The sequence below is a fragment of the Rhinoderma darwinii genome, chromosome 7, assembly GCF_050947455.1.
Source record: "Rhinoderma darwinii isolate aRhiDar2 chromosome 7, aRhiDar2.hap1, whole genome shotgun sequence".
Classification (NCBI taxonomy): domain Eukaryota; kingdom Metazoa; phylum Chordata; class Amphibia; order Anura; family Rhinodermatidae; genus Rhinoderma; species Rhinoderma darwinii.
Genome location: NC_134693.1, coordinates 48,819,997 through 48,964,175, shown reverse-complemented (window position 1 = coordinate 48,964,175; position 144,179 = coordinate 48,819,997). Strand labels below are relative to the sequence as shown.

General features: G+C 41.9%; 2 protein-coding genes and 1 long non-coding RNA gene across 4 annotated transcripts in view; 1 reads left to right on the top strand and 2 right to left on the bottom strand.

Moving 5' to 3' along the window:
• Positions 1-2,367, bottom strand: part of GPR88 (G protein-coupled receptor 88) — a 2,665-nt gene extending 298 nt beyond the window's left edge. Inside the window, exon 1 of the mRNA XM_075832227.1 lies at positions 1-2,367. This exon is cut by the window's left edge and continues 298 nt beyond it. Within this exon, the coding sequence (XP_075688342.1) occupies positions 1,262-2,263 (1,002 nt within the window). The 5' untranslated portion in view covers positions 2,264-2,367 and the 3' untranslated portion in view covers positions 1-1,261.
• Positions 2,368-32,744: 30,377 nt separating this feature from the next.
• Positions 32,745-125,634, bottom strand: CDC14A (cell division cycle 14A). Of its 2 annotated transcripts, XM_075832225.1 has the most exons (16): positions 125,362-125,632; positions 122,408-122,498; positions 115,145-115,220; positions 83,565-83,657; positions 79,033-79,112; positions 68,694-68,760; positions 65,723-65,785; positions 64,524-64,611; positions 60,203-60,433; positions 51,385-51,523; positions 48,098-48,257; positions 42,638-42,747; positions 40,975-41,022; positions 39,808-39,936; positions 36,165-36,444; positions 32,745-32,913 (listed from the first exon to the last, which is right to left on the bottom strand). In XM_075832225.1, exons 1-16 carry the CDS (start codon positions 125,402-125,404, stop codon positions 32,884-32,886), a joined length of 1,728 nt encoding a protein of 575 aa, XP_075688340.1. In that variant the 5' UTR covers positions 125,405-125,632; the 3' UTR covers positions 32,745-32,883. The 2 variants fall into 2 exon arrangements, with proteins under 2 accessions (XP_075688340.1, XP_075688341.1); XM_075832226.1 differs by lacking the exon at positions 36,165-36,444 and having other exon boundaries at positions 125,362-125,634.
• On the top strand, positions 37,639-47,382 carry LOC142657173 (uncharacterized). The gene is made up of 3 exons (XR_012849828.1): positions 37,639-37,731; positions 44,073-44,271; positions 47,223-47,382. It is a non-coding gene; the product is annotated as an uncharacterized LOC142657173 (long non-coding RNA).
• Positions 125,635-144,179: the final 18,545 nt, after the last annotated feature.

Genomic DNA, 144,179 nt, shown 5'->3' with positions numbered 1-144,179 from the left:
CCTATTTTTACATATGTTTATATTCTTCACAGCCTTCTTTCCATTATAGTAATGTACCACAGAGTACCAAAACATAAGGTAATACACAAAGCAGTGGAACTAAGTTAAAAAACGGGACCAGAAAGACACCTTTTAAAGCAATGTAGTTAATTTATGTAAGTACATTCATCAACCCAAAATTATGGATTTTTTTGGAGAAAAAGGCTGGGGGGGGGGGGGGGTAGTTAGGAAGTATTTTATATATTTTTGCATATAATTCCCAACCAAAAACCAAGACCATGAAAGTATCATAGGGGGCAAAATAAAGTACAGAAAGAGCAGCTAATGTGACATCAAGTTAAGACCTCCAGCTAAAAATAAGTCTCACAAAACAACGAAACATAATATAATGCAATATAAATTTGTAATAATTTTAGTATATATAATGGACATTAAAAACCCAGAATTGACTTCAATGTAAAGGTCATTGCTTCTAATGTCCCAGAACAGGCACTATGCATGTCTCCAGACTTTTGTAACCTGTCCTCTGCTAGCCAAGTTGAACCCAAGAGCATTTATCAATACAGTCTTTTTGCCTTTATGTCTAACAGGTCAGAATTTTTGGGAAAGCATCCGTACATATTAATAGATAGGTCATGAGCACATTGTGGAGTAGCCAGAATTTTTCATACACCGGAAATTTTAAGGCAAGTTGGGCTGGTATCAAATGGGCATCTGTTCTGTTATGTCAGTAATGCGTAATATCTTGAAAATAAATGCGCTTTTTATTAGAACATCTCAGTCAGAAGAAAAATTATCTTCCAATAAAATGTATTTTTCATGCTGTCTGTCACATACACATTAATATTCTCTGTTGCTTGTTATTCTGGCTCAGATATTGTGGAACCCATACACATATATATTTTATTTTGCCAAAATTCTGATATATGCTGTATACTCTCTGTTTACTGAACTAAAATGTTCATTCACTCAGAAATGATTCACCAGCAGCTCCTGCAAATAATACATAATACAAATGTTACATTGTGAAAATGTCAACCTGTGTGGCCCACTGAGGGCTAATTTACATCGGCCCATGGAACTGAGAGGTAATGAATGCAATATGTTTCCATAGAAACCATCAATACAAAAGTGAGAACAGAGGCCATACATAGTGAAGAACAAGCTTCGATTTCTGAGTCAGATGCTCTTCAGAGATGCTATGTTGCATTTGTCCCAAAGGATGAGGCGTGCACTGGTAAAACCATGAATGTAGCCCACCTTATGACTCATTTTGAGAAATTGTTTGCACTGCTGGATCAGTACTGTTTCCAGAGAGTCTCCATAGCTCTCCCCCAACTACAGCTCGAAAGGACCGTCTGAACTCTTCATTCTTCCAGGTGTAGATGAAGGGGTTAAGCACAAATAGAAGACAAAGCAAGAGCCAGCTAGCTGTCTCAACACCGAGAGGTAATGGTTGGAACAAGCCATAGAGGATTGACCAGGCAAAGGGCTCTGTGGTCACTGTGAAAACACAACAGACAATCAGTACATATAAACCCAAACGTTTGTCCTTACGAGGGCATGAGCAGGGCAGGTTGTGGACCACCTGGAAGTTAAGAACACTCACTCTCTTCAGGCTGACCTGTACTTTTCTGAAAATGCGAAAATAACAATGGAAAACAATTATTGTTTGGCTTAAAATTGTAACAGCGGAAAGGATGGCAGTATATGAACTGGAGGATGGGACCTCATGGCCCCAAAACACGTAAAGTCTAAGTTTTGGACATTGGAGGTTTACTTCATATGGTCGCTGTCCAAAGAGCCAAGGAAGTAAAAATGCAAGAGGCATTACCCAAGCCATGGCAATCATCCACTCTGTGTTCCTCTTCTGATACACAGTGTGGTATACTGTTGGCAGTTTGGTGATGAGCACAAAACGGTTTAACGCAATAAGAGAATGGGATAATAAAGAGACTGTCATCCAAAGGAAAAATACCCCCTCCATGAATACTCTGTAAGTGGGGTTCTCCAGGCGACCAGTAGAAATTAATATGGCTTCTTGAGGCATCCAGAATGCACAGACTAGGAGATCAGAAACACAGCCATTCACAATGAATGCATTACTAGTTGTCTTGAGTTTCTTGAAAGAGCAGACCAGGTAGATAACCAAAACATTGGCCAAAGTCCCAGACACCGAATACACAGAGTATGCAGCAGCCACCAGAACACGTGTCCCCAGAAGTCTTTCACAGTGGTCGGAGGGAGATGTGATATTGCTCATCCTGTAGAAAACGAAGAAGCCATTCCCAGAGCAAACGTACAGGAGAAATGGAAAATGGAAAAGTGCATGTGTGAGAAGGAGCAACAGAGTGAAGCAGGCAGCGAGAGAGGGAGAGAGAATATGAGATTGAGGAGGGAGGGGTGACACGGCTGTGACAGCTCTCTGTGTTATACTCTCAGCTGACTTTACGTCCTTGTGACATTATACTCCTGAAAAAAAAGCTTTTGTAATAGATTATTCAACAGGTTCTGATGTAGAGAATGCGGACTTGAAACTGCAGTGAACGTAAAGTGGATGTTTTTCTCATATGTTTTTCACCATGAAAATATGTTGAAACGGGGAATACTGCTCATTGCATAAAAACATCTCATCTCCAATCGGTCCAGCAATACATGTTAAGCAAGAAAATGAGACGGACGCATAATAAAATAAGGGATGACGGTTCGAAACATATTTTACACTGAACAATCCAATCCACTGAGCTCTATCAATATTAAGCTTATACTTTCATCTATTTATTTGCTGCTACCATTATGGCTTACACTAATCTACACTTTCTACTAATCTAATAGATTGATTTAATGATCTATTAGGTCCAGAATTTTTTGGCGAGGATTTTGACGCAAAAACCGCGTCCGAATCAGTGCAAAAAAAGGCCAGAAATTGCCCCCTATTGACTTTAATGAGAGGCAGAGGTTTTTTTATCCAAGCCAGCTTTTAGCCACTCGCGGGTAAAGAAAGCGGTGTGTCCTCTCTTGCCGCGGTTCCGCCTCTGACCTCCCATTGAAATCAATGAGGGGCAGAAAACTCCTGCGGCAGTCGTTTCCAAGAGTTTTTTGCCCGAGGTCCTTGCATTAGCTTCAATTGCCGCGGGCGAAAAGCTCATTGAAAAATGCCACGAAATCCACGGCAAAAAAGCGAAGGCAGGTCAAAATCTGTCTCAAAATTCCCCAAGGAATTCTGAGTCCGATTTTTTCTGCCTGCAAAATACTCCGTGTGAACAGGGCCTTAATTATTATTATTATTATTATTATTATTATTATTATTATTATTCATGATATGTGATATATTGATGTCATAAGTGACTTTGTGATATTGAATTGCTGTGCTCCCCTCCAATATAGTACTACCCACTTGTACCGCAATCCTCTCTTTAAAAAATGTAGAATATATTATGTATGAAAAAACAAATTACACAATGTTGATTAAATATATATTTCATTTAAAAATGAATGGCCACCATTCACAGCAGTTAAAAGTTTACATGTATACTATTTCTACACAAAAACTTGAATAACATTATAAATGCATTTCATTACTTATTGTTTATTCCCCTCTTCTCATTGAAAAAAACATGAACGTTCAGACGTGTGTGTATGTTTATGGTGGAGTCGGAAAAAATATCTGTCGGCCAAACAAGCATTCGGCAGACGGCTATCTTGACTCGCACGTAGTGTTTTCAGCCATTTTTCGGACCGTAAACGTCCCGAAAAACGGCTGAAAAATCGGGAGCAGAACGCCCATTGATTTCAATGAGAAAAACGGCATTCTGTTCCAAAGGACCGTTTTTCCGCGGCCATTTTTCAAGACGGCCATGTAAAAAAACGGCCATGAAAAAAAAGTACATGTCATTTCTTCAGCCATTTTTGGAGCTGTTTTTCATAGATTTTATAGAAAAACAGCTACAAAAACGTCCGTAAAAAACACAGCGAAAAAATCAAGTATGATTAAAAAACTGCTGGAAATCAGGAGCTGTTTTCCCCTGAAAACAGCTCCGTATTTTCAGATGTTTTTGAGTTTGTGTGCACATACCCTAAGGGCATGCCCAGACGTGGCAGAGTTCTTCCGCCACTGTCCGCATCAATGCCGCACAGAATCTGCGTTGCAGATTCTGTTGCGGCTTTGCCTAAAATGGGCATTAAATTGATGCGGACTAGCCGTTGCGTATTGAGGGGAAGAGGGCTTCCCTTCTCTCTATCAGTGCAGGATAGAGAGAAGGGACAGCCCTTTCCCTAGTAAAAGTAAAAAGAAATTCATACTTACCCGGCCGTTGTCTTGGTGACGCGTCCCTCTTTCGCCATCCAGCCCGACCTCGCTGGATGACGTGGCAGTCCATGTGACCGCTTGCGCCTGTAATTGGCTGCAGCCGTCACTTGGACTGAAACGTCATCCTGGGAGGCCGGACTGGAGGAAGAAGCAGGTAGTTCTCGGTAAGTATGAACTTCTATTTTTTTTACAGGTTGATGTATATTGTGATCGGAAGTCACTGTCCAGGGTGCTGAAACAGTTACTGCCGATCGCTTAACTCTTTCAGCACCCTGGACAGTGACTATTTACTGACGTCGCCTAGCAACGCTCCCGTAATTACGGGTGCACACACGTAGTCACCCGTAATTACGGGTGCACACACGTAGTCACCCGTAATTACGGGAGCCCCATTGACTTCCTCAGCCTGGCTGTAGACCTAGAAATACATAGGTCCAGCCAGAATGAAGAAATGTCATGTTAGTAAAACCAATACGCTCCGCAGCACACATAACATCTGTGGACTTCATTGCGGAATTTTGACTCTCCATTGAAGTCAATGGAGAAATTCCGCAATGAGTCCGCAACAAGTCCGCAACAACCATTGTATGCTGCGGACACCAAATTCCACACCGCAGCCTATGCTACGCAGCGGAATTGTCCGCAACGTGTAGACGAAGCCAACCACAAAGCTGTGGAAGGCAATGGAGAAACGTGTACGCTGCGGATTTCCGCTGCGGACTGTTCGCAGCGGAATTCCAGAGCAATTCCGCCACGTCTGGTCATGCCCTAAAAGCTCAGCTAAGCTGTTAGGGGTGTGGCTGTCAACAAAGTTTTCGACTTAACTACGATGTAACTGAGATTCCCCATAAGTTAGATAACTTTTGCTACCAGTTTGACTTTCAATGATCTGCAATGATAATAAATTTAATGTCCAACTATAGCTGTTTGTATAGCAATAGTGGGTTATATAAGATAAAAAATAAATAAAGGGTCTGCTATTTTCTACAATTAGCCCCTCAGTAGTCAATGTCTGTTTTTGCAGTTCAGACCCATTCACTTGGACAAGAGTGCTATTTTGTAGAACTCACGATACAACTTTTGCTGTGTACACTGGGGTCAGGGTGAAAAGTCATCAGAAAGCCAGATTACAATAAAAGCCAACTACTCTATTATAAAGCTGGAGGCAGACGACACCGGATCACATCATTGAATACTGTAGGTTATGGAGACAGCTCAGGTCCTCCTCCCTACTCAATGAGTTCTGCAAATGTCTGGAACACCTCTTGCTGTAGCTTCGGAGCAAGAGAATTGCCTACATAATCAAGTGAATAAAATAGAATAATCATATGTATATTATCGGAATATAAAAATAAAAAGAAGGCTATATTTAATAGTAATAAAAAAAAAGTGATACATTTTATGTAATGAGTCAAAAAGAGAACAGGAAATTAGCTCACAAGTATTTTCCACTATAAAGGAGAGTTCTTTGGTCAAGCAAGATCCAGTGACACCCCTCCTATGCATACATGCTATTATTAATTACAAAGCAGTTACATGTATGGGGAGTGCAGTAGCGGATTATGATATAGGCGGTTTTGGGTGGCCATCTGGGAGCTGAGATAACGGCTGATAATACTTACCCTCCAAGTTCCCTGGTTCCTCTTCATCTCTAGATGAAGATGAAGGACAATGGGTCACAGTGGTGGATTAAGTAGACCATAGGCCCTGGGCTGTTCCACAAACTTGGGCCCCCCTTCCCAACCGCCGCTCTGCCATGAAGTGAACACCACCTTTTTGAGCAAGCATTGACAAATGGGTGTTACGATTCCTCTTGTCAAAGGGCTGTGTCTCTACATACTGACAGTCTCCAACCATCGCTGACATTATAACACTGTGTAGGGACACATCCTCCTGACAATGGGAATGGTAACACGCATTTGACTATTAGTACTGGGTACACAAAGACTTTATGTGGAATACAAGGATTTCCTACAACAGACATGTCAGGAGAGGGGACAGGTCCTCTATAGATTCAGTGACTCACAAGTGATGTCTTCTGACACAAACCGTTATGGCGACTTCTCCTGCTGAGACATCTTTGCTCCTCGCTTCTGCAGCCATTTCCAGCCTCTATAGAAACGCAAAAATTCAGACACCAAGGCCCAGGACCATACATTAAAGGGGTTGTCTGGGCACGGACCGGTTTTCCATACTGATGACCTATCGATGTGGCTGCACAACCCCTTTTACTCAGACTAATAAATTAGAATGCATACAGACCCCAGACCTTCTAAACTATGGCCGTCCCCAGACCAGACCCCCCTAAGCAAATACAGACCCCAGAACAAGCCCCTTAAATACAGACCTCGGACCAGATCCCTAAATACAGACCCCAGACCTGACCCCCTAAACTAAAATACAGACCACAGACCAGGCCCACTAAATACAGACCACATAAACTAATACAGACCGTAGACCCCTAAATACAGACACCATAAACTAATACAAACCCCAGACCAGACCCCTAAATACAGACCAAAGACCTGACCCCCTAAACTAATACATACCCCAGACCAGACCCCCTAAACTAACACAGACCCCAGACCAGGCCCCCTAATTACAGACCTCCATAAATAATACAGAGCCCGGACCAGACCCCTTAAAATATAGAGACCCCAGACAGACCCCCTAAATATACAGACACCAGATCTCCTAAATACAGACCCCAGACCAGACCCCTAAATACAGAGCCCAGACCAGACCCCCTAAATATACAGACTCCCTAAATATACTGATCCCCTAAATACAGACCCCAGACCGGACCCCCTAAATATACAGACCCCCAGACCTCCTAAATACAGACACCAGACCCACTAAATACAGACCCCTTAAACTAATACAGAACCCCAGACCCTCTAAAGACAGACCCCTTAAACTAACAGAGCCCAGACCAGACCCCCTAAATACAGACCCTTTAAACTAATACAGACCCCCTAAATACAGACCCCTTAAACTAATACAGACCCCACACCTCCTAAATACAGACCCCAGACCAGACCCCTTGAATACAGACCCCAGACCAGACCCACTAAACTAATACATACCCCCTAAATACAGACCCCCTAAAAAAAGACCCCAGACCTCATAAATACAGACCTCCAGACCCTTTAAACTAATACAGACCCCCTAAATACAGACCCCTTAAACTAATACATACCCCATACCACTTAAATACAGACCCCAGACCAGACCACCTAAATGCAGACCCCCTAAATACAGACCCCTTAAACAAATCCATGATCCCCTTATACTTACCTCGCAGCTCACTTCAACTTCTACTGTCCTCTCTTGCTGCTGTTGTAGGACCTGCGGTCATGTGACCAGCAGGTCTCTAATTAGTAACAAGAACTGCAGACATAAGGTCATGTGACACTTCTCATTGTTCCAGCCCAACATGATCCACAGCACAGTGTGATTGTGCAGTGAAAGAAGTAAACACGCCCAGTTGCTAAAAACACAATACACGCCCCAGTTGCAAATAAGAGAAAACACGCCCAGTTGTCCATTAGAAAGGCTCATTTAATGTAAAATTAGAAAGGCTCAATTAAATGTAAAATTGCTCATAACTTAGCCAAAAATGATCGTTTTAAAAAAAAAATAACACGTTACTGTTATCTACATTGCAGCGCCGATCACATGCAATAGGGATTTGATAATCTGGTGACAGAGCCTCTTTAACGCAATTTTGGCGTTTTTTTTACAGCGTTCACCCTGAAGGTTAAGTAATGTTGTATTGTAATAGTTCAGAGTTTTATGGACGGAATTACAGCAATTATGTTTGTATTTTTTACATTACTTTAGGGAAAAAATGGATAAAGATTTTTTTCTAACTTCTAATATTTTTTTATTTTTACATTTTTTTTTTAGTTCTCTAGGGGACTTAAACAAGTGATCATTAGATCGCTGGTACAATACACTGCAATACTTTTGTATTGCAGTATATTGTGATTTTTACCGGCTCCTATTAAGCCCCGTCTGGAGCAGAAAAATGTCAGACTTGCCCAGGATGCCATAACTATTGGCATCCTGTGATAGTGTCACGCAGGGGGGTGGGCGGTAGAGTGACAGAGGGGACCCTCCCTCTTTTCTAACGGCTTGGTTGCATTGGTTTCAAAGGTATACGCACACACACTCCTTTTCACTGAATGCATAGAATTGATTATCGTAAAATTCTGTTGATTTTTATTAACTATTTGTTGTTTCTGCCTTACCAGCTCCATTTATTCCAGGCATCAAAGGGTTTAATATGTTCAGTAGGAGGAACTGGTTTACTATAAGTCTTTCTCTGATCACACAGGTGCTGCTAGCTGTACATGCTTTTCTGCTCTATACTGCACACACATCATGAAGTCCTTAGATCTGTTCATGCTGAGGTGAAAATGAACCAGCTCTCACAATATGAATCTAATTGAAAAGACTAGACGCCAAAGAGGGGGATTTATTTTCAAGACTGCAGAGCTGTGGCTTTCCATTAGTCTTAGGGTATATTCACACGTAGCAGTATGAGGAGCTGTTAGAAGTCACATCAAAACGTCATCTGAAAAAACGCACGTGGTTTTATTTGTCGTGGTCTTGTGATGCAGTAATTGGCTTTATGATTTTATAGGTGAAACATATTAATAAAAATGTGTTTCACCTGTAAAAAATGTGCAGCCGATTAACGCATTGCAAAACCATGTTTAAACTGCGTTTGGTTTTCAGATGCGGTTTTTAACCGCACCTCAACTGCTACGTGTGAATTCCACAGGGCCCCAATGCAAAATCTGTAACAGCCTCCCGCCAATACTAGTGTGTTCTTATGAAACAGAGGGGCCTTTGGACCCCCTCAAGCATTAGTGCTTGGATGCAACTGCTAACCCTGTATCCCCTATAGCCCTGCGTTATTGATCTGAACAATAATGATAAACATAATTGATAATCGTTATGTCTATAGGATGGAAATAATCAACTATTGGAAAATCTGCTCCAGAGGTCAGCCTATTAAAGAGACATGCTTAACTATTTCTCTTGTTTGTTAGTCATTAGGACTACTGTCACAGGGTTTAAACAACTTCTAGCCGAGAATGTACATAAAGGTAATGCACAAGAATCATCTGTAACAACAGGAACTATTTCCCTAATGTTCTTATGGATTCAAATATCTTGCCTGTATGACCTATCCCAATAAGCATGCCAATAATAAAAAAATATTATAGTTCTCTTTAGAGGAAAAGAGATGTCTATCTATGCACCCGCTCCAGAACAATATAAGTATATTATTTCAGAATGGATTCGTAATACAGACAGAATAAAATTAACAGCTCAAGTTTAACAGTTTGACAGGAACTAGAAATTAGCAACTCCGGACCTACCTATGCTACAGGAAACAAATCTCCAGTGGAGCAAAGTACTAACCCATTCAGTAGTATCTTTGGAGAGAGAAAATGCATTTCTTGCATTTCTCTATGGCGAGCTGACTATTAGATAATTGTTAGCTAAGATTTATCCATAGGAAAAGGAGAAGCAGCACAGCAATTTTTCCCTTTTACTCCGAGACCATGGGAAATTGACTCTGATCATGAAAACCACCAGGTTATTTTTGGTTTCCTAACCTGCTAGGTAGGACTGATTGTCATTATCTCTTCGCCATTGCTGTATTTGTTATGGTAAAAGATAATAATATAGAGCAGACACCTAAGGCTTCATTCACATCTGCGTTGAGGTCCCATTCTGACATTCCGTCTTAGCTTTCAGTCAGAACGGAACCCTGAACAGACACAAACTGACACAAACGGAAACCAGAGGTTTCCATTTCCATCACCATTGATTTCAATGGTGACGGATCCGGTGCCCATGGTTTCCGTTTGTCTCTGTTGCGCACCGGATCCGTAGTTTTGCCATAAGCAACTACGCTATTGATTCTGTCAAAACGACGGAACCCGACGGAACCTCTGCACAACTGAGACAAACGAAAACCATTGGCACCGGATCCATCACCATTCAATGGTGATGGAAACGGAAACCTCTGGTTTCCGTTTGTGTAAGTCAGGGCTCCGTTCCGACGGAAAGCTCAGACGGAACATCGGAATGGAGCCCTGACACAGATGTGAATGAAGCCTTAGTGATACTAATGCATGAGTGACATTTAAGGGTTCAACTAATCGTTCCTAAGGCCCTTTTACAAGGGCCAATTAACGTGCAAACGATCGTTCATAGAACGCTCATTCCCGATAACTGCCCTGTGTAAACAGGGCAGCGATCAGCAGATAAACAAGCAAAACACAAGTCCATCTGTTGATCGTATTATCTTAAAAAATCAAAATTGTTATCGTTGTCGGCAGACAATCTCCCTGTGTAAACAGGGAGACGCGCTGCCAACATGATAATAATGTATGGGGATGAGCGATCGGAGTAACGAGCACTGGTCCCAAAACTAGCTCCTTGTGACTGGAGCAAACGAGTGCCAATCAATGAGCTGTCTCATTGATCGGCGATTAATAGAAAGATTGTAGATACACCATAGTAATAATTCATAATATTTATTATATCAAGATACTGATATTTTAAATAGATAAATACAATACATCCTCAGAGTGGGTCACAGTTACCAGTGGGGTTTCACAGGGGTCAGTATTGGGGCCTCTTCTTTTTAATATGTTTATAAATTTTTCTTGTAGAGGGTTTACAGAATATAATTTTAGTATTTGCAGATGATACTAAACTCTGTAAAGTCATTAACACAGAGGTGTATAATATAGTATTAAAGAGGGATTTGAGGAAGCTGAAGGCGTGGGCAGAGAAATGGCAAATTAATGGCAAATTAACTTTAATGTGGATATATACTGAAAAAGATTTGGGGATGTTGGTGGACAGTACATTTTCCAGTGTAATGTTATGCACTTGAGCCCCGAAACAAATTCTATAAGTATGTGTCATCATGGACCCACTAGGCCGTACCGCCTTGGCGGTATGGCAGCTGGCCAACAGGTCGCAGGTAACAGTCTATAGTTCGTATAGGGTACCTGTGGCAGCTCGGACAGTAGCAAGGCAGGCTTGGCTGGGACTAGGCAGCGGGTAGAAGTCAAGCATGGAGTAGCAGGACAGGTGTGGAATACAGAACGGCACGACTATAGCACAGCATGGCACTTGACCAGGATAGCACGGGATGCAGGATACAGGAAACTGGAAAACACTGGGAGACCATTTGCTTAGACAAACTAGGATATGACAAACAACGCTCAGGCATTGAAGCAAGGGGATTGGCCCCTCTTATAGTCCAGGGCACTCATGGGCTGATTAAACATTAAAGTCCGGTGCGCGCACTGCCCCTTCAAGAGCGGGCATGAGCGTGCGCGCGTACCCTACGGGACTCGACTGAGGTGAGTGGAAGTGAACGCTGGCGTCTCCTGAGGAGGAGATTGGGGCCAGCACTCGCAGACCCATGTCTGCGGCCGTCAGGGGGAGAGTGAACCTGACGGCCCGCAGACACGGACATGACAGTATGCATTAAAAGGTAAAACACTGGGTAAAACTGCTACTGAAAAAGATTTGGGGATGCTGGTGGACAGTACATTTTCTAGTGCCAGGCAGCTGCTGCCAAGGCAAAAAAAAAATCATGGGATGCATCAAAAAAGGCATAGATAAACATGACAAGACAATAGTTTTACCTCTATACAAATCACAGGTCAGACCACACATGGAATATTGTTGTCAATTTTGGGCACCTGTGTATAAGAAGGACGTAGCTGAACTAGAGAGGACGCAAAGTAGGGTGGCCAATTTAATTAAGGGAATGGGTGAATTGTAGAACCAAGAAAGGTAATCAAACTTAGGGCTATTCAGCTTAAAAAAATACGGCTTAGGGGCGATCTAATTACAATGTACAAATATTTGAACGGACAGTACAGAGATCTTTCTAATGCTCTTTTTACACCTAGGCCTGTAACCATGTCAAGGGGGCATCCTCTACGTCTAGAGGAAAAATGGACTCACCATAATCAATGAAGGGGTACTCTACTGTGAGAGCAGTGAGAATATGGAACTCTCTGCCACAGGATGTTGTTATGGTTGATTCATTGAGCAAGTTCAAGAAGGGCCTAGACACTTTTCTTGACAAATATAATATTACAGGTTATGGGTACTAGATTCTGAAGATGTGAAGTTGATCCAGGTTGTCTTGTTTCAACCTTACTATGTTACTTTGTAACATTAAAAGCTATGTAATAAAAAGGTGTATGAGTGTGTTTTGTGTAACCTTCTTTTTATTAAAAAATAATTTGACTTTTTTTAGATACAGCTTCTCTGTATTCTCTATACAGAGCAGCTCTATCTAGCGCTATTCACTAAATCCGTCAGTTCCGTGGACCTGACGGCTTCAGTGACACCTTTAAACTATCACATCTAAGGAAACTGGTGTAAATTACGCCACAAATCTACGCCTGCTATGATTTGCATTTCTATCACACAGACTGCAAAAGATCCGCCAAATATATTAAGAGGTGTGCACCTTTTAATATATTTGGCACATCTTCCACCGAAGTAAATAAGCTTATAGGAGTTCTCCAGTTTGGGTGCAGTTTTTTATACTGATGACGTATCCAACAGGATAGGTCATCAATGTATGATCGTGCGGGTCCGACAACCGGACCCTGCACTGATCAGCTGTTTGGAAGCTATGCAGGAGTTGGTGTCGAAAGCAGAAGGCTCCAAACACTGCATAGCGGCCTTGCTGAATTACTGCAGCTCCGCTCCTTTTCACTTGAATAGGAGCAGAGATGCAGTACTGCGGCACATCCGCTATAAAGTGGTTGGAGCCTTCTGTTTCTGGTACCAATCCCTGCATAGATTCTGGCGCCCGGAGGCAGCCGGAACATCTGTTCGGTGCGGAGTCTGGGTGTCCCACCAATCATATATTGATGACCTACTCTGTGGATAGGTCATAAGTATAAAAAACAGCCCCCAACCTGGACAACCCCTTTAAGACTACCGTTTAAAAAAGCCATGTCTTAATATAATCCGCCAATGTTTCCATATCACCTCTTCTAGGTAGAATGTTCTAAATCATACAGCTTTCTAAGTTGCAAACCACGGCCGAATGCGGTTGGTGTGGTTATTACATAGACTGTTAATTGGCCTCACGATTTTACAGGTTAAACAGCAGTTTAACCCACAAAAATTTGTGGCCATTAAGATTGATTGTTAATGGCTGTGCGTTTTTGAGAGTAAAAGTGTTGTTTACCGCCAAAATCGTGCAGCCAATTAAGTCTATTTAAAAACCCCACCAACCACATGCGGCCGTTGTTTGCGACCGCCACTACGGCTATAACCGAATCAAAAAACGCAGTCCAAAAACCGCATACGGTTTCACTGTGATATACTGCACTTTTCGAAGTGGTTATGGTAAAACCAAATAACCATTTGTGGTAAATTGCATGAGGTTTTTGGATGCAGTTCTCACCGTACCTCAACCGCAACGTGTGGATTTGACCCTTACTTTAGTTGTAGTTTATCAATTAACACCTAGTTGTCAATCAGCGCTAATGATTTAATCATTGTCACAGTTATCACTAAGGAAGGGAAAACCCACCAATGAAAAATAAATCTATATATCACAAAACATCTGTGCACCAGTCAGTTTAAATTGTAGGGAATTAAGCAGCATGAGAAAAACAGTACTTTACTGTGTGATGTGTATGGCAGGTACCTCCGCTGTTCTGCTAGAAGTTGAAAACTGTTATTTAATCTCATTATATGACAATCATATTCCATTAGATAAATGCACATAAATGGGAAATGCTGGATGATCTTACACCCACACAGGGCAGATGAAAATATATCAGATATTATATAGATTGAAACATATACATTATGATAAGTGTGGTCTTACTGATTTTCTGTTGGAAATTGTTCAGTGACTCTGTTTAAAGCTGTGGTCGGGTTCGCCAACGGTTGTCTCTGGCAGATCCGGCCCTGTACAACTTCCAGACCTTCAAAAACTGTATCAGCAGCAATCAGCCCATTGGTGCGTTAACTTCATTTACAAAATTAATTTTTCATCAAAACTGTATTTGTTTAGAGCTTTTTTGTATTTACCTTATGTAAATCATTGCATAATTAAAGTAATGCAACTTTCTAATATATTTTGGCCAACATTCACATAGTTGCCAAATTTTTTTTTCCAGGGACACTTAGGGTTTGGCTTCTTTGGTAGGTGCACCTTATGGGGCGTGGCTTATCCGGTGGGTGTCGCTAATGGGGCGTGGCTTTCTTCCCAGAACTTCTGCATACAAATAAACGAACAAAAAATTCTGCACTAGTTTAGCTGACAACTATTATGATGACCAGTATCTCTCTCTGGTTATCACTTTGTTTACAGGAAGGTGATGTCTCACTTTATAACTAGGGTAGGTGATATGTGCTGACCACTACTGGTAGCGTAAAGAACCAACGTAGATAGTGCCACATTCAGTGCCCCTTGTAAATGGTGCTTCATACTGCACCGAGAAGAAATTGCCACAAACTGCTCCCTGTAGATAATGCCACAGAGCCCCCTGTAGATAGTGCCACACGGCCCCACCTGTAGATAATGCCACAGTTCCCTCTGTAGATAGTGCCACAGTGCCTTCTGTAGATAGAGGCACACAGCCCTCAGTAAATAGTGACACCCCCCCCCCATAGATAATGCCGCAGTGCTACACCCCCTCTGCCTTTCTGTTGCGGGTTTTTCCTATTGAATTCAATGGGGACGTAAAACCTGCAACAAATAGCCAAGTGTTGTTACTTATGCAGCGGAATCACAGCAAACCTTATACTTACAACCCAGGCGTTGTTATAACGTTGCTTTCTTCTGTTCTTATTCCAGGCCAGCCTCCTGGGATGAAAATTCATCCCATTTGACTGCTGCAGTCAATCACAGGCTGCAGTGGTTACATGAACAACAGTGTCATCCCGAAGGCCGGACAACACGTCAACAGAGGGACGTGTCGCCATGACTATGGCCAAGGTAAGTATGAAGGGTTTTGAGGTATTTTTAGCGCTGCTTTCCACAGCGGAAATTCTGGCCGAAAAACTGAACTACAATGGTGCAGTTTTTTGGGTCAGAATGTGCTGTGGGTTCTAAGTTAGATAAGGCTTTGTTTACATCTGCGTCAGGGCTCCGTTCCGATGTTCCGTCTGAGCTTTCCGTCAGAACGGAGCTCTGACTGACACAAACTGAAACCAAAAGTTTCAGTTTCTATCACCATGACGGATCTGATGCCAAGTTTGTCTCCATTGTGCAAGGGTTCCATCGTTTTGACGGGATGAATACTATAGTCGACATTTCAATGGTGATGGAAACGAAAACCTTTGGTTTCAGTTTGTGTCAGTCAGGTCTCCACTCCGACGGAAAGCTCCGATGGAATGGAGCACTGACGCAGATGTGAACATAGCCTTAGAAATGTAGTTTTACGCAGAGTATCCAATCTAAACAAACCTTTGTGCGCTAAATACGACAACAGCACAAATCTCTCTAATGAATTGATCATTTGCTACAAAGTATCAGTGAAGGTAAAACCTACCAGTCTGGAATCCATACTGTTTAGTTCTGAGCATAGCCTAGACTGAATGCAATGGCATTTACTCGTCATCTGTGCGAAGTATTAGGTCTGTACATGTTTTTAACCTCTGGATACAAACAATGGGAGAATTTATTACTAGTTCTGCGCCAGGTTTCTGCCAATGATATGACTATTTGGCGTACACACGACTAGAGAGGCGCCTAATTTAATAAGAGGCTTGCGCCACTTAATAAATTAGGCGCATCTTACTCCAGTATGTTTTCTATTCCACCCAATGAATGTTCCCATTTACTGACTGCAAGCCAAGAAAATGGCAAGGAATTGGAACACCGTTTTCTGGTGTAGAAAAGTCGCAAAATGGCCCCAAAAACTTTTGGCCTTTTTACACCGCCCTCACAACTTTAAGGCTGGGTTCCCACGTAGCGTAAACGCTGCAGAATTTCCATAAGGAATTATGTGCGGAAAATCCGCAGCATTTACAGTAGCAGCAAAGTAAATGAGATTTAAAGGAAATCTCACGCAGACGCCTCAGAAAAACTTTGCATCTAAAACTTTCATAAATTGACCTGTGGTGTGGTTTATAACCCCTTCCCGACGTATGACGTATACTTACATCATAGCCGGGTAGGGGAAGTATGGAGTGACACCCTTCCATACAATGTGGGTGTCGGCTGTATCAGACAGCCTACACTTCACTGTAATGTGTGCCCGAGCGCAATACCCCTCATTTAACCCTTTAGATGCCGCAGTCAATAGCGAAGCGCAAGAAACAATGGAGGAATCGTTTTTTTTATTTTCCACCCCACAATTAATTTTTTTTCCATTTCCTAGTACAATATATGGTACTAGGCGCTCATAGGGCTATATCAACGCACAAATAAAAAAAGTTATGGCTTTTGGAAGATGGGGAGGAAAAAAAGAAAATGGAATTCAGAAAAATGGCTGCGGTGGGAAGGGGTTAAATCTGTAGCATGTTCATTTATGCTGCGGACATGTTGCTCTTTTGTTGTGGGTTCTCTCCATTAAATTTAGGCAAAAACCCGTAACAAAAAGCATATGTTGTGATTTTTATGGCAGAAAAGCTGCGATTTCGCCACAAAAATCTGAAATGAAAACATTGTTTTTAATTAAAATGAATAATAAAGCATATACTTAACCCCCGAGGTGTTGTCGTTGCGACATGTTCCTCTGTTCTGAGTGCAACCTGACCTCCTGGCATGAGGTTTCATCCCATGTGACTGCTGCAGCCCATCACAGACTGCAGTGGTCACATGGGCTGCATTGACATCCCAGATGGCCGGGCTTAATTCAGTACAGAGGGACACGTTGCTATGACAATTCCCGGGTGGGATAAATATTGTTTTTTCCTTAACACCATTGTTTTCCCCGCGAAAATCTGTGCCAGTTTGGTACGGTTCCGTTTTAGGTCGGATGCCCTGCATACATTTATACACGTGTTAGCCCACCCTTTACGGCATAAATGATAGTGGATTTCACTCTATGGGGTGTAGCAAGGCAGAGGCCAGTGCTGGGCCTCAAACTTAGCCCCACTTCATCAGATTACCCCACGTCTCCCCCATTAAATAGTTCCATAAAAACATTAATGCTCACCTTACTGCTCTTCTTCTCCCCTCCGCCTCCCTCAGCATCACGCAGCTCATACAACATACTGAAGCTGGGCAGCGTCAGGACGTTCTATGCAACGCAGCATTTATGATGTGGAAGTGCTGCTTCGAATATAAAGCCCTCCTCGACGTCAGGATCTTGCATGAACCTCGCTGGAATGATGAGGGGACCCGGATGGGTAGAAGAGGAGCAGTGAGTGATTTTTTTAAAAATTTCATGGCTGATGTGGGGGGAATGGATGGAGCATGGCTGCGGTCGTTTCACCACAATTGCGGCGCGCGGCCTGGCCAAAAGATGAAACACTTTATTAAGAGGCTTTCGCTTCTTAATAAATGTGTTGCAAGTTATTCTAACTTTTCTTTATATTAAGAATGGTGTATGGAACTTATTAAATTGCCCCCACCCCACTGTGTCCCTGATATTGTGTCACTATATTGATCATTATCTTCTAGATATGACTCAAGCAACAGAAATTTGTATTGAAATGTGTAGTCTTATGTTTTCTGTCCTCAATTGTCCTTGGGAATTATCATAACATTGCTAGAACTGTAAGGAAATTACAGTATTTATTTAAATCATAAGCCTTGAATATTTGCTATTGCTCGTTAAGTCAACTTTTAAAAAAAAAATTATAATTATTTAAAACTGATTAAAGCAAAAGCACGGAACATGACTCAGAAAAACCAACGCGCATTGTCCATGAAAGCAGCTCAAGACTGGGAATATTGGTTTATATATTCTGCTTCTCCATCCAACAATAAGGCCTCTCTTACACAACGATGTGTTTCATCAGCATAGTTCTGTCCTTTATTTGGAGCGAATATTAATCCCCGCCTTCCAAAGGCCATAACTTTTATATTTTTTCGTCGATCTAGCCTATGAGGGCTTGTTTTTTGCAGGACAAGATGTAGTTTTTCATGGCACCATTTAACCCCTTAAGGACGCACTCTAGTTTGGGCCTTAAGGCTCAGAGCCCATTTTCGAAATCTGACATATTTCACTTTATGTGGTACTAACGTCGGAATGCTTAAACCTATCCAAGCAATTTTGAGATTGTTTTTCTCGTGACACATTGGGCTTTATGTTAGTGGTAAAATTTGGACGATATATTCAGTGTTTATTGGTGAAAAATTGCAAAATTTAGAGAAAATGTATAAAAAATAGCATTTTTCAGAATTTAAATGCATCTGCTTGTAAAACAGATGGTTATACCACCCAAAATAGTTACTAGTTCACATTTCCCAAATGTCTACTTTCGATTGGCATCGTTTCGTTTTTTGACCATTCTTTTATTTTTCTTGGACGTTACAAGGCTTAGAACATAAACAGCAATTTCTCATATTTTTAAGAAAATTTCAAAAGCCTTTCTTTTAAGGTACCTGTTCGGTTCCGAAGTGGCTTTGAGGGGCCTATGTATTAGAAACACCCATAAAATACCTCATTTTGAAAACTAGACCCCTCAAAGTATTCAAAACAGCATTTAGAAAGTTTATTTAACCTTTAAGGCATTTCACAGGAATCAAAGCAATGTAGAGGTGAAATTTGCAAATTTCATTTTTCTTGCTGAATTTCAAATGTATTACATTTTTTTCTGTAAAACATAAGGTTTTACCAGAGAAAAACTACTACATATGTATTGTCCAGATTTTGCAGTTTTTAGAAATGTCCCACATGTGTCTCTAGTGCGCTCGTGGACTAAAACACAAGCCCCAGAAGCAAAGAAGGACCTAGTACATTTTGAGGACTCTTTTTTATTAGAATATATTTTAGGCAGCATGCCAGGTTTGAAGAGGTGTTGAGTTGCCAAAACAGTAGGAATCCCCCAAAAGTGACCCCATTTTGGAAACTACACCCCTCAAGGAATTAATTTATGGTTGTTGTTACCATTTTGACCCCACAGTTTTTACACAGCACGTATTTGAATTGGGCTGTGAAATTTTTGCCCATTTGCCCATTTTGTTGCCCAATTTCTCCTGAGTGCAGCAATACCCCATTTGAGGCGATAAACTGCCGTTTGGGCCCATGGGAGGCCTCAGAAGGGAAGGAGCGCTGTGTGTTCTTTGGAGTGCAGGTTTTGCTGGATTGATATCTTTTTATTCCATTTTTTGGGAGGTGAAGTGACCAACAATTGTGATTCTGGTACGGTTTATTATTATTTTCTTTTACAGCGTTCACCGCGCAGGATAAATAACAAAATAATTTTGTAGTTCAGGCCGTTACGGACGCGGCGATACGAATTATATATAGTTTGTTTATATATTTTTATTAATAATAAAGGACTGATAAGGGAAAAGGGGGAATTTTTACTTTTATTACTTTTAAAACTTTTATTTTCTTATTTTTACACATCTTTTTTTTACTTTATTACTTTGTCCCACTAGGGGAGTTGAGAGCAGGAGGCCCTGGTCGCAATTCTAATACACTGCACTACATGCGTAGTGCAGTGTATTAGAGCTGTTAGCTAATCACTGAAAGCAAGCATAGGGGGTCCTGACAAAGTCAGGACCCACTAGGCTTCCGTCGATGGCATAGCCGCACGCCATTGTTAGGTGTCCGGTTGCCATAGTCAGCATCGCCGGCCGCTATCGTGTAGCAGGCCGGCGATGGTAGCTTAACCCCTAAAAGCCGCGATCTCTATTGAACGTGGCTTTTAAGGGGTTAATCAGCGGGGACACAGCGATCGGTCCCCGCTATAGGAGCTGCGGCAACTGCTGTACAAGACAGCAGCTGTCACAGCTCCTGTATGTGTCGGGAAGACGGCCGAAATGGCCGTTACTCCCGCAACGTACTATTCCGTCATAGAGCGCGAACGGGATGGTTTCCATGACGGAATGGTACGTCACTGAGCGTTAAGGGGTTAATGTACTGGGAAACTGAAAAAATATATATTTTTGGGGTGAAATGGGCAATAAACAGCGATTGCAAAATTCTTTGGAGGGTTTTGTTTTTTATGGCATTCATCGTGCAGTAAAAACTATATGTTCACTTTATTCTACCGGTTGATACGATTACAGCGATACCAAATTTATGGTTTGTTTTTTTTTTTTAAATGTTTTACCACTTTTATAAATAAAAAACGGTTTGTTAAAAAAAAAAAAAAAATTGTTTTGTGTCGCCACATTCTGAGAGCCATAACTTTTTTTATTTGTCCGTACATTGAGCGGTGTGAGGGCTTATTTTTTGCAGGGCGAGCTGCAGTTTTTATTGGTAACATTACTAAGTTGACAAAAAACATCTATTTGGTGTTTTTAAATTATTTTTCTACTGCGTTCCCTCGAGCAGGTTAAATAACATTATATTTGAATAATTCAGACTTTTAGGGACGCGGCGCTACCAGTTATGATAACTTTTATTTTAACATTACTTTAGGTAAAAAAACGGGAAAAGTTTTTTTTTATTTTTAATATATATTTCTTTGTTGGTACACTACTGAAAACTTAATTTAATTATTTTTTACATTTTTCATTAGTCACCTTAGGGGATTTGAACCAGTGTCAATGCATTGCAGTTCATTGTAATTTTTCCAGGCTTTCTGCTTTACAGAGGCAGAAAGCAGGCAGACCCGGGGCCTTCATTAGGCCCCTGGGATGCCATGACAACCATCGGTACCCTGCGATCACGTCACAGGGGGGGCTGTCAGAGAAAGCCGCCCCCTCTTTCTAGCGGCTTAGATGCTGTAGTCACGATTGACCGCGGCATCCAAGTGGTTAAACGGCCAGGATCAGCGCGATCTCTGTTCCTGGCCGTTAGTGCGAGGTGTCAGATGTAATACACAGCAGACACCTCTTGCATATGGAGCAGGCTCAGCACATGGGCCCGCTCCATACTTCAACCCTTGCATTAGGACGTACAGGCACGTACGTTAAGGGTGCGTTAACGGGTTAAAGTCTATGGAGAGTGGCTAAAATGTGGATACATCCATTCTTGATACGTATGTGATCCATATGTCATCAGTATTGCATCCATGTCTCCAAGGAACTGTCTTATATAATTAAATTATCTCCTTAGGAGACAGCCCACCAGTATTACGGATCAGTAATACTGATGACATACTGATGCAATATCATCTGTAATACATCTGGATTGCGGATCCCTATTTGATCAGTATTTTGCATCATTATTGGTTAGCCAAAACTAGGAGTGGGTCCAAAATACAGAAGAGGTACAAATCTTTCCATTATACTTTCTCTGTTTTAGTTCCATGCCTGGTTTTGGCTTACAAATACTGATGTAAAATACTGATCAAAATACTGCCGTGTAAGGCTGGGTTCACACGAGCACATTAACGTCCGTAATGGACGGACGTATTTCGGCCGGAAGTCCCGGACCGAACTCAGTGCAGGGAGCCGGGCTCCTAGCATCATAGTTATGTACGACACTAGGAGTCCCTGCCTCTCCGTGGAACTACTGTCCCGTACTGAAAACATGATTACAGTACGGGACAGTTGTCCTGCAGAGAGGCAGGGACTCCTAGCGTCGTACATAACTATGATGCTAGGAGCCCGGCTCCCTGCACTGAGTTCGGTCCGGGACTTCCGGCCGAAATACGTCCGTCCATTACGGACGTTAATGTGCTCGTGTGAACCCAGCCTCAAGGAGGCTTTACGGACGTTTTACAATACGCTCGTGTAAAACAGGCCAGAGGGCTCATTCACTCTTGCATATTACTAATCCATAGTAAGGCTCCTTTAACGCGGCAGTATTTTGGAAGCCAAAACCTGGAGTGGATGCAATACACAGGTGAAGTGCAAATCCTTCCATTGTACTTTTTCTTTGTGTAGATTCCAATCCTGGTTTTGGCTCGCTAATACTGATGCAAAATACAGACTAAAATTCTGCCCTGTGAAAGTGGGCTAAGTTCCCATTTTCATTCTTTTTATAGACGCTTTTTTTTTGCGCATCCTGTTTTTTGCAATACGCAGCATGTTCCAACTGATCCGTATGGGTACCGTTTTTAGTCCATAGAAGACAATAGGTTGAATATAAAAATGCATGTTCAGTATTTGTATAGTTTAACATGTGCGTATTTGTTTCGTTTTTTTGGCATATTTCTCCTACACTGCACAACGATGCAAAATCATCTGTATTTTCATATGCAAATGTGAATAAGGACTAAAGGCTGGAATCACATATTCAGTTTTAGAGTCCAGTTTTTTTTTTTTAGCAAAAGCCAGAACTAGAATAAATTGGAATGGGACGTATAAGGAACACTTAAATTTTTTCTACCTGTTGGATCCACTCCTGGCTTTGGCTCAAAAAACTGCATCAAAACCTGCATGTGTGATTCCAGCCTAAAAAAAAGCCTGGTCTCATTAAACATTTAATTTGTAGTGAACGCTCTACATAGAATTGCTATTTCTCAACAAAAATTGTCCATATTTTTGCTTTTCAGTCCTGACGTATTATATGTGCGCCCAAAGTGTTGTGAACATTTGGAATGGAAATTGATTATTAGGTCTGTAATTTTATGCTTCACATAAAATGTGTACATTTCTGTCTATAGACCCACCCTTAAAGAGGCTCTGTCACCAGATTTTGCAACCCCTATCTGCTATTGCAGCAGATCGGCGCTGCAATGTAGATTACAGTAACGTTTTTATTTTTAAAAAAACGAGCATTTTTGGCCAAGTTATGACCATTTTCGTATTTATGCAAATGAGGCTTGCAAAAGTACAACTCGGCGTGTTGAAAAGTAAAAGTACAACTGGGCGTGTATTATGTGCGTACATCGGGGGCGTTTTTACTTCTTTTACTAGCTGGGCGTTGTGTATAGAAGTATCATCCACTTCTCTTCAGAACGCCCAGCTTCTGGCAGTGCAGCACTGTGACGTCACTCACAGGTCCTGCATCGTGTCGGCACCAGAGGCTACAGTTGATTCTGCAGCAGCATCAGCATTTGCAGGTAAGTAGCTACATCGACTTACCTGCAAACGCCGATGCTGCTGCAGAATCATCTGTAGCCTCTGGTGCCGATGTGTCCTCGCTCGTCTGACACGATGCAGGACCTGGGGAAGTGACGTCACAGCGTGATCTCTCGAGAACACGGCTGTGTCTGCACTGCCAGAAGCTGGGCGTTGTGTAGAGAAGTGGATGATACTACTCATCAGAACGCCCAGCTAGTAAAAGTAGTAAACACGCCCCGATGTACGCACATAATACACGCCCAGTTGTACTTTTACTTTTCAACACGCCCAGTTGTACTTTTACTTTTCAACACGCCCAGTTGTACTTTTGCAAGCCTCATTTGCATAAATACGAAAATGGTCATAACTTGGCCAAAAATGCTTGTTTTTTAAAAATAAAAACGTTACTGTAATCTACATTGCAGCGCCGATCTGCTGCAATAGCAGATAGGGGTTGCAAAATCTGGTGACAGAGCCTCTTTAAGCCAATTTCACATGAGCGTAATAAAAGCGCAGACAGAAATCATATAGCCTCATAGCAAGATTCAAAATGGACCCTACTTCCAGACCGCAAACCCGGACAGTATGACTTGTCCTATATTTTTGCGGCCCGGGTTTCCAAACCACGGTTGTGTGCATGAGCCCATAGAAATGAATAGGTCCGAAATTTTCCTGCAGATTTTTGGGTGAATTGCGGATGCAAAAACAAGTTCATGTGCATGAGGCCTAAGAGTTCTAGCAGAAGTACTATGCCTTGATTAAGGTTAATGTCCACCATTCTATTTTTAGGTTCAAAATTCTGTGCTCCCTGTAGTGCTTGCTGCAGGTAGCCACTATGACGGGTCACGGCAAGCAGTTCAGTGCCAGGTTCAATCCCACACGGACCCAATAACAGCCATGTGGCCTGTCTATGATAGGTACACCACTGGACAAGAGTCTCACTGACCATAAGATGACTGCCCTGCCAACCTGTACTGGACAGTGCCCTTTAAAGATTCAACTAACACTGTATATTTCATAAGCTTATTTTATATGAACACATACACACTTGCATAATACAGTTTCTCTTTATTAAATAAAATAGTTAAATCAATAAAAATGGTTTCATTTTTCATTCAAAGGGGAGGTAGAAATAGATTTCCATTGCTGTACATATTTTAAGAGCTAATTTATGACTTTAATCTACACAAAATGTTCGTTTCTTCATAAACAATTTTCTTTCCACCACTTTTTGAGTCCAAGCACTTCATAGTCTCCCAGGGAAACAGGATTATTGTGACTGTGATTGCCATATTCACATTTCATCAATGTACCAAATCCATAGACTAGGAGCTAATCCACATAATGGCCGCCTTTGTTGTTAGGGCAGCATGAGGTTAAATAGCTGCATTTGAAGTGTATTAACACTTTTTAAGGACTAAGATGCTTCCTATTCACCCATATTGGAGGGAATGTTGATTTTGAATAAAGGGCCAGTAGCGCGGCTGTTGTGGTGTATAACCCATGGCCGGAAATACAAACCAATATCTGTATTTTTTTTTGACTACTGTAGAATCAACAGAAACATCATTTCAAATACAATATCATGATAGGCTAACAAAGTTTATTGCTTATATACAGGTCCAGTGTTAGTTTTGTAAACGCCTAATTCCACTTAAAGAGACTCTGTCACCATATTATAAGTGCCCTATCTCCTATATAAGGAGATGGGCGCTATAATGTAGGTGACAGTGATGCTTTTTATTTAGAAAAACTATCTATTTTAAACCACTTTATTAGCGATTTTTCGCTTTATGCTAATGAGTTTCTTAATGCCCAAGTAGGCGTGTTTGTACAACGCCCACTTGGTCGAAAGTAAAGAGGAGTGTATGACGCTGACCAATCAGCGTCATGCACTCCTCTCCATTCATTTACACAGCAGCATCGCGTTCTTACTAGAACGCGATGTGCAGCCACATACACAGACATTAACGTTAATCAAGTGTCCTGATAATGAATATACATGACCTCCAGCCAGGACGTCATGTGTATTCAGAATCCTGACACTTCTGAATCTTTTCTGTGTGATTTCCAGCAAGGGAAACAAAATCTCGTTTACATCGTAATCTCGCGAGATTACGTGTGGCTTGCTGGAATCTCCCAGAAAAGATTCAGAAGTGTCAGGATTCTGAATACACATGACGTCCAGGCTGGAGGTAATGTATATTCATTATCAGGACACTTGATTAACGTTAATGTCTGTGTATGTGGCTGCACATCGTGTTCTAGTAAGAATGCGATGCTGCTGAGGAAATGAATATAGACGACTGCATGATGCTGATTGGTCAGCATCATACACTCCTCTGTACAACGCCCACTTGGTCGAAAGTAAAAACACGCCCACTTGGGCATTAAGAAACTCATTAGCATAAAGCTAAAAATCGCTCATAAAGTGGTTTAAAATAGATAGTTTTTCTAAATAAAAAGCACTGCTGTCACCTACATTATAGCGCCGATCTCCTTATGCAGGAGATAGGGCACTTATAATGTGGTGGCAGAGCCTCTTTAAATACAGGTGTGACATGCAGTGAACCTCAATATCCCACTTCCTCCAATGTCACACTTACAGGGGCACTGGAGGCCGAGTTATAAAGTGTTGTCTAGTGGGATTCAAAAGCTGGAGATGCTCCTGCTGCCCATGTGCCTGTCATGACATCAATGGAAACACTGTGGTCCCCAGTGGCTTTCTTTGCTTTGACTAGCAAAAATAGTGGCATGGTGAAACCAAGGAGTCCCTTTTTTTGACCCTGTAGAGACACAATTTTGTTACTCAAGTAAAGGAACTGGTCACCACCTTATAACTTCCATGTCACATGAAGGCACAAGGCCTCAAACAGATTTCCAAAGTGAGGACCCAACCCACACAACAGGTTCTAGGACCCCTCAGAAAGCGAAAAGGGGGGGGGAGGGATATTGCAGATAACCGCAGTCATATCTGACGTTACAGCTGAGGAGTGGCGTTAGTCTTTGAGGTGCATATACTGCTGTGACACAATGAGGATATGGTTCACAAGGATATGGTATGTGAGCCAAAAGATATCACCAAAAACTCCATTTACAATCTTAGGCCTAATTCACAAGAGCGTGTTAAACGTCCGTGGGACGGCGTTGAAACAGCGGCCGTCCCATGGAGCTATGTAATTCAATGTGGTCGTTCACACAGCCATTGAGGGGTCCATGGGAAAATAGGACATGTCCTATCTTTTCACGTGTCACTCCATAGACTCATCTATGGGGGATGTGAGACTGTCGTTTTTCACGTCCGAAGTGCGCAACGCTCGTGTGAATAAGGCCTTAAAAACAGTTCCCATTGCCAGCGTAATATTGCTTCAAAATTGCCTATCATTTATGGCAAATACTGTCAAAACTGAATCTGGCAATATTAACCGATTCAGGACCAGGCTATTTTGAGCCTTCACAACCAGACACAGTTTAGCCATTTTTAGCATGCGTTAGTTAAACTGCTACAACTTTTTTATTTGTTGGGCTAGCGACGTGATTTTTGCAATGTTTTTGTCGACAATGCAGGTTGTTGTTTTTTTTAAATATTTTTTATACACATCCTTTTTGCTATTTTAGACTTTCTAAGCTTAAAGTTTGAAAATAATAGTAAAAAAAAAATATGCTTTTTTACTATTCAGCTAATTTTTTCTGGTAATAATATAGTTTAACCTTAAAATATACCTTTTATTTGTGATAGTCATTGTCTACTGTAAATTTTGATATATTACATGTCTATTTTAGTGTAATTGGGTTCAGGGCTAGCGTTACGACAATGATTGGCAGGGGTGAAGATTTATTTTGGGTGGGTATTTTATGTGCATTTATTATTAGGTTTTCGTTGCACTTTATTTTACTGTTATTTTTTTATTATTATGGTCTGTCCCTCAAAGGTAAAGAAAAAAACATTTGGGGGACTTTATTTTTTATTCTTTTACACCTTATTTTTCCACTGTAACTATTGTCAATAATAGGGCTGTGCTGGGTCTAGTTAGACCCAGCAGCAGCCTGCCACTAATGACGATGCCGCTATTCATATACAAGAGAACGAGTGTGCAAGAGAACAGAAAAGATAAAAGCAGCGAAAGCTTCACTGCTGCTGGGAACCCGACATTCAGCTGTCCGGCATTCGCTTGGGCAGCCAGCTAAATCCCGTGCCATAAATATACTATTGCGCAGGGTTTTAAGAATGCCGACCGACGGACGTTTATATACAGCCGGCATCAGGAACCGGATAAAAGATAAACAAGTATGACTATAGTCAGGTGCATGCATAATACTAATAATTAAATCATTATGCACTTGTGTGGAAATGAATATCTTACGTGATTTTGTTATAAAGTTTGGATAGGCGAGTGCCATATAAAACGGCTAAGAAGTTCTAAAATGGACGTTAATGTCAAAATCACTTTGGGGAAACTAATGGCAAAACGCAGTAGTAATATTTGTAGCGTCACTAGATATTTCTCAAAATATTTCACAGCATTTCCAAAATCGACTGGGCACAATTACATGTAACTACATAACGTCTAGCCTTTAGATGAACAAAAATGTAAAACGTTGGTGCAGTCAGTAGGTGCTGTTCTAGAAAATTATGTAATTCATTCATAAATAGGTTGCATGTTATGGTAGACCATTTTTCGAGCATACGTAAACTGTCTTTAGGACCATGGATCATTGATACATACCTCCTTTGTCTGAGGGCTTATCTACATGTAGCGGAATTGCAGCGTATTTTCCGTCCGGAATTGCAGACGGAAAATACGCAGGAGAATACAGTAGCAGCAAAGTGGGTGAGATTTAACAAATCTCATCTAGATGCTTTTCTGCAGCAATTCTATTACGTGTGGACAAGCCCTGATAGGGTTTATAATTCCTCTGAGGATTGGGTCACAAATGAATACTGCGACTAAACTGCACTGAAGGCACATTAGGATAAACACCACTAAAAGCAGCTGATTGTGTGCCCTGTCCCCTTCATTGTTTACCATGGGGAGCGGCAAACATTTAGTAGTGGCTGTGCCTGGTATTACAACTCACGACCGTACGGAGCTGTGTAAAAAAATTAAGGAGATGCGGCCCTTTCAAACAACTGTTCGGAGGGGGTGCTGAAAGTCGGACCCCTAACGACAGCAGTGAACCACACATTCCGGAGTGTTGCTTTTAGCAGACCGCCGACACAGGTTTGCTTAAGCTGGTCTCCGCTACCCCTATCTAGAGGTGTTAATGGTGTGGAGCGGACAAAAGTCGTCACAGACTCCCTTTAAGGAAGTCAGCTACTCAAGGGAAGTTTCTAACTTTATGGAAATTCCCTTTAATGAGGTTTAACTTTTAAGCATCTCCATATGAGGTGAATTCTACAAACTAGTAATAGTGCACGCAGTACAGTGGAATTGTGAATACTGTGGCTAGAAAACAGCAGAGGGACTTTTTTCAAAAAGAAGAGAGAGGGCATTTCCTTTATGTTTGGCATACAAGTTGCGATTCGACTTCTACCACATCAATGCATACGTCAATAGATGTGTGTAGCGAACAATCATAGAAGTAGATTTCTTAATTATAATATTTATATGGAGTGATATGAACTCACATGTAAATGGAAATCATCAGTCAATAAAGTCGTCTGGCAATGGGAACGTATTCATAAAAAAGAAAAACAGTCTTCATAAAAACAAAGCAACTAAAAAGAACATTCCAACTAAAACAATTACAAGGATGGAATGGCGTTACTTACATAATAGGGCTTATTTAGAAAACCTAAAGCCAAGTGGAGATGTTGCCAAAAGAAACTATTCAGATTTTAGCTGTCATTTATTTACAGCAGTTTGCAAAATAAGAACAAATCAGATCGTTTTCAATGGTCCATATTCCACTCGCCTTTTGTAACAGTTTTCAAATATGAGCCACACCATAAAGAAGTAAATCTTCTATACATTACCACCATAAAAAAAAAAATTATTTGCAAGCAACAATGTTTATATATGTATAGATATAAATAAATATATACTAGTCCTTCTCAATGAATTAGAATATCATCAAAAAGTTAATTTATTTCAGTAATTCAATTCAAAAAGTGAAACCCATATATTATATAGATTCATTACACACAGAGTGATCTATTTCCAGCATTTTTTTTCTTTAAATGTTGATGATTATGGCTAGCAGTTAAAAAAAAAAAAAAAACGTAGTCTCAGAAAATTTTAATATTGGGTAAAAGTTGAAGATTGTAGACTCCCGGTGTCACATTCTAATCAGCTAATCAACATAAAACATCTGCAAAGGTTTCCTAAGCCTTTAAATGGTCCAACAGTCTGGTTCAGTAGTCTTCAGGGGGAAGACTGCTGACTTGACAGTTGTCCAGAAGACAGTCAGTCATTGACACCCTCCACAAGGAGCGTAAGCCACAAAAGGACATTGCTAAAGAAGCTGGCTGTTCACAGAGTGCTGTATCCAAGCATATTAATAGAAAGTTCAGAGGAAGGGTAGAAAAAGATGCACAAGCAACAGGGATAACCGCAGACTTGAAAGGATTGTCAAGAAAAGGCCATTCAAGAATCTGGGGGAGATTCACAAGGAATGGACTGCGGGTGGAGTCAGTGCTTCAAGAGCCACCACACAGACGAATACAGGACATGGGCTACAATAGTCGTATTCCTTGTGCCAAGCCACTCATGACCCAGAGACAACTTCAGAAGTGTCTTACCTGGGCTAAGGAGAAAAAGGACTGGTCTGTTGCTCAGTGGTCCAAAGTCCTGTTTTCAGATGAAAGTAAGGTTTGCATTTAATTTGGAAATCAAGGTCCCAGAGTCTGGAGGAAGAGTGGAGAGGCATCAAGCCAAGTTGCTTCCGGTCCAGTGTGAAGTTTCCACAGTCAGTGATGGTTGGGGGGCCATGTCATCTACTGGTGTTTGTCCACTGTGTTATATCAAGTCCAGAGTCAGCGCAGCCGTCTACCAGGAAATTTTAGGGCACTTCATGCTTCCCTCTGCTGACAAGCTTTATGGAGATGCTGATTTCATTTTCCAGCAGGACTTGGCACCTGCCCATACTGCCAAAAGTACCAATATCTGGTTTAATAATCACAGTATCACTGTGCTTGATTGGCCAGCAAACTCCCCTGACCTAAACCCCATAGAGAATTTATGGGGTATTGTCAAGAGGAAGATGAGACGCCAAACCCAACAATGCAGACAAGCTGAAGGCCGCTATCAAAGCAACCTGGGCTTCCATAACACCTCAGCAGTGCCACAGGTTGATCGCCTCCATGCCACTCCACATTGATAACACCTCCGCAGTGCCACAGGCTGATCGCCTCCATGCCACGCCACATTGATGCAGTAATTCATGCAAAAGGAGCCCCGACCAAGTATTGACAGCAGATACTGTACATACTTTTCAGTAGGCCAACATTTCGGTATTAAAAATCAGTTTTGAAATTGGGCTTTTATAATGTTCTCATTTTCTGAGAGACAAAATTTGGGGTTTTCATTAACTGTTACCATAATCATCAACATTAAAATACAAAAATGCTGGAAATAGATCACTCTGTGTGTGTAATGAATCTATATCATATATGAGTTTCACTTTTTGAATTGAATTACTGAAATTAACTTTTTGATGATATTTTAATTCATTGAGAAGGACTAGTATATATATTTATTTTGAAACATATACAGTCTGCAACCTATGGCTCTTGAGCTGCTAGTAAACTACAACTCCCAGCATGCCCTGACAGACTGTAAAGTTATAGTTTGTGAGCATGCAACAGGTAGCAGACCATGGTCCTAGAAAAATAAAAATAATGAGAATTATTTTCCGCAGATATTGAATGTTGCAGATAATAAAACTCACAGACAGCAAGTGAACAGAACTCAGTATCTGTTCCCCACAGTCCAATAAATTACATCTTGAATAATAATATGGTATGAATAGAGCAAATGTACAGTAACCTATTAAAGACCATTACCTTAGGTTTAATTGAACAAGGTTTTGCCAAGCTAAAAGTGAATTAGTTACTATGGCTTCAATCACATTTAAACCATGTACACGGTGTCATTTATACGCCTTTGCAAAAAAAAATTAGCTCCCTAGACAGAAAACAGAAATAGCTATTCTAGATTATGTCTCAGGATGGTCACCAGGGAATAATATTCAATATTAACTGAATATTTGATAAAAATGTTATTAAAAAAAAGTTGCGCATAATCCAACCTCCCTACAACCAAGTGTTTTCTTTTTTCCAGAACCCTTATACCACAGCCCTAGTTATAAGGTTATCATAATATTGCATTTATATAAAATTTACCCACATGAACAAAGTAGGTAAAAATTTATCCACAGCAAACATTATTATAAAAATATGATTCTAAACAGAAAAATATATCTTCAGATTTTTTTTGGTTACAAAGAGTTCCTAAAATGTAAAATATATTTCATAAGATATGTCGATATATAACCTTCATCTAACTAATGTATATATACATTATATATATTTATACATATATTTGTGTGTGCACGTTAGTATGAATATATATTATATAAATACACTAAAACACACGCACATATACATATATATATATATATAAATATATACATACATATACATACACACACACTGTGAAAAATTGCTATTACCAGCATCTAAGTAGAAGACATTCTGCACATTCGCTCGACCATAATATGAGTGCATTTTAGCGCCTTCCGAGGTTTAGAAGAGCCAGACTTAAGTCATGGTAATTTAAGTCCCATTCAGTTGAACTACGGGAGGTCCGAATATTGTGGCTACAATATGGGCGATAAAACTTGCCTGTATTATGGCTGTGTGAAAACCGTCTAAGGAGTCTCATATAGCAAAGTGTGTGTGAGAAAGATGCCTTATTTTCTATACTGATAAGCTCCTTTCTTACTACATCTCCCAAAAGTTTGCAGTTGGTGCACCAGTTGGGAGTCTTGGACCCCAAGGACGGGAACTGAGGACAAAGGTATGTATTTTCCTCCCAGTCCACACTGCTACACTGCTGATGCAGCTGTCAATTTCTGATGGTCTGACAATTCCGATAATCCAGCATTTTATCTATGTGGTCCTAAGTGTGCCAGATTATCAGAATTTACTTTCTATGTACATACACCTTAACATTCTCTTATTATTACATTATTTTCAAACCAAATATGTACAAATCAGCACTGAATTCTACAAAAAATAAATTCAATATAAAAATCCAGTTCATAAAATAAAAATGATTCAGAGATGACAATAAAAAAAAACAGTCAGTAGCAGAGCAATATACGTCAGTAGTGAGTAGTCATCATGCTTTCATTAAACTTCAAATGCTATCTGGACAATGGATTCCTTTTTTTTGTTTCGTTTCCATTTCTCCACGGCAAAGGATTCATGACTGGTAAAGGGTTAACAGCTGCGTGGGCACCTTTAGAACTGAACAGATTCAGACTGAAGGGACTGGAAGAAAAGAGATGCATAATCATTATCTAGCAGGACCACAAATCAATAAAGAAGTGGGGAGTGGGGGCTTTCGAGAGAAGCAGAGGGAACAATGACAGACTAATTGGACATTTTAGATCCAGTAAAATGTTTATACTGCCAAAATCTATCGGACTCGAATGGAGGAAAACTCTCCTTATTATTCGATTACTAATACAAATACAAGTTTTAAACCAATGCAGGTTGACATGTTTATGTTTTATATAACGTGATTACATTTATGGGGAGCCTGTCACATGAACATGCAGTCTAATCTGTGAACAGCATGTTATAGAGCAGTTTCATATATTGTTTTGTGGAAAAAATATCCAGTATGACTTGTATTTTACTCATTTAGATCCCTGATTGGTCTGGGCTGAAGAGTCCAGTGGGCGTTCCTCCTCATTTATTGGCAGCTATCTCTTTATCCACACTCATGCAAGGAAGGCTGTCAGTCACCGAGTACTGCTAAGCCCAGAATGAGCAGGGATTTAAAATAATAAAATTTATAAAACTTATACTGAATCTTATCCCCCCCCCCCCCCCACAGCTATTTTTCAATCTGTTCGGCTACTCCTGCACTATAATTTGCAGCCCCCAGGTTGGACAGCATTTTTAACATGATAAATTACCATTAAAGGAGTTCCCTGAGGAAAAAAATAAATATATATATAATATATATATATCATACAGTGTATATATGTATGTATGTATGTATGTATGTATGTATATATGTACTGATCAGCCATAACATTAAAACCACCTGACTAATATTGTGTATACACCCCTTGTGCCTCCTCTAAAACAGTTCTGAATAATTGAGACATAAACTTTGACGGTGTCCTTTGGTATCTGGAACCAAGACATTAGCAGCAGATCCTTTGTCCTGTAAGTTGCGAGGTGGCGGCCTCCATGGATCAGACTTGTTTTTACAGCACATCCACGATCGGTTTTAGATCTGGGAAATTTGGAGGCAACACCTTGAAATCTTTGTCATATGCCTCAAACCATCCTCCCGAACATTTTTTTCTGTGTGGCAGGATGTATTATCCTGCTGAAAGAGGACACTGCCATTTGGGAATACCGTACCATGATGGGGTGTACTTTGTCTGCAACAATGTTTAGGTAGGTGGTAACATTCACATGATACAACGTTTCCCAGCAGAACATTGGCCAGAGTATTACACTGCCTCCTCCGGCTTGTCTTCTTTCCATACTGCAACCATCTCTTCCCCAGGTAAGCGACTCACATGCACCGATCGTCCACATGACGTAAAAGAAAACGTGATTCATCAGACCAGGTCACCTTCTTTCATTGCTCCACAGTCCAGTTCTGATACTCACATACGCATTGTAGGTGCTTTCAGCAGTGGACAAAGGTCAGCATGGGCACTCTGACTGGTCTGCAGCTATGAAGCCCCAAGCGTGGCTAGCTGAGATGCACATTGTGTTCTGACACTTTTTATTTCATAGCCAGTATTAACTTTTTCAGAAGTTTGTGATTCCGTAGTTCTACTGTGGGATCGGACCCATGACCTTATCGCCCGTTCACCGATTGTCCTTCCTTGGACCACTTTTGGTAGGTGCTAACCCCTGCCTAATATATCCCATCGCTTGACAGGTGTCACGCGATAATCAATGTTATTCACTTCACCAGTCAGTGGTTTTAATGTTTTGGCTGATCGGTGTATACACGTATACAATGCTAACCATTATGCTAGTTCTAACTTTAAAGTATTCCCATTATTATAATTAAGTTCCTACTGTTGATCACAATGTTGGGATGTACATCGGAATACACTTACGTATATACTATGTACTTACCCACGTCTATAAATGAGAATATGTAAAACACTATCCAACCACTGCCGCATCGGCCCATAAAATCAGGGCACACGGACTGAATAACAACAGTGAGTGTATTAGAATGGTAGATAATGTTGAATGCCCAGTTATTTACTAAACCCCTTTAAAGTAAAGCAATGCACCTATACAGCAGACATACGTATTTCCTAAAAGGGTGCCAGGACAGATTAAATAGGAAAAGGAAACTATAGGATAGTGTAAGTAATTGGTCGTTTCGGCCTCAATTACCAAAAATACACTTTTCTAGCAATATCAGCTGTGGGGATTTTTTCTTTTTCTTCATTGAATATGGACATTAAAATCCTTTGGCTGCTTCCTCTACTTTTGTTAAAGTGAAAAATTCAGTTTTGAACATCATTTTGTTTTTACATCTAAAATACTATGCTAATAGATTTCATAATATCTTTTTTATAACAGACCTCCTTCCCTAAATAGCCATATAATTAAATGATCAAATTCTGCCTGCAGCCGCCACCAGGGGGGGGGGGGGGGGGGGGAATAAGAGTTTACTAAACACGGATATATTACGGGCTTTAAGTTCCCCGTAGTGGTGACTGCAGGCAAACCAAATTTTATTATATAACTCTTTGACTTTGTAAAGGGAAACAGGGAATTTGGAGCTCTACATCAGAAAAAAGAGCTCTAACTCTTAAAAAGATATATTGAGAAATTAGATTAAATTTTTGGACCGAAAAAAATATATAATGTGCAAAGTTGGAGTTGCCCTTTTTATAACCCTAGTTGTCAGTTTTCAATGTAAAATCTTCATCTTACTATCCAGTGAAGTATCTTTGCTTTGCTCCCTTTCATCTACAGAGCACCTGTTATTGTTATAGTGCTTAGGATGTGTCAACTAATCAAAGGGTCAGTGTTCTACTCCACAAAATCTTACTCTCCCGATGTCTCTCCTTCCAGCCTTCCAGCTGGATCAAGCACATCCTTAAAATCTGCGAGTCACGGGACCCCAGGAAAATGAGACTTGATCCATTAAATAATGCTTTCTAATAACATTGTATAGCTGTGATATAAATATAAGCTTACAGTCAGTACATTGTTTGGTACCCTATGAAGACTTTAAGGTTGCCTTGGTAACATAAAAGATTTAAGATTTTTAATGTTCAAATATGAAAATAACAATGTCACCACCTTTGCTAATTTGATTGGTTAATATTTTCTTCTATTTCTGTCTTCCAAAATGAACATAGGTACATAAAACATGTTGTTAGATAAGCGAGCCAGAAAAGCTTTGTTAGCCAAAAACAAACCCAAGGTAGAGAAGCAATAAGCATAGGCAGAATGTGTATCATCAACGTGTTAGCAGGCTGCGGTTTGTGTAATGGTAGTTAGGGTGTAATAGCACTTACAGGAATAGAGCGGCTCAGATAACGTGCAGTGGAAGTGAGGCCTGTGTATGAGGGTCGGTAGGATCCATATGAATCATTGCCAGCAGTAGACACATTCCAGTTACGGTTGTTGTTGAGCTCGCCTTGGCTACGGCCATGAGGACTTGAGGGGTACAAGCTGGTAGGGTGAGCCGGGGAGTAGCTGGGTCGGGAGGGAGAGGAATTGCGGGAGCTTTCTATCTCTTCCAGAGCAGAGTTCAGATTCCCAAGCGAGCCAGCAAACCGTGAACTTACAGAATAACTGAGAGGAAAAAACATGAGGGGAGATCACACACCCTGGTGCACTGACAAAGCTGATGAACATGCAGGAATGACACGCAGATCGTGAACTGATAACATGCTTTCATAAACCATGCTGGAGCTTGTATATAAGCAGTTAATAAAGCACATACAGTACAAAACATGGCACAAATATTTCTGTATTTACTGTACATATTTAACATGTGTTACCAGCATGCACAACTGCTAAAACGCTGTGCCGTGTTCTCAGTTTACACTGTGTATACATATATTCACGCAGCGGAAGTAGCCATTTAAAACCAGCGATATATCACGCCAATTCTATCTGAGGAGAAATGTTGCAAAACTAACCTAATTTCCCATAAATGCTATTCGATTCCAAAAAAATGGCTATCTATACTGAGGTTATGCTGAGTCAGCACATATAATCACAGGAAATATTTTGTGTTAAAAAGACTAATATGTGGGAGAGCAAAAGTGTACAAGTGATCATTGTTTTGTTACTTACTGATCCCCAGTGGGATGACATTTTGTATAAACCAGATGTTGTAATAAAATTTCCCTATATAGTGAAAGTAACCTGTTCAATTTCACCAGTGTAATGGGAATTTCCAGAAGGAAGCCGTGAACTGCCGAGCAGCAAGGGCTGCAGGAAGCATTTATTTTCCAGGCATGGCAGAGGCCCAACTTCTTGTCCTTACTCATTCTAAAACCCCACGTCCGGCTCTCTCCGCATAACACATCTATGGATGTGTCAATTATATAAAAGATCATGTATCGCTTTACTTATCCATTCCTGCATTAAACTATTCATTAATTAACTGCCCTTTTTTATGTAGCAATGTATTGATATATTTTGCCAACAATACGAGCAGATTCTGCTGGTGAGTACACTAATGGTAGACCAGAACGAAACACTGGCAGTCTCACTTAAAGAAGCAATTATTTTTTTTGGAGGGGGGGTTGTGACAGACTCACTGTCAACCCTGCAGAATAAATAAAAAAAAGAACAATACTTAAAAATGTTTTATTCACTTAGAAGTAAAGGCCAAACCTGTTATTGTCCTTAAAGGACTCTCCAACTGCCACAGCGTCTCATGTGTGGACCGGAAGTCAGTTTCTCCATTCATTCCTATAAGACTCACATCGAGGCTGTGATAGTAATAAATGGAGAAACTGACTTCCTGTCCACACATGAGACGCTGTGTCAGTTGGAGAGTCCTATTACTGGTCACGTGACACAGCTGAGGACCTGAAGGGAGCGGATAACTCACAAATACAGCCACCGGTAAGAAGATTACCCTCACCACAATTTACATAATGTGCCTCTCTAATGGGCCAGAGAATAAAAAAAGTTGTGGGAGTGCTCCTTTAAGGACAATAACAGGTTTGGCCTTTACTTCTAAATGAATAAAACATTTTTAATTCTTGTTTTTTTCCCCCTATTTATTCTGCAGTGTTTACAGTGAGTCTTTCACAACACCCCCCCCCCCCCCCCGCCAAAAAAACAAAAACCTGCTACCACCTACCTAGCGGTGACATACTCCCTTTCATTTGTATCATTACTGGGTTGGTTTGAAACCTATTGTGTCAAAATTCTGCTTTTTGATATTGTATGATGGCATTACTGCGGAGAGTCATTACTACAATGACATAATAGTATTGCCACATGCAATGATACATTATCCCACGCAGAAATTCAAAAGACAGAGCGACAAAAGGTGTTAACTTCTTCAGTGCCAGTCATTAGCTCTAACACTGGCTTGTTCTTTTTATTCCTCAGAATTAAACCATATGCACATGGCAGAGCCGTGTGCATGGCGCCTGCATGGCCACACACACAGACACGCTCTGTATGGCACCTAATGGAGCATGCCACCATTTTTTTTCCTGCCGGATTTTGTACAATATGAGCTCCTGGATTTCTATGGGTGCTGTATTAGGGCATGACCACACGTGGCGGATTTCCTCCGCAACTGTCCGAAACAATGCCGCACAGAATCTGCGTTGCAGATTCTGCTGCGGATCTGCACAAAATGTGCAGTAAATTGATGCGGACTAGCTGCTGCGGACTGCGGTAAAAGTACTTCCCTTCTCCCTATCAGTGCAGGATAGAGAGAAGGGACAGCACTTTCCCTTGTGAAAGTCAAAGAAATTCATACTTACCGCCCGTTGTCTTGGTGACGCGTCCCTCCTTCGGCATCCAGCCCGACCTCCCTGGATGACGCGGAAGTCCATGTGACCGCTGCAGCCTGTTATTAGCCTGTGATTGGCTGCAGCCGTCACTTAGACTGAAACGTCATCCTGGGAGGCCGGACTGGAGACAGAAGCAGGGAGTTCTCGGTAAGTATGAACTTCATTTTTTTTTACAGATACATGTATATAGGGATCGGTAGTCACTGTCCCGGGTGCAGAAACAGTTACTGCCGATCGCTTAACTCTTTCAGCACCCTGGACAGTGACTATTTACAGACGTCTCCTAGCAACGCTCCCGTCATTACGGGAGCCCCATTGACTTCCTCAGTCTGGCTGTAGACCTAGAAATACATAGGTCCAGCCAGAATGAAGAAATGTCAAGTTAAAAAAGCAAGACGGATCCGCAGCACACATAACATGTGCATGACAGCTGCGGACTTCATTGCGGAACTTAGAATCTCCATTGAAGTCAATGGAGAAATTCCGCCATGAGTCCGCCACTGCTCCGCAACAGACAGAGCATGCTGCGGACACCAAATTCCGCTCCGCAGCCTATGCTCCGCAGCGGAATTTTACGCCTCGTCTAAACGAACACTGCTAAATTAAAGTGTAAGTCAATGGACAAACGGCTCCGCTGCGGATTAACGCTGCGGAGTGTCCGCAGCGGAATTTAAGTGAAATTCCGCCACGTGTGAACCCAGCCTTACGGTTCCGTACATCGAGGTTATATGGAATCGTAACACGTCTACGTGCATCTCCTTTATCCCTTTTAAATCACTATCGTTTGATCAAATTTTTTACCTTTATACTGTTACCTTGACACCTATCATATTTATCATACCTACAATACCTTTCTTTTCTATCTTATCCTAACCAATCATACCCATGTATATTAACCATCATTCTTTTAACCACCATGGCATCTTTCCATTTAGTCTACTGTCTGCACACATAAAACATTTATAGTCGCCATACAAATACGTTCCACAGATGCATTTCATATATAGAAAAAGCTCAGGGAAAGTAATAGAAGTTTATAATGTTCATAGATTTACAGCGGTACATTAGTTGCTTCCTACTTACTTTTCTATTCAAGAGTTTTAGTGATTATAATCTAGTAATCTTGCCCTTCATCTTTATACTATATCTAATGCATTCTGGAACTCACCTTTTGACCGTGCTGCTTGAGGACCCTGAACTTTGCCCCACTCTCCTTGCAACTGGTGATGTGGATGCAGAGACCCTAGATGACTTCAATGGGGACATAGAGCCCTGTGCGCTGTTAGAGGCGATTATTCTAAGAAAGATCAGAAAATAGTTCCTTATCAAAAAGAAATCATAATAGGTTAAGAAAATCATTGTTTGCTATACAACTACTCTGTTAAAGGGAGTCTGCCTCACTTTATAAAAATAGGTAATATCTACAGAGCAAATAACTTTTGGTCTGCAGTTGGTTAGGTTGTATTCTTTGTCTATAGGCAGCTTTACAGTTGCTATATACAGTTAGGAGGTGACTAATCACCCAAACTAAGGCTACATTCAAACAAACGTAGCCAACCTCGGACGTGAAAAACTGCAGTTTTTCACATCGGTGGTACACCCATGCGGGACGAGTTATCATGTATCCCTCATAAACTAGAGTCTATGGAGGGATGCCTGAAGCGGAAAAAAATAGGACATGTCCTATTTTTTCACAGACCCTTCACACGCTCCGTTGAAACAACGGTCGTGTGAACGGCCCCCATTGAAGTACATTAGTCCGTGTGACGGCCGTTGTTTTAACGGCCGTCACACGGACTATATATACGCTCGTCTGAATGACCATAAGGCTGGGTTCACATGACCTATTTTCAGACGTAATGGAGGCGTTTTACTCCTCGAATTACGTCTGAAAAAACAGCTCCAATACGTCGGCAAACATCTGCCCATTACTTTCAATGGGCTTTACGATGTTCTGTGCCGACGACCTGTCATTTTACGCGTCACTGTCAAAAGACGGCGCGTAAAATTACAGCCTCGTCAAAAGAAGTGCAGGACACTTCTTGGGACGTAATTGGAGCCGTTTTTCATTGACGCCAATGAAGAACAGCTCCAAATTACGTCCGTAAAAGACGCAACGCAAAACGCGAGTACATGCAATTACGTCTGAAATTCAGGAGCTGTTTTCTCCTGAAAACAGCTCCATAATTTCAGACGTAATTGCAGTTATCGTGTGCACATACCCTAAGGCTATAAAGTCTTCTGACTCGGCCAACATATGGCCAAACAAAAAATTTCTTTGGACCAGCAAAAGAATAAAACAAAAAAAAGCCAAGAAACTGTTTAGGCAAATCACCTGAAAGGCTGTGATGTAGATCTTGTGTGCGGTTTCATTTCCTCCAGCCTACAATCAAAGACATAATCTTTCATGAGGAATTCACACCTGAAGAACATATAGTAGTGGGAGCGCATCCATTTAAAAAAAGATACAAATATGGAGACATTAACCCGTTAGTGACCGCCAATACGCCTTTTAACGGCGGCCACTAACGGGCTTTATTCTGATGCATATGCCTTTTTACGGCACTGCATCAGGATAAAGTAAACAGAGCAGGGAGCGTCAAATCTCCCTGCTCTCAGCTGCTAGAGGCAGCTGATGGCTGGGGGCGTCCCTGCTCTGCCGGGTGAGATCGATATTAGTATCGATCTCACCCGTTTAACCCTTCAGATACGGTGCGCAATAGCGTGCACCGCATCTGAGTCGTTTTGGAGAGAGGGAGGGAGCTCCCTCTCATCCCACTGACACCCGGCGATACGATCGCCGAGTGTCTGTGTTTCCAATGGCAGCCGGGGGCCTAATAAAGGCCCCCAGGTCTGCCTGGAGCGAATGCCTGCTAGATCATGCCGGAGGCATGACCTAGCAGATGCCTGTCCGTGTTAAACGGACAGGCAGTAATACACTGCAATACAAAAGTATTGCAGTGTATTACAATAGCGATCGGAGAATCGCATATTAAAGTCCCCTAATGGGACTAGTAAAAAAGTAAAAAACAAGTTTAATAAAGTTAATTAAAAAAAAAATGTGAAAAAAAATGAAAAACCCAGCTTTTCCCCTTACAAAATGCTTTACTATTAAAAAAAACAAAATAAAATAAAGAAGTTACACATAGTTACACATATTTGTTATCGCCGCGTCCGTAACGACCCCGACTATAAATCTATTACATTATTTAACCCGCACGGTGAACACCGTAAAAAAAATTAATAAAAAACTATGGAAAAATTGCTGTTTTCTGTGAATCCTGACTTAAAAAAAATGTAATAAAAAGTGATCAAAAAGTCGCATCTACTCAAAAATGGTACCAATAAAAACTACAAGTCTTGCCGCAAAAAAAAAGCCCTCACACAACCGCATCGGTGAAAAAATAAAAACGTTACGGCTCTTCAAATATGGAGACACAAAAAACAATAATTTTGAAAAAAAAGCGTTTTTACTGTAAAAGTAGTAAAACATACAAAAAATATACAAATTTGGTATTGTTGCAATCGTAACAACCCGCTGAATAAAGTTATTGTGTTATTTATATCACACGGTAAATTCCGTTGATTTAAGACGCGAAAAAGAGTGGCGAAATTTCAGGTTTTTTTCTATTCCCCCCCAAAAAAAGTTAATAAAAGTTAATCAATAAATAATATGTCCCCCAAAATGGTGCTATTAAAAAGTACAACTTGTCCCGCAAAAAACAAGACCTTATACAGCTATGTCGACGCAAAAATAAAAAGGTTATAGCTCTTGGAATGAGACGATGGAAAAACGTAAAAAATGGCTTGGTCATTAAGGTCCAAAATAGGCTGGTCATTAAGGGGTTAATGTACTTGGGTGCAACAAAGAGAACAAAATATTGGAGGAAATATTAAAATCAGTGTAAAATACAGTGGAAAGGTGTCGTTCACAAGGTCTAATGAACCGTCACTACATAATAGTCTAATAGTATACTGTAAATGTTTGTTACGGTTACCGTAGAGCTCCGGTGGTAGCCGACCTTGGCTGTCTTCTGCTCTTTAAGGCACGTAATTTGTCTCCCTGTGTTAATCCATTTTTCTGTTCAAATTCATCCTCAGAATCGATCTGCAAGTGAAAACATGGTCTATTTAAAACATATTGAGTAACACAATTATCAAATCAACGGTAAAGCAGATTATTCCATGTGAACATCATCTTTGAGAAAAGAAAGTACGGTATATGAAAAAGAAAATTTTTCACATGAGAGTAATACGGCCCATTCTTGTGCTTGTATTACTTGTGCTAATCCCAGCCCAACTGCGGGTCTGATGACTCGAACTAGCAAAATCATAGGTCCTTTGAAATGCATAGAAATGCGCCGTATTACACTTGTGTGAAACTGGCCTAAAAGTGCTGAGGGAGGGGGAAGGTAAAAATAGCATGAAGTGAAAACTAAATAAATAGGAACGTAGCGATAGATGGTAGATGGGTTCAAAACAATGGTTGGTAAAAGCAAAATGTCAATCACATGTAGAGATGTTTTCCCCATAATAAGCGATTATCAATTCTCAAATACTATTACAACTACAATATTTTCATTTACTTCTTTGTGGCAACATCAAGAGGTTTTTTTGTTCTTTTGCCTTTCTGGCAGGTGTTCCTATATCATTGATGGCAAGAATAGCGTTGTTTTGCAGCACTATTTTTGCTATAACCTGACACACTCGATTATATGTCCGTGGGACCTTACCAGTATTCATTGGAAACTGTTCAAAAACGGATCCTACATAAATGTCATGACTCCATGACACTAATGTGAACATACACAAAAAAGTTTTCTTTTCAGTAAAAAAAATATAAAAATGGTTATTCCATGTCTGCCATAGCGGTGTTGCCACTATTCACAACAGCAGCTCAAAGTGGGTGGGACTTAGTTTGATTGATTGATTACTCCGCTCTATAACTACAGGTCCACTTATGACACAGCCTGTGTTGAGGGATCACTGGACACAGACATAAGAATTGTAATACATAATTTTCATAAAACATGTGTGTGTTTGTGTGTTTGTGTGTGTGTGTGTGTGTGTGTGAATATATTTTACATTGCTGATGGCTGTGTGTAGTGATCTCACAACAAAGCAGTACCAGCAGTGGACAGGATAAAATCAATCCCAATCAACAGCCTGTCCTTGCTGTCCATGAAAATCTCCCATGCGTACCACAATAATATTTAATTAAAGGGGTTATCCCACCCACCTTGTTAACCAAAAAATCCAGCCAGTAACAGACGTCATCAGTCTAATGTTATAATACGGTAAACTGCACCTCAAAACCTAATTTTGCTGCTTTTTAACATGTGACTCACCCCTCTCCTTGGTCTGGTCAGTTTGTGTTCTGTGTGTGGGTAATAGTGCCGCACCAAGTGACCCGCCTGCCTCTCTATTCCCCAGCACTGACGTTGTAAGCCCGCCCCATTATGCGGAATGAATAGAGATAACATTGGCCGCATCACAGGAACGTGTTAATGCGCGTCACGGCAAGGGAGAGAACTAGAACGGCACATGTGTGTCCACCGCTGCTTGATTTAATCAGTCGATACAAATATCAGCACCAAAGAAAAAACTAGGGGGCGCTACCATTGAAACCAATGTAAGTTCTCTCTGCACAGAAATAATATTTATTATAGATGTATATTGCAAATGTGCTTATTTTGAAGTTTGGTCACTTTCTAAATAATCATTTTTGTGGCGTAACCTCTTTAACAAATCCTGGAGTAGAGTGTAAATTAAACTTTCTGAAGTGAGATGGCAAGCACAAAAGTCAACATAATCTTATATTACCTGTACTAAGCAAGGAGAGAGAGCAAAATAAGCTTTTTACCTTGTTTTAGCTATGAAAAAAATCTATATCTGGAGAAACCAGAAGAAGTTGTGGATCTGACGTAGGAGGAGGTATTAAAAATGCGTCGATATGATGACTACTTCAAATACAGATTGCTCTAGCTGTGATAAGCAGGTATACGGAGAAAAACAGCTGAAATTGTCATGAGGAAAGATCGCCAAGTGGCCCAATAAATGTAAATGTGCAAGAAGGACGTCAGAAGATCAGTCAGTGCAGCTCTGGCAATGTCTGTTATTAGAAGGGATAATAGCTCCATTATGTTACTTCGGAAGTAAAATGCTTTGTGTCAGGACAAAATACGAGTGATGAGACAAGCAGAGCTTTTTAGAGCACTCTGTGCCCCCGCACTTCACTTATACAAATGTGTGGACTGCTAGAAGCCCCGAAAAACTAAAATAACTCTGTCACGCAGCAACTTCGATGTATCTGCACATCCTGAGCTGCTTCTAACAAGAAACATATAGGTTCACATAGGCAGCAAGTGTGTAACACCCCAATACAAGTCATCATAATACAAACGTAAATATAAACCTAATCACATTTTACTAATTTAATGTATTGCAAATTACATTTATAATAATCATCTATGGGTGGTGGGGCTGTTATGTTTGTGTATAAATGGATAACAATAGAGGGAAAAGGATGCACTTACATAAGAAGTGTTGTCCGAAAAAAAAGTTAAATCAGCCAGATCAGCCTTTATGTTAAGCTTATAAAATCTATACATTTAGTGTTTTGATCAAATCATCTAAGAATGTTCTACTACTTGTGTTTAAGGTTATAATTTACTTTTGTATGGAGCCATAATGTATATAATTGCTTTTTCCGTTGCATTGCACTGTTAGTAGAATACTTTAAGGAACATGGAATCGAAAAATCATAACAGCCATAACAACTCTTTCTCAGATTCCAGTAAGGATAAAATTGCCTGGTTATACATAGATATTTTGCTTGCCCCTATATCGCTGAACTGCTAGGCAGATTACCATTTAGGAGCTTAGCAAAAAATAGGTGGACCCTCTATAGGAGCTGTAACAGCTGACATTAAAAAAAACAAAACTTGAGGGCAAAAATAACTCAATAAAGCTTTGTTCACATCTGCGTCGGAACTCCGTTCATGGGTTCTGTCAGAGCTTTCCGTTAGGGGAACCCATTAACGGAATCCAAACTGAAACAAACAGAAACTATAGGTTTCCGTTTGCATCACCATTGATTTCAATGGTGACTGGTTCAGTGCAAATAGTTTCCATTTGTCACCGTTGTGTAAGGGTTCCGTCATTTTGACGGAATGAATAGCGCAGTCAACTAGGGTATTGATTCTGTCAAAACGGCGGAACCCTTACACAACGGTGACAAACAGAAACCAATTGCACTGGATCAGTCACCATTGAAATCAAAAGTGATGCAAACGGAAACCTATGGTTTCCATTTGTTTCAGTTTGGATACCGTTCATGGGTTCCCATGACGGAAAGGTCAGACGGAATCCATGAACGGAGTCCTCATGCAGATGTGAACGAAGCCTCACTCATATACTGTATAAATTTACTGGAGATAGTTTTTTTTGTTTTGTTTTTTTAGGGTATGTTCACACGACAGCGTCCGTAACGGCTGAAATTACGGGGATGTTTTCAGGAGAAAACATCCCCGTCATTTCAGCCGTAACGGCATGTGCAGGCGCTTGAACGCCGCGTCCATTACGGACGTAAATGGCGCTGCTTTTCATTGGCTCCAATTACGCCCCAAGAAGTGACAGGTCACTTCTTTACGCGGGCATCTATTTACGCGCCGTCTTTTGACAGCGGCGCGTAAATATACGCCTCGTGTGAACAGACAAACGTCAGCCCATTGCTTTCAATGGGCAGATGTTTGTCAACGCTATCGAGGCGCATTTTCGGACGTAATTCGGGGGTTAATACGCCCGAATTACGTCCGTAAATAGGCCGTGTGAACATACCCTTATATTTCAGAGGGAATGTTCTTTAAGCGAATTTAACGCATATATAACTCGTGTATAGTTACTGGAATCGTTTTGTTTTGTTTTTTTAAATTCCCGGAGGGAATTTAATTCACTTAACAATAAAGTAGTATGTATTTTTTGTCTTTAGTGTAGAATTGAAGCACCAGAAATTCATCGTACATTCATTTCTAACCACCGATTTCTAGTCTTGTCTGTGTTTAAGGTAGTTCACTCCAAGTTGGAGACAGAAATGTAGCGTACGAGAAACGTGGCAATAAACTGCAACTCCTATCAGTCTTTAGGCTGGATTCACACGAGCATGTTCGGTCTGTAAAGGACAGAACGTATTTCGGCCTCAAGTCCCGGACCGAACACACTGCAGGGAGCCGGGCTCCTAGCATCATAGTTATGTACGACGCTAGGAGTCCCTGCCTCTCCGTGGAACTACTGTCCCGTACTGAAAACATGATTACAGTACGGGGCAGTTGTCCCGCAGCGAGGCAGGGACTCCTAGCGTCATACATAACTATGATCCTAGGAGCCCGGCTCTCTGCACTGTGTCCGGTCCGGGACTTGCGGCCGAAATACGTTCCGTCCTTTATGGACCGAACATGCTCGTGTGAATCCAGCCAAACTCTGCAATGAATAATGTCCACAAAGCCATTAAATGTGCTATTACTGCTTTTTTTTGTGCCCAACACGTATAGAATCATACCTGTGATTTCATTATTTTTCCCTTAGCACCCACTTCCAACTATGTTGGAGGAAGGCCGGATTATAGGGATGCTAAAAGGGGCAACAACTCAGAGGCCTCCATCAACTGGCTGCCCGCTACCACTCAGTTTGCTCCAACTCCTCCAAGACACTCCCAGCAGCAAGACATGAGATATAGGAAAGATGTAAAGTGTGTCTCCACCATTATAAAAGATTCAATATGTGGTAGAAGAGATGATTATGCAGCTTTTGGTAATTTTGGCGTACTCCTTGAATTAATTTTTGCAACCCCATCTGCTAACTAGAAGAAAACGTTTCCGCTTATTTCTCAGTTGAACGAAGTTTTCTGTATGTTGAAATCCAATATGCTGTACCTTGCTTACCCAAAGAGAAGACATCATGCTACATTTTAGATTGTCATTGGAACCGGTCGACACCATAAGGATCTGCTATAATATTTATGTCTAGCTTAAAAGGTCACTCCCAACTCAGACATTTATGGCATATCCACTGGATATGCCATAAATGTCGGATGGATGTGGGTCCCAGCGCTCGCTCGGCTGTTTCTCCAACTCCCATAGATCATAATGGAGAGAGCCACATGGCATATGGCGGCCTCACCAGGCGAAATGGGGGTATTTTTGCATATGCCATAAATGTCTGAGTTGGGGATACCCCTTTAATTTAGCCATGCATAAATGGCTTTTTACTGTATTGCGTGCCCCCACCGGATTTTTTTGCCCAGAGGCCTCCACTAACCATGACCTGACTCTGATTGGAACAGAACAAAGCAATGATGACATAAAAATGTAAATGAGCTTTAGAAAGTGGACAGAATATTATTGTGTTTAGAAGATGCCAGATGTATTGCAGACATGTCAATGATTCATGAACATCCTAACCTCCCGTGGTCTATCCATACTGTGATGGCGACTGAGCCTGCTGCTCACAGACAGATCTTCAAATTCTGATAAGATCCGGTTCACTGTCCCATCTTCCAGTTGGATCTGTTTCTGTTTACTCCTGTGGAGATCTCCCTGCAACCATAGCCATGCCTGCTTCCTAGAAACAAGGATAAGAAAGGGATTATTATTATAAGAAGTTTCAATTCAGTTTGTTTAAAGTGATAAAAATAATGATAATAATGATGATAATAATAATAATAATAATAATAAACGAGCAGATATAATTCTATGTGCACTAAGACTTGACAATGAATGAGGTTAACAGCGGTTACTGTATTTACAGGTTCATTCTAGTTGGCCACTACCATACTCTTCATCGTCTTAAAGTATACCTCCAGTTGCGATCTTCCGCCAGACCTGACGTACATGGGTCCTATTAATTGGAATAGGAGTCGTGCAAGATACTCTCTGGGCGTTATAGGTTTGCCATGGCAACTGTACCAGCCCAATGTGCTGTAGCATCTCTCCGCAAGTACATTACAAAATAATAAGAATGGTATTTGGTCATTTCCAAAAGTTGTGTCATTATCCATTCACATTTAGGCCTTATTCACACGGGTGTGTCTGATTTGCAACCGCAAAAAATGGTCAATTTTCCATGCCTATTACGGTCTGTGTTGCGTCAGTGTGTTTCCGTGTGTCATCCATTTTTGTCATTCATGTTTCTCCTCTGCAAACATTTCCTAGTCTTACTTTACTTTTTTTTTATGCATTTCTTTAGAAACAGATGTGCGAAAAAAACAGACAGAACATGAATGCCGTTTTTTTTAATAACCTATAGACTTCAATGGGTAAGTTGGATCCAGACCGGACTAGGGCATGCTGGGAGTTTCACGCAACCGACCCATGCTGCGTGAGAAAACACAGATGTGTGAATAGCCCAATTCAATTGCATTGGTCAGTGTGCAGTCAGTTATTTGAACGGAGACGGACATGAAATATGTTCATGTGAATAAGGCCTAGGAGGAAAATATTTATATGAAGGTCTACAGCTTGTTATTCTGCAGGGGAAATCTTCCTATAATAAAACACTTTAATTTCTACCTGCTTTCAACCTTTGTTATGCATCGCTTTCGGAGTAAGACAAACAAAGCCGAAAAATAGAATGGACGGCTGAATACTATGTATTTAACAGAAACTTTCCTTCAACAACTCTGAAGACAAAACATAAAAATGCAATTTTATGATCCATCTTCTAGTATTCGCCAACAAATAAAGAGAGAGCAATTTAGAGGTTTGTTTCCCTTTGAGACCTATTTCAGAAGGCCGTCATTCGCATTTGTTTTGGAAATGTGAAGGAGAATAATAATGATGGGCTTGAACCTGTAAGGCTGGATTCACACGAGCATGTTACGTCCGTAAAGGACGGAACGTATTTCTGCTGCAAGTCCTGGACCGAACACACTGCAGGGAGCCGGGCTCCTAGCATCATAGTTATGTACGACGCTAGGAGTCTCTGCCTCTCCGTGGAACTACTGTCCCGTACTGAAAACATGATTACAGTACAGGACAGTTGTCCGCGGCGAGGCAGGGACTCCTAGCGTCGTACATAACTATGATGCTAGGAGCCCGGCTCCCTGCAGTGTGTTCGGTCCGGGACTTGCGGCCGAAATACGTTCCGTCTTTTACGGACGTAACGTGCTCGTGTGAACCCAGCCTAAATGTCTACTTGGCTCTCCTGCGAGTAGGTTCTGATAATGCCATGTCTTTGTACAGTGATATGCCCTTGCGGATACAAAGGGCCATATCACTTTTACATAGAGCTGAATTGGGGTGTTTGAACATGATCAGAATATACCTGCAGGGTGGAGAAGAGCCTCAAAGCCAAGTAATCCACTCATATGTTAGGAACAGGAGGTGCAATTTATAGGAGGTGGTTGAGAGCCCCACATTAAAACTACAATAAATAAAAAACAAATACATAAGGCCTTCTTATGAGAAGTCTTTTGCTACACTATTCATCTATTCAGTGTCGTCGTGGTATTATGCATGAATAACAGATGCAGGGAGACAATACAAATTGGGATTAAATGATCATGGGGTAGCCATCCACATTTTACAGATACTGAATGTCATATACATATGTATTGTAGATAGAGATACGTCCCATACCTGCTACATCTCTACTACGGCTCTGCTTATGCACGTCTTCACTGCAGAAGTAAATGAGCAGAACTATAAATCCTGCTAAAGTGCCATGGATTTTAACCACTGAACAACTAGCTACAAACTAGACCATAGAAAGAACATAATAACACAGTTAAGGCTACAAAAAAAAAAAAAGTCATAAGTCCACACAGATGAGCCTATTATTCTGCAATGTTGACCCAGAGAAAAAAAAACCATGAGGCAGAAACCAATTTTCCTCAACTGCAATATGGCAATCAGAATAAATCCCTGGATCAACGTCCCATCTTCAGTAATCTTGTAAACATAACTTGTAATATTATTACACTCACAAAATACATCCAGGCCTCTTTTAGTAAGATCACCATGGCAACTGCCTCTGGCAGAGAGTTCCATAGTCTCACTACTCTTAGGGTATGTTCACACAGATTTTTTTTTGGTGCTGTTTTTGATGCGGAAACTGCGCCAAAAATCTACCGAAACGCCTGCGAGTGGAAAAAACCGCTAGCGGGAAAAAGAAGCATCATGCTCTTCTTTCAGGCGTTTCCGTCTCTGACCTCCCATTGACATCAATGGGAGGCAGAGAAAGCGGTTTTTGCTGCCTTTTTTTCCCGCCGTGCTGCCTAACTAAACTAAGTGTGAACTAGGTCTTACAGTAAAGAATCCCCTTCTATGTTTGTTAGAAACTTTCTTTCCTCTAGATGTAGAGGATGCCCCTTTGTTATTACTTTGGGTATAAATAGATCCTGAGAGATCTCTGTATTGACCTTTGATATATTTATACATAACTATTAGCTCACCCCGCAAACATCTTTTTTCTAAACTAAAAAGCCCCAAATTTGCTAATCTTTCTGGGTACTGTAGTCCAACTCATTCCAGTTATTACTTTGGTTGCCTACCTTTGAACCTGCTCAAGCTCCACTCTTGTCTTTCTTTAAGAAGGAAGGGATTAACCCCTAAAAATTTAGAACTGGTATGGAGGGAATAATCCACCAAACTAGGATTTATCTCAAACCCTTGCATATGAATGAAATCTTCTGGACAGGAGAGCGTAATTGGATGTGCAGCAGTAATAATTCAAAAGGCAAGTAACTTACTCTTCCAGGAAATGCTGTTGGGGTCCAATGATGGAACCTGGTCGACATATTCTAATCCATGCTATGGCTTCAGCATGTGTGAACCTGTAGTGCTTCATGATATAACAAGCAATCAGAGTACCGGTTCTGCCAAGGCCAGCTGTGGGAAACAAGAAAAGAAGAGTAACGATGAGCTATGAAGTCTTGAAGGAATGAAGGAAGAAAGCCTACTGGGTAAGAAGTTACTAGGTTTCTGTTTTCATTCACGAAAACAATAGAATAGTTGACTACGCTATTGTTTCCGTGAAAAAAAAAACGGAACCTTAGCGTAATGGAGGCAATCTGAAACCAACTAAAGGGAAAAAAATACCATTGAAATCAATAGTAATGCAAACGGAAGCAATAGTTGCCGTTTGGCTTTCTGTTCATCTGTTCGGGCCCTAAGTCTAGGGAGGCAAACCCATATGGGCATCAGCCTCTTCCACTAGTTCTTGCAGTCAGTTTGCAGTGAAATAGCATGCTGTAATCTTTCTATTAAAGGGTTTGTCTGGTTTAGGAAGGTAGTGAAGTATTCTGAGTAAATATTTTGAGGTCCCCCATGTTAGGAATCTCATCTATTAGCCAGAGAGGGGACAGGCTACAAAGATTCTCTCTCCTCTCTGTAAGGCCCCGCATGTTGGTGCATTACATGAAAAGCCAATTGATTTTATTTAGCCAAAAGAGGAGTTGTAAAACTGAACACTAGCATGCCAGGATTCCCCACATGCTACAATTTATTTGCTGGGGGTTCCAGTAGCCGGACATGACAAAAATGGATTGTCCAAATCAGACAGCCCCCTTATCTACTGCTTTTTTTTTTAGGAGGGGGGGGGGGGTTAGCAGAAGAGTAGGAGGAACCTGTATCTGGGACTGCTCTGCTACATTGCAAGCACCACTGTGATGGTTGTAACAATAAGTCATTAATAAAAATATTTAATACTGTATGTAATGTGTTCGACATTTGCTGTGGTAGCAATCCTACTGTGTTTTACGTCATTATTAAAAAACAGAAGGCCATTGCTTAGCAGCTAAAGAATTATAGAAATGTGTACTGTGCCTGTGCTCCAGAAGTTCTACAAAATCATACACATTTACTCTCCAATGGTTATACTTATTATAGGACTCCAAGCCAAGGAGCTTGTTAAGTGCACATTAATTATCGCTTTATAAATAGAAATATTTACATAAATGGTCTCAAGAGGCGGCTAATACAATGACAATAGTTTACATAGTGTGATTAGGGTGAACAGCACAACCTGCTGGACGAAGATGTTACAACAGTATTTATGGGGGGGGGGGGATTTCCTGTTTTACGTAAAGATGATTTACTGTAAACGTTTAAAATAAATCTAAATGGATGTATAATGAATGAAGTTCTGTACAATAAAAAGTTACGCAACCCTCTAAAATACTTTGTTTCCAGTCCCCACAGTTTTCGATATCTCTGCTTGGTTACAGTGAATGCAATCAGTAATTTGTCCTGATAATTCTGCTCACACAGGTGTATAGCTCCTGAGTACTGGTTCACTTTGTGAGGAGCCCAATATCAGGACAAACTTTCAGCCGCTGAATGTGAACAAATTCTCAGAACAGTACCATTCACCTGTCAGGAGGCTTTCTCGCCCCCAAACTGCCACCACTGCCCCACAGTGTGTATAAATAGCTGTTCATACATGTTCCTATTTAAATATATATATATATATTTACACACACACAGACACACATACATATAATCAGTACCGGCATTCATTAGAAGATGTACTTTGAATGCCACATGTGCTGTATACAAATGAGGTTCTTGAAGTTCTGGAAGTGGAGTTACTCAGGTGAACAGGCATTCACATTCGCTAATAATGGCCATTCTGGCTTGATTGACGCCCCTGACGTCCTCTTCTGAGAGACCAGTGACTACCAGCACATGCGCACTGTACCGATGAAGCCGAGGTAAGAACATCCAGCTTTACTGCGCATGCACCGGAAGCCACCATCGTGACAGAAAAAGACGTCAGGGACTAACAGTGGTGTCCATCACAATAGATTAATATGGGATCCGTTAAACGGACTTGTCAAAAACTGGGATCATGAGAATTTATCACATATACCTTAAATGGATGCCATTATAGTCTACGTGTGACGGATGCCACTAGTAGGAATCCCTTTAACGAATCCGCCACCCATAGACTAAAATGGTATCTGTTTAACGGATATAACATGAAAGGCTACTGGAAAGCCTAAGATGTATCCGTTGAATGGATCCATGTACATACAGTGCCATATAACTCAGATGTAAAGGATCTGCCAGGCACTGCTTCGGGGTTAATTCCCAGAATTAATCAGTCAACACCTGAGTGTACATCCCTGAGACAGACACCAGCTTCCTCCACTCAGGCTGGCAGGCTTAGGAGTGGGAGAGCCTATCGCAACCTGGCCAGACTCAGCTAGCTCCCGCCCTCGGTCTATTTAAGCCTGCTCTTCCTGTCCACCTGTGCTTGTGAATTCTTTCCTTGAGGTTTCCTGGCCCAGCTACAGCTCCTGCTTCTTTTTGATCCTGCTCCATACAGACCCCGGCTTACCGACTACTCTTCTGCTTTTCGCTTTGTACCTCGCACTCTCCTGGCTTGACTCGGCTCGTTCACTACTCTGTTGCTCACGGTGTTTCCGCGAGCAACTGCCCATTTCCCTTGCTTGTATTCCCTTGTTTGTTTGTCGTGTTTGTCATGCACTTACTGAGCGCAGGGACCGCCGCCCAGTTGTACCCCGTCGCCTAGGGCGGGTCGTTGCAAGTAGGCAGGGACAGAGTGGCGGGTAGATTAGGGCTCACTTGTCCGTTTCCCTACCCCCCCCACCATTACAAATTCACAAGCCTTATACCTAGTCTACCCTGGTCCCTGACACCATTATGGAACCCCGTGAAACCCTGGCTCAGCAAATGCAGGGTCTCTCCCTACAGGTCCAGGCCCTGGCTCAGAGGGTCAACCAGCCTGATGCTACCTTGGTAGTTCCCCTCACCGCACCCCTTGAACCCCACCTCAAGTTGCCCGACCGGTTCTCAGGTGACCGGAGGGCTTTTCTCTCCTTTCGGGAGAGTTGTAGGCTTTACTTTCGCTTAAAGCCTCACTCCTCAGGTTCTGAGAGCCAGCGGGTGGGTATAATTATGTCCCGGCTCCAGGAAGGGCCCCAAGAGTGGGCCTTCTCCTTGGCTCCTGGCGCCCCTGAACTTTCCTCCGTTGATTGTTTCTTTTCTGCCCTCGGACTTATTTATGACGAGACTGACAGAACTGCCTTTGCCGAGAGTCAGCTGGTGACCTTACGTCAGGGTAAGAGACCTGTTGAGGAGTATTGCTCTGACTTTAGGAAGTGGTGCGTAGCTTCTCGGTGGAATGACCCTGCCTTAAGGTGCCAGTTTAGGTTGGGTCTGTCGAATGCCCTGAAAGACCTGCTAGTTAGTTATCCCTCTTCTGACTCCTTAGACCAGGTTATGGCTTTAGTGGTACGACTTGACCGACGTCTCAGGGAACGACAACGTGAACGTTTATGTGTTTTTTCCTCCGACTCCCCCATGATGCCTCCCGAAGTCCCGTTGCTTCGTTTCTCCCCTAAAGACTCAGAAATACCTATGCAACTCGGGGCCTCCGTGTCCCCTCAACAACGTAGAGAATTCCGCAGGAAGAATGGTCTCTGCTTCTACTGTGGGGATGTCAAGCATCAAGTAAACAACTGTCCCAAGCGTAAGAATGCTGTCAGAGAGCTCCCGCGTCTAAGTGATCATCGGGGAGGTCACTTGGGCGCACAGGTATTTCCCGTAAATATGAAACGTACTAAGATATTGCTTCCCTTTCAGGTCTCTTTTGGTGGTAGGTCTGCTACCGGCAGTGCCTTCGTGGATTCAGGGTCCTCTACTAATATCATGTCTGTGGAATTTGCTATGTCTCTCGCTATGCCTCTGATTGATTTGCCTAAACCTGTTCCGGTAGTGGGTATCGACTCCACTCCTCTTGCTAATGGTTATTTTACACAGCATACCCCTGTTTTTGAACTCCTTGTTGGCTCCATGCATTTGGAGCAATGCTCTGTACTATTGATGCAGGGATTATCGTACGATTTGGTTCTAGGTCTTCCCTGGTTGCAGTTGCATAATCCTACGTTTGACTGGAATACTGGGGAGCTAACCAAATGGGGTAATGAATGTTGTACGTCATGTTTTTCTGTTAATTCTATTTCTCCCCCTAAGGAGGTGAATACGCTACCCGAGTTTGTTCAGGACTTCGCTGATGTTTTCTCTAAAGAGGCCTCCGAAGTATTACCGCCTCATAGAGAATACGATTGCGCTATCGAATTGGTACCAGGAGCTAAGCTTCCTAAGGGTAGGATATTTAACCTTTCTTGTCCCGAACGTGAAGCCATGAGGGAGTATATCCAGGAATCCCTGGCCAAGGGTTACATTCGTCCCTCTTCTTCTCCGGTAGGTGCTGGCTTCTTCTTCGTAGGGAAGAAGGATGGGGGTCTTAGGCCATGCATTGACTACCGTGGCCTGAATAAGGTCACGGTAAGGAACCAGTATCCCCTTCCTTTGATTCCTGATCTCTTTAATCAGGTTCAGGGGGCCCAATGGTTCTCTAAATTGGATCTACGGGGGGCGTATAACCTTATTCGCATCAAAGAGGGGGATGAGTGGAAGACTGCGTTTAACACGCCCGAAGGCCATTTCGAATACCTCGTCATGCCCTTTGGGTTGTGCAATGCCCCTGCGGTCTTCCAGAACTTCATAAATGAGATTTTGAGAAATTACCTGGGGATATTTCTTGTAGTGTACCTTGATGACATATTGGTGTTTTCCAGGGACTGGTCCTCCCACATAGAGCATGTCAGGAAAGTGCTCCAGGTCCTTCGAGAAAACAAACTGTTTGCCAAAATCGAAAAATGTGTATTTGGGGTACAGGAGATACCATTTTTAGGTCAAATCCTCACTCCTCATGAATTCCGCATGGACCCTGCCAAGGTTCAGGCTGTGGCTGAATGGGTCCAACCTGCCTCCCTGAAAGCGCTACAGTGTTTTTTGGGGTTCGCTAACTATTACAGGAGATTTATTGCTAACTTCTCGGTCGTCGCTAAGCCTCTTACGGACCTCACTCGCAAGGGTGCTGATGTCCTCCATTGGCCCCCTGAGGCCGTCCAGGCTTTTGAGACCCTCAAGAAGTGCTTTATCTCGGCCCCCGTGCTGGTTCAGCCCAACCAAAGGGAGCCATTTATTGTGGAGGTTGACGCGTCCGAGGTGGGAGTGGGGGCCGTCTTGTCCCAGGGTACCAGCTCCCTCACCCATCTCCGCCCCTGTGCTTACTTTTCTAGGAAGTTTTCGCCCACGGAGTGTAACTATGATATTGGCAACCGCGAACTTTTAGCCATTAAATGGGCATTTGAAGAGTGGCGCCACTTCCTGGAGGGGGCTAGGCACCAGGTAACGGTCCTTACCGACCACAAGAATCTGGTTTTCCTAGAATCTGCCCGGAGGCTAAACCCGAGACAAGCTCGATGGGCGTTGTTTTTTACCAGATTCAATTTTTTGGTTACCTATAGGGCCGGGTCTAAAAATATTAAGGCAGATGCACTGTCGCGTAGCTTCATGGCCAGCCCTCCTTCGGAGGAAGATCCTGTTTGTATTTTGCCTCCAGGTATAGTCATTTCCTCTATCGAGTCCGATTTAGTCTCTGAAATTGCTGCTGATCAAGGTTCAGCTCCTGGGAACCTTCCTGAGAACAAGCTGTTTGTTCCCCTGCAATTCCGGCTAAGGGTACTTAGGGAAAATCACGACTCCGCACTATCTGGCCATCCAGGCATCCTGGGTACCAAACACCTCATTACCAGAAATTATTGGTGGCCTGGTTTGCCTAAAGACGTTAAGGCCTACGTCGCCGCCTGTGAGGTTTGTGCCAGGTCCAAGACTCCCAGGTCCCGACCAGCGGGCTTACTGCGTTCGTTGCCCATTCCCCAGAGACCTTGGACACATATCTCCATGGATTTCATCACCGATTTGCCTCCATCCCAAGGCAAGTCGGTGGTGTGGGTGGTGGTAGACCGCTTCAGTAAAATGTGCCACTTTGTGCCCCTCAAGAAACTACCCAACGCCAAGACGTTGGCTACCTTGTTTATCAAACACATCCTGCGTCTCCATGGGGTCCCCGTCAATATTGTTTCTGACAGGGGGGTACAATTTGTTTCATTGTTTTGGAGAGCCTTCTGTAATAAGTTGGGGATTGATCTGTCCTTCTCCTCTGCTTTCCATCCTGAAACCAATGGCCAAACGGAGAGGACTAATCAGTCTCTAGAACAATACTTAAGATGTTTTGTCTCTGACTGTCAATTTGATTGGGTTTCTTTCATTCCCCTCGCCGAATTTTCCCTTAATAACCGGGTCAGTAACTCGTCAGGGGTCTCTCCCTTTTTCTGTAATTTTGGGTTTAATCCACGGTTCTCCTCCGTTTCACCTGGTTGTTCCAACAATCCCGAGGTGGAGGTCGTTCATCGGGATCTGTGCACAGTCTGGGCCCAGGTTCAGAAGAACCTAGAGGCGTCCCAGAGCATACAGAAGGCTCAGGCCGATAGAAGACGTTCTGCTAACCCCCTGTTTGTGGTCGGGGATCTGGTGTGGTTGTCATCCAGGAACTTGCGTCTCAAGGTTCCGTCCAAAAAGTTTGCTCCCCGGTTTATTGGGCCGTATAAGGTCATTGAGGTCCTCAGTCCTGTCTCTTTCCGGCTGGAGTTACCCCCGTCTTTTCGTATACACAACGTGTTTCATGCCTCCCTCCTGAAACGCTGCTCCCCGTCCTTGGCCCCCTCGAGGAAACCTCCTGTTCCCGTCCTCACCCCTGAGGGGGTGGAATTTGAGGTGGCCAGGATCGTGGACAGCAAGATGGTCCAAGGCTCCCTCCAGTACCTGGTCCATTGGAGAGGATACGGGCCCGAGGAGAGGACTTGGGTACCCGCCCGGGATGTTCACGCTGGGGCATTGGTCAGGAGGTTCCACCTGCGTTTCCCCAGTAAGCCAGGTCCACTTAGAAAGGGTCCGGTGGCCCCTCATAAAAGGGGGGGGTACTGTAAAGGATCTGCCAGGCACTGCTTCGGGGTTAATTCCCAGAATTAATCAGTCAACACCTGAGTGTACATCCCTGAGACAGACACCAGCTTCCTCCACTCAGGCTGGCAGGCTTAGGAGTGGGAGAGCCTATCGCAACCTGGCCAGACTCAGCTAGCTCCCGCCCTCGGTCTATTTAAGCCTGCTCTTCCTGTCCACCTGTGCTTGTGAATTCTTTCCTTGAGGTTTCCTGGCCCAGCTACAGCTCCTGCTTCTTTTTGATCCTGCTCCATACAGACCCCGGCTTACCGACTACTCTTCTGCTTTTCGCTTTGTACCTCGCACTCTCCTGGCTTGACTCGGCTCGTTCACTACTCTGTTGCTCACGGTGTTTCCGCGAGCAACTGCCCATTTCCCTTGCTTGTATTCCCTTGTTTGTTTGTCGTGTTTGTCATGCACTTACTGAGCGCAGGGACCGCCGCCCAGTTGTACCCCGTCGCCTAGGGCGGGTCGTTGCAAGTAGGCAGGGACAGAGTGGCGGGTAGATTAGGGCTCACTTGTCCGTTTCCCTACCCCCCCCCACCATTACATCAGACTTCCAGGATAATAAAACGTAAACCGCGTGGTATACGGTTTTCTTGCAGGATCCAGTGGGATGTGATAGCATAGCCTACTACGCCATTTCATACTTTTTTTTCCGGTATACTAACGTATTCTGGCCAGACAGAGACTAAAAGGACACTCTTTTGTCCTCTGTCTGACAATGGAACCCTATGGACTCATTTAGTCTGTACATCGGGAGCAGGGCCGAACCAATACCTTTGACAGCAGATGTAACAGAACAGAAGGTAAAATGGTTTGCTCCTTTCAGAAAGTAATCACAACCAGATACAATCACCAAAAATGGTGTCACCCACACTGGGCAGCACGGAGACCACTTGCTTATCAGTAGGGACCAATCAGCACCTAATGGGGGATTGATTGGTCACCTTCAAAAAAGTCACCAGACCAGAGCAATGCACGATAAATCTCACTTTCCCTTCCTCATTGCATTGAAGTTTTGTGTGGTACCTACTGAAACCAATGGGCATCTCTGTCTTGCAAGGACTCCAGTGGTCCTACAGTGCGCTCTTCCTTCCCTTTGCTCCATCAGTCCATTTAAAAATTAGTTGTCTAAAACAAGCAACCCCATTAAAACGGACTTTAAAGGTGATTTTGCCATCTTGGACATTTATTTAGAGCTCTGAGACCCGCACCTAGGGTCGAAAACGTCGTTGTATATTATGGTGGAATAAAATAAATTTTTATACTCTTGATAGCACAAAGAACGTGTGCTACGGTCTCTATTTTTATATCCTGTGGATATGCCATAAATGTCCAAGATGATGAAACCCCCTTTAATAGCAAATAAAACGGAAGATAAGGGACGCTACCAGGAGTTTGTCACTGTGACCCTACCAAACTGAAATAAGTGGCAGGTAAATTTTTGGTCCACATTTGAAAAAATTGCCTTTAACATGTTAAACCTCAATAACCGACATGCACAAATTCTAACATTGCTTTTTGCATTGCATAACCATCAGTGCCCCAATACAGCGGTACCAGAATAAGGTTATAGTATGAACTGAACTATCAAATTAGATACTATGTCCGGGATCATGTGCAGTATCCACATAAATAGATTTTTTTTAAAAAGGAGATACTCTTCCAATGAGTAATTTGCAAACAAACCTTTGCAGTGAACGGCAATTGCCCCTTCCGTGTTCTCACAAAGGTTTAGGAATCTCCGTACTATGCCATCGCTTGGGGTGCTTCCATCCACAAAAAACAGGTCGTAGTGATCAAACCCAGCATCTGTAAATCGCTTAGCATCATAAATCTTCTTATTGAGCCGGATGATAGCGGTGATATTGTGTTTTCTGAAATATGGGAAGTAAGCTTCTGGAGCATGGAGGGGATAACCTGGAAAATAAGAAGAAAGTGAATTGTAATAGTTTATCTGTTAACAATATGTACAAAGCTACATTGTACTGGAACGACTGATGATCTCATGTATATGGGGGCCTCTGGACTGTCCCGTGATATTGGAGGAAGAGGGATCGGGCATATATTGGATTTTAACATGCACAATCTTCTGTTCCTGCGGGAGATCAGCCTTATTCCCTTCTCCTCCATTGAAATAAACATGCACCCTCAGCTGAGCCGAATGTGCATGTTCATGGTGTAGTCGGCAGGAACAGTTGATGGCCGAATAAGCGTTTAGACAACAGCTATCTTATGATTAGTAAAGTATCTATATTGTAAAGAAACGAAGTACTATGCACACCAATATGGAATTATTTATCCAAGTAATTTATTTATTTATTTGTAGCCAGTGACAGTGCGTGCGACGTTTCGGTCAAAACATTGACCTTCCTCAGGCACTTTAGTCAATGCTGGTCCTGCGTGGCTGGCGCTGTAAGATTGGCGGGTAACCGCTGTGTGAGCGCCTCACACAGCGGTTACCCGCCAATCTACCAGCGCCAGCCACGCAGGACCAGCATTGACTAAAGTGCCTGAGGAAGGTCAATGTTTTGACCGAAACGTCGCACGCACTGTCACTGGCTACAAATAAATAAATAAATTACTTGGATAAATAATTCAATATTGGTGTGCATAGTACTTCGTTTCTTTACTGGATCGGGTTGGGCCCCTACTCATGCACCCACACCATTACCTAGTGCTATCCGAACCTTGTAACTGTATATTGTAGTGCTGCTCTTAAGTCTCTAGGTTACAGACGCAAATGTTGGGAGTGTTTCTCTTCCTTTTTATATACACCTCTTCTATTTGCTTCCCATAAAGCTCATATTGGGTGATAATTGCATAATAAAAGAACTCATGCAGTTTACTAGCTGGCACATTACTTGCCAAAACAAAAACTTCCACAAAACTTAAAAGAATTTCAAAATTACTTATTATTTATACTCCAGTATTTATAAAGTACCAAAGATGGAAGATAAGAGCTGAACAAGGCCATGTAAAACCTGACATTGTACAGTAGCTTGCACTATACTTCCCAATAGGTGTGCCCCTTGTTAGGGAATACAGGGTTTTAAAATCGTTTAGTATGAATAGAAAATTGAGTTTGCATTTACATAGCGTTAATGTGATTGCAGAACATGAGTTTGAGAAACATGAAAAGACTCAAGTAACATAACAAGGCAAATTTGCAGAAGAGGAGGATCTGTGCCATCTATTCCAAATTCTTTGAATGTTAAATGGGTGGTTTCTATGTTGACATTTTAAATGTGGAAGAATAGAGTTTACCAGAGCTGTCGTTTCCGAAAGTGTTTTTGGCATAGTACAAAGCTTCTGTAAGGAGGGTATGAACATATCTGGATTCATAGTCATTGGCGTCACTTAGAAGGAGACATTGTTTCAGGCATAGTGGCATAGGTGTACCAAATTCGACATCTAGAAATTTCACTATTTGTTCCCAGAAACCACGCACTTTAGAGGATTGTCAAAGGTGGTGGAAAAAAATACTCAACATACTATGACATTTATCTAGATAAGTTGAGTGGAATTTGTGCAGTGTGGAGAGGGGTAAATAAGCCCTATAGAAAATGTCTCATTGAATAAGGCGTTCAATATGGTTTGATGATACTCATTTTGGAGAGGCTAATGCTCTATTCCACTCTTGTGTGAGTTGTTCCACATCCACTCCCATTTCTCTCGCAAAAAGGATAATGCTGACTCCCGAGATTTACATAGGAGCATCCCATAAAAGATAGAGTTCAAATGATCACAAAGGGGATTCGGGAAAATGTTCGGGAGGGGGAACGCTGAGTAACATATCGCACCATTTAAAAACTGGGTATGTAGGGCATGATTAATGTGAGGACAACGCAAGATTGGTCAGGGTAGTGAAAGAAATCTCTACACAATTGCCCTGAATAGCGCTGTCTCCCTGATTCCAGCACTGTTTGTTTTTTGGTTTTTTTCCTAGACCCTCCTGTTTCAGAGATATTGCCCACTGTTGTGTCGGCTCCCTGTATATTAATTTGCTGTAGTCAGTCAACAAGGTTCCTCGTGCTGATTGGTCAGCATCATAGCCATAGGCAGGGAAGCTAACTCCACCCCATTGGCTAACTATAATAAATTAGCCTATAGGGAGCGTACAAAACAGTGGGCCATACCTCTGGAAGTGGTGGTTCGAGGAAAAAAAGAAAAACAGAGCTGGAATCAGGGAGACAGCCCTGTTCAGGTCAGTTTACCAGTTCAACTTATAGGACCTAGTGACAGGTCCTCTTTAAAGCGACTCCCCAGGCTCCATTACTATGGCTCATTTACCCCAGTATACATGTAGCAATTACCTGATGTTCATCTTTTGCTCACTTGTGGCTTAGTAGTCTGTACTATATAATCATTATACACAAAAGCCGATCAGGAGAGGCAGACTACCTCAGACTCCCTGTAGGCACCGTGCGAAACTGCAGTCACAGATCACAGCTCTACCCTAATGAGCTAAAAAGCAGCCAGGCTGCAAGCACTGAGGAAAATAATTAGCAGGTAAGCATCACCTTAAGCTATTGACACATGTAATTATTAGGCTTACAACTGGACAGTCGCTTTAAGCATTACACAGTGCCCATTCATATCAATGGGATGTCTATGTAATGCAGGACAGGACAGGTCCTTCACGGTTATAAATGCTCTATGTCACCGCTCTCTGGCAAGAGATGAGGATCTTGAACAGGGTACACCCCTCTATAAACTCAGAATTCCCTAATAGAGTATGTCAAAATGGGTTTTCTAAATGATACAACGCTTTTAAAGGAACAGTGTCACGAAAAAAAAATTTTTTTACATCAGTTTGATTTTAGTGTTTTATTAAAAACTTTTAGATTTATTTGTGTGTTTGTGTTTTACTTTTTTTTATTTTTTAACTTTTTCTTCCCTATGGGGGCTGCCATTCTTTTTTCCATTTCTGTATGTGTCGATTAACGACACATACAGACATGGAATACGGCAGCTACAGTCCCATAGTGAATGCGAACGGGGCCCGTTCCATCCACTATGCTGTACGCCGTCTGTGTGGGAACGGCGCATGCGCCGCTCCCACACAGTCCAAGTTGAACTGTGCGCCGTCCGGCGCCATTTTCCTGTAGACCGGAAGTCGCGGCCGGACAGTAAGATTACTACTTCTGGTCGCGGCTTCCGGACTTGTGCACTTGGAGCGGCGGTAGCAGACGGAGCGGACGGACCGGAGGGAGCGGCGGCGACTGGAGCAGGTAAGTTATTTCTGTGTATGTAAGTGTTTTACTGTGTGTTTACTAGTGTATGTAAACCTACTACACTGTGTGTTAGCTCAAAAAATGGCGACACACAGTGTAGGTTTGACCGTTCAATCCCCTTGTTTCTCCCGGCACTAGCCAGGATAAAGGAGGGGGGGATTCTGAGAGCTCACTAGAGCGAGTGAGTTTTCTCAAATTTTGCAGCATAAAGCAATGTGGTTGCTTTACCACATGCAATGCTGCAATTTTGGGAATTGCTCCATCTAGTGACCAGCACTGGGAAATATTATAAATTAGAATCTAATTTATAATATTTCCTGACTCGTGAAAAAAATTAGAACAATGTTTAATCACCTATACACTAATTGTTTAACTAAAAAAAAATACATTTTTTTCTAGCGTCCCATTCCCTTTAAGCTGGCCATACACTTTACTCTTTAGGATACAGGGAGTCAGAATGATGATCACGTGACACCCTCGGCGGCCCGGAAAGGAGCAGCGGCCTGTGAAATACAGCACCAGGTAAGTCCCTACACATTACAAACTGGAGGGGTGGAAAAACACAAACCCGGAGTGCTTCTTTAACAGAGAGCAGGCAGAGATTTTGGAGATGGTTAGGAATAGAAAAACAAAGCATATTAGAAAGTTGAAACTTTTAGTACACAGTGATTAAGCTTTTCTAGATGACTGGGAAACCCCATGTATCATGTAAATACTTTGTTAACATGGTGTGGAGATGTGATCACTTTTTTACTGATATTTGCTAGACTTACCATTTTCAATTTTGCTTTTTGGATGAGGACCACTGAATGCTAGAAATTTCCCTGGGAGAATCCAGTTGAAATCCCCATTTTCCACTCTCTGTGAAAACAAGAAGATCGTCAGAGTGCGCTGCCTAGAGCCCTGAGCGCTCACATTTATTCGTTTGTCCCACATTATACATAGCCCTACAAATGAGCATCTCTATAATAAAATGAACAACTTCATGTATTTTGCTGTCTTTTTGGGACATAAGATATATCCAATAAGTCCAGGTTTACATTTGGTGTTCCACTGCATTTTTTATTTTTTTTTGCAGTGGAAAAAAGATAGTGTCCAGCTTTTAAGCTGGCCATACACATTAGATCTATGTCGGCTGAAGCCGCTGATTTTGGCTTAACCAGCCGACCATCTAATGCGTATGGTGGTGGAACCCCAACCCTCCTCTGCCGGCAGATGTCGGGGAAGAGAAGGGTTCTTTATAACGTTGCTGGTCATATTGTGTTCCACAGCCCTTCGTATTAACATCATTGTTCGATGATGTGTCATCCAGCGTTACGTCACAGCTACAACCAATTAATCGCTTCTGTGGCGTGTCACCATGGAGGACATGTCACTGAAGAGGCCAATGACTGGCTGCCAGTCACGGGACATTAGGATAGACAATATATAATTGCCCAGCGGCGTTGAAACAGCACCCTATTTTAGTTAAGTACGGTATATTATAAAATTACATTTTAGGTAAGTATTATTTGAACTTTTATTGGAGCATTTAGGTAGGATAGGTAGATAGAAAAAAAAACCTCTTTAATGGGGTTGTTTCAGAGGACAGGTGATTGTGCGAACAGGGGTCCCAAACCTCCAATATCCTCCTCACTGCACACCCTGCAGTGAGGAGGAGCTTGAATGGAGCAACGGTGTTGAGCATGCGCATTAACGCTCCATTCAATGTCTATACGAATGACGGAAATAGCCGAGTTCTGCACTTGGCCGTTTCCGTCATTCCCACAGACTACGAATGGAGCGGCAGGTCGCATACTCGTCTGCTGCTCCATTCAAGTTTTTCCTTACTGTGGTCAAGCATGAGGAGGAATGGCCCCATCAATCGGATAGGACGGGTGATAATAGGCAAGAATTGTCAATTATAGGAATACCCCATCATAAAATTCATTAATATTCCTCTTCTTGAGCAATAGCAATGCAAGAAACCCACCTCATAATGTTCATATTCATCCACATCAAAGTTTTCGAAGTTAAAAAACCCAAGGTGCAAAGCCTAAAAAGAGACAAACATATACCAGCATTATCAAACAAATAATTACATTGTTGTTTTTCATAGTAAACTCCACTTAAAAAATCCCTAATTCATAAAAAGTTTTATTTGCCTAATAAAAATAAATGAATACTTCAGTATGTAAAGGAACATTGTTGTGAACCACGGTGCAGCAATTTACAGCACAATATAAGTGGATGGGTTTTCGAAACCACATCCACGTGTAGCGGAAATAATCTGCTCTGTGGTATTGAAAATAAGTTCAACGCCATGGATGCCATGGCTGTTTTCTTCTCAACTTTTTGCGGATTTTAAATCTGCAGCATGCTCATTCTTGTACGGAGAAGCAGCAGATTTTCACAGTGTATTTTCCCCTTTGCTAAGCTTAGGGTAAAACCTGCAGCATATCTGCAAAAAAATCTGCATGTAACATTTGCAGATTTGCCGCAGATTAGCTGCGGATTTGCCGCAAACTTGTCTGGATGCACCATAACACATATCAACTTAACGGGAACGGGTCACCAGAATTTCACCTACTAAACCAGCAATACCAGGTGGAAGTGGGTGAAAAATCATTTCTATGTAACCTATAATTATCTTCTAAGAAGGCTCTCTACCTTATTTTATTTATATAAGTTAATCATGTACCCCATTAGTCGTCTCTTTTCAAGGCTAAATAGGTTTAATTCTTTTAATCTTTCCTCATAACTTAGATTCTCCATGCCCCTTATTAGCTTCGTTGCTCTTTGTATTTTTTCCAACTCCAGGGCATCCTTTCTATGAACTGGAGCCCAGAACTGAACTGCATATTCTAGATGAGGCCTCACTAATGCTTTGTAAAGTGGTAATATTACATCCCTGTCCCGCGAGTCCATGCCTCTTTTAATACAGGGCAATATCTTGCTGGCCTTTGAAGCAGCTGATTGACATTGCATGCTGTTATTTAGTTTATGATTTACAAGTACACCCAGATCCTTCTCAACAAGTGACTCCCCCAGTATAGCTCCCCCTAGGACATATGATGCATGCAGATTGTAGGTACCCAGATGCATAACTTTACATTTATCTACATTAAACTTAATTTGCCAAGTGGATGCCCAAACACTTAGTGTGTTCAAATCAGCTTGCTATTTACGAACATCTTCCATAGACTGAACATTACTACATAGCTTGTTGTCATCTGCAAAAATAGAAATAGTGCTATTAATCCCATCCTCCATATCATTAATAAATAAGATGAATAATAGTGGTCCCAGCACTGAACCCCGGGGTACACCACTTATAACCGGGGACCATTCAAAGTAGGAATCATTGACCACAACTCTCTGGATACGGTCCTTGAGCCAATTCTCAATCCAATTACAAACTATACTATCTAAACCTATAGTCCTTAATTTACCCATTAGATGTCTATGAGCGGCCCCTCTGTCTAGGCTTCTGCTCACCTCTTCATAAAAACAAATCAGGCTAGTTTGACAACTTCTGTCCTTAGAAAGTCTGTTCTAGCTGTCACTTATAATACAATTTTTTGTCACATAATCCTGTATAAAGTCCCTCAAACATTTCCCCCACAATGGTCTATAATTACCCGGGGAAGACCTAGAGCCGTTTTTGAAAATAGGCACCACATTTGCCCTGCGCCAGTCCCTTGGCACTATACCAGCCACTAGAGAATCTCTAAATATTATGAAGAGGGGGACAGAAATAACTGAACTAAGCTCCTTAAGAACTCTAGGGTGTAACCCATATGGTCCCGAGGCCTTGTGTACGTTTATTTTATTTAATTTAGCTTGGACCATATCTACATTCAGCCAATTCAGTATATCAACTGAAATATGAACAGCACTGGCACTGGCTACATCAGCTGCTCTCTTTCTTCGGTTGTATATACAGAGCTAAAGTACCCATTTAGTAACTCTGCCTCCTTTGGATCTCCTGTGACCAACTCCCCATTACCACTATCTAAAGGTCCTACATGTTCAGACCTTGACTTTTTTGCATTCACATTATTTTTGCTAATTTTATTACATTTTTACAGATTTTATTATGCTCTTTATAATTTACAAAGGCTGCAGCTGTACCCTCAGATTTGTATTTTTCAAATGCCCTTTTTTGTCATGTATTGCCCTTTTCACAGAAGGTGTAAGCCATGTGGGGTTTCTTTTTAGTCGTTTATACTTGTTACCTGTAGGAATAAATTTTGCACTATAATTACCCAAAGTAGATTTGAAAATCTCCCATTTATCGTTTGTACCATTATTTGACCTTAGTTCTTCCCAGTCTATGTCCTGAATTGCAGCCCTCATCCTGGGGAAATTGGCCTTGTTAAAATTAAGTGTTTTTGCCCTCCCAGCCTGTGTTTGTTTTTCACAGTATAGGTAAAATATATTGTGATCACTGTTACCGGGGTTTTCACGAACATTGACATTCCCAACAAGCTCGGCATTATTAGAAATGACCAGATCCAACAGAGCTTCACCTCTAGTCGGTGATAAATAATACGCTGTTAAATAATATGAAACATTTTTTACATTTTGGGGAAATTGTAATAACACTCATATCCACAGGGTGGCAACATCTGCCTGAAACAATATGTGGAGAAGCACAGAAACAGAATTTCCATTTGTAATGTATTTAGAAATTATTAAAATCTGCATCCACATATAAATACATTACTCGGATCATGGCAGGTGGTAGGATACAAGGTCAAGAGAGAAGTAAAGGAAAGCTACGAGAGGCAATACAGCACAAGGCTTAGTAGGCCAGTACTGGCACATCAGATAGGCACCACAGTCACTGTAATAGATCATTATGTATAATTATCAATTTTATCAACTGGCTTGTGTCTGGCTAGTGCTGCTTGTAATATATACATATGTAATACGTGAAGTTTATATGTAACTGTATTTACCTTGCGGATGCCCTGCAGACAGTCGAGGATGGTAAGGTTGTAAGTGCAGTTTCCAAAAGAAGCATCTCTGCAATAAGAGAGAGGTTATATATACGTAAACAGTGCTTTGTGAATGTTATTGATGTCAGTAATAGACATTCTACGGAACGCTATATACAAGATAAACATTACCAGTACAGTGCTACTTATGTCCATGCACTGATTGTGCTATATGTACTGTTCTCTACATGTGCCAGGACGAGTTGCTGCTACAGACACCATGAAATAGCGGGCCCATTAATTTCTATCGGTTACGGACACCTTTCCGTATAACTATGGATGTGTGTCCGTGCCGTAGAAATGATCCGCAAAATATAGAACATGTCCTATTCTTGTCCTCAATAGCGACGCAACTGCGGCCGGCTATGAATGTGTATCTAGCCGTCAGATCCGTATTTGCAGACAATAAAAACCTTTACGGTCGTGTGAATGAGGCCTAAATTACAATATTTTCAAGTTAACATGGTCATCCCAGAAAGAAACTTGAGGGAGAACTGTAGATATAATTCTTGAGTTGTTTGCTTTAACCAAATTGTTATATTTTTATATTTCTATAAAAAACTGTGTGACAACCAATATGGCCACCAATGGGAATTTTTTTTTAATAATTGGTACAAAAAATAAATTCAAATTTTATGTTCCAGTCTAGTAAGTGTGTAGGTTAAAAGTGGCATGGCTGCATTATAGTACAGTATTTCTTTAAGATCTCAGCTCAGAAACTAGGAGATGAAGCAATACCATTGTGTATGTTTAGTCACTAATTACTTCACAATTAACAAATAATCCTGTATTCGGTGTGCGTAGGTGTGTGACAAATATGCAACCAAAATAGGGTGCACATTTATATCCCACACCATAAACACACAAACAATAGCGATCAGGAAACCATAAATTCCACTGTGACCATATAGACCGGAGAGGGTTCAGTGTAGGATATATAGTACGAAACATGCTCAGAGTCATAAAGACTCATAATTGACAGGAAAACAGGTTGGAACAAGGTGTGCAACCAGAATAGCCTGCAAAGAAGATGCTTGCTTGTAACCTTCTGTGACAGCAGAGTCCCTGTATATAGATGTTGTATACTGGATGATTCAGCGCTGATATATAAGGGATGGGATTAGAATCACGACAAGAATACTGAATACTGGTGGTGATGCGGAAGCGTTACTAGACTTACTATGACTTTACGGAGAGACCTATGCCCAGTGCACCCAAGACAGACGTCACTTTGCCATACTGTTCCTTCATGTTCCTATATATAGCGGTCGCAATACTCAAGTGCTGTGCAGAATGCGGAATCCCCGAGCACAGCTCCTGCCTCTCATGTCACATTCCAGATGAAAAGTTAAAAGTTCATGTATTCAGTCAAAGTCCATAAAGGAAACATGATCTAGATGAGGTGACTTCACTCAGTACCACCGGGTAATGTGATAATGCAGAGGAAGACCTGTAAAGGGGATTATTTCCCCAGTATAAATTAGGTTTTGAGTAGGAAACAGGGACTTGGAAAAGGATAAGAGGAAAAATTCACTCTACGTCACTCTGTCCTGGTGAAACTACACATCCCTGACAGTCTGTGGCCGCATGCTGGTGAGGCATGCTGGGAGTTGTAGTAACTTCCATAAAATCCACTTTGTAACTGTAGACTTCTGACATCATAAGTTTATGCCGGGGGCCCCCATTGCTTTTGTAAGAGCCATGCCATTTTTTATTTTAGTTCAAAGATCTTCAGATCCCCAAGTTTTGTTTACAGGTAGTCATATATTTCAATGAGACCATAATATGCATGCCCAGACCCATTTAAAGGCTATGTAAACCTTTGAAAGGCACATTTAAAAAAATAAAATAATAATTATTATTTTTATTACAAATTCTTTTTACTTTTTAAGATCTACAGCTGCTCTGTATTCTCTATATAGAGCAGCTGTATCGTTCGCTATTCACTGAATCTGTCAGTCCTATAGAGCTGACGGGTTCAGTGACAATGGGTCCTGTGTGTCTCTGACACGCAGGATCCACCAGTAAATTATGACACCTAAGTTATTTACTTAGATGTGATAGATTACAGGTGGATCCTGCATGTCACAGACACACAGGACCCATTGTCACTGAATCCGTCAGCTCTACAGGACTGACAGATTCAGTGAATAGCGCTAGATACAGCTATTCTGTATACAGCTGTTCTGTATACAGAATACAGAGCAGCTGTATCTTAAAAAGTAAAAATTATTTTTAATAAAAAGTATTTACAAAGTTACACCAAACACACTGATAGACATTTTTATTGAAACAATTTTTTGCCTTTCAGAAGGTTTGTATAGCCTTTAAGTTTATGGACACCTGTTTAAACCATCTTTCACTAATGCCTCAGAATGTAATGGGTATTATAGGTATATGGATGTTTTTAATATGTGATGATTTATTGCTATTTCTAGCATATTTAACTTCAGATTCAGAGTTCCTCTTGAATTGATCATTCCTCTTAGACCTTAACAATAATCCATCCAAAACAGTGACATAATAAGAAAGCAACAATATAGATGTGACTATAAGACATTCATAGATGTAATTTTATACAATAATAATGTACAGAATAACAACAAGAGCGAACAAGTAGTCATTATATTAGATTTGGGATCATTCTTGCTATGAAATCCCCTGGGGTGTGAGAGACACGTGGAAAACATTCTACATATAAAGCTGGAAGCAAAGTTACCTGTAGCAATTAAACCCAAAGGTTTCTTCTTGTTTTTTTGTTTTATTTTTTGAGGGGGGTTTATATGTGGGGTTTTTTTAAACAAACTCCAGTACATTCCAATGTAAAAGGTTCCTAGTTCCTATACAGTTTCCAACTAGTTTATAGCTTCTAAAAACAACATACAGAATGGTGCACAGTTCATTTGATTTTCTATTATAAATTTGTACTGTGCTATAAACTGGTCCACGAATGCAACCCAGGATACCTTAAAATGAAAGTACAACGTTATAAAAATGTAATATATAAAAAGCATATGTAAGGTTCTGTTCACATATGCCTCAGAGCCTCGGTTGCAGATTCCGTTAAAGTCTAAAATGGCTGCTTACAGGAAACAATAGATTATTTTCAACTCCACAGCAAATAGAGAGTCAAGATATATTTTAGGTTTAGTGCCCATTTAACACAATATATATTTGTGCTCTATAGGTCTAGCCTTATTTACTTAAAGGGGTTGTGCCAGAATCAAAAATCATCACCTATCCTCGGAATAGGTGATAATTGTCTGATTGCTGGGGGGGCCCCCACCACTAGGATCCCACAAATAGCAAGAATGGTAATCGACCATGCACCAACTGTTAATTTCAATGTCTTTGGGACCGACGGAAACAGTCGAGCGCTGTACTCGGCAGTTTCCGTCATTCCCTTAGACTTTGAATAGAGCTGCAGCCAGGCTGATTCTAGCTTTTCTGCTGCCTGAGGCAAAAATTTTAATGACACCCCCCCCCCCCCCCAGATCTCGATTGACATCCCCCTGGCTGTTCTACATCACTAGTAGCCTCCTCCACATCTTGCAGATGCGCCGATGCCTTGTACTCCCTAGGAGTGCAGCAATGAAGCCGGGCAGAGTACACCTTGCTGTACGGTGCGTGCCCAAGTAGTACAAGGAAATGGCGCATCAGAGAAAGTTGGAGGAGGCTGCTAGTGATGTATAACAGCCAGGGGGATTTCAATCAAGCATGGAAAGGTGGGTGTGGAGGCAAGACTATGACTCTTCAGGATAGCAGCACCGCCCCATGACCCTTTAATGAGTAATTAGCATATAGTGTATGCCATTTTAAAAGTTGATTTGATAGATTTTGCTGCATCTGAAAAAACATACAAGGGAATGTTTGGAAATATGGTCAGGTCATAAATTACCGCATGGTGGCGGTTCAAGGGGTTAAAACTACCTGACAGTTTCCTATTAAATATACAATACAGAACAAACTCTGTACATATATACAGCACCAGAACAAAGCTCACTACATAAATACAGCACTAGAACCAGGCTCAGTACATAAATACATCACCAGAACAAAACTCAGTACATTATATATATATATATATATATATATATATGTACACACACACACACACACACACACACACACACACACACACACACACACACACCACCAGATCCAAGCTCAATACATATATACATCCCCAGAAACAAGTTCAGTATATAAATACAGCAACAGAACCAAGTTCAGTACATACATACAACACCAGAACCAAGCTCAGTACATAAATACAACACCAGAGCAAAACTCAGTACATAAATATAGCACCAGCACAAATACAGCTAAATTTAGTGCAACCCCTGCCATATAGGTTTGTACAGCGTAAAACTACAGCTCCCAGCATGGCCCGAACAATGGTAAGGATATGCAGAGAGTTGATGTTTCACAAGAAAATAAAAAATCATACCACAAATCATTTCACTGCAGATCATACAGTGACTACAGTACTATTTAGAGACAGAACAAACATTTACATTAAGTCACTCACAGGTGACGTCTTCTCAGATACTAGTTGATCTTTTTTTTTTTTCTCCTCTATCTGGTCCAGACCTCTGTGATGACTTCTCCCGGCCACAGCCCATTTCTGCAATTTGTCGCTCAGATGTCTTTAGCTTCTCACTTTCAACATTTCTGCACCTATAAACGAAGATAAAATTCTCATGGTGCCACACACTAGGCCCCTAAATATTACATATTGCACCATACACTGCACCTCGAATTCTAATTGCGCAATACACGGTGTCCGTAATTATAATAGAACCATACACTGTGTCCTTGATTATAGCACCATACACTTTGTCCCCCACACACTGTCCCCTCTAGAAAGTGCCCCCATAGAGCCCCCTGTAGATAGTGGCCCCCATAGATTCCCCCTGTTGATAGTGGCCCCTGTAGATAGTGCCCCACATACAGCCCCCTTTAGATAGTGCCCCACATATAGCCCCCTGTAGATAGTGCCCCACATATAGCCCCCTGTAGATAGTGCCCCACATATAGCCCCCCTGTAGATTGCGCCCCACATACAGCCCCCCTGTAGATTGTGCCCTACATTTAGCCCCCTAGCCCCCCCTATAGTTAGTGTCCCACATATAGCCCCTCTGTAGAGTGTGCCCCACATACAGCCCCAATGGTAGCTAGTGCCCACGCTGTAGGTAATGCCATTCACACTTATAAGAGAGAAAAAAACAACTTTGCATACTTACCTGATCCCGTTCCTACGTCGTCCGCTTGCAATGCAGACCTGCTCTCTCCTGAGCAGGTCTGTTGGGGCTGATCGACGCAAGCGGCGCGATTAAGTCATCGCGCCGTTTGCATCGCTAAAAGGCGCTGAGCAGCTCTGGCTGCATCGTGCATGCTTGACTGCTGTTCCATTCAATGTCCTCCTCACTGTGGTCGAACAGTGATAGGAACAGGTGTTTGGGGCCCCCGTTCTTGTAATCGGTGGGGCCCCCAGTGTCAGACAATTGTCACCTATCCTTCTGGGACAACCCCTTTAAATCTATAGAGCTTCATATCTATACAGCACAAAGGAAAAATGAAGGTAGTAAAGGCCCCATTACACCTGCCAATTTTGGCTAGTGCAACGAGCGCCAATAAACGAGGTCTCGTTTGCTCCGGTCACAAGAAGCTATGTATGGGGACGAGCGTTCGTTACTCCAATCGCTTGTAGCGATACATCATCATGTCCGCAGCACATCTCCCTCTTTACACAGGGAGATGTGCTGCCAACAACGATAATATCTCCATTTTATAAAACGATACGATCAGCAGATGAACGTGTGTTTGCTCGTTTATCTGCTGATCGTTGCCCTGTTTACACAGGGCAATAATCGGCAACGAGCATTCTATGAACGCTTGTCTGCCCAATAATTGCCCAGTGTAAAAGAGCCTTGTTTCAATAAAAGAACACCCATAAGGACCCAGTCTGTATAGAGTGTGTGTGGCCTTGCTGAATTGATCATCTCCACAGATAGCGGAACTCACCAGGATGACACCGATAGAGGTCCTAACGTGATTATTTTGCAAAACAATGAATGAACTTTTGCTTGAAGGTCATAAAACTGTTCTTATTTAGCCTGGTTAATGAGGTTTTCCAGTCCCTAAAAATTGATGGCCTATCCCCAGGATAGGCCATCAATAGCTGATGGGTCAGGGACCGACTACCGGGACCCCCGCCAATTAGCTGTTTTGAAGGGGGTAGGAGTGCTGCTTCACGTCATTTCTGCTTGCTCACTGCGAATCGTCGATACAGATGTAACGGCGATTTACAGTATTGGAGCCTTATCCCATTCACTTCAAGCACTGCACCACCTTCCAAACAGCTGATCGGCAGGGTCCCAGCCATCAATTTTTAGAGACTGGAACACCCCTTAAAGGGACTCTGTCACCAGTTTATCAATTCCCTATCTCCTAGCTAATCTAATAGGCGCTTTGCTGCTGATAACTACAGTGTGATGTGCTTTCAAAAACATTTATTAGTTGCAAAGTTATGAGCATTTTTCTAAATATGCTAATATGTCTCTAATAGCCAAATAGGAGGTGACTCTTTCTTTTCACTCTGGGAGGTGTAATGTTTTATGTATGACGCTGTCCAATTAGCAGACAGCTTCTGCCCCCTTTCCTGCCCAGCAACACAGTGTGATCATATAGTATACAGATTCCATTTCCGACTGTGTTTTCAACCGTGTGATATCTCCGGTTGTGTCACAGCTAGAACTGCGATCCTGGTGTCATATGAAAGATTCACAGCCCGAGATATGGCTGTTTAAAGTGATCCCCCTTCCCTCCAGCTTTAGTTTCACAATGTGTGTGAAGCAGCTTCATGCTGATAGGACAGCGTCAGAGGCGGTGAGGTAGCTCCACCGCAGGAGAATCGCTGGTGTTACCTCCCAGTTGTCGAATAAAGGCTCATTTACATATTTAGAAAAATGCTCATAACTTTGCAAATAATAAACTTTTTTAAAAAAAAACAAATCACACTGTAGTTATCAGCAGCAAAGCGCCTATTAGATTAGTTAGGAGATAGGGAATTGATAAACTGAGTCCGTTTAAATGTGTAGTAACAGAAATACTGATCACATTGAGGAATAAACCAAATGTTACTTATTTGTAGGGGAGGAGTATGCATGTGAGAAGGCTAGAAGGACTAAACCAAAATAGAGGGGAGAAATACACTATGGCGCGGGTATTAAGGATCCCGACCGCCGGACGTTTATATATCGGGAACCGGTTAAATTAAAAAATACCCAAGCGTATAGATATGCATAAAAAAGAAATTTTTTACATAATTAACCATAAGTGTCCATCTTTGAATGTCCAAAAAGTTAGGAGATATGCCAGATGGCACACAACCAGTAAAGTGTTAAGTAAATTAATTATAGAAATTGACAGACCATTATTTCTAATATTTAAGGATTCACAAAATGACAGGGTTTGTGCCACATGACCGGGACATAACAAATGTGGTACCAATATTCAAAAAGGGGTCAAAAAGTCAGCCCAGAACTTCTACTATCCTATGTAAAAAAGAGAAATATTCCAATGTGCCTGGACATTCTTGAGTTGGCCTTTATATGGATGGGCATTGACTTCATCATGTTAGAGAGAATATTCTCTCTACCACGACACAACTATCAGGAATAGAGTCAAAGACATGCTCTCCTCCTCCTGCTTCATTAGCCCCAAGAAACCCCTGAAGACACTACATGTGTAGCGAAACATGTCAGGGGGGGCTGACTGTTTTTAATACAAGGCTCCGCTGATACATAGACAGACCAAATATCATTAGACGGTGTAGGCATAGCGTACTGCAGCCGTTGGCTTAGACACTAATAGATACCTTACTATCAACATAGTACATCTGGGCATCGTGCCTTTTAGGTTACTTACTGTCAGTTTGTAATGGCCATTTTAATAATGTCTGGTTCTTTAATGTTGCTTTAAATAGAACTAATAAAAGTTACATTTACAAAATAAAAAAATCTTTTTGTATAGGTAGTTGGAATATAGTTTTGTTTTTTTGCCTTTTGGCAAATAGTGTTTAGAATTGTTCATGTGCCCGCTGACTACCAGGGTCTCTCGAGTGCTATGTTATCTCACAGACCTGGCCTGTTTGACAACCCTGCCTTCCCTCCTGACGTAGGGGTGGAATCCTTCCTAGCTTGGCAATCCTCGAATGCCACAAGGTGATGATTGATAACGCCCAACTCTCTTGTTGCTGGAATATGCTCAATTGCATACCTTCCTCTGATCAAGCTTCCCTGGGGTACACATACCGATGAGACCACAGACTTTGAGGCTTCTGCTTCAGACCACCACTGCCCCTCATGTCATATATTTGCTCTATGGCATTCTGCTTGACAAATCAGCAGATCACTCACTTGCCTTTGTACCAGTCTGGGAACTTGAACTGGATGCAAGTCTGTCCAAGGCAGATTGGCAGAAAATCTTAATCTTAACGCATGAGATGCTCATGGCTCAAGAAAAGAATTATTAGATTCTAACGAGATGGAACAGATGCCCCGAGACACTCCATAGATGTTTTCTGACCTTTATTGGTGTTGCAACTTTGAGACTGGTACGATGCTGCATATCTGGTGTACTTGTCCGACTTTGCAGTTATTCTGGCAACTGATATTTGAAATTTTCTGTCAAGTGACAAGCTCTAGAGTGATGCCCAGCCCTCAGATTGCACTGTTATCTCTAATTCCGGGACCTATTTCTCAGATTAATAAGAATCTTTAGGCATTTCTTGACTACTGCTCGTATGGTGATCCCCAGGCACTTTAAAGTCTGTAGATGTCCCTCTGGTCAGCAAGTGGATCTCAGAAATGGACCACTTATGCCGCATGGAGTCACTCTTTGCTAAGGACCATGATAAGTCAGAAGAGGTTTTGTACACATGGTTACCCTGGACTTCCTGGCCTGGTTAACTAAACTTTCTTGGCCACCTGTTCGCTGATTTCCTTTTGATCCTATAACCCCTTTCTACCCCCCCCCCCTTCTTTTTTCTTCTACTCCTTTCTCTTTCATCCTTTTTTGTTATGTTGATTTTTTTTTACAAATATGTGAGATGCCTGGGAGCCCTGCTACTATACAATTATACTTATTTTATGTCTTTTCACTTTCATTGATACATCCTTGCTTTTTCACTCTCGTTGTTGTACTCTGTACATTTGATGTAGTACATGTAAAGGTAGTATTTTTGACTTCTTGCTCTTTCTCACTTTCTCTTTGATTGTACAATTCTGAAAAACGTCTAATAAAAGTCCAGATTAGAGAAAAAAACAAGCCCAGAAACTATAGGCCTTTAAATTTAACCTCTATTGTGGATAAAATGGTTTTAAGGTTTCAAGAGATGCTATCCTGGGGTATCTCAATCATAATAAACGTATAACTCCATATCAGCATAGGTTTATGACGGATCTGTCCTCTAAAACTAATCTGACCAGCTTCTATGAGGAAGTAAGTTCTAGACTAGATCTGGAACATTTGCTACTGTTCCACATAGATGGTTGGTATATAAAATAAGATTAGGTCACTCTTACTATGAGGGGTTCCACAAGGGTCAGTACTGGGCCCTATTCTGTTTAATATAATTATAAATGACGTTGTAGAGGGATTGCACAGCAAAACATAATAAAAACGGTGTAAAGGAATGAACGCAAAAGGGGACAGTATTATTTTACAAATTTATTTGGATAAGTTAGAGCATTGGTCAGAGAAGTGTAACCGATAAATGTAAGGCACTTGGGAATGGAAAATACAAGTCACCATTACATACTAAATGGGAAAACAGTCAGTAACACTGACATGGAAAAAGAACTTAGGAATGTTAGCCGACAGTAATCTTAAATGTAGCAATCAATGTCAAGCAGCTGCTGCCAATGCAAATTAGATAATAGGATGCATCAAAAGACGTTTAGATGCACATGATGAGAACATAGTCCTACCAATTGATAAACAATTAGTCAGATCGCATATTGAATAATGTGTACAATTTTGGGGACCAGTGGTTTAAAGTGGTGTTATTAAGGGACGACACTATATGTATGTGATCATCTTTAGCAGTAAAGGCAGATGAGATCAGAGATGGTGCAACTCATCAAACTCAGCCATCCACCTATGTGAGCAATGTGTCGGTTTCTGCAGTGAATGTGTGTAATACCAGCGTAGTTTAAAGCCAACAATAAAACTTTCATCGTTCTCTCAGTTTTCTTTAGGACTGGATAATAATATATTCTTTTAGGCTTCTTACCTGAAAGGGAGATACTGGGGGCTAGAACCACTTAGTAGTGCCCTGTATGCCTCTTCTGGAGTCTTTTTCAAATAAATGACCTAGATTCAAGAAAAAGAAAAAAAAAAACATTAGCGTTCACCATAATTATCAATAAAAAGACTGGCTCGGAAGATTTTGTAGAATTTCTAATATTGTGACTGAACCTCTAGAATAATGCTCTGAACTAAAAGCCAGAGACGACTAGCCAGCAGGAGAGAATCAAAAGAGTAAATAAAGAGGTCATCCCGAGTGTGTAAAATATTTGTAATAAGTCCTTTATTAAATAATGAAGAAAATCCCTAAATCCCCTCTAAAATACAATAAAGATAAAAAAAATACAATGAGAAAAATAAAAATAAGGACCTGTCCCCTTTCTAAAAAAAAACTGCAGATGACAGCTCAGGTTGCCGACGCCTCAGATTCTGGCGCCTTTCTTTTTTTTTCTTCGAGTACCGTTAGTTTTGACACCCCATATGCAAATGAGGTATTTACATTTTAAGTGGGTGGTTAACACCACTCACTTTGCAAGGGGGAGAGAACCCTGCCGCTCTAACGGCATCCATTTAAAGCGGACAGCGTCAGAGCGATGCGCTCACTCCTGCTAGTGCCATGATCGTGCATGAGCCGCTTTAAAGATGTCCTCTCTGATTGGACAGCAAGGTTCATTCCCCCTTGCCAAATGAGCTGTGTTAACCACCCACTTGACAGTCAAAGGCCTCATTTGCATATAAGGTGCACCGATATCTAGGTGGACTATAAAAAAAGAAGTACCAGAATCTGTGAGGCATTGGCAATCTAACGGAGATGTCAGCTGCAGTTTTAATGGCAGGTGATAGATTCTCTTTAAGGAATATGACTGCTAATAAGAACACCAAAAGCACATATGTAAATAATAAAATGAAGCATATTTAAGAATGAGGCAAAACAATGTTCCTGGACTGCATAATGTGTCCAGATAGGCACAATGGCTACTATGCCATAATGGCCTCAACTGCAGGGTTATAAAACAAGATTAGAAGGTTGGAGGGAATGTATTCATGGGATTGTTTCGTGCTTACACAGACGGTAATCCACTGGAAATTTATATCACTGTGGAAGGTGAATGTAGCAGCACAGAGGTCAAAAGGAATAATGCTTTGAAGATCCAGTAAGTGAGCTGATGCAGTATTGTATGCACAGCAATGTATGCAGAGCTTTGTATATAGACACAGAGACATTTTGTCTCAACAAAAGAAGTTTAGACCTCCTCGAAGATAGTAAAAATTAGATCGTGACCTACAATGTACAGTACTGTATATTCTCCACTGGATGTAGTCAGTCCCTGTCTGATTGTGGGGCTCACGATCTTATTTTTTCTATGTCACACACACAATAGTGTACACTTCACACTAAGGCACATATGTGTTAGAGCCTCCGTTAGGGGTTCCATTGGCCATTCTGGTATTTTTGACAGCAAGAATAGCTCAGTCTCCTGTGCTATTCTTGCAAACAAAAATACCGGAGACCCGATAGGAACTCCTGGCATAGTTACAAACAAAATCTGCAACGCTAGTGTAAACAGAGACTTATCAGTATAGTTTCTGGAGTGCAGTAGGAACTCTGAGGAGTGAGAAAAAACTTATGCAAGCATAGCAATAACATAAAAACTCCATGCAGCTCGTGCAATGGTAGTGCTGGAAGACAACAGTACTAACCAGTGAGAGACCATGGCATACACTTAGTTCTTTGCCGACTTACTGTAGTGACACAGTAATTTTATGGAAAGATTATCTAAATGTAGTTAAAGGGGTTTTCCCACGAGAGACATTTATGACGCATCCACAGGATATGTCATAAATGTCAGATAGATGCGGGTCCCAGTTCTGGGACCCACACCTATCTCCAGAATGGGGCCCCCTAAACCCCGTTCAGCCGCTGTGTGTTGCGGCTGAATGAGGTGTTTTCCGACCATGAAAAAGGTTATATGGTCGTGAGTTACGTAAACAGCGTAACTCGCGGAGCTACGTTGTTTACGTAAGTCTCATAGAACTTAATGGTAGTTACGGTAACAACGTAGCTCGCATGCTACGCTACTACTGTAACTGTTATTGACTACTATTGGAGTTACGGAAACAGCGTAGCTCAGCAAGTTACGCTGTTTACGTAACTCACGACCATATAACATTTTTCATGGTCGGAAAACGCCTCAATCAGCCGCAACACACAGCGGCTGAACGGGGTTTGGGGTGCCCCGTTCTGGAGATAGGTGTGGGTCCCAGAGCTGGGACCCACATCTATCTGACATTTATGACATATACCGTGGATGCGTCATAAATGTCTCTCATCGGAAAACCCCTTTAATCCTGCCAATTGTCAGTTGTAGCTTGAATAACTTCCCTGTGAAACAGAATGCTGGGGAAATCTAAGAATCAAGAAGAAGACTTTTTTAAAGCGCAGACAAGGCAGCAGTTCAAAAAGTAAATACAGTATACATGTACATAGTGTAGCATGTGGTATACAGTCAGGTGGGGAATGCAGACATGGAAAGTTGTGTTTCCACTGGAGGTCTTCTTTAAAGAGGCTCTGTCACCAGATTTTGCAACCCCTATCTGCTATTGCAGCAGATAGGCGCTGCAATGTAGATTACAGTAACGTTTTTATTTTTAAAAAACGAGCATTTTTGGCCAAGTTATGACCATTTTTGTAGTTATGCAAATGAGGCTTGCAAAAGTCCAAGTGGGTGTGTTTAAAAGTAAAAGTCCAAGTGGGCGTGTATTATGTGCGTACATCGGGGCGTTTTTAATACTTTTACTAGCTGGGCGCTCTGAAGAGAAGTAACATCCTCTTCTCTTCAGAACGCCCAGCTTCTGACAGTGCAGATCTGTGACGTCACTCACAGGTCCTGCATCGTGACGGCCACATCGGCACCAGAGGCTACAGTTGATTCTGCAGCATCATCAGCGTTTGCAGGTAAGATCGACTTACCTGCTAACGCCGAGGCTGCTGCAGAATCAACTGTAGCCTCTGGTGCCGATGTGGCCGTCACGATGCAGGACCTGTGAGTGACGTCACAGATCTGCACTGTCAGAAGCTGGGCGTTCTGAAGAGAAGAGGATGTTACTTCTCTTCAGAGCGCCCAGCTAGTAAAAGTATTAAAAACGCCCCGATGTACGCACATAATACACACCCACTTGGACTTTTACTTTTAAACACACCCACTTGGACTTTTGCAAGCCTCATTTGCATAACTACAAAAATGGTCATAACTTGGCCAAAAATGCTCGTTTTTAAAAAATAAAAACGTTACTGTAATCTACATTGCAGCGCCTATCTGCTGCAATAGCAGATAGGGGTTGCAAAATCTGGTGACAGAGCCTCTTTAAGCACTTCCAAATGCTGATGCCATCAGTACAACCCCTTTCTACACTGAATGGCCACTTTATTAGAGACACCCATCTACAGGCGTATTTGACGTGCTTTGGCAATCCACTACGTGTTGACACTGGAATCTTTCCTTTCTGTTTTCCTTAGACAGCAATGGCACTTAATTAGTCACTGCTGTTATTGCCCATCTGTGCTAAGGAACGACAAGTTGTGTGTTCAGACACATTAGGTGGAGGACTAGTGTTGCATTCGACTACAATTGTCCATCAGAATGATTCTTGACATCTTCCTCTGACCTCTTTCGTCGACAACTTGTTGACGTCCACAGGACCCTCTTTTACTGGATTTTTATTCTTGATCACAACATTTTCTGTATACTCTGAACACTGTTGCATAAGAAGACCCCGAATGGTTGGCAGATTTTAAAATACTCGCCCCCTGGCTAGTCTAGCACTGATTTTAAGTCACTCAGATCGTTCGATCAGTGGAAAACTTGCTCGCGGGATTTTATTCTGCACTCAGGGTCATGTGTCTAATTTGCATACTGGGACGTTTCAGTCCTGAAAAGGCAGGTGTCTCTAACAAAGTGGCCATTTAGTGTATAGTCTCTATTTGGACAAATGACTGCCATAGAGTGGGGGGTTTCCTTCAATATGAAAATATATCTCGACTGTACCTCCTTCATACACTCTAAATAATACTACAAGTATCAGTTTTGTTGAATTTTCTTTTTCAGATTTAATAAAGGTAACATGGTCTTGTATCTCATTATAAACTATGAGCAAACAGAATTAGCTCACAGAGAACAGTTGCAACCAGAGATGTCCATTAATACCAGTTAGTCTGAAGATAAAGTCCTTTTAGATCCGCACCATTTCTGCACTGCTTGCTTTGTTGCACACAGTATAATGTCACAAAGACTGAACTGGAACCTGACATTCGAGACCTGTTCTATTTATTTCTGTCCCGTTCTAAAATATTAACAAGCTAGAATGAGAATCTCACATAGACGATCGGCTCAGAAAAGAAAGCACAGCAGGTCAGGAACCTAGCAATTCTTACACACACAAGGGGCAAATGACAGCCCACCATGTTCAAAGTATAGAACGGAGCGGGTTGTTGGGTCCTCATCATTAATAAACACTCACCGTATACGCTCCAATCAGGAAAGCTGCATTGGCTCTTTTCCTTTGATCATAGCTTGTGTAGTGGACAATCTTCTTTCTTGACAAACTGAAAGACTGAAAAAAAATATTGCCGACTAAGAAAAAATGATGATGAATTGGTGAAGGAAACTTGACAACTAGTGGTGAACCTTTTGGTGCAGATAAACAATTTGACGTGACTTAGTGATCGGAGCATTAATCATTTTGTATATAATGGAAACACTGCACCGGGCCAATGTAAAATGGTCCTTCATGTCCAAAAATTTATTGTACCAGTTTAAAATGAATAGTGTGCGGCTAACTGAGTCGGTCCATCGGAAATGCAAAAAGTAATTACAGTTTCCATGGGATAATTGTTCCCATTGTAGCAAAATATCTTGTTATGGGGCAATCTGATAATAAATCTATATAGCCCACCATAAGGGCCTGTTCACATCAACGTTGGCTTTCCGTTGAGGGGTTTCATATGAGGTTTCCGTCGTGGAACCCCGCAATCAATGGTGATGCAAACGGAAGCTGTGGTTTCCGTTTGACTTTCCGTTGCGGGGTTCCACGACGGAAACCTCCGACGGAACCCCTCAATGGAAGGCGAACGCTGATGTGAACAGACCATAAGAAGTGAAAGTCACTCTAACCAATCCAAGTCCAATGCAATCACATAAAGAATAATCGCAAAAATCACTACAACAGGTCCTTAAAGAGGCTCTGTCACCAGATTTTGCAGCCCCTATCTGCTATTGCAGCAGATCGGCGCTGCAATGTAGATTACAGTAACGTTTTTATTTTTTAAAAACGAGCATTTTTGGCCAAGTTATGACCATTTTCGTATTTATGCAAATGAGGCTTGCAAAAGTACAACTGGGCGTGTTGAAAAGTAAAAGTACAACTGGGCGTGTATTATGTGCGTACATCGGGGCGTGTTTACTACTTTTACTAGCTGGGCGTTGTGCATAGAAGTATCATCCACTTCTCTTCACAACGCCCAGCTTCTGGCAGTGCAGACACAGCCGTGTTCTCCAGAGATCACGCTGTGTCGTCACTCACAGGTCCTGCATCGTGTCAGACGAGCGAGGACACCGACACCAGAGGCTACAGATGATTCTGCAGCAGCATCGACGTTTGCAGGTAAGTCGATGTAGCTACTTACCTGCAAACGCTGATGCTGCTGCAGAATCAACTGTAGCCTCTGGTGCCGATACGATGCAGGACCTGTGAGTGACGTCACAGATCTGCACTGCCAGAAGCTGGGCGTTCTGAAGAGAAGTGGATGATACTTCTCATCAGAAAGCCCAGCTAGTAAAAGTAGTAAACACGCCCCGATGTACGCACATAATACACGCCCAGTTGTACTTTTACTTTTCAACACGCCCACTTGGACTTTTACTTTAAACACGCCCAGTTGTACTTTTGCAAGCCTCATTTGCATAAATACGAAAATGGTCATAACTTGGCCAAAAATGCTCGTTTTTAAAAAATAAAAACGTTACTGTAATCTACATTGCAGCGCCGATCTGCTGCAATAGCAGATAGGGGTTGCAAAATCTGGTGACAGAGCCTCTTTAAATTGTTATTTTAACCCATTCCAGGACACAGCAACATTTGGCCTTGAGGACAGAACAGTTTAAATTTTTTCCTCTTTGTGTCCTGGCGCTAATACGTTTTTATTTTTTGTTTGCTGTAGCTGTATGATACTTTTTTTTTTGTGTGGGACAACTTGTACTTTATGTAGGTACCATTTTTTGGTACATTTACATTATCGTTTAACTTTATCCTTTAATATATATTTTTATATTGTCAAAAATGCAGAAAAAATAGGTCCTGCTTCAGTTTTATTACTTTATGTTTTGTGACTTAAATTTAATAAAGTTTATTTATTCTAAATAATGTGCATTTGTGTTTATTTTTTGACATTTTTTTACCATGACTTTTTTTATATTAATTAAACTTTTTTTTTTAACACAATTTTTATTAAAGGTTTTTCACAGTTATACAAAAATAAACAAGACATTAACATTGGAAATATTGAAATGTTTTTTTACAAATTTATGAGATCGCAAAAAGCATAAAGATTTAAAGTTAATCTAATAGTCAGTATACACATACATGTATTAGAAACATTCTGGGTACATAATAAGATAATCATAGTGTCGTTAATTAATACTGTAACCAGAGTTGAACTTCCATAAATTTAGTTTTTACTATTTTACACCTTTCCAATGTAAAAAAAAACAAAACACAAAAAACATTAAAAACATACAGACAAACATAAAGTCCCTGCTCTAGGATTTAGAATATACATAAGGACCCTAATACACTTTTATGAGGTCTTTCTATAAAAGGAAGCTGTGAGCCATTAAAAGCAAGCCATTTAGACCATTTGTAAACAAATTTTTTTAATCCAATGGGGGATTTTTAATTTAAATTAAAATTTTTATTTTTAACTTTAACGTACTGGTATATATCTATATGCCAGCACATTAGCCTGTGCACTGATAGTACACAGGCAGTTGTTAGGGCATACTTAAGTATGCCCTAACAACAAGAAATACAGTCAGACAGACCTGAAGTCCTCTAATGGACCCTGGGCTGTCTGCCCATATAAGTTATGTGCCTCCCCCAGGATTCCCTGTGACACGATCGAAGTGGGTCGCCCTTCACATTTTCCCTGTGAATGCCGCCATCAGTTTTGATCTCGGTATTCAAAGAGTTAACGACAGAGATCAGAGTTTTCTCTGATCTCTGCCGCTAGAGCGGGGCTGTAGCCGTGCATTACAGCCATTGTCCCACTCCTAATCACATGGGCACACTTGCTGTGCCTGCACGATCAGCATAACGTCTATGCTGATCATGATGCGGCAACGTCCAGCAGTTCATGGCGAGCATAGACGTCAATCCTCTTCAATCAGTTAAAGTTGTCACGGAATTAAAAATTACAATTAAACATTCCATTTGACTTTTTCTATGTTAAAGAGGATCTGTAACTAGATTATTAATGCCCTATATCCTAACTAATCTAAGAGGCGTTATGATGCTGATAACTACAGTGTAATTTATTTTTTCAAAAACTTTTATTATTGGCAAAGTTATGAGCATTTTTCTAAACATGCTAATTTGGCTATACTTGCCAAATGGGAGGTAACTCTTTCTTTTCACTCTGGGCGGTGTAATGTTTTCTGTGGGATGCTGTCCAATCGTCACTCAGCTTCTCCCACTTCCCTGCCCAGCAATACAGCGTGAACATATAGTATACAGATCCATTCCCGACTGTGTTTTCAACTGGTGATACCTCCGTTGTTCTCATCTTTCATATGCCACAAGAACCACTGTTCTAGGTGGTCCACAGCCCGAGACAAGGCTGTTTTAAGTGGTCCCCCTTCCCTCTAGCCTCTGTCACACAGTGTGAAGCAACTTTATGCTGATGAGGCTGTGACGTAGCTCCACCTCAGGAGAATTGCTGGTGTTGACACCCACTTGTCTAGTATAGCCTCATTTCCATATTTAAAAAACAAAAAAAGATCATAACTTTTAAAAAATAAACTTTTTGGGACACAATTTGAACTAGAATTATCAGTGTGACAGCGCCTATTAGATTAGCTAGGAAATTGGGCATTGCTAAACTAGTGGCATCCTCTTTAAATGTGTCTCTGGAAGAACTGGATGACAACCAATAGGGTGAAACTTACAGCTCTCACAGGGGTTGTCACAAAACTTAGAACGTCTTTCAATGACTAGTGATTTTTTTATATTTATGGGAATTGCTCTTTAAAACAGAACAGCAATTTTGGACTTTTAGAGATTATGGAAAAAACTGATTTTTCCGCTGCACACATCCAATGCTAATAAAGCACTGGACACAGCAAAAATAAAAATACTATCCATCCAGGTGCCTCTCTCACGAATGGGTATAATAAAGACATCATCCTTTTTTTATAATAGCAGTAACCACAACTGTGCTGAGCAAGCTGTAAACTTGTCTGCATGCAACGCTGTAAAAATACATGGTCACATATTGCCATTACACAGGTGGAGACGCAAAAAAACGGAAAATAAATATTTTATTCAGAAACCTGTAAAATATGATTGGGTCTAAAGCATACACCGGGGGGCCTATGGACACATGCAGCGTATGTGTCAGGTGCTTTCCTGGTGCGTACTGCGAACTTATTCACATAACGAGATGTTTATATAGCCCTTAAAGGGAATCCGTCACCAGGATTTCACCTATTGAACTTTACTTATCCCTTACTGGCCGCTGATATCAAAATTTCATTGCCGTTATCCCCTCTGCTAAACTCCTCCTCCGACTGTAAATAACGGTCTGTAAACATGATGCACCTTTTATCGTAATAATTCGGTGTCCCGTTGTAGGCTCACCCCAGAAGAGGACATCAATGGACAAGTGCGGGATTTTATGTGCTGGGGGAAGGCGAGGAACTGTCAATCAAAAGTAAAGAGGCGGGGTAAACTCGGAAAGACTTGAGGAATGAAGATATGACTCTTTTCAAACAAAGATATGACTCTTTTATGCTCATTTGCATACGGTGCAGGAACACTCAAAAACTGAATACTAAAGCTACAGAGCCGACTAAGAAGACAATTTTAGGTTAAATAGAAATGATATTTCACCCACTACCCCCTGGTATTGCTGGTTTAATCAGTAAAATGCTGGTGAAAGGTTCCCTTTAAATGTCTTGGAATCACCTAGTCAAAGCCCAGACCTCAATCCAGGTGAGAATCTGTGGCATTACTTGAAGACTGCTGTACACCAACGCAACCCATCTAACTTGAAGGAGTTGAAGTAGTTTGGCATGGAAGATTGGGCAAAAATCCCAGTGTCTAGATGTCGTAAGCTAATAGAGGCATAACCCAAGAGACTTGCAAAAGCTGGTTCCACAAAGTATTGACTTTGAATATTGAATACTTATGCACACTAAAGCTCTCGCTTATGTTTTTTTGTCTTAAATATTGTTTCACAAATACGTTGCACTTTGGTAGACATGTTGTGTAAATCAAATAGTACAAACCCCCTACAAATACATTTTAATTCAAGGTTGTAATGCAACAAAATAGGAATACCATCAAGGCGTGAATACTTTCTCATGGCACCGTCTGTAAGAATTAAGAAGTTTGCAATATGGAATATATTACAGCTAGTATACAGTAAATAACCTGCTTGAAAGACTTCATGCTACTTGGTCTCCATGGGATGATTTCTGGTCATAATAGATATAATTTATAGATCCAATGTTATATAGTCACTTAAGGCTGGCACCAACCTACCCTTCTCAAAATTTCTGTCCTCGTTCCTCTTTTTAATTTGGTTTCTCATGATGTTCTTTATCATGATGTTTTAATGTATAAGTCTTACCATACTAGAATAGTGGCTCATACTCTTTCTTGGCTATACTTTGTTTCAGAGAAGAGGTCCTTTTTTCTACGTCCTATAGCATTATTTTGACCAAATCCGGAATGATATCTGTACTCCTAATGGTATCATTCCGTCAAAACAACGGAACCCTTAAACAATAGTGACAAACGGAAAGCATTTGCACCGGATCCGTCACCATTGAAATCAATGGTGATGCAAACGGAAACATATGGTTTCCGTTTGTTTCAGTTTGGATTCCGTTCATTGGTTCCCCTGACGGAAAGGTCCGATGGAACACATGAACGGAGTCCCGACACAGATGTTAAAGAAGCCTAAAGTAGTTGTCCAGTCCTAAAATTGATGGCTTATCCCCCCAGGATAGACAATCAATATCTGATTGGTCAGTGTATTTTCCCGGGAACTCACGCCGAACAACTTTTTTGACGGGGCCGCAGTGCCTTTATGGGAGAAGGATGTACTGTGAACCCCCGCTGCACGTGTTTTGGCAAATCACAGTACGAGCAGTAAAGGAAATGAAGGAGAAGCAGCACTGGTTCGAGCGTTGCTGCTCCTTTAAAAAAGCTGATCGGCTGGGGTGCCGGGAGTTGGACCCTCATCAATCAGATATTGATAGCCTGTCCGGACAATAGGCCATTATTTTTTAGGACTAGAAAACCACTTTTTTAAAAGAAAAACAAAAAAAAACCTCAGCTAAACGATAAAATTTGTATCTGTTTCCACAACCAGCAGAACTGTGAACACCGCTCTAGAGTAAAACATAGGCTGTAATACAATGAATTAAAAAAGTTACACAATTTTATTCACATTATATGTATAAACTGTAAAGTGGTGTTCGATGTTAGACATGTAAACTGCATTTTTAAGAATCTAATCATTTGCATTATTTGACCTTCCTGTTTAATCGGCAGGTAAATAAATATATGTACAGTATGTGCCTCACAGGAAGCCAATGTATCTTATAGATATTTACTTATGAAAAATGTACTTCCACAGGAAGGGAGCACCAGCTGCATGACACCCTGATAAATGCTTTATCTCTCAGTATTCACATGTGTTGTGTCGGCTCCGTCTCCTTGTTTCCTGAGAGAGAACGGTCACCCGCTTGTGTTTATTCATACATGGATTTCCATCTACCCACCCAGCATGCGGTCATCCGATAATTCAAAGGTGGCCATTCCATTTGGTGCCCTTGCCAACACTTGGGTGATATTTATAGCTGATGCCAAGTAAAAAGTTGAACTTTTTATAAGAGCTTCAACCTTATTAAAACCAGGTAGATTTTATTTGTGCAAAAGCCCATCTAATATTTTTAAAGTTCTGCTTTTAAACATCATTTTGCTGCTTACATCCACACAGAAATGAGTTTTTTGGCTTTGTTTATAATGATCACAAGTTACTTCATGCCTCAGGACAAGTTCACACTTGGCAGCTTTTCCACATTCTGGACGCTACAGTATTTTACATCATCAGCCAGATGTTACATTTTAGCGACTTGGATTTTTAAAAATCCGGTTTATAGACTGCAAAGCAGTATTGGTTTGAGGGGAAATATATATATATATATATATATATATATATAGTGCAGAGGGGAAATAATTCAATAGTTGTCTACTGTCTGCAAGAGGAGGGGAGGAGCAGTAGAATAAAGTGCCTGCAGAATGGACGAGCAGTAGAATAAAGTATCTGCAAATCAGTATCTGGTGGAAAGTAATCGTACAAGTAACATCATTATTACAATGCTGCCTATATGTTAAAGGGGTTGTCCACTACTGGACAACTGATGACCTATCCACCAGGTAGGTCATCAGTATATCATCGGTGCGGGTCCGACACCTGGACCCCACACCGATCAGCTACTCCGGTTGCCTGCAGGCACCGGATGTCATTGCACAGTATGCAATGTACGGAGCTGGAAGCAGTTGGCTCCGTACATTGCATAGCGGCCATGCTGCGGAACCGCAGTTCTGCTCCTATTCACTTGAATAGGCGCAGAGCTGCAGTATTGCAGCTCAGCCGCTATTCTGTGGCCGGAGCCAACTGCTTCTGGCATAGACGTCCGATGCCTGGAGCAGCAGATCGGTGCGGGGTCCGGTTGTCGGACCCCCACCGATCATATAATGATGATCTATCCAGTGGATAAGTCATCAGTTGTCCGGTAGTGGACAACCCTTTTAAGGGGCACTCTCGCTTGGACTTTTCTGGGGTTCTCTAGCTCGGACGAGACAGATGAGTATGATTATGTGGAAATCAGACATCATAGTTGTAGATGAAAGATCAACTTATGATTATTTTAGATCTATAGCCAAATTAAAGGAATGCTTTATTATTGGCAGATACACACCAGTGTGGTGAAAACCACATCCAAAAAGAGAGTTTACAGGAACCTCTCATCTGCAAACGACATTTTTTTAGGGAAAGGACATCTACCTAGAAGCAGCAGATGGGTACAGACGACTAGCCCCCTAAATGTTGTCTGAAAACGGCGTCTGCATTACCGTGCAAGTAATCACTTCTTCAGGTCAAGTCCTGATTGGGGTGAGTCTTCCCCTCAGGTAAAGTGCTGTCCAGACAGGGCTTTACCGCAGAATCTTTTCAGAGGTGATGACTCTAATATTCCTAGTGAATGAATGAGTTGTATGATGGAAATCTGGACAGTCTTGGATTGTTTAAAAGGACAATCTTATGAACATATAGAAAACACATACAAAGTTTATCCACTGTAAAATCATAGCATACAGGAGCTTGCAATGGGACAAAAATAAAAAAAAATACAAAACTGTAACCAAAAACAGTCAAAACATTTTTTCTTTGTTGACCACTTCTTGTAGTTCTTTGTGGACTTCTGAACTGTCCCAGGTTATACACACATTACATAAGTGGATGCAATTCTGAGAGTAATGGCAGTCTTAAGAGTGGGAGGACAGGGAGGGAGGGAGCTGTTGCTCGATTACTGTCCTTTCCCTAGAGAAAATGTAGTTTGCAGATCATAAATTTCTACAAACTCTATCTTTCTCTTTGGGAGACAACAGCTTCCTAACAACAGATGATGGGTAGAGTAGCATACACCTAGCAATAGTCTCATGAATTGAAGAGACTAGATTCCCTGCAAAAAACAAGCCATCACACCGCTCTATCGCCGGAAAAATACGAGAACGTTTTAAGGTCTCAGAATATAGCAGCACAAAATAATGTTATTTTTTGGACAAATGATGTCTTATTCTTAATAGTAGTAAACATGTAGACGAAAAAATTAAAAATAATAATTAAGTTATGGCTTTTGAAAGGCAGGGAGGAAAACACAAATATGAAAAATCGAAAATTGACAGCAGAGCCAAGATGTTAACAGTGTCCGCAGTGGTTCATATTTTGGCAAATTTATTAGAATCCTGCACACAGTATAATTGTTTTGGCGCAACTTGCTAAGCCTCTTAGACACTTATTTTTTTTTTCTTTACGCCACCTCATGGCTGGCGGACATGTATACTTGTAAACTGCAGCAATTATGCATATATTTAGTACAAGACGCCTCTTAGCCAAGTCTTTCTTTTTGACACTTAGCAAAACTATCAAGGTAGGAGAACGTAATTTGGCACACGCCATGTACTCCATTTCTTGGTAAGGTTTATGATATAATTCTGGTTCATTTTGCTTAGTAAAAAAATCACAATTAAGAACCCCCCAGTTTCAGTGCTTATAAGATTTTAGAGCCTTGAGACCTGTCCGCTCGAAGCTCTTTGCATTCTGAAACACAAAATTACAGATATAGGATGTTGCAACAAAAATATTGCAGTGGTTGTAGAGAAAATCACTACAGACAATAAATTTCAATAATTGACTAAGATCTGGCTCGATGTGAGGTGCAATTTGCATGAACATGAAAACCTAACAAGCATTGAATAAAGATTCTCACATGAGGACTGCCCCTTGCAGCTGGACCTTTCTAATTTTTTCTTCACTGCCCCCTACTGGTTTGGCCAGTATATGGAGTAATATGGAAGAGCTTCCACTATTACCACAGATAACGGACTAGAGTCTAGCTCAAATAATTTGTGAGGAGATCTGTTGGCTAAAAACAAATTAGGAAGTAATCTCATCATATATTAGTCCAAATAGAATTTCCTCAGTTACGCAGGAAATCTCTCAGCAAATCTGAAATTGCTGTCTGACTAGAAATAGAGATTTCCCAGGATATTAGCGAAAAACTGACAAGAAATATGCAGTCCTATTTACTTAATAGCCATTTATAGTAATCTTGGCGAGATTTGGAGCAATTCTGAGTGAAGAAATAGAAGGATTTCTCCAGCTCACCAGTCCTGGTCACTTGATCCTCGGTTGAGCACGGGTCCTCAAGGTGGCACAACAGATCGGGAAAAAAAGGTTTCCAGCGCTGAGTTTAAAAGGAAATATTTTCCACTTTATTGAAAATTAGTTTAAAAATTATAGCGAGCATAGTGGTGTGGATGCATAGAGCCTATGCGTTTCAAACAATTCTGGTCATGCCATGAATAAGAACAAGCGAATGGATTGAAACGCGTAGGCTCTATGCATCCACCTCTCTGTGCTCGCTATAACTTTTAAACATATTTTCAATAAAGTGGAAAATATTTCCTTTTAAACCCAGCGCTGGATCAAAACATTTTTTCCCTTCCAGTGCAATTCTGAGCTAAAAATCCACAGAATTTGCTGCTATATCCAGAAAGTATGTGAAGCCTCCTGAAAAAATGATGAGTAAATCCCTGCCTGGAAGCACCTTACCTGAGCGAAAGCCTGCCACAATCAGGACTTTACCTGAAGAAGTGATTGAATGCACAGTAATGGCAACAGTCACAAATAGAGCAACGACACGAAAACGATGGTGCTCAGCAGCCAAAACAAAGTACCACGCAGCAATTAATTCACAGTTGAAGTAGAAAAAGCTGCGACACCCACCAGTCCATAAAAAAGTGACTTTATTTAATCTTGTTAAATATATACAGGGTGGTGGATACATTTGGTTAAACACAGACAACAGCCGTTTCGCGCTACACCCGACCAGCAAGAAGCGTGTGCTGCGCTATGCGGCTGTTGTCCATGTTTTGCCAAATGTGTCCACCATTCTCTGTCTTTTAAACAAGATGAAATAAAGTAATGTATTTATGGACTGGTGAGTGCCGCAGCTTTATTTATTTCTACTGTGGATTAAATACACAGTAATGCATTTAATGGCATTTCAGATGGCATTTAGGAGGCTAGTCGTCTGTACCCATCAGCTGTTGGTAGGTGGCTGTTTCCCAAAGAGAAAATAACAGTATACGGCGCCTATGAACCCGTACAAAAACTTGATGGAGCACAAACAATCCCAAACACAAGCCAGCCTGCCTAGGTTGTAAACAGAGCTCAATAAAGAGGAGGTCAGAAAGATTTATGGCGTAACAATCTAACACCTAGTTCTACTTACTCATGAATTTTGCAATCATAACTATAAATTTATAGCACAAGAGTCATAAAAATACCTTACATTGCTGATGGCAAAATTTTAAAATCAAAGTCTATACTATGATCACCTAATATATCCCAAGTGTTTGGGCAAAATATTAGCAGATTCTTTTATAAGCTGCACTTTTAGGGTATGTTCACACACTAATTACGGACATAATTCGGGCGTTTTTGCCCCGAATTACGTCCGAAAAATGCGTCTTGAAAGCGTTGACAAACATCTGCCCATTGAAAGCAATGGGCTGACGTTTGTCTGTTCACACGAGGCGTATATTTACGCGCCGCTGTCAAATGACGGCGCGTAAATAGACGCCCGCGTCAAAGAAGTGACCTGTCACTTCTTGGGGCGTAATTGGAGCCGTTATTCATTGACTACAATGAAAAGCAGCGCCAATTACGTCCGTAATGGACGCGGCATTCAAGCGCCTGCACATGCCGTTACGGCTGAAATTGCGGGGATGTTTTCTCCTGAAAACATTCCCGTAATTTCAGCCGTTACGAACGCTGTCGTGTGAACATACCGGTATGTTCACACGGCCTATTTTCGGCCGTTTTTCGGGCCGTAAACGCCCGAAAAACGGTCGAAAAATCGGAAGCAGAAAGCCTCCAAACATCTGCTCGTTGATTTCAAAGGGAAAACGGCGTTCTGTTCCGACGGAGCGTTTTTCGCGCCGTTTTTTTACGCGTAAAATAACGGCCGCGAAAGAGAAGTGCAGGACACTGCTTGGGACATTTTTGGAGCCGTTTTCCATAGACTCGATTGAAAAAAGCTCCAAAACCGGCCGTAAAAAATGTCGCTAAAAATAGCGAGTGGCACAAAAAACGTCTGAAAATCAGGAGCTGTTTTCTCTTGAAAACAGCTCCGTATTTTGAGACGTTTTTGACTCTGAGTGTGAATATATCCTTATAGGCTTTGTACTTTTTTGATTTCCTTTAAAGAAAAATGACTATAATCATCTAAGTTCAGTTCAGTGCTACCGCCGTAAGAGATCCTTAAATGCAGCCGTATTATGGCTGTCTGAAATATGCCTCATCTGGAACAAAGGACGCAGAAAGACTAAAGACCAATAAAATACAGTATAATCTGTATTAAAGAGGACCTGTCACCTCTACTGACATGTCTATAAATTCCTATTCACTTTGAAGATTTGTGGCACCAACAAAAATGTAATTATTAGACCACTAAAAGCTTCAGAAAAAAACAGACACACAACATGCCATGAGTAGAGTGATGACTTAAAGAGGACCTGTCACCTCTCCTAACCTGTCTCTGTTAGGCTCCATGCACACGAACGTGCTTTTGCGGCCGCAATTCCCCCGAAAATCCACGGGAGAATTGCGGCCCCATTCATTCTTATGGGGCCATGCACACGACCATGGTTTCCATGGCCCAGCAGCTCATAGCAAATAATGGCCGCGGCCATGTGCACGGCCCACGATTTGCGGGCGGCTTCCAGGTGACCCTCCACCTCCGGCCAGCCCGAAAGTCACGGCCGTGCACATGGCTACGTTCGTGTGCATGAGCATGCCTTAGGCTTCATTCACATCTGCGTCAGGAAAAACCCATGAACGGAAACCAAACGGAAACCATAGCTTTCCGTTTGCATTACAAATGATAATGCTTCCGTTGCAAATGGCTTCCGTTTGTCTCCATTCCGTAAGGCTTCCATTTTTTTTGCGGAATCAATAGCGTTGTCAACTGCACTATTTTTTACGTCAAAAGAACAGAAACCTTACGGAACGGAGACAAATGAAAACCATTTGCAACGGAAGCATTACCATTGAAATCAATGGTAATGCAAATGGATATTTATGGTTTCCGTTTGGTTTCCATTCAAGGGTTCCCCTGACGGAAAGGTCTGACCAAACCCATGTATAGAAGCACGACGCAGATGTGAAAGAAGCCTTAGTAAATACTTGTATTCCCCATGAAATTACAATTCTGGAAAATATTTTCTTAGAACTCTTCATTAGGCTGTTCCTCTGTTATTCCTCCTAGGAATGTATGAATAAATTGACAACTAGGTGTTACCATTCCCCTTGTCAAAAGGGATTTGTCTCTTTGCCTGTCAGCACTGATTGGACAGTAAGTCGGTGTAGAACACCCAGTTGTCAATTTATTCATACATTTCTAAGAAAGGTTGCTCCAGAATTGTTATTTCATGGGAAATACAATTATTTCATAAAGCAGACATGTCAGGAGATGTGACAGGTCATATTTAAAGGGATTCTCAGGGGAGATAAATAGCATTTCTATAAGTTTGTAATATACCGGGGGAATTTATCAGCCTTTCGAAGCCATTTTTCTGGTGTATAAAAGTCGCAAAAGGGCCCAATGGCATTTTAAGCTGCCCTTGCTACTTTTGTGGAAAGGGGCGTGGTTTTAAAAGGGGCGTGTCACAGTGACCCAACAAATGTAATATAATTTAGGCCGTAATTTATAGTGGATATCTACGCCAGCTCCTAACTGGCGTAGATTTCCCTTTACGGAGCGTAGCAAGGTAGTAACCCCGTGCAGCGCCCCGTAACTTGCCCTCCAGATCAGACTACCCCCTTCCTTTGAACAATTAAATAAATACATTTAAAAAAGTTATGGTAACCTCCCCGCTCCTCTTCTCCCCTCCGGGTCCCCTCAACATGATGCGGCTCATACTATATACTGACACCAGGTAGCGTTAGTATGTTATATGTGATGCAGCACTGATAATTACGTGCTGTTTTGCATTTAAGGCCCTGACGCTGCTCATCATAAAGTTCCTGTATGAGCCGCAGCATGCAGAGGGGAATTGGAGGGGCGAAGAGAAGAGGAGAAGTGAGGTGAGTATAACTATTTCATGTCTGATTGGTGGGGAGAGATGGCGCACAGCCGAGGTCGTTGCACCACAATTATGGAGCATGGCCGCCGTCATGGCCAGCAGGAAGATTCTACAGAATTATTAAAAAACCTTTGCCTCTTTATAAAACTGTCGCATCTTATTAAAACGCCAGTCTTAGTAAATCTGCCCCACTGACTGTTAAAACATAGTCCCTGTGCAGTGATCTGGAGGGCTGTGTCTGCAGGGAGAAGGGGGGGGGGGGGGCATTTTTTGTATACAAAGGTTTGTTCATGGACATGGGATATTGTCATGAGGTCAGACTGAATTTCAACAGGCATTATATTAGACAAGCATGCCCAGTGTTCTGGCATTGAAATGCAAGTTATACACCCAGCATACCCCTTTAACTGTCAGATAGTACTCTCCGCTCTGAAGAGCAGTCACACATAGGGCATGCTCAAACTGGAGATTTATTTCTGTACACAGCCAAGCACAAACACTTCTAAAGTCTCTTGCTATTGAGAAGGAGTTGGGTGCAAAGGCAAAATCCTAAACAGTTCCCTTGACGGCAAAGCATGCAGAGGATCATCAGCTGAAGCCTCCACCCATAACTGGGCTGTGACCATGCTCTGCCCATTTCCTTGGTGACCCCCGGGCAACACACACAAGCCAAGCAACTTTCAGAGGAGAAACTTTACCTTCAATTTCCTGATTAATGAACAGCATCGGCAAACATTCTGCACAATAAGACACAGAGTCACACAATGCAGCTTCTTCACTGCCCATTAGGACAGTTTTTCAGTTTTATCTCATCAACATCTCTATAATAAATATATTCAGTATCATTTAACTGAACGAGCAATGGATGTTTTGATCCCACTCCCAGCGGATGTAGTGGACAAAATGAAGGGTTTTCTTATTTTATGAACAATTATTGTATAATGAAATGTTTTTTGACTTTGTTACACTTTATGTATTAGTTTTACATAAAAGTGATTTTCCGAGATCAGCAAAAAAGGGGAGGGGGATCGCCACAAAAACATTACATAATACAAGAGACTTTACTCACCTGACGCTGGAACGCCAGAGGATCTGTCAGGTGAGTTCTGATCTGGAAAACCCCTTTAGGGTCAGTTCACACAAAGTTGGCACGGATTTTGAAGCGGAAACGGCTTTAGAATCCACGCTACAAAAAAAACCAGCAGAAATCGCCCCCATTGATTTTAATTGAAGGCAAAGGAGGTTTTCTCCCGGGCGGCTTTTGTCCGCTCGCGTAAAAAAAAGTGGCGCTCGATTCTGGGAATTTTTACTGCATTTTTGCCTGCGGTCCTTGCACTAGATTTAATAGCTACGGGTAAAAGATGTTGCGAAAAACAGCACAGCACGTTAATGTCAGGATCTCTGCTTTCTGTCGGTGAATGGAAAAATTCTTGCTTAAACGCAGTTGCTAAAAACCTGTACAGACCTAATACTACAGCTGAAATTTGTTACAATGTATCCAGTCTAGGCTATCGTATAGGCAAAATTCAGTATTAAGATATTTTACACTACTACTGAAAACTAAATCACAGGATGCACGAGACGAGGGCAAACATGAAACATAGGGCAACATGTTGAATTATCCTATGTTAAAAGGCAAAGAAACGGTTTCATTTTATGATTTTATTTACTTATACATAGCGCCAAAATATTCCGCAGCGCTGTACAGATGTTTTCCTCACTTGCTGTCCCCAGTGGGGCTCACAATCTAAAGACCCTATCTGTATATTTTTAGAGTTACATTCTCTATGACAGACATTTTTTCCATAAACCAGTGTAACGCCCCGCAGGAGCGACTGAACAAAGGTGCTGATTGACATTACGTCACTATGGGTGTAAGGTCACTGTTGCCTAGTGTATAGATAGGAGCGGCCGCACTATCGCCCTGCAAGCAGTAAGGGGAGGCCGCCATGACAGGTATAGGAGGGAGTAGGTGAGGAAAGGGTTAAAGTATGGAAGTTGATATGGGAAGGGTTTAGAAGAGTTTAGGGAAAAGGGAGTGGTTTGGATGGGAGGAGTGGGGTGTATCTTGGTCTTCCCGCTGTTTTCCTCAGTACGTTGGAGACAGCGGGAAGAGTCACATTAATCACAGTCCCGCCCACCCACCCCCTTTTTTCTGGGATCTGGAATGGGTAGCGTGATGAATGTATGGTGTGTCTGTTGAATTGTTGTATATTTAGTGGTAATTAGGTTGTCACGGTAGCTGGCGGGGGGAGTCCTTGAAGTTGGTCAGTAAAAACTGGTGGGGGGGGGGTCGCATCAGGGGTCTGCGTCCCCCAAAAATATGTGGAAGGCTTCTTAGGGTGTTACCCCTTTGGAGTGCTTTATGAGCAAAGCCATCTGCAGAGGTGAGCGGTGCCTCCGAGCCGGGTTACGGCTGGAGGTAAAAACAAGTGGTGGTGGCAGATGGCTATTTCTAATTTGCAGTAACCTCAAGGGCTTCCCCTGGTTATGTTATTGGTGTTATATATTGACCCTGTTAGGGGTTTGTTTTATGTGTATTTTGGAAGAATTCCAATTTTGGGGAATTCTAGGTTAATTTAATGTTTGGTTATGAAAATGTTATTTTCTGCAAATGTAGAATAAACGGCTGCTGTGGCCATTAAAATCCAACCTCGGTTTCATGTGTTATTATTTTAAGGGGGTTAAGGTAAAATTACATATCACACGACTCTACTTATCCAAGTCAAGGCCTGACAGGAACTGGAAGAGATTATTGACATAGGACCAGAGTAGAATTTTAACAACAAGCTTACCTTACCAAAAAAATAAAAAATATTTTAATCTTTTTTTATAGATGGGTTTTGTCCAAATCTTGGAAAACCCATTTTACTTACTAAGAGTCCGAACACCAGAGGTGCAATAAAGTAAATTTACAGGATGTACAAATTTACAGGCGTTCACTAGCACATAGTGTTGTCACTGAAGAAATAATGGAAGCTTCTACATGTAGCAATTATATACTCCGCCATAGTAAATTGAAAGGGTTCCATTCTCATAAATAGTGGCGCAGTCTATATAATGCATGTCTCAGCTGTGTGTAGGTTATATGTCCATTTTAAGATCAATATGACAATACCACTGAAGAGGCATTACACCTAAATCAATGGCTTGATCATTTAAAGTGTACTGGGGCCCTTTCATTTAGAACATTAACCCCTCACTAATGCAGTCTTCTGAATGTCTGACACGTCTAAGGTTATTTTCACACTTGTCAAATTTGTAGTCAAGTGGGTTCAGCTGGTCAAGGGGGTGACGCCGGTGAAGTTGGAAAGGATGGCCCCCTTTCTAAGTAGATATCCGGATAGGGTGGGGGCAAATTTAATTGCTGATGGTTTCAGCGTAGGTTTTGTTATTCCTCCTCCCCCATATGACATTCCAGTCACTCGTCGGAATCTCCGGTCTGCTTACCAGCACTCCGAGGTGGTGGCTGACAAACTTCGGAAAGAAGTGGCGTTAGGCCGCATGGCGGGGCCTTTTCTGGAACCACCTGTGGCTGATCTTGTTGTTTCACCGTTGGGTGTGGTGCCTAAGCGCGAGCCTAACAAGTTCCGTTTGATACACCATTGATCCAGTGTTATGTTCGGTGGTGTACGCGTCTTTTGACAAGGCAGTGGGCTTAGTTCGGGAAGAGGGGGAAGGTGCACTGTTAGCAAAGACGGACATTGAGGCGGCTTTCCGGCTATTGCCGGTACATCCCAATAGTCAACGGTTGTTGGGTTGTTTTGGGAGGGGGAGTTTTTTGTTGATTGTTGTTTGCCCATGGGTTGTTCCTTGTCATGCGCATATTTTGAGGCCTTTAGCTATTTTTTGGAATGGGTGACGCGGGAAGTTGCGGGGGTGAATTCAGTTATTCACTACCTTGATGATTTTTTTATGCGTTGGTCCAGGTGGATCCTCGGTGTGCGCCAATATCCTGTATGCTTTGCAGGGGGTCATGAGGGACTTCGGTGTCCCGTTGGCTCTTGATAAAACGGAGGGTCCAGTTACGGTTATTCGTTTTTTGGGCATTGAAATTGATTCTGTCATGATGGAATGCAGGCTCCCAGAGGATAAATTAACCGCTCTTCGTACAGAGGTGCAGCAAACGTCTCGTCTCAAAAAGGTTACGTTGCGCAGCTTGCATTCCTTATTGGGGAAGTTGAATTTCGCGTGCAGGATCATGCTGATGGGCAGAGTATTTAGTAGGCATTTGGCAGCGGCGACTGCTGGTTTGTTAGCGCCACATCACTTTGTGCGGTTCAGCGCTGAGCATCGGGCGGACTTGGGAGTGTGGCATAGTTTTTTGGGGCAATACAACGGGCGGTCCCTATGGATGGCTAGGGCTCTCGACTTCGTCGATTTGGATCTGTTTACGGATGCAGCGGGAGGAGGTGGTTTTGGGGCTTATTGTGGGGGTCAGTGGTGTGCCGGGGGGTGGCCGGTCAACTGGGTGGAATGCGGTTTGACGAAAAACTTGGCCCTGCTCTAGCTATTTCCCATCGTGGTCGCTGTGATGATTTGGGGGATAGGCTTAGGAACAAGAAGATTCATTTTCACTGCAACAACCTTGGTGTGGTTTTGGCTATTAATAATATCTCCGCGTATTCTCCTCCGGTGGTTCAATTGTTGCGGCATCTAGTGCTAGTTTGTTTGTCCCTAAATGCTTGGGTGGTGGCGGTGCACGTGCCAGGGGTTGAAAATTGTGTTGCTGACGCCCATTCTCGCTCGCAGTGGGATCGTTTCCGTCAGCTGGCGCCGGGAGCGGATCGGATCGGCAAGACGTGCCCAGATCATCTATGGGAGCTGGTTTCAGTGCAGCAGAAGCATTAATTGAGCGATCGTTGGCAAGGTCTACGTGGTGGCATATATGGCTGGCTGGGCTCAATGGGAGCTTTGGGTGAGATCGTTGGGTGACGTCCGGTCAGACCGGGACAGGTTGGTGGCTTTTTTGTATTGGCTGGGGGACGCGTATGAGTCTGGTGTTTCTGTGTCCAAGGTGAAAAAGTTTGTGTCCGCTGTGGCGTTCGGATTAAAATTACATGGATTAAAGGATGTGACCAAGGAATTTTTGGCGGGTCAAGCGTTGAAAGGGATACGGAGGGGGAGAGTTTCGGTAGATCGTCGGCGGCCAGTTTCCTTCCGCATTCTTTGCTTGTTAGGTACGGCTGTGAATGTTGTCTGTAGTTCAGGGTTTGAAGTACGGTTGTTTCGCCTGGCTTTTTCGTTAGCCTTTTTCGGGGCTTTTAGATTGGGTGAATTGGTCTCTCTGAGTGTGTCGCGTGCCGGCGGCCTGTGTCAGGATGATGTGGAGTTATTTGCTGATAGGGTGGAGATTGTGCTGCGCCAGTCGAAAACTGATCCAACAGGCAGGGGCAGGAGAATTGTGTTTGCTATTGAGGGTTCGGTGATGTGTCCATTGCTTTTCTGCGTTTGGAGTACAAGTCGGGTTAGCGGGTTTTCCTTTGTTGCAGGACGAGAATGGGTCTTTTCTATCTCGGTTCCAATTTGGTGCAGTGTTTAAACACTGTTTGACCGCGATCGGGATACATACGGCTGAGTATTCTTCGCATTCTTTTAGGATTGGCGCAGCGACGGAGGCAGTGAGATGGGGGTTGGATGATGCAGGGGTTCGGCGTATTGGGAGATGGGAGTCCAACCGTTTCCGCACTTATGTTCGCCCTCATCTGATTTAATGCTGTTAATTCTGCTAGGTGGTTAAGTTACGTCACTGTTGTATGGAGTGCGAGTTTGAATTATAAGGTATGCGTGTGTTTCTCTCTTTACAGGTTCACGCCCTTGTCTTGTGTGGATCTTGGGGCACTCCTTTGTGTATTGGGGCGCCCTGAGGGCGGATGTTCGCCCTGATGGCCGCCAACTTAGGATTCCGCGGGACGACGCTGTCCTGCATTGCTTAGGATTTCGAGGCATGGTCTGGAACAGGGTTTTACCTGAATTTCAGGTTTATACACAGCTGGGCTGGGTTCGTGGGATCTTAGTGCTGCATGTCGGGGGGAATGACTTGGGTGTGCGCCCATTTAGTGATTTGGTAAGGGATGTTAAGCACGACGTGTTGTGCTTATGGGCGTTGCACCCGGGCTTGATTATAGTGGCACTGGGGACCCTTGACGTTGGGTTGCGAGCTTTGCGTATTTTGGCCAAAATAACAACTAATACCCCATGTTTCATGGATATTTCTTACTACGTATACTACACTTTTTTCAGGACGCAGCCGGGTCTTATATGCTGGGAGGGCATGATGTGCTGGCGTTTGGTTTGGAATGCAGAGCAGCCCGCTTTAGCTAACACTAGCGGCGTTACAAATAGGCTGTTATTCGGCAAGATACACCATGCCTGACGACCAGCACATTATCCCTCCACGCATTACACATAGTACTGACACCCCATGTACTATTCACAGCACTGACCCCTATTCATCACATTTATTTATTTATTTTTATTACATTATTACACAGTTCTGACACTTTCATACATACATATTTATTTTTTACCATCCATTCACACCCTAGAACTACACTGACACTCATTTATCGCACACCTTTGAGCACTTAGTTCGCCACTCCCCTCAAGACTAGTGGGAGGGGCTATCACTATTTAATGCACACTCCTTCTGCAGCATTCTTTGACCCGTCTGCGTCCTGATGGGAACGGGTTTTCACCCACCCACCTACCTAGTAAGTATGGCCTTTTTTGTGGTTTTTTTGATTATAGTGTGGTTGGATATTGTGCCAAGAAAAACATGGCGGTTGGCCAGATCTGTTGACAGACTGAATAAGGCCCGAATTAAGGTGAATATGGCGGTGTCTGCGTTTGTGGCACGAAACGGAGGAGTTGTGGTCAGGCACATGGATCTGGAATCAGGGGAAGGGTGTTATTGGAGACAGGATGGGGTGCATTTAAATGAGGTTGGGATGGATTTATGGAGTCTGGCCCTGGCAGAAGGGATTGAAAGAGGGGTGTTGGTGTGGAGGAGCTCACAGGTTTGAGGTGGTCAAGGCCTATTTCGCAGTGGCGGGGGGAGTCCTTGATGTTGGTCAGTAAAAACTGGTGGGGGGGGTCGCATCATTGGTATGCGTCCCCCAAAAATATGTGGAAGGCTTCTTAGGGTGTTACCCCTTTGGAGTGCTTTATGGGCAAAGCCATCTGCAGAGGTGAGCGGTGCCTCCGAGCCGGGTTACGGCTGAAGGTAAAAACAAGTGGTGGTGGCAGATGGCTATTTCTAATTTGCAGTAACCTCAAGGGCTTCCCCTGGTTATGTTATTGGTGTTATATATTGACCCTGTTAGGGGTTTGTTTTATGTGCATTTTGGAAGAATTCCAATTTTGGGGAATTCTAGGTTAATTTAATGTTTGGTTATGAAAATTTTATTTTCTGAAAATGTATAATAAACGGCTGCTGTGGCCATTAAAATCCAACCTCGGTTTCATGTGTTATTATTTTAAGGGGGTTAAGGTAAAATTACATATCACACGACTCTACTTATCCAAGTCAAGGAGCGGCCGCACTATAGCCCTGCAAGCAGTATGGGGAGGCTGCCATGACAGGTATAGGAGGGAGTAGGTGAGGAAAGGGTTAAAGTATAGAAGTTGATACGGGAAGGGTTTAGAAGAGTTTAGGGAAAGGGGAGTGGTTCGGATGGGAGGAGTGGGGTGTATCTTGGTCTTCCCGCTGTTTTCCTCAGTATGTTGGAGACAGCGGGAAGAGTCACATTAATCACAGTCCCGCCCACCCGCCCCCTTTTTTCTGGGATCTGGAATGGGTAACGTGATAAATGTATGGTGTGTCTGTTGAATTGTTGTATATTTAGTGGTAATTAGGTTGTCACGGTAGCTGGCGGGGGGAGTCCTTGAGGTTGGTCAGTAAAAACTGGTGGGGGGGGGGTCGCATCAGGGTATGTGTCCCCCAAAAATATGTGGAAGGATTCTTAGGGTGTTACCCCTTTGGAGTGCTTTATGGGCAAAGCCATCTGCAGAGTTGAGCGGTGCCTCCGAGCCGGGTTACGGCTGGAGGTAAAAACAAGTGGTGGTGGCAGATGGCTATTTCTAATTTGCCGTAACCTCAAGGGCTTCCCCTGGTTATGTTATTGGTGTTATATATTGACCCTGTTAGGGGAAGTGTATGACGCTGATTGGTCACTGATTGGTCAGCGTCATACACTTCTCTTCACAACGCCCAGTTGGTAAAAAGTAAAAACACGCCCAGTTGTCTATTAAGAAACTAATTAGCACAAATCTAAAATTGTTCATAACTTGGTCAAAAATTATCGTTTTTCAAAATAAAAACCACTGCTGTTATCTACATTACAGCGCCGATCAGATTAAGTAGGAGATAGGGCACTTATAATGTGGTGACAGAGCCACTTAAAGAGTCACAGTATGTCTTTAACCATAGAGTCGACTCCCCAATACACCCATGGTAATTGTGCTCTTAATGTAGCCATGAAAGTGGCAATCCATGCATAAATGTTATATGGGTGAACAATGTTTCATAAAGATGCTTCATAATGTAAAGTTTAGCACTTTAAGTCCAGCTGATTGTATCCATGGTTAGACACTGTCCATTCCTCCATTCTACCCTTATCCAAGCTCATTATTATATAAAGTATTTCCATGGAGATGGTTGCAGGATAGAGTTCCACTACACGCCCGTACCCTTTCAGCAACTATCCAGAATATGTGGTCATGTCTATCATATTCTTACATTGTGCACTTTTACTACTGCTTTTTCTTTATGACCATTGTACATATATGTTCCTATTGTGTGGCTCTCTGTTTTCCTCTATGTTTAAATCAATATTTGGTGTGACCACCCTTTGCTTTCAAAACAGTATCAATTGTTCTAGGTACACTTGCACAAAGTCATGGATTTTGTAGGATTATAGTCAGGTGTATGATTAACCAATTATACCAAACAGGTGGTAATGATCATCATTTTCATATGTAGGTTGAAACACAGTCATTAAATGTATTGATTTGATTTAGATTATTCTTCAGTTCATTCATGTTGAATTTTGTTAATTGATCAAACTAAAACTATTAAACACTTCTATATTTTTTAAAACATTCTCAGGGTACGTTCACACATAGTTTTTTCAGGCCTATTTCGGAGCGTAAACGCCTTGAAACGCGCTTGGAAAAAAACTACCAAAACGCCTACAGCTTCCCATTCTATACAATGGTAAATACACTGTGCGGTTCACTTGGTGTATTTTTACATTGCTAAATTAAAAAAACTCGTTTTTGGAGCGGATTTTCCATTGACACTATGAAAAACGCCTCAAAAACCCCCTACAAAAAAGGCCTCAAAAGAAGCTTCAAATAAAAAAAGCTTAATTTTTACCTTCAAAAAACGCCTTGAAATCATGGACTGTTTTCCCTTGAAAACCGCTCCATAATTTTCAGCCACTTCTTGTTCCACGTGTGAACATACACTTAATTTCCAGCATTTTTCGACAACTGGCTAAAACTTTTGCACAGTACTGTATATACCAGGGGTGACGTCTAGCAGAGATGAAGTCACTTGCTTGTTTGTATGACCAGACATCCATGGATGTCCAATGACACATCCATAGGATAGAGAATAGAAAACAATTAAAGACCACCAACGCCGGGTCAAAAATGCAAAAGAATAATGAAACATCAATACGGAGTCAATTAATAATCCCCTAATTTTTTTTAAAAACAATTTGTATGCTTTAAAGGGAACCCGTCACCAGCATTTCACCTATTAAACCAGCAATATCTGGTGGAAGTGGGTGAAAAATCCTTTTTATGTAACCTATAATTATCTTCTAAGTCGGCTCTGTACCTTTAGTATTCAGTTTTTTAGTGTTCCCGCGCCGTATGCTAATAAGCATGAGTCATATCTTCGTTCAAAAAGAGTCATTTCTTCATTCCTCAAGCCTTTCCGAGTTTACCCTGTCCTCCTTTCTTTTGATTGATGCATGCGCGCTATCTCAGACAAGATTTTGTTATTTAGGGCGGGCCAGTTTTTGGCAGTGGGCGGGCATAAGAAGAGGAACGAATGAGACTAACGGATTACTACAAAAAAAGGCTCTAAATGTTTTCATACTGTTATTTACAGTCGGAGGAGGAGTTTAGGAGAGGGGATAATGCTAATGAACTTTTGACAGCAGCGGCCAGCGAGGGGTGAGTAAAGTTCAATAGGTGAAAAGTTGGTGGCAGGTCCCCTTTAAAAGGGGTTGTCCATCTGCCCCTTTACGGAGGCAGAATTTGTATTTTTTATTAAATAGTATGTTAAAATACAAAATTAAACAGCTGTCATTATGAAAATTTAAAGATGTGTATTTTAGACATAGGATTCAATCTACTGAACACGCAATCATACATTTCCAGGTGATAAATGTGACTGGTCGGAATTTTCTTTAAAAACACAAAATAAATTGGTTATTGAGCAGAGATCGTGTGGCCTGCTTATGTATGTGGGCTGCAGGTTCATGTATGGGGATGTAGGTTTGTGCAGACGTAAACACAGCAGGATAGGACCATTTCCAACCGCATTGAGCAATAATCCCTGCATCCAAAGGACCCAGAAAGATTGTTTTTAATGGACTATAATTGCCACAATTTCAATTAAAATTTTCTCAAAAGACAGGCCAAAAGCTGGCGAAACCCAGAGTATAGGGACAGTCCAATGGTAGACGTAAAGAGAAAATAAGGGCATTTGTGCATTTAATATGCCACAACTTTTCTTCTACCAGAGTATAAGCGTTGACGGAGGCGTCTGGTAGTGACTTATCCTCCTCTTCTCATGGTAATAAATTCGCACTGTCAGATCCGAGCTTGCATGTTTATACTGGAGTCAGGGGATGTAGATGTCAGTTCACATATAAATAGGAGTTCATCTATCAGACTAGAAATAAATGGTCCCTGAATATCAGAGCTATCAATACTGAAAAGTTCTATTTGCGAGAATTGGCAATTTGAAAATTTCTACATCTTAAACTTCGTTCACATCTGCGCCAGGGTCCCGTTCCGTCTGAGCTTTCCGTCGGAACGGGACCCTGACTTTCCATCACCATCACCGTCGTGCAAGGGTTCCGTCGTTTTGAGGGAATCAATAGCTTATTCGACTATTCGGGGCCCTGGCGCAGATGTGAACGAAGCCTAAACACTCATTGTGCAATCATTTTCAATCAACATAATCAGATTACAATCCAGATGACTGCAGTCTGTGGTATAGAACAGTACAGATCCTTCCATGGTAACATATTGTTCTCTGAGCATTTAGGATAAGATTGTTTGTACACAGCCTTTCAAGCAAGCAAATTAGTAATTCCTGATAATTACTGGTGGTGTTCTGCCTGTTTGACTTCTTAAGGGGCCCTATGATTATCAGATTAAGATCAAAGATACTGAAGCTTTGCATCCAAAGGGCCTAGAGGAAATGCAGAGTTATAGCGCTAACAACTGAAAATGCAGGGGGATCTATGTTTTGTAATATCCAATGGTTACTATAGGTAGTCATAGACGCATAGATTTATACTCAATCACAGTTCTATTATCTGGATGCCTGTTTTTCCTCGAGATAAATTGCAAAGATTTCTGCAGTCCGACTGGACTTGATTTCGGAATGATAAAGAAGAGGATAATGTGCGGCTTGATTTGTAGGGTCACGACTGGATGAAGACTTCCAGATTTCAAAAATGCTTGGGGGGGGGGGGGGTAAATCTGTGAGTCTAGTGCAGTGCTACTTGTCACACTTAGGCTGGGTTCACACGAGCATGTTATGTCCGTAAAGGACGGAACGTATTTCGGCCGCAAGTCCCGGACCGAACACACTGCAGGGAGCCGGGCTCCTAGCATCATACATATGTACGACGCTAGGAGTCCCTGCCTCTCCGTGGAACTACTGTCCCGTACTGAAAACATGATTACAGGACGTGTGAACCCAGCCTAAGGCTACATTCAGACAAGCGGGTCCGATTTGCGTGCGTAAAAAACGCAGCGTTTTTCCTACATTTCTCGTCCGTGTGCTTTGCGTTTTTCACTTCCGTGCAAGCACTTCATTTTTAAAAATTTTTTATTTCTCTGCTTTTCTGTGTAACTGATGCGTGAAACACGGACAGCACACGGATGTCGTCCATGTGCTGTCCGTGGTTTTCACGCATCCATAGACTTCAATGGGCGGCTAGATGCGTGAAAACACACCAATATAGGACATGCAGTGAGTTTCACGCAGCGGACACACGCTGCGTGAAAAAGCACCACATGTGTGAATAGCCCATTGAATTGCATGTGTCCGTGTGCTGTGAGTAATAACGAACAGCACACGGACGAGTATTACGCTTGTCTGAATGAGTCCTAAGGTTGGGCAACGTCACTCCTGAAGTGACAAGATCAATTTCCACTTTGATCAAATAAAGGCCCAAAGCCAATCGGGCCATCTGCTAAATGATATGAAGTCCTATTTATACATTTGGCAGATGACAGGACAAAACAATCCAACCATAGTTTTATGCCATACCAAATCCAGTTAAACCAGGTGTAATCAGATCATTCTGCAATGCGTGAAATGGTATTCTGCTTTCAGCAAATAAAGCTTATTCATTGTAGGCAATTTTATGACAGATGTTGTGCATCATTCAAGATCTCTGCTTGCAGTGTAGTCAAGTGGAACCTTTATTGATTATTTTCAAGGGACGGAAATCGGTCCTGGTCATGTGATTTTCACACAGATGCATGGTTCATTGCAATTACAGTACAGTTATCAGAGCTGTTGAACTGTGGCACGGTGATCACCACATGACCAGGACAGATTGGCAACCTGAAGGTTCTCATTTAATAAACGCAGGAACACCATAAGGAATTAATACTCGGAATAGAAGAGAAAATTGTATAACTTATTATACAATCATGAAGATTTATATGCTGAAAACGGACTACTCCTAGGAGCTCCAGAAAAACCCATTGCAAACAAATAACACGTGTGCTACTGAAATGCTGCATTTCATTGCTAATATTAGTTGGGGTATGTTCACACGCTGAGTCAAAAACGCCTGATTTTCAGACGTTTTTTGAGCAACTCGCGTTTTTCACTGCGTTTTTTACGGCCGTTTTTGGAGTGGTTTTCAATAGTCTATGAAAAACGGCTTCAAAAACGTCCCAAGAAGTTTCATGCACTTCTTTTTCGCAGTTGTCAGAACAGAACGCCGTTTTTCCCATTGCAATCAATGCGCAGATGTTTCGAGGCATTCGGCTTCCGATTTTTCTGCCGTTTTTCGGGCGTTTACGGCCCAAAAACACTCTGTGTGCACATATCCTTACTTGACCTTGGAAAACTGTCTATTTTTGGTATGCTGGGCTAAAAGAGAGAGGTTCCCAATACACTCTCAAAGCCGATCTGTTACTATACTATGTTCTTATGGAGATAGGTCCACTTCACTGTTAGCCCAAACAGCACAGAAAAAAATATTGTGAAGTGTGGCTATTCGGAGAAAATAGAATACAGTGGACTCATAGTTATGAGTCGCCCACCTGCCCCTGGTCCACTCACCAGTGATTGGCGGCTGCCATGCAGACGGCACAATATTATATTGTTAATAGTGCAGCGGACTTGTCCCTATAGTATACTGGCCTTCAATAGAGCTGCAAAGTTTGATCACAGCATGATTTTTAACTCTGAATGACCAGAAGGTGCCCGTTAAAAAGAGAATTGACATGATAGATGCACATTGATTTCAATGGGTGCCCTGTAAGGGCTCGTCCACACGTAACGGAATTGCTGCATGTTTTCCGTCCGGAATTGCGGAAGGAAAATACACAGCAGAGTACAGTAGCAGCAGCAAAGTGGGTGTGAATGAGAAAATGTCACCCAGACGCTGCGTAAAATGTCAGTCCTGAAATTCACCTGCGCTGCTTATTTTTCGTTCTGCAGCATGTCAATTCCTGCTGCGGTATGTGGACTGAATTGCTGCGTTTTTCAGAGGAGATATCACCATATCACAGGCTTGAAAAAAACGCAGCAAAATCCGCACCATTTTCTGCAGTAAAAAAACGCAGGAAACGGTGCGGTTCCTCCATAGGGGAATGTCTGCTAGTTATAGCGGCAATTCTGTTACGTGTGGAGAAGCCCTAACTATTCTAGCTAGAGTGAGATAACCGGCTCCTTAGTGTGCGATATTTTGTCAAACCAGATGTTACTTTATATCCATGAAGACAATTCTCACTGAACTGGAAATTACGTATGAAAAAGAGACAACCCGGGTATTGGCCATGGCTACGCATTAACACACAAGTGACAGATATACCGCACGTAGTTTGCTTTATAAATAAGTCATATCCCAGCAGGTCCATTAAAAGGCTTCAGTAGTGCCATGTACAGGAGAAAGAGGCATCTAGGAGAAGGGGCAGGAGGCTGCGCATTCAGCAACATTTACTTGCTGCTCTAGCAAGCTTGTTAAAAGATTCTGCTCAGATTTCACGGCCGAGATACAGACTTGTCTTTTGTTCAGAGCACACGGATCTCGGATTCCTTGCACAATCAGAATGAAACAAGGAGGGGCAGATTATACAATGGGGGAAGGGGAGCACTAACACTGGCTCATTTAATTCCGAGAGCACGGCCGCCTTAATCTCCTGGATACTGTCTGACAGACTCATTAATAGGAAAAACCATCCACTGTACAGGGAGACAAGCCTCATCAGGTACCACAGAAGTTAATGTCAGGTCAATGCATTGTAAATGCAGAGTTAGCAAAGACGCCTTCATTGACCTTGCTCAACAATCCCGAGTAGATCAATGTCTGCTCTTTAGGGGAGATTCACACGAACGTTGCGTTTTTGCGCGCGCAAACAACGCAGCGTTTTGCGAGCGCAAAAAACATTTGACAGCTGCGTGTGTCATGCGTGTCTGATGCGCGGCTGCGTGATTTTCGCGCAGCCGGCATCATAGAGATGAGGCTTGTCAACGCCCGTCACTGTCCAAGGTGCTGAAAGAGCTAAATCTTTCAGCACCCTCGACAGTGAATGCCGAACACAACAGCGAAAAACCGGTAAAAAAAAAAGATAAAGTTCCTACTTACCGAGAACTTCCCGGCCGTTGCCTTGGTGACGCGTCCTTGGTGACGCGTCCTTGGTGACGCGCCTCTCTTGACATCGGGCCCCACCTCCCTGGATGACGCAGCAGTCCAAGTGACCGCTGCAGCCTGTGATTGGCTGCAGCCTGTGCTTGGCCTGTGATTGGCTGGAGCTGTCACTTGAACTGAAGTGTCATCCCGGGAGGTCGGACTGCAGGAAGGAGACAGGAGTAATCGGTAAGTTAGAACTTCGGTTTTTTTTACAGGTTAATGTATTTTGGGATCGCAAGTCACTGTCCATGGTGCTGAAACAGTTTAACTCTTTCAGCACCATGGACAGTGACTATCTCCTGACGTCGCGTACCGATAATTTTTTTGCCGGGATCGGCCAAAACGACTTTGGCCGAACCCGGTGAAGTTCGGTACGCTTGTCCGGCTTCGCTAATCGCAAAGACACTCCGTTTGGATGTTCGGAAACAGAAAAGCACGTGGTGCTTTTCGGTTTTCATTCATCCTTTTCACTGCTGTTGCGCGAATCACGCTCGTCCAACGGAAGTGCTTCCGTGTGGTGCGCGTGATTTTCACGCACCCATTGACTTCAATGGGTGCGTGATGCGCGAAATACGCAGAGTTTTTGAACCTGTCGCGCTTTTTGCGCAGCAGACAAACGCTGCGCAAAAAGCACGGACTGTCTGTACTGCCCCATAGACTTGTATTGGTCCATGCGTGCCGCGTGAAAACCACGCAGCCCGCACGGACCGAATACACGCTCGTGTGAATCCCCCCTTACTCTGTGGTATAGCAAGTGCATTAGTTAGGTTACAACATAACCAAAAAAATTTATGAGGACCCGTCATCTCTCCTGACAGGCCTGTTCTGGTAAATATTTGTATTCTTCATGAAATAACAACATCTTTTCTTAGGCTCTGTTCACATCTGCATTGGGGTCCCGTTCTGACGTTCCATCAGAGCTTTCCGTCAGAACGGGACCCTGAGCAGACACAAACTGACGTTTCCGTCACCGTTGATTTCAATGGTGACGGATCCGGTGCCCATGGTTTCGGTTTGTCTCTTTTGTGCACCGGATCCATCGTTTTGCCGGAAGCAATAGCGTAGTCGACTTCAGGGTCCCGTCCTGACGGAGAGCTCCGACGGAACGTCAGAACGGGACCCTGACGCAGATGTGAACGATGCCTTACACGTACCGATACTTTCTATATGGGGACAAACGATCATTAATACGATTGTACGGTCCCCATCGGTTTGCATAACATCCCCTGTTTACAAAGGGAGATCTGCTGCCAACAAAGATGATTTTATAGGCTGCACAAACTATGCAATCAGCCAACGAGCAAGCGTTTGCTCATTTGTTAGCTGATCGCTGCCCTGTATATACAGCCAATAATCGGGAACATGATCGTTCGAACAGTTCCTGATTTTCAGAAGTTTTTTAAGCGTTTTTTTTACGGCCGTTTTTATGGAGCTATTTTTCTCGAGTCAACGAAAAACGGCTCAAGATGTGACATGCACTTCTTTTTCGCAGGCGTCTTTTTACGCAGCCGTTTTTTCAAAACGGCTACGTAAAAATACGCCCCGTCAGAACAGAACGCCGCATTTTCTATTGAAATCAATGGGCAGATGTTTGGAAGCGTTCTGATTCCGATTTTTCTGGCCATTTACAGCCTGAAAAACGGCCAAAAATAAGCTGTGTGAACATACCCGAAATGTTCACATCACATACTTTGTGTGAACAGGGCCTTAAAGAGGCTCTGTCACCACATTATAAGTGTCCTATCTCCTACATAAGGAGATCGGCGCTGTAATGTAGGTGACAGCAGTGCTTTTTATTTCGAAAAACAATCTATTTGAAACCACTTTATGAGCGATTTTTAGCTTTATGCTAATGAGTTTCTTAATGCCCGAGTGGGCGTGTTTTTACTTTAGACCAAGTGGGCGTTATATAGAGTGTATGACGCTGACCAATCAGCGTCATACTCTTCTCTCCATTCATTTACACTGCACTAGCGCTATAGTTATATCGCTATGTGCAGCCACATACACACACACTAACATTACTGCAGTGTCCTGATAATGAATATACATCACTACCAGCCAGGACGTCATGTGTATTCAGAATCCTGACACATCTGTAGCGTCTCTGTGTGATTTACAGCAAGGCAAGCGTAACCTGTCATTTCAAACGAGATTAAGTTTGCCTTGCTGTAAATCTCAGAGACGCTACAGACGTGTCAGGATTCTGAATACACATCACATCCTGGCTGGTAGTGATGTATATTCATTATCAGGACACTGCAGTAATGTTAGTGTATGTAGCTGCACATAGCGATATAACTATATCGCTAGTGCAGTGTAAATGAATGGAGAGAAGTGTATGACGCTGATTGGTCACTGATTGGTCAGCGTCATGCACTCCTCTGTACAACACCCACTTGGTCTAAAGTAAAAACTGAAAAAAAAACGGAAAAACGCTTACAAACATCTGCCCATTGATTTCAATGGGAAATACGATGGGGCGTTTTTTACACCTCAATTTCAGAAAACAGCACGTAAAAAGAAGCCCGCGAAAAATAAGTGCCTGCCACATCTTGAGACGTTTTTGGAGCCGTTTTTCATTGACTCTATAGAAAAACGGCTCCAAAAACGGGCGTAAAAAAACGCTGAGAAAAACGTGAGTTTACTTAAAAAACTTCTGAATATCAGGAAAAACAGCTCAGTATTTTCAGACGGTTTTAATTTTGTGTGTGCACATACCCTTAGAACCATGTAGCCATGAATATGACTCACCTTGAGCTTTTTGTTGAGTTTGCAGCAGTATCTGTAGAGTAATGCAAGGTTCAAAGGCCCAAAATCTGCATAGAAACTGAAAAATAGGGAAAAAAGTGGTAAGACACATAAAAGGGGATGGAGAAGTATTATCTATAATCGTATTAGTGTGACATTTAGAACAGGATTTATATAACTTTTGTGCATTGTGATAAGGTAATGCAGTAAACTTTACTGCAGTCTAAGGCCTCATTCCAACGAGCGTTATTCACACACTCGCAAAGCACATCTTTTTTTTTTTTTTTTAATCGAATTGATGTGCAGATCACACACCGCACACACGGATGTGCATCCGTGTGAAGTGCGTGGTTTTCACGCACACCATAGACTTCAATGGGCGGCATATGGACGCACCAATATAGGACATGCAGTGAGTTTCACGCAGCAGAGTCTCGCTGCGTGAAAACTCACGCATGTGTGAACGACTCCATTGAAATTAATGGGTCCGTGTGCTGCGCGTGATTTCCATGCGCAGCACACAGACGTGATTCACGCTCGTGTGAATGAGGCCTAAAGGGGGTTTACACTGCCAGATTATCGGGCAGACGAACTTTCATATAACGCTCGTTCCCGATAATTGCCCTGTGTAAACAGGGGAACAATCAGCAGATGAACGAGCATTTGCTGGTCGTATAGTTTTAAAAAAAGTAAAAGATTATCGTTGGCTGCAGAGCATGCAGACGCGGTGCCATAATGATAATAATGGATGGGGACGAGCGATCAGAGTAACGTCCGCTCGTCCCCATCCATAGCTCCGTGTGACAGGAGCAAACGAGCGCCGCTGTAAATGACAGCTTACAGTGAGATCACGCTTGCTGTGCTGTAAGTCCCACACAAACATTAGCGAAGTGTCAGGATTCTGAATAGACATCACGTCCTGTCTGGAGGTAATGTCTATTCACTGTCAGGACACTTGAGTAACGTTAATGTGTGTGTATGTGGCTGCACATAGTGAAACAACGCAGGATCACTATGTGCTGATTACATGAATGGAGAGAAGTGTATGACACGGATTGGTCAGCGTCATAAACTTCTCTCCACAACTCCCACTTGGTCAAAAAGTAAAAACACGCCCAGCTGTCTATTAAGAAATTCATTAGCATAAAGCTAAAATAGGTCATAACTCAGTCAAAATTGATCATTTTCTAAATAAAAAAACACTGCTGTAAATCTAAATTACAGCGCCGATCACATCATGTACAAGATAGGCCACTTAGAATCTGGTGACAGAGCCTCTTTAAGTGCGGTAAACTTCATAGTATCAGGACGGTATCATAAATATATAAGGAGGAGTTGTGGAGAAAAAGGGAGGGATGGCTGATCGGGAATTAGGGGAAGTGGAAAAGAGGAAATATGGCAAGATCAGAGGTGGGGAGGGCGCTGACCTATTGTGTGGTTTTCCTAAGCTCTCTTTTGTTATAATATTTACTGCCTAGCAATGTATTCCCCAGGGCCCCTTCCACACACTTGCCACAATGAGGCACAATCACATTCTCCGGACAGAGGAGCCACAGACCGAGCTCTACAATTAACAATTTATGAAATGATGGTAACAAGACCAGTTAGTTCGTGCTATTTAGAAGCCATCACAGTAAAATGAAGATATACTCTACGGTGACACGTGAACAATTACAACACATAAAAAGGGTATACTGTCTGCCCAGATTTATCCTCATAGCAGGAATGCTGTTAATTTATTCATGATGCACATCATGAGATAGGACAACTGTAATTTCACACCCGGCAGTTTTTTTGCAGAAATATCTGCAACTATCCCATATAGGGTTTGCTAAAATCCATGAAAGTGCTGCAGAACTTCAGATTATGACAGACCAGTGTTAAAAACCACAACAGATCAAAATTTGACAGTCACCAGTCATTTGTGCAAAGAAACGCAAAAATGAACGCTGACAATCTGAAAACGTCAAAATCTGCAATAGGTGAAATCTGGATAGGATAAGTGAAAAATAAAGAGGTGAAAAATGAAAGATCAGCGTGGGTCCGACTGCTGGGACTCTTACCAGTCGCCATAACAAAGGACCACGCCTGTCTTCCGTTTCCCCCAGTCGTAAGTCGGCGGTTAGGAGGAGCTTGAAAGGAGCAGAGGCTGGGCATGCACAGTGCCGCATCATTTAAAGTCTATGGATCTGACCGAAACAGCAGAGTACAGCGCTCAGCTGTTAGCGTCAGACTCACTTTGAATTTTTCATTCGCTCCTCAGACTAAGCAGAACAACGGAATGCCGAACGCGGATGTGAACATCCTTATTATGGTCAGATCATCCACTTTTATAAAATTTCGTCTAATGTGTGTTTTTTTTAAAAATAATAACAGTAACCACCAAATGTAAATACAGCCCTAACTGCGCAAATTCTCAAAGGTACTTAGAACTACAACTGCACTGCGCTGAACAGTTGGGAAGATGAAACTAAGATCCGTCATACACACACTGACTGGTGACTACTTATACAGCACTGCCCCATGTGTATAAAAGATATCTGGACCATAGTACTGAACAAGCACTTTTCACATTTTGTGTCTCTCCTATTTCCTAATAGATTGTAAGCTCTTGTGAGAAGGATCTTCACTCCTCTTGTTTGAATCGTTATAAGGGGTTATGTGGGGACCGAAATGCCTTAGCAGTGAACTCACTGCAGCATGTGAGTACACTCACTAATATACATTCCGGGCCCCCGTCGCGCTGATTATGAGATTTTTATAGCTTTGGCAGTGACCGGAAGTCTAGTTACAGTCTTCCTTGATGACGACACAACTCTTCTTCATGTGACCGGCCCCTCTCTACTCTATGTAATCTATGAACTACTGCTGCTGCTTGTACAACGGCGCCGGTTACATGACGAAGAGTCGTGTTGTCATCAAGGAAGACTGTGCCACAAGACTTCCGGTCCCCTGCCAACGCTATAAAAATCTATTGAAATCTCATAATCAGTGCGACGGGAGACAAGTATGTATATTAGCAGTGTTCTCACATACTGCAGTGAGTACACTGCTAATACTTTTCGGTCCCCACATGAACCCTTTAACTAGTTTTATCACTGTGAAATGTCTGATATTGTCTGTACATGTTCCCTCTAAATTGTGAAGTGCTGCGGAATATGTTGTCGCTATATAAAGATCGCATTGCGGTAAATTTGACACTTTTCTTTATTTCATATTTGCATTTGAACTATTTATATATACTACTTAATAAATACATACATCTGATCATGCCTAGAAAATCATAAATAAAAAAAGAAAATGAAACCTGCCACAACTCTTCCCCTTGATGCCAAGCAATAAAAGACAACTTAATTATATGCTTAGAATCCCTTCACGCCTCTGCTTTTAATGTGTAGGTGTAAACTGTTTGATATAAATGTGTTCCCAAGTGAAATCAATACTAAAGGGGAACAAATGATATATGTAATATACAGTAATATGTCCCTAACCTTGTAATATATGGTACTGACTGTACTGATCTCAGGGTCCTGTGATGGGAATGTAAGGAGGGGAGACAGGGGTCAATATCTGCATACGTTTGCTCGTCAGCGGACCCTCATTTGTCCCATGCACGGATCACTAAACTAATCACACTAAAAGAGTTGTTCATCATAGACTACCATTTCTAAAGTTCTCAATTTGGTGATTGCACATTATTGTACCCCAAAAACACTATCTGTTCTTATATTTTCTTTTCCCCCATTTGATAGAGTGACGTTCTCTACTTCTAATTCTGGTTTAGGGTAAACAATGGCGGTATAACAAAAAACCCTCCTGAATTAACAATGATGAGGCCCTTTTCAGAAGGCCCTTTTCAGAAAAGTAGGTCAATGCTGTGTGACACCATGTTCACTAGACCAGACATTGTCATATTTTCTCTGAACCAAGGCTTAAATCTTTATACAGTTTTAACATCTACGTAGCTTCATCCATGTAAGGAACGGGATATTCCCTTTAGATTTTAGCACATTAAATGAAAAAGCGAAATTTACCCGAGAATCAGCCTAGGTTCTCCCTGCAGGAACACTTCTCTCTCAGCATCTTTATAGGGGTTATGTGGGGACCGAAAAGTATTATCAGTGTATTTACTGCAGTATGTGAGTACACTGCTAATATACATACTGGTCCCCCGTCGCGCTGATTATGAGATTTTAAATCGATTTTTCTAGCGCTGCCGGGGTACCGGAAGTCTAGTTCCGAAGTTTTTTTCCATGATGACTCTTAGTCATGTGTCCGGCCCCATTGTACAAGCAGTAGCACAGCAATTACATAGAGTACACCAGGGCCGGTCACACGATGAAGAGTTGTGTCGTCATGAAGGAAGACTGTGCAATTAGATTTTCGGTCCCCCGCTAGAGATACAAAAATCTATTAAAATCTCAACATCAGCGCGAGTGTATTTACATACTGACTGCAGTGAGTACACTGCTAACACTTTTCGGTCCCCACATGACCCCTTTAACTAGGCACAGTATTATAGTTGTTACAACAAGTGAGATGGATCTAAAGGCCTACTAAAAAGATCCTCAGAACTGGGGTAATTGGAGATAACGTTTTGATAAAGGGACAGACCTTTTTCTAGACTTCGTCAGTAATGCCGATAAAGAAAACTATAGTGGAGCCCCTCTACAGCCTGGAATGGAAGCAATAGATTGTAGCTATAACAGCATAGCAAAGAAAGATATGATGAACTTTAGGATTAGTGTCCCTTTAAAACAATCTATAACAGCGCCCATAACCTTTCAGATGACTTTTCAGAATAAGCTGTCATATGTGTGTAGATGAGGAAGAACACTATTTCTGGCCATTATATGACTTGTCTATTATTTTTGTTAAGCAGTTTTCCGCTCTACAGGCTCTCTCTCGAATTCTCAGTTTTCTCTGAGCTAGTGGGCAGAGACTAACTGCTATCATGTCTTCTATGCACAGCACACATAGAAGAGGGGAATCCTGCTATTCTAACTCGAACTATTACATATATGGAAAGTGCAGCAGTATGGAGAGTATACAGCAGTAATGAGCAGTGTAGCTGTGAATGCAGCATTGGGGTGAGATAGAACTCTTAGGCCTCATGCACACGATCGTAGTGGTGTGCCCGGCCCGTTATTTGCGGCTCAAACGGCTGCGGAGTGTCACCCGCGGGCCACCCGCAAATCACGGGCCCTTGCACATGGCCGTGTACATTCATTTCAATGAGACTGGACCGCAAAATGCGGCAGTAATAAGACACGTCCTATCTTTTTGCGGTCCAGGGTCCCGGGCAATGCACAGACCGTGGAAACCACGGTCCTGTGCATGGGCCCATAGAAATGAATGAGACCGCAATTCACCCGCAGATTTTCGAGTGAATTGTGGCCGCACAAAACACGTTCATGTGCATGAGGCCTTACTACAAGCTGAAGCAGCATCTGTGACTCTCTCTGCCTTTCTCACCCTCTGCTACCCCCTCCCCTCTACATAGACTTTTATTGGCAGCATGTAACCTTATCCCTCAGTGAGCTGATAATCAGTCATCTCTCCAGATGGATTTAAAGAGGCTCTGTCACCAGATTATCAAATCCCTATCTCCTATTGAATGTGATCGGCGCTGCAATGTAGATAACAGCAACGTTTTTTTGTTTTTTTGAAACGATCATTTTTGCCCAAGTTATGAGCAATTTTATATTTATGCAAATGAGCTTTTCAATGGACAACTGGGCGTGTTTTCTCGTTTTACCAACTGGGCGTGTATTGTGTTTTTACCAACTGGGCGTGTATTGTGTTTTTACCAACTGGGCGTGTATTGTGTTTTTACCAACTGGGCGTTGTGAATAGAAGTGTATGTCAACTGTACTCTCTGACGCCTGGAGCTGATGTGTCTTTCGGAAATATAAAATTGCTCATAACTTGGGCAAAAATTATCGGTTTTCAAAAAAAAACAAAACTTTGCTGTTATCTACATTGCAGCGCCGATCACATTCAATAGGAGATAGGGATTTGATAATCTGGTGACAGAGCCTCTTTAAGCAGTGAACGGAGAGTGAATGATCAGTGCAGTAGACAGGAGAATAAGTGGCTCATAAGTGGAGAAAAGGTATTTTTCTCTAATAAGGTATGTTACAAAATGATATTCACCTGTACGATTTATTTATGAAAAGTTTATGACCATATAAAGCATTACGTGTGCTCTATAGGTATGGCATATACATATACTTTACAGTTCATACATAGAATACATATACTAAAAAAAAAATTATCTGTCAATTCCATAGCTTATTTTGTACTGATCCTGAGTAATAACCTTTGTTTTATCCCAGAGCTAAAATCTTAATTCTGAAGGTTGGTATTGGTAAGGCCCCATGCACACGAATGTGCTATTGCGGTTGCAATTCCCCCGAAAATCCATGGGAGAATTGCGTCCCCATTCATTCCAATGGGGCCATGCACACAACCGTAGTTTCCACGGTCCGTGCATGGCCCAGGTGCCCGGGCCTGGTCCAGGCTCATAGCAAATAATGGCCGCGGCCATTTGCACGGCCCGTGATTTGCGGGTGGTTTGCGGGTGACACTGCGCCCCCGGCCGACCCGAAAATCACGGCCGTGTACGGTCGTGTGCATGAGGCCTAGTAGTCAAAAAGCTTGTCAACAGACACATTTCTAGCAGCTTAGATGAACATCATACAAGTGGGGGAGTTTGGTTTTCAGATTACTGTACAGTGCCTGCAAATTACCAGAGCAAGCTCGGTGCAGACTCTGAGACAGTGGGGAATGCTGGGAGATTTCAGCTCTGAGGTTTGCAGAATGGTGAATTCAGCACTTACAAGTTGTAAATTATAATTCACACAATATATTTTTAAAAAGTACTTACATTTTTATATTTTTTATAATTCTACATTTAAACTGTAAATAAAATGCGTTCAAAGATGCAGAAAGTCCTAAAACTTATACAACCTCTTGAATACTCGAGGAATCACAGTCGAAGATAACGGAGATAAGACAGACGTTTGATGTAATGTCCCTTTAACACCAACCATGATACGAACACCATGAAGTCTGCATGTACATTTGTTAGTTACAGTTAGTAATGTTACCCCCAACACACATACTGTACCCTGAATAATTGGTAACAAGGTGAAACTTAACCCTTTCATCTTCAAGAGCATTTTCCACAACACAAGAACCTATAATATTTTACACAAAATCCTGGAGAATATAGAAACATGTACAGAAACGAGCCATACTTACTTCTCATACACCAGCTCCTCGTCAGTACAGAAATAGTGAGTATTTATGGTACTTTTTGGTTTGTTCCTCAAGGTTGCAAAGTACAGGCGATCTAGAGAGAATGGAACAATGCTCAGTGTTAGTTGTAGCAAGCAGTTGTCCCTAGAATGAGGGACTGTAGATCATAGTTTTCCATTGCAGTGTCAGACGGGGCCGGGTATTATGGTGATCATCACATGTATACCGGAGGCTTTTCCAGTCTTGCACATAATAATAACTGGCCTCACAATGTCAATCTTACAATGGAATCATTTGTATCTGATGATAACACTTTCTGCAATTATTTGCTATTAGCATAATATTCACATCACAAGTAGGATATTTGGACATTCATTGCCTTTAAAACCTATTTTGAAAAAAAAACCCTGTCTGGGCGCATTTTAGGGTATAGATCACATAGATTATCTTCGGGTTCTATGGTGTTTTAGGTTCCTTCCTATGGGGATCTAACATCAATTCAGTAAAACTGCTAGTGGTCCGGATGTTATGGCTGTAATATGGACCATAAAATCTCATAAAATGTTTAACGTCTAAACAAAGTCTACAGAAAAATATGGCTGTAGATATTGTACAATTCATACTGTAAAACTCCTTTTATCTGGTATCAGTGGCGGATTATCAGATACAGATATCGTGAGCAGTATGACTGCTGTAAACAGAAGCGCTGTCAAAGCCAGAGGTGCGGATGGCCATTTTATTAAAATTTGGACAACACATTTCGAAATTGGATAAATTTCTTCCCCAGGCCCATCAGACTATCAGATTCAAGGTCACAGGGCAGTCATCTAAAAATGTAAAAAAGCTCTGTTCACACTGTCATCATGCTTTCCTTTTTTTACAGGATCCATAACAGATCTGATGGATTTGTATGATCCCATATGATAAGTTTTTTCCCTGCAATTGGTTTATTTTGAATCCTTTTTATTTATTTATTTTTAATGGATAGAACAGTGCCACAAACTGCTATTCTGGTTGTCAAAAACCTGATTTAGGATGCAAGTCTGAACAGAGCCTCACACTCACATACATGGGTACATGTATATAAAATGTTAACACAAAATCGGTTTAGTCAGATTCATTTCATTTCTCAGCATTCTGCTTCTGGTTTTCTTAAACTCCACATTATACTGCCCTTCCAAGCTGAAAACCAAATCTGCCGTATCGGTAAATTACCTTGACAATCACCGATCGACAATATAGCAATGCGATTGGCACTTATTTAGCTCCAGTTACATGAAGCAACTTTGGTACTGTGCGTGACTGAACGATCGTTAGTGCTATCATTCGGGGACATACATTTTCATTGTTGGCAGGACATCCCTGTTTACACGGGATCATGTGCTGCCAACAACCGACTAATTATTATTTAGTTCTGAATTGCAAATGTGCCTTTTTAAGGACGCTGATACATAAATAATAACAATTTTGATCGGCTGACAAACGAGCGTTTGTTTGTTTGTCGGCTGATCGTCGGGCACGTAAACATGGGCCAATGATCAGGAACAGGCATTCAAAAGTGCACTCATTCGCCCGATCATTGGTCCGTGTCAAAGGGACTTTAGATATTCTAAATTAAATTGTGAATCGATTCCAATGCCCTTTTGTTAATGGCAAAGACACTTTCTATTTGATGTAGCAGTTACCCTTGTGCCCCTTTCTTCTTTATATGGTAGATTGGCTCCCAACTGTCAATGGCGGGTAAATCAATTCTTTCATGGTGGATATTTTCATGTGAAGAAAAACGGTTGGGTATTGGGGAATGTATGGTACAATTATTTGGTGATATCTCTGTGCTATTCTCCACAGTTTGATACTGGAGTCCTGAAATCTTCATATGTATGGGCAGACTTCGGGTTGGTTCACATGCTGCAGATTTAATGCATACATATCTGGGGTTCTGCAGATTTTTTCAGGACATTCCTGTGACCCATCTTTAGACCTGCACAATTCTTCATACATAGATAAAACAGTCTGTATTTGGAATGGCTTGGCGCAACAACTTTGATTGCTTTATCTGTATAGTTTACAACTGACCGACATAATTCTAACATCACGAAGGACTAAAGTGACAAGGGACAGAGTTGACGAGGCTATATTTGTGACGCATTGGTTTGTGAAACACTTGAGTTACTATGGAGACAAAGAATGTATCACCACAAGGACACAATACAGGAAGAGGAACAATTAACTTTATAAGAAAACAAGTTCTGAAAGTAAACTAAGCACTAGATCTATATCTAATCTATATATCTATCTACTGGAACGAAGAGCTTACACTTTACACAACTTCATTCCTTCGTTTACTTCTCATTGATGGTCTCAAGTTTAAATGGGGCCAAATTAGATGCTCATGGCCGATCTGCATCACGATACGAAGTCAAATAAATGTGATCATCCTTCAATAAAAATCACATCCTAATCCAGCAAGAGATTTGATGTGAAGCCTTGGAGAGTCATCGGACGTGTATAAAACAAATCTCTCTAATCTTGCACAGACGATAGATGCGATGACTTTTTTACACCGATAAATAACAATAATTTTTTGACAGTTTTAGGACAATCGGAGAAGATCAGATGTTCAGGTAAGTTGTGCGTTAGAATGTTGATGGATCTTAACTTGTATGTACGACGATGATTTTAGTGGGAGGCAGAGGGAACAAACTTATTCAGACCATCAAGTGTGTAATGAATAGTTTGCCGGGTTATAATTACTTTATTTATGGGACATTGGGTTAATGTGAAACTATTGGGCACCAATCACAAAATATTGATCATGGGCCAGTTTCACCCTGACAAAGATGTGTACATGTGTTTGATTTGAATACACGTGTGGCATAGATCTGCGTCTATACAGATGTAGTATAGAAGTACATTAGTAATTCTGGAGTACGTACACACAGAGATGCGTCTCTTACCCTTGATAATCTCCGCTGCGCTGATCAGCTCCTGATTCTCCATCCCCGGATCACAGGGAGTGCGCTGCTTCCCCTGGCATTGCCCCCGGATAATCCTCTTGTCCCGTTACACTATCACATTACTCTCTGCCACTCTCCCTCTCGGCCTTGCCCCCGCCGCCTCAGTACTTCTTTCCGTCTTGCCCCCTGGTGTCAGCCTCTCCCCCCAGCCTCTTGTACTCGATGTCCGCTCTCTTAAAGTCGCACGTCTTGGTAACGGCCAACCAATCCTCGGCCGGCCCCCGTTACTAAGGCTTTGTGTCTCCCGGCCTATCAGGGTGGAGCAAGGAGCACTGAGGATTAACACTTTCTGTGCCTGAGCGCTGCAGACAGGACGAGGTTCTTGTAGTCATGAGAGGAAGCCGTTACCGCAGTTCTCACTGTCACTCAACTAAAACCCGCATTATTATTTTTTTGTGGATTCGCAATAAATAATACATTTTATGAATTGGTAATGCGGTGTATTAGCAAAAATACAAGTCTTACATGGCAGGCAATTCCAGGATCCCATAGCAATACTCCTAATGCCCTCACAGTGGACTGCAGTGATGATAAGCGAGGTGTAGCCACTTATTTAACTTGGTATAATAAAAAGGACTATAACAAACTTCACAATGGGCATTCAATTGGGTATTGTGACCAGTGTTTTCAAACAGTTGACTGGTTTTGGGCCCAATAATTTCGCTCTGACTACTCTGACATAATTTACTTTATTTTATACCATTTTGTCACAAAGCGGTTCAGGTCATGAAAATTGCCATTAACAGGATCGGCAACAGGGTAGTACACGTGGTACCAGTGGCGGACACAGACAGCTGAGGGCCCCTGTGCAAGAACAGTATATGGGCCCCTGTGCAAGAACAGTATATGGGCTCCTGTGCAAGAACAGTATATGGGCCCCTGTGCAAGAACAGTATATGGGCCCCTTGCTCTTCAATATGTCATCATATATCACCCTCTTATGTCTCCATTACAATATATGGGTAATTGTCAGCCATATTATTCATTAGCTCAGGCATTTACATGCAATCTACAAGACAGAAGAAGGCTGCTTTAAGGTGACAGTGGGCCCCCTTACCTACTGGGCCCCTGTGCAGCTGCACAGGTTTCACCAATGGTATAGCCGCCCCAGGGTGGTACTGCTGTCAGGCAAATAAGGGACCCAAACCCAACTAGGCTGCCACCCACCAATGGTTGTATGCAAAGTTTTACTTGTAAAATTATAGGCCCATATTAAATAGGAAATGACCGTCAATCCTGGTTCGCAACATGGTGCCCTTCATTTCACAGAAGTGTAAATACACGGGCCCCAGTTGGTGTCCGCTTCCTCCTCCCCCATGAATTATAAGATCAGTCTGTGCTTTAACCCCTTAATGACCTGGCCATTTTGCACGTTAATGACCAAGGATTATTTTTTGTTTTTTCACGGTCGCATTCCAAGAGTCATAACTTTTTTTTTATTCCGTCGACATCGCCGTATAAGGGCTTGTTTTTTGCGGGACGAGTTGTGTTTTGTAATTGTACCATTTTTAGATGCTTATAATATATCGATTAACTTTTATTAACTTTATTTTAGGAGAGTATTGAAAATAAGCAGCTATTCCAGCATTGATTTTCACGTTATAAATTTACGCCGTTTACTATGCAGCGTAAATAACATGTTAACTTTATTCTATGGGTCGGCACGATTACGGGGATACCAAATATGTAAAAATTTTATATGTTTTCCTACGTTTGCACAATAAAAAGCCTTTTAGAAAAAAATTACTTGTTTTTGCATCGCCGCATTCCAAGAGCCGTAACGTTTTTATTTTTCCGTCGATGTGGCCGTACGTGGGCTTGATTTTTGCGGGCCAATGTGTAGTTTTCATTAGTACTATTTTGGAGTACATAGGACTTATAGATTAATTTTTATTTAATTTTTTATGGGGGGAATGGGAGAAAAGAGCGAATTTTGCCGTAGTTTTTTGCGTTTTTTTTGGACGTCGTTCATCCGGAGGTTTAATTAATGTGTTCATTTTATTGGTCAAGTTGTTACGTTCGCGGGGATACCATATATGTGTATGTGTTATTTGTTTTGACACTTTACTAAATAAAACCACATTTTGGGCAAAAAAATTAGTTTTATTTGATTTTCACTGTAATTTTTTATTTATTTTTTTCACAAACTTTATTTAACTGATTGACATTTTTTTTTTTAGTCCCACCTGGGGACTTCACTATGCGATGTGCCAATCGCATATATAATGCTTTGGTATACTTAGTATACCAAAGCATTATTGCCTGTCAGTGTAAAACTGACAGGCAATCTATTAGGTCATGCCTCCGGCATGGCCTAACAGGCAGTTGCGGAAGACAGACCTGGGGGTCTTTGTTAGACCCCCGGCTGTCATAGAAACCCGACGGCGACCCGCGATTTGTTTGCGGGGGCGCCGATCGGGTGACAGAGGGAGCTCCCTCCCTCTGTCAAACACATTGGATGCCGCTGTCACTATTGACAGCGGCATTTAATGGGTTAAACTGCCGGAATCGGAGTGCGCTTCGATTCCGGCAGTTGCAGCAGGAGCCAGGCTGTGTAGAACAGCCTTGCTCCTGCCGCTGATCGCGTGGGTATAGTCTCAGTACCCGCGCCATCACAGGATGGATATATCCGTCCTCCTGCGCGAACTAGCAGCTGCAGAGGACGGATATATCCGTCCTTCGGCGTTAAGAGGTTAAAGGGGTTTTCCAGGCAGTAAAAATTGATGGCCTATTCCCATCGTAGGCCATCAATAGCTGATGGATCGGGTCCGACTCCGGGGACGCCCGCCGATCAGCTGTTTTAAAGGGGGTGCAGCGCTCGTACGAGCGCTGTGCCCCCTTCATTTCTACTTGCTCACTGTGAATCGTTGACACATGTAGCAGGGATTCACAGGTATTGCAGCCTTCTTCTTCCATTGAAGTGAACGAGAGAAGGCTGCAATACATGAGAATCGCCGCTACATTTGTGTCGACGATTCACAGTGAGCAAGTAGAAATGAAGGGGAAGCAGCACTCGTACCAGCGTTGTACCCCTTTCAAAACAGCTGATCGGCAGGGGTCCTGGTAGTCGGACCCGACCCATCAGCTATCGATGGCCTATCCTGAGGATAGACAAAATAGACGAGGAGACAGCACTTCCAACATATGTCAGCTTTTTAATCACCCGTACGACGTTTCAGTCCAGCAGGACCTTTCTCAAGCACTTTCTCCAGTGCTGTGGTAATTTTCTGCTTTGCATATATCCTCAGGCCATTCATTTTTAGGGACTGGAAAACCCCTTTAAGAAGAAGTATGACAGCCTTCCTCAGCTACCCACCAAATATACGCAATAGAGTATAAGATGGAGGTTGCTGAACATAATAGGGAGTTCAAGGGGCCCTGACTATTAGCCAGTATGGGGCCCTGATATTTCCAGTGATAGCCCAGGACATTAAAGTGGGCAGCCAGACCAATTTTAGCCATCTTATTAAGTAAAGGTGTTCAAAGGGTCAAAGAGGATCTGTCACCACTTTACAATTAGATAACCCCTTATAAAACTAACCAAGGGAGTTCTGGAGAAAGGGCAAGGGGGCACTGCATTCTGATTAACATAACCATCTCGGCTAATTGGCCACTAGGGCTGCTCCATGGCATTTTTACAAGAAAGGAGTCATGAACCAGGAGATCGCTATCTGCTGATTGGCTGATTAGAATACAGTGTGTGCTCTTTAACATCGTCACCCCCCCCCCCCCCCCCCCATTTTTACACACACAGACAAACCAGTAATCATTGGTTACAATAGCACACGCCAACTTAGTTATATAGGAGAATCTATAATAGATCAGTTTTCCTCAATAAACCCTGGGGCTCCTTGGAACCCGGTCAGGACTGGTCAGAAGACAGCAGCAGCCAGAGCTGTCACATTCACAGAGGAGATGGCAAACTGATATCATGTAAATCTTCCATGTCATCTTTTTTTTTTATTTAATGTATTTATTTTGGCATATTAAACATCTGCATTGCATATATATTTTTATTAAAAATTATGCTTAGTTTTAGGGATGCAGCTTCTATGTATCCACATTACATGGAAGCTGCATATCATCGTGTAAGCCCAATCCATCAGTCATCTAGACTGACGGCTCGGCTAACAACAGTTCCTATGTGCCTCTAAGGCTTCTTTCACATCTGCGTCGGGACTCCGTTCATGGATTCCGTCGCAGCTTTCCGTCAGGGGAACCCATGAACCGAATCCAAACGGAAACTATAAGTTTCCTTTGAATCACCATTGATTTCATTGGTGACGTATCCGGTGCAAATGGTTCCCTTTGTCACCATTGTGTAAGGGTTCTGTCGTTTTGACAGAGTGAATAGCGCAGTCTACTACGGTATTGATTCCGTCAAAAAGACGGAAACTATTTGCACCGGATCCAGAGCATTTGGAGTTGTTGCTGCCCTAGGGAATTTTAGGGCAGACGCCCCCAATAACGCAGATTTTCCGCCGCAAAAATCGCAACGTGTGCTAATTGTTGCAGGTTTTAACTCCCCAATGAATTCTATAGGGTAAAACCTGCAAAAGAAAACCAGCGATGCCGCAGTATAAATTGACATGCTGCGGATTAAAAAAAACACACCTTAGGTCAATTTATGGACGGTTTTTCGGTGGGTTTTTTATGCAGCTGGTGGATGAGATTTGTCCACATCTCATGCACTTTGCTGCTACTGTATTATGCTGCGCATTTTTGTAGCAATGAAATCCTTGCGGAAAATCTGCAGTGTTTACTCTATGTCTGGACACATCCTAAAAGAAATGCTCAGTGCTACCCCATTAACAATCCCTCCCCTGCCCCCCACATGAACACTCGAGCCCATTTCCTCTACTATTGATCAGGATCGGTGCAAAAAAAAAATATATATATATGAGATATACAGGGTGGGCCATTTATATGGATACACCTAAATAAAATGGGAATGGTTGGTGATATTAACTTCCTGTTTGTGGCACATTAGTATATGGGAGGGGGGAAACTTTTCAAGCTGGGTGTTGACCATGGCGGCCATTTTGAAGTCGGCCATTTTGTATCCAACTTTAGTTTTTTCAATGGGAAGAGGGTCATGTGACACATCAAACTTATCGAGAATTTCACAAGAAAAATAATGGTGTGCTTGGTTTTAACGTTACTTTATTCTTTCATGAGCCCATTGCTTTCAATGAGTTTTACGGTGTTCTGTTCCCACGAGGTGTAATTTTACACGTCGCTGTCAAAATACGGCGCGTAAAAAGACGCCCGCGAAAAAGAAGTGCATGTCACTTCTTGGGACGTTTTTGGAGCCGTTTTTCATTGACTCCATTGAAAAACAGCTCCAATAACGGCTGTAAAATACGCCGCAAAAAACGTGAGTTGTTAAAAAAAACGTCTGAAAATCAGGAGCTGTTTTCGCCTGAAAACAGCTCCGTATTTTCAGACATTTTTGGGCACTGCGTGTGAACATACCCTTAGTGAAACTAATGTGTTTTTTTGTGTGTTTTTTTACAGGTTTGGTCATTGGACTACGTTGGATTCGAGGACTACTTTGATTACAGCGTTTTTATTATCAATAAAATGGTTAACTAGGGCTGTGTGGGGGGCTTTTATTTCAATAAAATAAAATTCAGTGTTGTTTTTTTTTTAATCCTCATTACTACTGCCTTAGTAATCGTGGCAGTCTGATAGACCGTGTCCATTACTAAGGCGGGGCTTAGTGTTAGCGGGTGAAGAGGCTAACACTAACCCCCCATTATTACCCCGGTACCCACTGCCACCAGGGGTGCCGGGATGTGGCCGGTACAATCCAGTACCTGACCATCTGTAGTGATGGTTGGGCACTGGGTCAGCCGCAGGAGACCCTATGTTGTTTTTTTTCAATTATTTATTTTAAAAAAAACGATGTGGGGTCCCCCCCACTTTTCATAACCTGCCAAATACAATAAAACAGCAGCAGCACTACTAAGCCCCGCCTTAGTAATGGACGCTGTCTATCAGGCAGGCACAATTACTTAGGCCCCATGCACACGACCGTATTTTTTCCCTCCCATAAATACTACCGTCGTTCCGCGGGAGCAGGCCTGATCAGAAAAGACCACGCCTGCATCAATGGAAACTTTATTGCTGAGCCCCGCTAATGCTTATAACTCCTAGTGCGGGGACTCCTTTGTATCTGAAGGAGCCCTTGCACTAGGTTTATAGTGGCACACGCACCCGAGATGCGCCAAAATTCTGGCTCATCTCTGGCAATCCTGCGCCACTTATAAGGCTCAGTAACTAAGCAGTGACAGCTCTAATACTAGTGGTAAATACGGCCGTGACCGGATCCGTCACCATTGAAATCAATAGTGATGCAAATGGAAATCTATGGTTTCCGTTTGTTTCAGTCTAGATTCCGTTCATGGGTTCCCCTGACGGAAAGCTCTAATGGAACCCATGAACGGAGTCCATACGCAGATGTGAAAGAAGCCTCACTCACAATTTAACCCTAAGGGAACGAACACAGGACACTATAGTCCATGTGACCACTGCAACCTTTAATTGACTGCTGCAGCCAATCAAAGGTTGCAGCGGTCACATGGATCGCGTCGCTAGGACTACGGCAGGGGTAACTATCAGCTTTTGTATTAATTTATAATAAAAAATAGGTTTTAATTTTCTCCCACTTCTCTGCCGCGAAAATCGTAACACATGCCTCTTTGCTGTGGGTTTTACCTTCCCATTAAATTCAATGTGGAAAACCCGCAATATGATTCCGCAGTATAAATTGACATGCTGCGGCTTAAAAAACTACACCACAGGTCAATTTCTGAAAGTTTTTTCAGCAGATTGCTGCTAATGTATTATCCTGCAGATTTTTCGCAGTGAAATCCGTTGTATAAAATCTGCAGTGTTACGCCTAGTGTGATCCCACCTTAGGGTATGTTCACACGCACTAATTACGGACGTAATTCGGGCGTTTTTGCCCCGAATTACGTCCGAAAATAGCGCCTCAATAGCGTTGACAAACATCTGCCCATTGAAAGCAATGGGCAGACGTTTGTCTGTTCACACGAGGCGTATATTTACGCGCCGCTGTCAAATGACGGCACGTAAATAGACGCCCGCGTCAAAGAAGTGACCTGTCACTTCTTTGGCCGTAATTGGAGCCGTTATTCATTGACTCCAATGAATAGCAGCGCCAATTACGTCCGTAATGGACGCGGCGTTCAAGCGCCTGCACATGCCGTTACGGCTTAAATTACGGGTATGTTTTCAGGCGAAAACATCCCCGTAATTTCAGCCGTTACGGACGCTGTCGTGTGAACATACCCTTAATATTGATTAAATCTAAGTTTATCAACTTAGACCACTTTACAATTAGATAACCCCTTGCCATGGTGCAGCCCTAGTGGCCAACCAGCATCGACGATAAGCCCAACCAGTGGCTTGGGAGCCACGTGTTGCTCTCAGACCCTCTCTATGTGGCTCCCCAGCTGTTAGCTGTAGTACTTTTGTGCCCTGGTGTTACCAGGGCGGTCAGTACTGAGACTTAGCATTAAATTCAAAACCATATCGCTAGTAATAAACTTTATCCTGAGAGACATATTTTGAACAAACTTTTCCCCTTTTAATAAGGCCTCGTTCACATCTGCGTTGGAGGCTCCTTATGTCGGAAACAATTACGCAGCATGCTGCGCTACTGTATCCGGTAAAAGGACACCCCGACGAAAACCCGTCGGAACCCATTAAAGTCAATGGGTTTCGTCATCCGCCAGGTGTGTACGTCGTACAACGGAATCTGTGCTTGCGGTATATCCATTGTTCTGCTTCTCTGACGGAGCAGAGCAACGGAAATACCACCGCAGATGTGAACGAGGCTTAACCAGTTTGGCTAAACAACACCTGGCATGTGTGAAAGTGGCTCGCAAGCTAAAAAGGGTTGGGGACCTCTGGACTAGTGTATAAAGTTATTAATAAAAATATTTATATTGCACCAACAAATTCCACAGTGATTTACAGTTCACTATATGAAATAAAACACCAGTGAAGACCCTGGGAAAAGGACCCTCAAAAATAGTTTTTAATTTTCATCTGGAGCAAGTATTTTTTTTATATATAAAGCGGAGTTCCCCTTTAATTCAAGCAGTGAGCATGACATCTCTGGGTTGGCACAACTTTGTGAAGTGTTATGTGAAATACATATATATCACTAATATTTCATGACTTCCTGCAATTTGGCACTACTATGTCAGAAAGTTAAGTTATATGGCACTACATCAGCGTTACTGCTGTTCAATCCAATGCTGACTGCCATCAAAGTGGGATTTTCATATCAGATGTTGCTGTTGTGCATTATACATTCCCTTTACACCCCTGCTATACATCAGAATGCCACAATGTAGTAGCTGTGCCCCTAGGAAATTTCTCATTTTTCATCATGGCATTAGCAGAACAAGAATATGTTATCTTTTTCCCCTCCATATTTTTGTATGCTCCGCAAATGTTTTCCTAGAGTGGAGCCTTGGACTGCATGCACACGTAAAAAAATCTGCGTAATTGCGGACCATAATACGATTCGCAATTACAGACACATTCAGTTCTATTGGCCGCGGACACCTTTCCGTGTCGCTATGGATAGGTGTACGTGACGTGGAACTGTGCCAGGAATCATGGAGAATATCCTACTTTTCGTATTTTACGGGCCGTGCTCCCCTACTTTGTATAGGAGAACGGCCCGAAAATGCGGGCTGTGATTACGGGCACGAGGCCTTACAATACAAATAATTCTGTAACATACAATAAAATACAGTACAATATTTTTCAAATATTTCAGATATTATTTCGATTCTTAAACATTTCGTGTTTTTAATAAAATAGCAAAGAATTCATTCCATGTTATCATGGAAAATTACATGGCTGCCTATAACTGACCTCCACCTAATACTATGTTTTACTCTTGCTCCTCATCCTACAGACCAGGACTATTTTTGGCGCTGCACTACCCTCCAGCCAAGGTGTTGATTTTTAGATTTTCCATGGTCGTAGGATGGCACAATGCTAAACACACAGAGCTGAAATAGTTGCATTCACAAATTATTCAGTGCAAGGAAGCTTCCCTGTGGATTTTATGATTTATTCATTCATTTAATTTAATACTGTTCTGCCCATTTGGGTTATTTCATGTTTTTAACTATATTTTGGCTCACGTATGGAGAAAAAAAACGTAGCTAATAAAAACTATGCAATACAATTGTCATACTGGATGTGTCAGAATAATAATTTAATTTCATTGTTTGATGACTTTGTTTCTATTAATTTTAGTTTACAATTTGTATTCTCGGAAACTGCTAGAAATTAATGTAACAATTATAATAAAATAGTTGTATCCCAACAATAAGGGTATATTCACACATCATGGATTTGTCATAGAAAAATCAGGCATGGATTTTCCAGAAAAGTTTTGGCATGAAATCCTCAGCTGGCACTTGGATGTCTGTCTGTCTGACTCGGATTGGCCAGTGGATCCGAAATCAGGTTGTCCCCATTGTAATTTAGTGAGGCTAATCCGCGGCAAAAAAAGAACATGCTGCAGATTTTAACATTTGCAGCGCGTTTATTATTCCACATGGATATTTTCCTGAGCACGTAATTGTAACCTATAATACTGCCTGATGAAGGAGCCGGTACGGCTCCGAAACGTGTTTCTTTGATGATCACAATTAAAACCTTTTATTTGCACTACCTCAACGTTACTTTTGGATATTCATTACTGGGTACCACTCAAAGGATTTTCATGAGTAGGGAACAGCGCCTCACCAAGGTTTCTTTTTAGGTATAGCTTCCTAGGAATATACCTATACAACTTTTTTCCCGTACTGTAACTGGACGAAGTTTTGCATCCAGACGAACCTGCGGCTTGCAATTTCCTGGACCTCTACATTCCCTAGAATACGTCTACCCGCCCGCCCTGGTAGTAGGCGCCTTATTTAGTTAATACTGATTACTTGGGGGGGTCCGAGTTAATTTGGGTTCGTGTGTGGATCAAAATATAAAAATAAAATAATGAAACACGTCATACTTTCATACTCTCATGCCCCAGAGGAAGCTGGAAGAGCGAGTTTGTTTGGCATTCTGCTACTGATTTTATTTGAATCATCAATGCTTTGAATACTATTTTTTGTAAGCATGGAATAAATCTTGCGTATAGTAAAAAAAAGAGCCTGGAGTTCGAACATCGGGAGACGGTGCAGAGCTTGGTGGAACTACAAGGACCAGAACAACTGCACACACCTTTTCTAGATTGTAGATAGTCTCTTGCTTGTGGACTGAGCAGAAACATCTAGAAGACTACAGGATGGATAGTGTTTCTCAAAGCCGTTCGAGCGGTAAAAAAAACTTTATATACGTCATACTCTGTTTCCTGCTACTATTGTTTGATGCACAATCTGTTTAAAAAAAGAAATAAAAAAAATACGATTTTATGTATAAATGTTTAAAAGAAAAAAAAAAAGGGGCAAACTGTATATTTTATGTTTGTACTGTTGGTGGATTTTGATTTCTGTGTCATATTTTCATGTTGTCTGGAAACGTTTTGTAGGGTTGGGGTGGAGTTGATTTTGTCAAGGCGGGGGTTAGTCAGCCTGCGGGTGTTTTTTAGGCTCGAAATAGGGGGAGTCTGAGCGCATACTCACTCAGTTGGATAAACTGGGTGGGGCATGATGACGAACCCCTTCCAGTCTGTTATTATTTAATGCTTATTTATGTTAACAATGTTTTGTACTGTTGATATGGCTGGCTAATGTTTTTGTACGCAGGTACAAGTGGTTTAATAAATAATTAATTTAATAAATAGCCTTGGCCAATTTTATACCACAATCAAGTGTCCGTATAATTATTGTAAAAGGGGTAGTTAGGTGTATGTAATGAGCAAGTTATCCCGTGCATCGGTCATGTAGGTTTCTGAATTGCAAATGTTCCTTTTTTAAGACACAGTCATTATACATAGGCACTATTAAATGCTGTGTCAGGCCCCATGCACACAAGCATATTACGGCTTTGTACAACCTCTGAGTAGTATGGAGCTGTAATTCGGCACCCAAAGCACTCTATGGGCTCTACTTTACTGTTGTATGCCTACAACTTCATACATGTGCATGTGAAGGGTGTTTCTGTTTGATTTCTAATAGATCCACGGGAAAACAAATAATCGCATTCTCCCTCAGATGGCATATTATGGAGATGTTCTCCCCTATAAGCATTACTTCATAATAAGTTTCTATACTGAGGAACCATATGGCGGCTCATGGAGGGACTGCCATGTTCAAGAAAAGTCAGAAATGAGAACCAGGGGACACACCAATACATCTCCAGTGTATGTAAACTAAAGATGTTGTCCAGTTGCTTGCTTCCCAAAAATAGCACCACACCTGTCTACAGGTTATGTGTGGTATTGCAGCTCAGCCCTATTCATTTCAATAGATCTGAACTGCAATACCAGTGTGGTGCTGGACAGGTGTAGAACTGTTTTTGGAAGTAAGCAGCTTTGTTGTTTTTTTATAATCATGGACATCCCCTTTAAAGGGTAACTAAACGTTCAATAAACTTCTGCCATTACATAGTGACATGTCAGAAGTTTTGATTGGTGGGGGTCCGTGCACTGAGACCCTGACCAATCGCTAAAACTAAGCAGCAGAAGCGCTCATGTGAGCCCTCAGCCGCTTCGCACTGTTTGACTTTTTTCGGAATCAATGTAGCGGTGTACGGACTCAATAGAAAGTATATGAGCCCGTAATCCGCTACATCGGCTTTCCGAAAAAAGCAGAACAGAAACTAATTAGCTGAGCACTCACACGAGCGCTTCTGCCGCTTTGTTTTAGCGATTGGTGGGAGTGTCAGTGCTCAGACCTTCACCAATTAAAACTTCTGACATGTCACTGTGACATGTCAGAAGTTTGTTGAAGGTTTATTTACCCTTTAAGTGTAGCTGCATCGCTTCGTGTATTAATACAATTGTAAAAATATTTTTTTTATGTATCAAATGTTTTTATTTTTATGTTTTACTGAGTTCATAAGAGAGCGTTTATACAAGGGAAATGTGAAACTAGTATTGTATCTCTACAAATCAGTAAAATAAGACTTCACTTTCTGTAAATATTGAAATTCTGTATTTTCAGGTCATCCATAGCTGGTGGGCTATATCGTAGTGTTTATAGCTAATATGTGTTACTAATAGTCTACAAGTTATCGGCATCTTGCAAAGCCTCTCAGTCCTAATTTCAAAGTTGAGTGAATCTTGAAGTGTAGAACTAACATCGATGAGACCTCAACAAGTGACAAGAACAAGAGATGACATGCAGGAAGGAGGAATCCAAGAGAATTCAAGAATCAAACTGTTGGATCTCACTTTAAAATTGCCAGAAATGTTTTAATTACTTACTACTTAGGATAAATAAGCAACATTAGTCTTGTAATTGATCAGTACCGGTGTGTCATTTTCTAGATTACATTTCGTAATCATTGAACAAATTATTGGTTCAGCCCTGTAAATGGCTGCCTATACTGTGAGATGGTGACAAGTGGTATAAGGAGGATTCCAGGATTTTATTGACTTTTTTCCCCTCTAAACTTTTGGGAGACATTTTCACTGTTGCCTCATTTGACCTGTTAGGCCATCGATTGCTCCTCAATAAATAGAATAGAATAGTAATTTATTGTCAAGTATGAACAATATCGTAAACAGGAATTGTCAAATTGGAAAATGTTAAACACTATGGGATTAGCGCACGTACAAAAGATCTTACAAACAATCAACATAAATACATTTTAAAAACATATTTAACTCCTTTATTGCCAGGCCTGAAAAGGCTTTAAAGGGGTATCCCCATCTTGATAAATAAAGCTAAAAAGTTCATCAACTAAAAGTTATTCAGCTTTGTAAATAGATTCATTATTATTAAAACCGTAGTTTTGGGGATACGGAGGCTCCATTTTCTTGACAGACACTCTTAGTATAATTGCTCGTAGCCTAGGGATCCAGCCACCGCTGATTTACTACAGTGGTGGCCACGCTTACGCAATGATTTCCTCCCCAAGAATGTCTGGCCATGTGATTGTAAACCTGACGGTGTATGCGGGGCTTCATTGATACGCCCCCATTTAGAAAATATAACAAGGAGTAGCTGCGTTGGAAGGCTTGAAAAAAAGATGGTTATAAAATTAATTTAAAAAAAAGTATTTACATCATTAAACTAATAATTTTTAAAAACTTAGATGCCTGCACCCTAAATCTCCTGACACTGGAGACAATGTGGACAGGAAGGCACCAATCTCCATATGTTCTGGCAATGTCCAAAGATATTTAATTTTTGGACCAGCATTTTTTCCATTATATACAAGTTAATTGAGATAGATATTTCTCCCTCTCCTACTTCAACATAACTATTTATAGATGTAAACAATATACAACCCAATAACAATAGGAGCTCATTTGCTCCTTTTTGCTAAAATAGCATTTGCAAGGAATTGGAAAAGTTATATTATTCCCAAAGTGAAAGAGGCGATCCATATAATAACTAACACCCAATCCTATGAGGACATTTTGGCATTTAAAGATAATAAAGTCCACACCTTCAGGGCATGCCCACACGTGGCAGATTTCCTCCGCAACTGTCCGCATCAATGCCGCACAGAATCTGCGTTGCAGATTCTGCGGCGGATCTGCCCAAAATGTGCAGTAAATTGATGCGGACTAGCTGCTGCGTACTGCGGTAAAAGTGCTTCCCTTCTCTCTATCAGTGCAGGATAGAGAGAAGGGCCAGTACTTTCCCTAGTGAAAGTAAAAGAATTTCATACTTACCGGCCGTTGTCTTGGTGACGCGTCCCTCTTTCGGCATCCAGCCCGACCTCCCTGGATGACGCGGCAGTCCATGTGACCGCTGCAGCCTGTGATTGGCTGCAGCCGTCACTTAGACTGAAATGTCATCCTGGGAAGCCGGACTGGAGACAGAAGCAGGGAGTTCTCGGTAAGTATGAACTTCTATTTTTTTGACAGGTTGCTGTATATTGGGATCGGTAGTCACTGTCCAGGGTGCAGAAACAGTTACTGCCGATCACTTAACTCTTTCAGCACCCTGGACAGTGACTATTTACTGACGTCTCCTAGCAATGCTCCCGTAATTACAGGAGCCCCATTGACTTCCTCAGTCTGGCTGTAGACCTAGAAATACATAGGTCCAGCCAGAATGAAGAAATGTCATGTCAAAAAAGCAAGACGCATCCGCAGCACACATAACATGTGCATGACAGCTGCGGACTTCATTGCGGAACTTAGAATCTCCATTGAAGTCAATGGAGAAATTCCGCAACCAGTCCGCCACAACTCCGCAACATCCAGTGCATGCTGCGGACACCAAATTCCGCACCGCAGCCTATGCTCCGCAGCGGAATTTTCCGCTTCGTCTAAACGAACCCTACTAAATAGAAGTGGAAGTCAATGGAGAAACGGGTCCGCTGCGGATTAACGCTGCGGAGTGTCCGCAGCGGAATTCAAGAGCAATTCCGCCACGTGTGGCTTTGCCCTCAATATATTATGGGGTAGTTGGAATAGGTTCTTGGAAAGGAGCAAATTGGTAGCCTAACTTTATTTCTCTTTCACAGCCAAGGTAAATGAACAGGCAGTTATATTTGTTTGCTTTATATTGAGGAATGATAATTGATATGTGATTTTCTATGTCTCCGTATACCCCAACAACTTGGCATTTATGAATGTTATTAGTCCGGATCTTATATTATATATGATATGGACTTTGTCAAACTAAGCCCCCATCAGACTTCAATTTAGAAGACTTTCTACTATTTTGACTTCTGAGGCTCTCTCAACATCATGTCATATTGAACTATGTGGAAGATGTTAGTTAGGTATTTTTTGCGTTATATTATGCAATGTATGAACCTGAGTATTTACTCTATATGTGAATTGTAGATCCTCAATAAAAAAAAAAAGGATTGTTTAAAAAAAAAAAAAACCTGCGTGTCGTCAAAAAATTACGCTGGAAGATTATGAATGCGGATTTTGCGTCACATTTTTAGGTCACATGTAAATTCAACCTTAGACTTTCTTCCTAGTGTGACAATGCTGATAAAAACATTTTGTAGAAATTAAGAACTCGAGTGAGACTTTGGATCCATTTTAGCTAATATCATGTTTGTTCATTATTATTGTTATTTACTTTAAAGCGCCATTAACTTCCAGCGCGCTGTGCAAATTCCCTAATATACATCTGTCAGCTGAAACGCCATCATATTTTACTGATGCTGCTGGAATTTGATTCCTTCATTCCAGCTTGTAAAGTCAGAGGTGTGGGGAATACAAGCGTGCTAGGGAATTAAGGTTGTTTCCTCTTATAAATGCATAATATAATCTTACACATCCTCTATGAATTAGCCGTATGATACAACTTTGTGGATGACCGAGCGACACAAACACAAGGGATTGGAACAGGAATTCCAATAATGTCTTGCCTGTAGTTATGATATTTGATAGTAAACTATCTACAGTGCCATAGTGATATGCAGATAAAACATGCCACTGCACCCAGTTATATGAGTAGTCTGTCTAAAACACTTCACAACATAGGACCTTGAGCCATTAACCCTTTTTTTGCTTAATAGCCATGTCACGTGCACTTGAATGAATTCATGCTAGAGGTGCTTTCTGGTCTGTTGAAGAGTTAATTGTATTGCAGCTATCCAGCGCCAAGTGCAAGATAAACAGACCGCAAAGCTGAAGCCAGAACAGGGAGTGGTTGATCGCTTCCCTGGATACTGTTGAGATGGAGAAGCTTGGGACAAACTATGCGACTGTAGGAGGAAACCAATGAAGCAGAAGATGGCTCGTAAGGGACACGGCCAATGATTGGACGTACGAGCGCTCATCCTGATAGGGCAGCAATCAGCTGACAAACGAGAAACCGCTAGTTTGTCAGCTGATCGAGTCTTTTATGCGACCCATAACATTGTCTCTCTCTGGCACCACATTTCCCCATGTAAACAGAGATGCAAAATGCATGGGGACGAACAGTCTTATTAATGATCGTTCGTCCCAATACAATGCAGTTTTTCTATAGAGTCAATGAAAAACGGCTCAAGAAGTGACATGCACTTCTTTTTCGAGGGGCGTTTTTTTACGCAGCCGTTTTTCAAAATGTAAAAACGCCCCATCGAAAAACAGAACGACATTTTTCACATTGAAATCAATGGGCAGATGTTTGGAGGTGTTCTGCTTCCGAATTTGCGGCCGTTTATGGCCCGAAAATAAGCCGTGTGAACATACCCTTACAAAAAAAATACAGACGGAGATTGGTAAATGCGAGATAATTAAAAAAAAGTATCATCTGTCAAACAGGGCTGTAGTCTGTCGCCCAAACATATTATAACTTGACCTTGTTCACACAATGCATTTTTGTTTTGTTTTTTTTAAATCAGAACCAGGAGTATAAATGTATAATAAAAAGTCTTATACTCCTCCTTTTCAAATTACATTTTGGTTTTGGCTAGCAAAAAATTTAATCAAGAACTGCACCAGAACTGCAGTATGTAAACAATGCCGGTCATAATTCAGTATCTAAAATGTTGCATGTCTTTGTCTTGTACCATATGCACAAAAGTATAGGAGCGTTTATACAAAGGCAATTATTGTTACGCTTTTCCAAACGACTGTAACGATAATTGTCCAGTGTAAATACTATTGATTGATCTTAATCAAGTGTGAATACTGTACATAAAAACCACCATTATAAATGGCACTCGTGTCGACGTTTCTAATGCCAGGTTAACTGCTCATGGGTGAATAGTTGCTAGGCAGCAATGATCTGCCCATCAGGGAGGAAAAATAAAATAGTTTGCGATATTTTATAGTCTATAAAAGTATGAACATTAAATAGCTGTGCATGTTCTCATGTGCCACATAGCACGCATACATCATTTTTATTTGTATGTTTCATGGCTGTGACAAATTTGTGGCATTATTTTTAGATTAAAAATTTGTGTCCAGAGAACATTTTTTTTAGATTTGACTGCCTGGTTTTGGGTGTTGACTGTTTCTCACATTATCCTTGCACCCTTTAGTTTAACATTATTTGGGCATCTTAAAGATCATTTAAAACGCTAATCAGCACACGTGGCTCATCCATTAGAGAATACAGGATGCCATAAACAGCGCAATTATTTTGCTGATGATGCACACTGGCAATTTAATTTCCACAAACATTCCCTGTCCTTTCTAGTTGAACAACATCTTCAAGTTGGAGCTTCACCATAAGGGTAAGGCCACACAGAGCGGCCCTGACACAGTCGCAACGCAGCCAACAACCGCGCTGGCACTATGTAGGCGCTGCTGTCAAATACCATGTTAGGCTATGTTCACACGGGGTATTTTGCAGAGTTTTTTGACGCGGAAACCGCGTCGCAAAACTCAACAAAAACGGCCCGAGAGCGCCTCCCATTGATTTCAATGGGAGGCGTCGGTGTCTTTTTCCCGCGAGCAGTAAAACTGCCTCGCGGGAAAAAGAAGCGACATGCCCTATCTTCGGGCGCTTCCGCCTCTGACCTCCCATTGACTTCAATGGGAGGCAGAGAAAGCGTATTTCGCGCTGTTTTATGCCCGCGGCTCTCAAAATCGGCGTGCAGGGAGAGGAAAATCTGCCTCAAAGTTCCAAACGGAATTTTGAGGCAGATATTCCTCCCCCAAAATACTCCGTGTGAACATAGCCTTAAGGGGTATTCCGGTTACATGCTCATGGGCACTTCCACTCCATTCATTCATTCTCTATGGGAGCGCCAGAGATAGCCGAGTGCAGTGTTCAGCTTTTTCCGTCGCTGCCATAGAGAATGAATAGGGGGTAACTTGTTGTAACCTGCAAAATCGTGAGGCCATAAAGGGTGTATTAATTCATGGCCGCATTATTTTGCAGGTAAAGGGACGGTTTACCCGCATTAACATGCGGCCACTAACAGGCTGTTTGACAGCTGCACCGAACATGGTGCCGGCGCGGTTGTTAGCCATGTTGCGACCGTGTCAGGGCCGCTCCGTGTGGCCTTACCCTTAGTATTGTAGACATCCATTAGTAAACATGGACAAATTTTTACTTGCTTCTCAACAACAGAACATTGGTGATCAAGTAAACATCAAACGCAAATAGTTGTTTTATATGCATTAAGTAGCACGTCCTGGAACGGTGTTTGGTAGCTACAGTCCCTACCACTCTGACGATGTTCACTACTGAGCGGCTAGACCATATAAACATGTCACATGTGTATCGTATTTACTGTCGTCAAACAACTAACCAAAAGAAAACACCAAATGGGTGTCAGCGCATTAAGAAACCAGAAAAAATATTTATGAAGTCGAAGATGGTTACATGCAGGGTGTGCACAGCTTCAGTGTGTGGGTGCGATGTCCCAGTCATGCGGATGACATACAGGTGATAGCTTCTAGAGAATGTATCATTAACATGGAGTTCATCAACTTTCCCAGCACATACAATACATGACACATCCAAAAGAGCCGATTTAGGTTTAGCAATAATTACAACAGACTTGTCACGAAAGTACTGTCAAACTTCTTACATATTGCCTTCATAAGATCATGCTTTTTAAAGATTGCTGCTATATCTAACTAACAGTTACCATGCGCAGACACATAGTTCTGACATGTCATAAGTTTTGTTTGGTGGGGGTCCGAGCACTGAGACCCCTACCATTCGCTAAAACAA

What these genes read in the sequence shown, in the direction of transcription:
- CDC14A (XM_075832225.1), bottom strand. Translation starts at nt 125,404, where the DNA reads ATGGAGAATCAGGAGCTGATCAGCGCAGCGGAGATTATCAAGG. An exon ending in CGCAGCGGAGATTATCAAGG is followed by an intron (nt 122,499 to 125,361) that starts GTAAGAGACGCA and finishes CATTCTCTCTAG; the next exon opens with ATCGCCTGTACTTTGCAACC. An exon ending in TCTACATCACAGCCTTTCAG is followed by an intron (nt 39,937 to 40,974) that starts GTGATTTGCCTA and finishes GATCTTTCTTAG; the next exon opens with AATAATCGCCTCTAACAGCG.